The sequence below is a fragment of the Haliotis cracherodii genome, unplaced genomic scaffold (genome assembly GCF_022045235.1).
Source record: "Haliotis cracherodii isolate W230 unplaced genomic scaffold, xgHalCrac1.p SCAF_11, whole genome shotgun sequence".
NCBI classification, from domain to species: Eukaryota; Metazoa; Mollusca; class Gastropoda; order Lepetellida; family Haliotidae; genus Haliotis; species Haliotis cracherodii.
The window spans coordinates 38,101,652-38,245,830 of NW_027266266.1; the positions used below are offsets into that span (position 1 = coordinate 38,101,652).

Sequence of the window (144,179 nt, forward strand, 5' to 3'; positions counted from 1 at the left end):
GATGTTGGCTGCACCTGCATAAAAGCGATGCGAGGTCGATTTGAGGCTTTTTTACTTCACATGTCTTATCTATTTGCCAACTTGGAACATGTTTAAGCCAACCAAATCACCAGCGCTAGCCTACCCTGATAGATATATACGCTTATGGGACTCGAACATCTTTCCTTGAAGACCATTTGAAGATCATGATTTAAGATCTATAAATCTACGTAGTATGAAATCTATTAAAAATTACGTTTATGCATATGCGATAGGTCATCTTATCCAGATGTCGTCTAAGGCACCGTGATTCGCTGTGCAGAGTTGCATCCCTTGGGCACGCAAGAAACCAATGATTGTGTGTTCGAATCCCGGTTCGCCCCGATTATGTTTTACGGTTTGTCAACACCATACCCGTGCTCGTGGGTTTCACCTAAGTTTTAAACGAGACATGCATCACATCGGACTTCCTCCCACATTAAGCTGACTGGCCGCGATATAAGTGGAAAACTGTTAAAAGCGGCGTTAACCCCAGCTCACTCACTCACTCATATAGCTGAAATATTGCTGAGTGCGGCGTTAAACAACAAACAAACAAACAAACAAACACTAGACACTCCCCCCTCAAACATAATGTCGTCCAATGTACGACGTCTTGACTTTGAGAGCACAAGTTCGAATCTCCAGAAATGACGTCATGATAGGACAACGTTTTATCGTGAAATATCCCACGCTTCGTTCTTCATTGTTCCTTGCGATTTATCGCGTAGCTTTCTTATATTTGTCTTATTTTCTTATATATCTGTCAGGAGACATAGAGTTAAACCCTGGGCCATTAAATAAAGACCTAGAAGACCTGAAATTAGCAATCATTCAGCAAATAAAAGATTCGGAGGATAAACTAACAAACGAGATCAGTTCGATGAGGAACGACATTCAGTTGTTACGTGGTGACGTCACAGATCTGGAAAAACAACTCAATGAGATCAAAGAAGAAAACAACATCATGAGGTTGGATATTGATGCTGTCAATGATAATGTTGGTGAGATCCATAATGGTTTTGATGCAATTGATTCACGCATAGAGGATCTTGAGAGGCGTAGCAGAAGGAACAACATTATTATCTATGGTATCCCAGAGAGCGCAAACGAATCTTATTCTGTTTGCAAAAATAAAACTCTGGATGTTCTGAACTCTGCCAGAACTGATGACAATGAACTATTAACTCTGAGGGATATCGAAAGGGCACACAGGATAGGACGCACGACGTCCGATAAACCACGCCCAGTTATTGCAAAAATGGTTCATTGGGATGATAAAATAAAGACTCTGAACATGAGAGGTTCTCTTAAGTCCAGAGGCTACGGTATAGCAAACGATCTGACGAGGAACCAGAGACAAGAAATAAAACAATGCAAAGAACAAGATCCAAGCAAACATTATTTCTATAAAGGTGGTAAACTGTCGTCTGCTCCTGTACGTGATACGTACGCTTCACGTGCAAATACAGAGGTGACTCGACCCGAGTCACGTGACGGAAACAACCCACGTCGGGCCGACAGAGGTAACGCAGGCAGGGGAGGGAGACCGACACAGAAGAGATAGGGGTGTGGCCAGGGCCCGGATATACAGGGGGCATCGTCTGAACCTACTTGTAGTATCATTAATGCTGTGAAACTAGTGTTTTGGAATATCTCAGGGTTGCTCTCAACGTTATCAGACTGTGAGTGTCTATCATTTTTTAAAAACATTTGACATAATTGGTTTGACAGAGACATGGACCCAGAAACTAAATTTTGATGATACGTTCTGCGAATACACCGACTTTATTAAGACAGCAGACAAGATAGCAAATTTTGGAAGACCTTCAGGTGGAATTTGTGTCTTCGTAAAAAAGCATCTTTTAGCTTATGTTAAAAACTCATGGATCACAGCAAATGGTGTATATCTATTACTAGACAGGTCACTGTTTGGACTTGAAAAACACGTGTTATACTGCTGTGTGTAAATTCACCCAGAAGGATCTACATGGTACGACAGTAATGTTGGATCTAAAAACGGTATATTGCTATTTCAGGATGAACTGCTTGACATCCTAGGTGATGTTGGTGACGTTTCGTGCATTTTAGGGGGTGACTTTAATGCAAGAACTGGCAAAGAGCCAGATTATGTAGAGGATGATATACTTGAATATCTCCATGGCCAGGATACTTCATACTGGGACTTCCTCTAAGACAGGTTTAATCTGTGTAGATATTCAAACGATACTATTCTTAATAACTTTGGAAAATGTTTTATCAATTTATGTGCTGTTTTAAATGTACACATTATGAATGGCCGCTGTGGAAGTGATTCCGAGAAAGGTGATTTTACATTTGTTGGCAATGCTGGAGCAAGTGTTATCGATTACATTATAAGCACCATAGATATATTTGACTTGTGCCAAAATTTTGATATTGAGTCACGCCACGAATCACAGCACCTGCCTATCACAATGTCATTACGAGCGCTTCATCCAGGTGGAAAAACATCATTTGAAAACGCCTACCATAGTCATTCAATGTTTAAGTGGGATAACAGCAAAGCAGATATTTTCCAAGAACGACTGTTATCAGACACCTTTGCATGCCTCCTTAGAGAAGCTATTGATTCTGTTTTTACAAATATTGATGAAAGTGTATCGTTATTTACAGAAGCTATTGCATATGCAGGGAATGTAATGAAAAGGGAAGTAACCCCTAACAGAGAAAGTAAACAGTGGTTTGACTGGGAATGTGAGTTGTTAAAAAAGGAAAGATGCACACTTTTAAACCATTTCAGAAAATTAAAGGATAAAGACTCACTTGCTAAGTACACTGATTCGAAAAATAAGTATATAGCTACTTGCAGAAAAAAGAAACAAAATTTCAAGGATAGAAGCAGAGAAAAACTAGAAGAAAGTATCAGCTCATCAAAACAGTTTTGGACGACCTTGAAAAACATCAGCAAAAGGAAGGAAACTAAAAGTAACATCGAAATGCATGAGTGGTTTAATTAATTCAGAAATCTTTTCAGCGGTGATGATTCCACAAATAACTTCCAGTTGAACTCTTTTGATAATGATGAAACCAATTTTGCAACGGAAATATTAGATTCCCCAATCTCAAAAGAAGAAATTAAATCTGTTATTCAAAATCTGAAAAACTTGAAAATCCCGGGATTTGATAAACTTATAACAGAATTCTTTAAATACTCTCTTGATAATACCCTGTCGTATTTGGAAATATTATTCAATACAATAATGGATACCTCTTACTTTCTATCGTTCCAATTCACAAAAAAGGCTCAGTGACTGATGTTGAAAACTATAGGGGGATTACACTTACCAGTATATTCAGTAAGATATTTCTTAGCATTATTAATAAACGCTTGGTATTGTGGTCGGAAGCACTTGATAAGATTGAGGAAGAGCAAGCAGGTTTTCGACAAGGTTACTCAACCACTGATAATATGTTTATTCTCCAGGCTCTTATAGATAGGTATATTCAACGTAAACGAGGAAAATTGTATGCTATATTTGTAGATTTTTCGAAAGCATTCGATTCAGTCTGTAGAGATAAGTTATGGTATCTATTTAATTCACATGGTGTCAGTAATAAAATGGGTAAATTGTTATGTGGTATTTATAAGGAAGTTAAATCATGTGTTAAACAAAGCGGCATGTATTCAGATTCTTTTATATGTCATACTGGTGTACGCCAAGGATGTGTATTAAGCCCTTTTTTGTTCTGTTTTTTTATTAATGAGCTTGCAGCCCAAATCAAAAGAAATTATGATGATGGTATACAATTACATCCTGAACTTATAAAAATATTTATGTTACTATTTGCAGATGATATAATCATGTTCTCGAGGACTGTGAAAGGTTTACAAACTTTGATAAATCAGCTAGAATTGTACTGTCATACGTGGAAACTTAATGCTAATCTAGATAAGACAAAAATTGTTGTATTTAGCAAAGGAAATACGCTGTCAAAAAACGAAAAGTGGTACTTTCGGGGACAATTACTCCAAACTGAAACCTCATATAAATATCTTGGTGTAATATTTTCAAGTAAATTATCATGGAACCGACATATATGTAATGCAGCAATCCAAGCTAAAAAGATGCTATTGGGCATTTTACAAACGTTTGAACATTTTAGGGAGTGTGCTTATAAATCTTTTTTCAAAATCTTTGACACAAAAATAGCTCCTATTCTTTCCTATGGTTCAGAAATATGGGGTTTTGCAGAGGCTAAAGAAATTGAATCCGTACATTTATACGCATGCAAAAGATTTCTTGGTGTTAAACATAGTACGTCTAACGTAATGGTTTATGGTGAATGTGGTCGCATGCCCTTGTATATATATCACTACTTAAAAATCATAAGATACTGGTTAAAATTACTAAAAATGCCAGTTAGTAGATTGCCAAAAAAATGTTATAATATGATGCTATTGTATGAAAAGAATGGAGATCAAAATTGGGCATACAATGTTAAATGTCTACTGTATAAATGTGGGTATGGTTACATCTGGAAAAACCAATGTTTCTTAGAGAATCATGCCATGTTCATATCGAAAATAAGGCAGACGCTTTTTGACATGTACTTTCAAACATGGAGATCTACTGTAGATGTTTCTAGCAAATGTGAATATTATAGATATTTTAAAATGCAAATATGCGCAGAAAAATATTTAACTGATGTAAATATAAGAAAATGCAGAATATCATTAACACAATTTAGATGCAGCTCACACATGTTAATGGTTGAAGCTGGCAGGCACAACAAAATACCCAAATGTTTAAGATTATGTAAACAATGTTCTTTAAATGTTGTCGAAGATGAATTTCATTTTCTACTTGTATGTTGTAAATATGACAATTTAAGGAAAAAAAATATTGAACAGAAATACTATGTACATCCAAATAAATACAAGTTTATCTCTTTAATTTCACATGTGAGCAAAACGGCTATACAAAATCTCTCTCTCTTTATATATCATGCCATGTTATTAAGAAATGAATCCTTGTAACATTCCTAACCGCTTCCACATTGTCATGTATTCTGTACTATGGGCCTGTGGCCTTACAGTTATATATGAATAAACTGATTATTATATTTGTCAATAATGAGGTGAATATCTTCAATATTGCAAAGCAACCCACTTACACCAACTACTTTGTAACATTCAGGAATTATTACTAATATTCAATGAAGTATATATATGCTTTGTAGTATTTGTGTCAAGGATACATATTTAATTATCGTAAATAGCTATATCACATAACACTGGACAATGGATTTATACAGTAAACAAAATTCCGGCAGACAGGGGATGTATTATCCTCATCGAGCACAGGCTGTGCTTAAGAGAGCTGGTGATATTCTAATATATGTTGGAATAATGCACTTGTTAGGACTATCAACGACCTACATATAGCTCCTGTTTGGCAGATACGTTTCGACAAGACTTGTAATCTTATTGGTGCTTTTCCTTCGCGACTGTTTAATGGACAAATACCATCTATTTGAAGATGAGGAAGTGTATTGAAAAATATGATAATCCCCGACTTTAAGCCACCTAAAATTAACATCCCCATCCCCAGTTAGGAAATAAACCTACTGTGTTTTGAAGTTTTATGTATAGTGGAAACCTCTTATTTAATCACTTCCTTTCGCTCTTAGATATATCTTCCGTCGTAACAATCGTCAAACAATCGTCAAACTCAAGAATGGTCTTGAGAAATGTAATCACAGGGCAATGAAATCAAGAGCTAGTCAGAAGTCGATCTGATACCATTTAATTCTTTACTATTGTTCAATCTAATTCATTTAGGCATTGAATACTTGATTATATGAATATTGCATCACTTTGATTTGATAATTACAACAGCATGCACAGGTCGAGCAAGGATTGCATGAATGTACTCATTTGACAACATTTAGCCTTTGGTGTTGATGTGTCCAATTGTAACCATCGCACATCAAGATAGCAAATGGTTTCGGATTTTGTGATAAATCTATTTGTAACAATAAATATAAAAATATTATTGAATTCTAATCAGACGGAATATACAGTGAAAATAAGTATTAAATGCCAATACTTACAGATAGCTTCAGTTGTTGGCAACCTACGAGAGCATAAATAACTTTTCTTTCTAAGCCACAAGTAAGGCGTGATTAAACTATGCAGCATTTGTAGTTCATATTATATTCAGTCTGCCATTAGAATAGAAAACAACAACTTGTTTAATCTAAATCATGTAGCACTCATCCACCCTTATCTGCAGACCTTTGCGGTAAGCGCGCTTTATCACTGAAATAGATGTGATTTACATTATGCATGTTCACCCTGGAGAAATGGAAATATTTAGCTTTGAAAACCATGACGATAAATGTCTTGCATATCAGTTACGAGCGTGGTGATGAAATAAACTCGTGTGTCAGCCTGAAACACGTTGGCGGTTGCTGGGTCTCTGACGTACACCTTCCGCACGAGAACATCCCACAGATGATCTACTGGGAACATGTCAGGCGACTGGGCGGGCCAATCCGATGTCCGTGTGTCATCTCTCCGGAGAATATCGGGGACGACCTGGCCATGGTGTGGTCTGGTATTGTCATCTTGCAGTTCAAAATTTCTGCCGATAATTCAAGCCAACAGAACCAAAGAGGTCGTCAATATATCGCTGCCAGGTCAAATGTCCAATCACAATAACCAAATCAGTTCGCATGTCATGTGTGATACCGTCTCACACCATGCTACTACCGCCCCAGTACCGATCATGGTCAAGAATTGTTGCCCTGTCATAATGTTACCCGCTACGTTTCTGCCATCTGTGAATCGGAGACAGAACCTTGATTCGTCTGTCAGCATGGTGTAACGCCATTAACGCACAGTACGTCCGCGCCCGTCAATCTTTGCCGCTTATGGGTAAGATGCTAAGGTCACACCCTTCATGGGCGCAGTGCTTTCATGGAAAACCGCTTTTTTAGGGTAGATGTTGAAATTCGCCTTCCTGTTAATGTTCAAAATACTCTGCTGTTAACGGAAGCGCAGATTTGAATCTATTGCGTTGTGCAATGAGATTGTCTTGTTCTGATGTCGTTGTTGTAGGCCTATCAAGTGTCACTGCAACGACAACCGTTTGGCAGTTCTTGTCCCACAATGGAGAAATTACATTTTATGATTTGCCAAACATTCGGGTAACTTGGGATATTCACCTTCGGCTTCCCTATACCATAGCTTTCTCATTCCTCTCTACCATTGTTTCAACTACCACCGTTCTGAATGAGTGTACCCGGAATGACACCTCGGTGAAAAATTTTAAACGTGATATTATTAATTTTCTGTGGAAAGATGGATCCATTTGAGTTCACTGCAATGCAGTATATCCTTCTCAATCAAACATATCTAGACACTTTTTGAATTACGATTCGTACATTAAATCATGGGAATATTTTCCTTTGTTCAAAACTCATGTTTTTGTTTTTGGAAATATATAAAGGCGTTTCTACAAGTATCATGACACGATTAATCTCGTTTTGACTTAATCCAACTAATTTGTGGCTTTATTAAAATATTTCGCCTATGTGCGAAAAAGTGTTTCCCATGGGCGGGAATATTTTCCTTTGCTCAAAACTCATGTTTTTGTTTTGGAAATATATAAACTCAAACCATGTGTGCATCATGACAGCTCATTTTATCTTAATGCAACTTATTTGTAGCCTTGTTAAAACGATTCCCCCAGTGACCACACACACTTTTTGACTAATGATCCCATATCCTCTTCGAATATTCTGTACAACTTTTTGACACAACACACACACGGACAACACTTTCTGACTACTGGTCACGTTTCTGCTGATGACATAAAAAATTATCATGGAGTACAGTTTATTTACATGGCCATGTTACAAGTATATACTTATCCATACACAATGTGAAAACACTCTACACAGTGTGTAGTATTTTTTTCAAAAGGTATGCAGAGTAGGATGCGTGTAAAAGGTTTATCGAGAATTCGTTTTAGCGTTAAATAGTATAATTTTGTTGTAAGATATAACTGTCAAATTAGTTTTGGTCAGTCTTTTCAAAACATTAACTAATTGTTGAGAACGCGTGCCACACGCATGTGACTCGGGTGCTCCACGGGTTGTGCACCCGTTGAACACGCGTGTGCAACTGGTGTGCAGCGCGTTTGCAACCCGTTGAGCACGCGTGGGTCACTCGTTGCATACGTGTGTGCCATGCGTGTAACACGGGACCGGATTTCAGTTGATTTGGTTGGTTGGTTTGTTGTTTAACGCCGCACTCAGCAATATTTCAGCTATATGACGGCGGTCTGTAAATAATCGAGTCTGGACCAGACAATCCAGTGATTGACATAATGAGCATCGATCCACGAAATTGTGATCGATGATATGCATGAACCATGTCAGCGGGCCTGACCACCCGATCCCGTTAGTCGCCTTTTACGACAAGCATAGTCACCTTTTACGGCAAGCATGAGTTGCTGAAGACCTATACTTCCGCGAAATCTTCACGGGTCGATTTCAGTTGAAGTTGGCAAATATATCAAATGAATAGTGAGATAAATCACAACAGTGAGATGTGAATCTTGAGTTAATGAGCGGCCATTGACCTGTGTTGTCCAGACCATAAACATAAGGAAGAAGAAGAAGAAGAAGAAGAAGAATATTTTATTATAGTGTCACCAGCTGTACATATAAAATGACAAGGCAAGAATGTAAAAATTCAGTGGGCCGGCCAAAATGGCCCACGAGACACTAAAAGACTCATAAAAACACTATTTTATATATGTACACACCACATTTAATAGCAATTATGAAAATAACATTCAAACATACAAACATCCTATATACACACAACCACATCCAGGCCTTCACTCACAGCAGCTTACGCAAACCACGCAAACACACCTTCCCAACGACCCAAGATAGAGATCCAAAAATGGTAGATCAAAAGAACCAAACATTCTTACAACTCTGCTGTCCCAGGACTTTCGGTATGACAGAGACCAATTTCTGATACGAGCTATAATTCTCTGCGGGGGAGCTGAATTCAACTTCTTCCAGAAACGCACAACTTCGATTTTATGTTTAGTAATAATCGATGACCAACCCATCTCCCCTCTTACGGCCAAATTAGGAGTAGTTTTTCCTACACCCAAGAAAAAGCGACACGCTCTATTTTGGATGGCATTTATGCAACTAAATTCTCTGGTTCCCCAAATTGCTGCACCATACGTTAAGATAGGTTGTACAAGATTGTCATACAAAGTACTGAAAACATCATAGGTCATTCCTCCAACTAATTTAAATTTACTTATAATTACACTGAGGGCTCTTCCAGCAGATTTAGCAATTTGTTTAGCTGTGAAATTTAAATCTAGGTGTTCCTGGAGCCAAAGTCCCAAATATTTATATGCATTGCAAATTTCAATATTCTCTCCTCCACAGTGAAAACTGACACTGGAACGCGTAAAAGACTGCTGTCTATATTGGACAATTTTAGTTTTTTTTGGTATTAATTTGAAGACGCCATCGTCTGCACCAATTATGAACGCAATTTAACTTTCATTGTTATGAGTGCTCGTCGCCGGCTATAAGAGCAATATCATCGGCGTATAAGAGTAAACTAAGCGTAGAATCATCGCCGATGTCAACACCACAGTGCAGGTCATTAATTTCCTCAACCAAGTCGTTAATGAACACGGAAAAAAGTGTCTGTGATAACACACAGCCCTGCTTCACTCCACTGTACACAGGGAAATCCTCTGTCAAGTATCCGTTAAGGGACACACAGGGTCGAGTGCCATCATATAACGACTTCACTGCAGAAAAATATTTTCCGTTAACACCAACTTTAAATAATCTTTATTAGTGTTCGGTTGATGGACTGTTATGGCATGAACCATTCCACGAGGGTCCAGTCTAGCCATTGTGGCTACCCGACAGTAGAACAGTAGTGAATTGAGAAGCGAGTTTATTGCTAGGGGAACCCCCGAGTTGACACGATTGTCGCGGGTTGGTAAATGTTCACCATTAATGAAGTGATTGTTTGTGGATTGCGGACATATTCGTTTTAAGTTTTGCCCACGTGAGTCAATCCAGGTGACTGCAAATATAATGTTTTTCGTTTATTGTAATACATTACGTTACATTACATTACATTACATTACAGTACATTACATTACATTATTGAGTAAAGATTTACAGATATATATGAATGATATAAATGATGTATATGTGTAAATAGGGATATATAAAATATAATACTAGAACATATGGATCGTGTTACAGAGGGAGAAAGTTATAAATAAAGATAAGATTAAGGCCTAATATAATAGTAATGTATAGCTTTGTTAGATGTGAAGCATAGCAGTTAGGCAGTTTTTCAGTATGAGAGGCCTGTTAAATAAAGGAAAACTGAAGTGAAGCCTAGCTTTAACATTCATATATTTTGATGTTAACATGTTTTATAGCGCTTGTACAAGAAACATATTCTCCAGCAAAAGTAGTTAAGCATTAAGAAACCTGACAGACACTTTTGGCATTCAATCCGTAATCTGCAGGTTTGTTCACAGGGACAGGACGTCGATCTTTCTGAAGCATTGTTTCCACACAACAGCTTAATTCCTAAGCTTACTCGGCTCCACTCGCCTTATTTTCAAATAATTCCGCGAGAGTTGGCTTCTTTCCCGGGAATACCTCGGCCTTCTGGCTTCAAACGACCGAAGCATTTATTTTGTAATCTAGGCTTACATACATTTACACATATATTTACACACACGCAAGCACACACATAATTTACATACATACATGTAATCATACATACCATCCATACACACAGCCATGTTTTCATACGTACATACTGAATAGGAAGCGTGTGTATTGATCAGTTGTCTCTATCACTGACCCATCAAGAATGATAAAAATCTTTATAACCGGTGAGATTGTGATAACTGTCACACCTGACTTATTTGTCTGAATGACACGTCTGAAAACAAGGTGTGACCCGTTACTCAGTAATTCGGGGTAACGACTTTCTGTGCTATAGAATGAAAGTACCGTTGTGCTGCATGTATATGGAGTACATATATCTTGCGATGATGTGTCATTCCATAGTCAGTTTGATGTATGGCAGAAATATATACACTTAAAGGTAGACACATGTTAACGATAATACTGACAAAAAGATAAAGAAACGCGGGTCGGGTAAATATTATTACCTTGGTTAAATATAAGTTACCATTTTTAAAACATTTTTTTCATAAGATGAAAGAAATGATGGTGCCGAAAAAAGACAAGCAATAAACAGTCTAACCGCGATGCAATCGCATTACTTAATACAATCCACAAAGACCAATGTATAGGGCGCCTTTTTACTATTTATTCCTTATTTGATATTAAAAATTCATTAATGGATACCAAGGAATGAATTTATATCACAAATTTTATTTTATTTTATCATGAAATATTTATTAATATAGCAAACCGTTTTTTAGATATCAATAACTGAATTCAGTATCAAATAATGTACTTTATCATCTAAAAAATGGTATATTGTATCTATACCCTTTGTCTCCTTGAACTTTATGCCTATTTTTAATAATTCGAGAAGATAGGTACAGTATCGTATCATTTACATTAGATAGTCATATTCAGATGATGTCTCTTCATATAAGTAAGGGCAATTTAGCTTCTTCCCTTTGTTTAATCAGTTTTCCTCCTGGCTATGAATTTTGAACACAGGCTTTAGGTTTACATATGTATCTTGTTATCATTGTATTTTAATGCGATTTGAATATTATTTTTTACTTTCGTACTTAAGTCATGTTTTAATGAGACATGTCACAATTATTGCTTGTTAGCTCAACACAATTGACAAATACTCTAAAATATATGACTAGTAAACCATTAATGTACCTTGAAAAAATATATATTGTAAATGAGAAAATGATGTATCTAGGATTAAGTGGAAGATAAATATATTATATTGACATTAGCGCTGGGAATATATTCAACAAGCCCGTGAAAACAACACTGCTTTAGCTCAATGTTTACATCTCCTGGCGGCCATTATGCAACGGCCATCTTATACACAACCATCGGGTTTAACCTCACTGTGCCGGCTTGCCCTCATATCGCCAACATCTCATATCGCCTACACCCCATATGGCCTACAATAATTATAATGGTCAGTTGTACCACCCCTATCATATCAATGGGTATTACCCAACTGGCTTTACATGCGTTGATTGATGGCTTACTTATCTTCTTCTTTGACCAACCATACATGTTTTGGTTGTATAAACATGACTTACTCATCTTCTACTTTGATCACCTAAGCTGTTTTTTCTGTGTTAGCAAGACCTGCTCATCTCATCTTATTCTTTTTCGCAATGTTGTTTATAAACCTCTGCAAGTTTGACACTCAGAATCAAAATGGCAAATCTTCAGAGAGCTGAGTTTGTTACTACACAGAGAGGCGGCCAACAAGTGTTTCATGCTGGATACCGATACAGACTGAATGTCAAGCGTCAACTTGCAGTTCACTGTCAACAGTCAACAACGGCCTTTTGCACGTGATTGGAAGGCATGATACAGGATTCGTTGCTTAATCACAGGTACAAAATTAGAATACAGTTTTTCACCAGTATTTAATCATAACATTCATGTGCTTCATTACACTTGTTTTGTCAGTCTTTTTTCATTTCAGTTACAATTCAGTGAGCTGTGCATTGCCACTCTTAAGAAGACGCCATGTTGTTTTCTAGTTGATCAATGTTAGAGGTTCGTGTCAGTCACGTGATTTGACTAAACCTTTTCGGGTCACACACTTATGATACAAAAGAACTCGTGCCATGGACGGCTTTTTACATATATATATGTCTTATGATTATCCACATGATTTTGTTGCTTTTATTTAAATGAGTGTGATAGTACGATGGCTAATGCAGTGGCACGAAGATACGATGAGACGACACACTGTCTGTTAGCATCTTTCCTTGGTGTCTTTGTACCATCGCCCTCGAAAGTGATAGTTCGAAAACACGAAAGTCGTGCTATCGTATTGTGATAGAAAGCTTTTTGGTTTCATCTAACTATTTGTAGCACTTCATATCGTATAGGTTAGTCAGTGTCAGTAAACAGTATCGTTTATATTGCATAACATGTATCAATTAACACGTAAAATATACCTTATCTAGTATTTAGATTAACTTCATATAAGCGACAAAACCTTTTTCCATAATGCAGTCATGTGCACTGGCAACTTAGAAGATGCCATTTCACTGGTCACTCTGATTTCTTGTTGGATACGAAGATACGAAATGGCAGAAATCAACGGCTCGGAAATGTGGGGATTTGAAAACTTAAATATTATTGAAAGCGTCCCCTTGACGTGTATAAGAAAAAAGTATTATGTATTACGAAAAGTACCACCCTCACATATGTTATACAGTGGAAGGAAGAAAGCCTCTCTATATTGCTATTTACATTAAATGATCTCTTTTGGTTCAAAATTCGCAACAGAAATATATTCGATGCTATCTGATCGATAATGTCCTTCAGAGTACCTCAAAAAAAATCTCAACAACACACAGGTATTTCATTCATTTAAGATATTTTATTTACTACAAGCAATAATAATATTTGGATTGACCAATTTTATTTAAACACTAATTGGCTTCGTCGTGAAATATAGGATACACTCACAGACCTATATAATCAAAATTAGAATTCTGATATAGAAATATCGAGCAAAACCAGATTATGCAAGAAAATAAAAGAAAATACTGACATTGAAATAAAATGTATGTACAAAACTTATGCAATAAGTGTGAAATTATTTTCGTTCATTTCAGACTTTCTTGTCCCCGTCTACCTGTTGATGGCACAACACTCCTCCTATGGAAAGAAAATGTATATTTTGTCCATCAAATGATATTGCAGATGAATACCATTACTTGTTTAATCATATGTATTTCAATTTAACAAGAAGTTTCATATCTCAATATTACTTTAATCGACCATCAGTTTGGAAATTGGCCAAGTTATTTTAATATAAGAACAGGTAACTGTCTCATTTCTGTTGTCACATTCTATGTAAATTTAAACAGAACAACTATCGCATATTTTGTCTTAAAACAACAGACATCTGTAAACGTCTCATTATGCTATGTTTATAGCTTTAAGTGAATATATTCGTTCTGCTCCGAAATAAATAATAATTTTTGTCATAATGGAAATCTCCAAGTTAATATGTGCAAATAATACGTATATCTCTAAGTTTTTGCATATGGACCTCGGATAATACGTTCATTTCCCAGTATGTATAAATTTGGGGAATCCTCTTCCTTCGTGTGGTGCATAATATCACCTGCTATGGGCGTGAATAAAATTAATGAGCTTTAATGCGCACAATACTTCCTGTTTTGTGAATATTTTCCCAAAGTCTATAGAGTTTTTGTCTTTCAAAAGAAAGAATATCGTGTATGACATATACTGACGTTACATGTATGTACACGCAACTGGGTTTTGAGAATACACAATTTGATACTTGAAACAAAGGCGTTGACAGAAAATTAAAAAAAGAAAGAACTTCACAATCACAAGAAAGGATGTGTAAATACAGAATCATAAACTGAAACTAATTAGAGTATTGATTGCTATCCCCAGATGTGACGCAAACTGCAGAACTCACAAACATGATCAATACAGTCGTAGATAGGTGATGCGTTACAAGCAGCTGGTTTACAATACAAGACACTATTGGACATGTAAGCAGTAACTTTCTTATTTCTCTTACATTTCCTCAAGCAAGTTAAAACTGGTATACGTGTAAACACAATTTCAAGTAAGCCAGCGCAAATACGCATTAAAAACAAAATTCTGCCAAACAGTGATTAAAGAATCAGAACATAATGAAACAAAAGTCATACACAGAAAAAGCATGTTCACTACACCATATATTGAATTAGTCGTTCAGTTAAACAAACGTGATGATGATCACATTGCACACCCAACAAGGGTGCCTCTATATCTGAAGCTTTTTGTCAATATTATAATAAATAGCTGTAAACGCTAAATTAGAAATGAATACAAGAATATAACCAATAAACCACTAGTTACTTGTAATATATATGTGCATGAAAAACGTCATGCTGTACTTCATCTAAAAAAGTAAGAAAGTAAAAAAGTAATCAAATCCTCAATAAAACGTCCTGTGACTATCGTGAGCGTTTTAACAGAAATACAAAAAACACACCTCCATTATGGCCTGCACAATTTCATTCAGCACCACTTTGAAAAGGTGAACACTTTGTTTTACCACTGATATAAGCAGTTGCTGTAGGATATTGCCGACACATTTTTACAGGTATAATCGATGTACGAATATTAATTCATTCAAAAGCCGAATAGGGGTGAATCTTATACTTTTTGTGTTCTTAATTTGAATCAGTATCTTAACACGTCCACAATGTATGTTTGCTTCCTTCTCTGCCTCATTCTACACCATATAATGCCGATCAGAAGGCATAAGACAGCTGCAAGCGACACAGTCCCGACACAGATCCAGAGGGGCAATAGGATGTTGTCTGAGGCGGCCTTGATTGCGTGATCGGTGCATTTGCCATCTGTAAAAGATTGAAGTGTAGTTAAAAAAATGTTTTATTTGGGAGGTCATTTCTGCAAGCCTAATGGAAAACTAGTCAAAGCAATCACTGGTTATATACGTTTGTCCCGATGATATGCAATCCAAATGGCCTAGACTCACTTGACAATGTAATTGTGAATTGTTATGTTTTCATATCATACACGCATATCTTTAGAGCAACCGCTTTTCAGACATATACACAGGGATGTCAAACATGTAATTTATTACATGAAAGTAAATATCTAATTTATCGCTATTGTGCACAAGGAATTTGATTGTGACAGGACTTGAAGTAGAAACGTAAACTTAAAGTAAACATCATGATAATTATACATATGTTAGGTAAATGATCCTTTTTCGTTTTATTTTTAAAAGAGTAAGCAACAGTCCTGCAAAACCAGTGACTTAATGTTTGAGGAAGGATCCACGCCATGACTCTCGGTCAGCCAACTCACCGGGTCTGAACACCCGATTCAATTTCGTCGTCTTATGGCAAGCATTGGTTACTGCGGGCAAATTTCACCCTGCTATCACAAGAGGGGTTGATGCTTAATAACTCTCTTGTACACGTGTTGCGTATATCATTTTTAAACAAGGTATATTCAGTTTTGTATCCCACACCTCACCAATACCTTTTCTGACGGAGGCATTGGTGGCTCAGTCGGATAAGTCGCCGAAATTCGCTTCCATTGTCAGCACCATGCTCTTGTTTGTTGGTTTCACCCAAGTGAGAAACGTATAAGTGAGTGAGTGAGTTGGGTTTAACGCCGCTTTTAACAGTATTCCAGTTATATCACGGCGTGTCAGCTTAAAGTGGGAGGAAAGCTCGAAGTGATGCCGGTCTCAGACGTTTACCCCTTAAGTGAAGCACACGAGCACGAGTATGGTGCTCACAAACCTAGAAACATAATCGGGGCGAACCGGGATTCGAATCCACAATCATAGGTTTCTGGCTTGCCCAAGGAATGGAACTATGCACAGCGAATCACGGCGCTTTAGACGACTGGGCCACCTGTGCCCCCGGTTAACGGATAAGACCCGTATAATTTTGGGCGTTCGTCTAACATAAGATTGTCACGCTTTTATGTATCTGAAATTCTGTTCAAAGCGGCGTATCTTCTAAAAACGTACCTTTAATAGCCGCAACCTTGGGAATGCACCTGGACTGGTCAACACAGAATCCTTCCTGTAACGCAGAAACACAAATCCAATAATTACATTTGGTGATTTGGTGATTTATGTTTCAACAAGAGTCATCCGAAGATGACATATCCCCCCGATGTGGCATGTCGGTAAACTGTCTGTAACTTCCCATGTATTGAGATTGGCAAGGAAATCCTTTTCCTTGATGCCAAAACCAGAAATATAATGAAGGTTATTAAATACTGGCTCATGCAGCTCACTTTCTGATGATCTCATGAAATTGTAATTATAACAATAACTTCGCAGATTCGCATATGAAAAGCTCTGTAGTAGCCTCTTGACACAAAGGCATAAAGAGAAATAATGTACTAGGGATTGACCAAAAAAACAACCTTAACATCTTGTTTCATTATATGTCAGGGGCTCCAAATTAAAAAGATTAAAATCTATAAATAACAAACTGCACTACTTGTGAACATGGTTGATATTTGCATAAAGTTTGGTGAATCTCTGTCGCATGGTTTAGAAGATAAACTCCAGACGAGGACATTACCCTAAGTTCATAAATTTTCAATTTAAATTGAAAAAGTTTAAGTCATATTTCCATGGAAACGACAAAAATATAAAATTCTAAAAATCTCTAAAGAGCAAAAGGCACTTCTACTGAGCCTGATTGTTCAGTGTACCAAGTTTTGTGAAGCTAGGTTGTACGGTTTAGGAAATATGCTCCGGGCAAATGATTACAGGCGGGCAGACGGACATACCGATGGCTATATCCCCCCATCATTATATGTCAGGGGGATAAAAACATGTTCAGAAAGAAACACGTTTAACGAAAAAATCATATTTAGAAATGTTTGTCAAAAGAAAAAACATTTCATAAACAGGAGAAACGACAGAAATACCTTCGTACAAGAAAGCCGCATAATAAAATATTACGATCGTCTTTACTCATCCCCGGCTGTAAATTCCCGTCGCGAACAATTAACGCCACGTGTACTGCGAAACCACTCACACCATTTTCTAATATTCTTGCAAACACCAAGCTGAAAAATATATATGGAACTTTAAATCTTATCATTACCTTTATGGTCCACTGTTTCGTGTTTTCATCGATCTGTACACAGCTGCTGTCATACACCATCACCGCCACGTCGTTACTATAGATGTCGCCAGTGTTGGATACAGATATTTCGTAAGCCATCACCACATGGCCAGCGTCTGACGTAGGCAACACTTGACGTCTGACATGTGGTCTGATAAGACACACCATCTCACTCATTCCTTCATCTCTGGTTTCTGTTGAAATCATTGTCATGTCCTCCAAGACGCCGTTACCTGTGACCTTGGCGGATACAATAGAGCCGTGTTAAAGCAGCAGACTATATGTCATGCTTTAACATCATGACAAGCAAAGTGTATAGGTGTAATTAATTAATTATTCTTGATTAGAAATACCCTACAAAAAAAATCCAGCGTATTGGGAAACGTTGTTTTTCGGATTGATTTACGATGAAATGAAATCCATAGAACTTCCTTAATGGCATGTTACTAAAGCTGAACATGCAGATGGAGTAATGATACTTTAACAAGAAATACTACCTAAAGATGTATTACCCATGTGGTTAATTATTACTCACTTTATACTTCTTTATGCGACAAGTAGCGTTACGGGATCCAGTGAAAACCTCCCCATATACGGTTAGTTCCTCACAGTCACTAGTTGTTAGGTCACAGTGACCCCCATCTTCGGCGGAGTACAGGTCAGGAGGGCGGTTCAGGTCGACTGAGCAATCAGGTCCACCATGATCATGAACACAGACACATTTACCTGAATCATAAACAAAAGTATCTACACCAAAATCCCTGTTATCTCTTCACACAATGGCAAACTTTTAAATCAGGTGACGTTTACATAAACCACACTAACGACAGCTGCAAATAATTCGCACACATGTACAAGTGTGATCGCTGTAAGTACTTATGTCTTTTTACCGAAATGACAAGATCCTCGTCCAGTACAGTCTCCAGGGCAGGATCTCGACAATACCGTTTCCAAAACACTTGGCTTGGATGGTTTCTGTGGGTCTTTTTTTTGTAAAGTTGAGTTTACTGCAACCTCATGGATACAGGGGGACCGCACGCTGTCTATGGACATATTTGCAAATATTGTGTTGCCGCTGATCTGAAATTAAAACACAGATCAAATATGATATACAATCAGTAATCAGCGATGAAGATATTTAAAAAAGCATTGGTGATGTATTCTCTCTTTAAAAACCAAAGAGTAGTAATCCTTGTATCTCAGATATGGACCACAGCGGATGATTTCACGGTGTTTGCACATCCTGGTCAGTTCAAAGGATGAAGACGTGTTGAACAGTTATTGCCGGTCATTAGATAATCTTTTATTTCACCAACATTGTAAATTTAGAATGAAGTAAAGGGGTTGTTCATTACAGCACAATTAAAGCACAATCAGCGAATTAGTTTATTCAACATGTGAACGCCATGTAAATCGTCCGAATATCTGCCGAAATAGATTCCATAGGATGAAAAAGGTGAAACAGTGACGAAAAGAATATAAATGGATCACTGACGATCAGTGATGATTTCGATGAAAAGGGTATGCATGTGCTGTTCTTACCGAGAGCACTGTTCACTCAAACAATTTCAATGAAAAAGGTGCTAGTGAGGAAGGAGGTGGGACATTTCCATGTACAGGTCAACGCATGATATAGAATCGTGCATCATGTTGACAAGCGACCTGGCATATTCAGCATGTACACTACAGGGACTATGCGACTTAAGTTATGCACTGTATGTGATATGGAAGACGAAATGTCCACTCAGAATAATGCCTTCATCATCGGCAATCATGTATAGATGTACCGTGACATAAGAATAAATCGAAGAAACAAACCATGATATCTGAAATACATTCCTGCTTGCTCCTGTCCACATCTACACCAGGCACATCCCGACACACATCCACTGTTGCAGACCTCGAATACAGGTTGTCACAGTACGCCTTAGCTTCAGATTCAGTCCATCTTCTCACCACTTCCTAAAACATGTGGCGATCAAGCTAGTTCGTTCTAACAGTTTCAATTTGAGGTTCATTATGCACTGGACTACAGAAAGAACATTACAAATGTCAATTATTCTCAAGCTGTCACAACTAAAAAGTGGTTTTCAGTGACATATGTGTTTCATTTCATGGCATCGTGTGGATTAAATACACTTTTATAGATGAGATCCCTGATACAACCAAGGGAATTAACAGTAGCGTGGTAAAAAGTGACCATTATGATTATATTGTACATTGTTTTAATGAGGTGAAAATATCGTATTGTGGACATGTCATTGAAGGTTTCTTTAGAGTGATAAAACACTGGATATTTACTCGTTTTCGTCTTGATGGTGCACGCAACAGTGCCCTCCGCTTCTTTCTCCCAACAACTGAACATTTTGCTGGCTTTACGGTTGAAAACTCATATATGTTGGAGCAAATTGTACTTGCAGTCAGTGCAGAACATGTGATTTGTGCTGTACCGTTCTCAGGTTGATCGCATGTGCAGTATTTACGGTTAGGGGTGTACTTGGTTTTCAAATTGATCGCGTTATGCATGAACAGACTGGAGGAATGCGTCTCTATCCTTAAAGCAAAATACAATATTTTAGATATGCATCGAGACGAGAACATAATCTTGATACATTCGATAGGGTGAATGGATGTTGCCTTTTGTCACGGCTATTAACTATCAGGTATGTGAAGACCAACCAGTGTTTGATGGGTGACACCCAATCATATATCAGATTGTAACTCGATCCACATAATGGTAAGCTCAATGAGCGGACACCCATTCTGAGCCACAGTATTTATAAGGAAAAGAAAGGTGATAAGTAATGACAATATAACAATTATCAAATCCAACCTTAACTACACGACTAAGTAATAAGGATATGATGAACTTAAAAACATCAAGCTCCGTAGCTCACTCAGGAGATGAAGGAGAGTCAACAGGCAGTTGCTAGTTCATACAAACGTGACGTATGCTATTCTACGTATTACTAACTCGTAATGTCACAAAGGCCATGCTTACTAATATCAAATTTGGTAAAGACACATTGATTGAGTAATTGAAAATAGGACCTTTTATATCATATTTGCTATGGAGGCCATGTTTAAATAGGGATCGACATTCTGCAAGCATGTTTACAGATCACATCTGGGATCATCCATGCAAAGAACCAGCTGCACTCTTCACCAAATAGTTAATGTGCCAGAACAGTACATTTTTTTCTGCATATTGTGTTACCTCCATGAACTGAAGTGGACATCTATGTCATTTGTCGAGCTGCCATCCTTTTTAACAAAGTGTCCTTGGTGGTCAGAAGACAAATCACCGCACAGTCCCGCACTATTGCCAATGTCCCGGACAGACGGATTGAAATAAACATTTAGGAGGTCAATGGATATTGTTACATCTATCCAACCACCTGTAGGCAGGTGTATCTGAAACACATATTTTTTTTTACAAAAGTATTTGAGAAACAAATAGGAACTTATATTATTATACACACTTAAGTCACGCCCACTTGGTTATGACCGTTAGCCCAAATATGAGGCATTGTTTGCAAAGAGGCGAGTCGACAAATATACTACTCAAAATTTGATAAGGATCGTAGATATTTTTCTTAATAAAAAAACAAAATAACTGCATAACTGGCAATATTGTGTTCAAGTGAAATCAAAAACGTCTCCAACACACTTGCACGTGCATTTCATGCCATGGGAAATGCGTTTCACATTACAGTTCATGCTTTTGCTACCCTTGCACGATTTCCAATCAGGCAACGGTGTCTGATTCATTCTGAAACTTTAAACTCAATTGAGTGTTTACACTACGTTTATCTACGCAATGCCCCCTCAACGTGTAAGGCGTCGCCTGACGACAGAACAACTGGGCAGATGTATTGGAATGCTTGATGATGGCTATTCACAACGTGACGTTGCCAATGCACTAAACGTCAGCCAGAGCGTTGTAAGCATGGCCTGGTCCCGACAGCAAAATTTTGGTACAGCAGCACACCGACATGGGGGTGGTCGTCAGAGGTCGACAACCCAACGCCAAGATCATTTTGTGGCTCTTCAGGCACGACGTCATCCCTTCTGGACAGCAACCAGACTACGTAACGACCTCCTGAACGGCTCGGGGGTGAATGTGTCCACTCAGACGATACGGAATCGTCTTCACAATGCAGGTCTCTACTCGAGAAGGGCATGTGTCCGAATCCCCCTGACTGTTCGACATCGGCGGGAGCGATTGGAATGGGCTGAAGATCATGTCACTTGGACACGGAACGATTGGGTTCCAGTTCTGTTCACCGATGAGTACAGGTATTGTTTGGACTTTACAGACAGGAGGCAGCGGGTGTGGCGACGACAACGTGAACGTTTCCATGATGCCAACATCAGTGAACATGACCGTTATGGTGGTGGTTCCATCATGGTCTGGGGTGGAATCAACAGAGATGGAAGGACAGATCTTCATGTCCTGGAGAGAGGAACAATGACGGGGGTGAGGTACCGGGATGAGATCCTCGATGTGTACGTCAGACCCTACGCTGGTGCTGTTGGCACTGAGTTCATCCTGATGGATGATAACGCCCGTCCTCATCGCGCCAGGGTGGTTGAGCAGTACCTTGAGCAGGAGACAATTGTCCGCATGGATTGGCCAGCGCCCTCGCCGGACTTGAACCCGATTGAGCATGTCTGGAACATGCTGCAGGTTGCCCTTTCACGCCGTAGAGCACAACCCACGACTTTGGCAGAGCTCGGACATGCCCTCGTGGAAGAGTGGAACAACCTTCCCATTGGGAACATCCGGGTGCTTATTGACAGCATTTCTCGACGTTGTCAGGCCGTCATTGATGCAAGGGGAGGTCATACTCGATATTGACACTTCATCGACTAAGTGTAATGATGGACTATCCCTCATAACTGTGTAATTCTTTTTCTTGTTTGCTGTTAACATTTTTTAATGAAATGCCTTTTGGTGTTTGCAGATTTCAAACATTCCATATTGATACAAGTTCATGCCGTTCATGAATTTTCATTCATAACATGATTAAACACGTTTCTGAGTCAGAGTCATGTCTTTTGTTATGTTTGTGGTAACTTACACACATATCACCTAGTGATCCTTATCAAATTGTGAGTAGTATAGATCAATCATGTGGCAATGTTGAGCTGAGGACTCAAATGTACATGTAAAAGTTTTTGAAAGAAACACTAAACGTGTCACAGTATATGCCTTCTCATTTCATTACAACTGGGTTATGAAACATGAAACATGTATGAACAGAAATAAGAAAAATATGTTATTTAATATATTTCAAAACGTATGACCAGGAGGGGTAAGGGGTGGTCTAGGCGTCTAAGACGCCGCAGAGTTGCGTCCCTTGGGCACGCCAGACCCCTATGATCGTGGGATCGAAACATAATGCTTCCTCGAAAACCCTTCTTCATTGCCGAAGACTGCCACTAAATGTAGTAAAAAAACTTTGGTACAGTCGACTCCCCGTATTCCTTACGACAGGTGCGCCCTTTCTGCCCAGATAAGATAGAAAGTGAAATATATTTCACTCAATGTCCTACAAAATATTGATATTTCTGTCAAATGTCAAGTGCCTGCTGACCGCCGATCGTATGCCCATAAAGGAAGACTTGGTGTATTGTTGGCCATCGGTTACTACATGCAACCATCCGACCCACAAGCCACAGCTACTGCGCACCACTTCTTCGACGGAAATTATTTTTGCCTCCCTGTTCAAGCTAAATATGTACCTGAAAAGTACCTGATAACTATTTGTTCCGGTTCTCCTGACCTCAACTTCTTCTCCCTCGGTTCCGCACCTTGTGTACTCTCTGATCCATATTGGTGTCTTACACCTGCTGATTTCAAACAATGTCTTCCCAACACGTACGGCAAGTCCACACGTGCAGCTTCCAGGCCCTACTATTGAGCAGTTGCGAGTTTGTACTTGAACCTGAAGATGACAGTATGAAGCATAACCATCATGTCATAAATGTTTTTACTTTGCCAACTTTCAGAAATGCATGAAATATATAAGCCTTTTCGTAGCTCATGTAGCTAGATCTTTTTTTGTACGACAAGAAACATTATCTCTGGTATTTTTTTAGATTTAACAAAAACAAAGTGAAACCTTGAAATGGCTAATCCCATCTATCATGAACCTTTCTAATGACTAGTAATGAAACACACGAGCCAAAGAGGAAAATATTTTCAGAATGTACCAAATAAATACCGTTTGTTCAAAAGAACAGTTACCTCTATTGGATCTGTAGTGTGTTTGTAAAGCGTAAACACACCTTCCTTGCCATAGTAATTTTTCATACTACGAGACCATCGCCTAAAACACAATATTAAATTAATACATAGACTCGTAACGGATAGTATAGCAATGCCATCAAAACATGTGTGCACCAATGTACATACAAGCAAGTAAAACTATCTACTATCTACTCGTCAAAGACAACAATATTCATGTGTCATAATATTTAACAGTGTGTGTTTGCTTGCATATTTACATTTCACTCAATCTACGTTATGTAGGCAATATTTGTTAAATGCGTTATGATCTTACAAGTGTAAACACTCTGTTTCCTTACAGTAACCTGCGAACCGTGAAATGGTATTACCAGACGCCATATTGTTTTTCGAGGGAGACGACACAATATTCAGCACATGACGTGTCAATACTGATCATGTGACAAGTCAATTACAATATTCGGGGTCAGTGTCAGTCACATTTTGTGTTTACTTTAGTTTCTTTATTTGTTAATAAAGATGTTTCATAACGTCTTTAAAACCATGTTATATATGAAACAGTATAAACAAGGCAAAAAAGTGAGCAATGGTCATTTATACCCCCGACTTCGACTCCAACATATTTCTAAGTTCATTACATGAAAAAAACATGTTTCTTCCGAAAATACACTGCACCGCACCGCAACTATTAGCATAGAAATTGAACGTCCAATAGGTAAAGAATCCATGATGACGTTCTCATGTTACAGGTCGCAACAAATGTTGAAGTAAACACAATTTAAAGTTCAGAACGAAAACATGATACTGTTTCAGAAAATCCACATATCGAAATCAAACTTAGCAGTGCATGTCCCCTATTAGTATAGAAAGTGTTCCTTAAATTTGAAAAGAATCCATGAAGTAGTTCTCAAGTTATTGGTCGCATAAATGTTGAAGTAAAAAATAAAAATTGTAAGTAAAATAAGGAAAGATTGCTGTATTTATTTAAGTAAATCCAAATATTGAAATCAAACTTCGCACTGCATCTCTCCTAATGGTATAGAAAGTGTTCACCAAGCTTGAACATAATTTATGCGTTAGTTTGAAAGTTATAGGTCGCACACAAAAATGTCCTCGGAAGGACGAACGGGTGGAGTTACTTGGTATAGCAATATACCCTCTCCCTTTTAGGTCCGGGGATAATAAATTGTATGCCAACGCCATTTTGATTTAGAGAAGCCAAGCGCTCTTTTATGTATCTACTGGTGTGGATTTACTTTAAAGATATGCCTATCTACCGAAAACAATACAATAGTGGGGGAGACATGGAGTTCTATTGTCGTTTTGGAGAGGTTTGTAAAACAAAACAGCACATTTTGATTCAATAGTCGTTAGCGCTTGAACCTTAAGACACAGTAACTCAGGTGAAGACGCTCACATTTATTGGATTGAGTAAAAGGGTGCGACAAATAATATACCAACGGGAAAAAGAAACTGCGCCAAAGGGAAGCACAGCGAACTGCGGCACCTTAGACGATTGGGACACCCGCGCCCCCTCTGGTTTAATATTATATTGTTAATAGCTTTACAATGGTCTTGTAAACAACCGTATTTGATTATCCAGATTATTCGTAATGACAGTTGACGTGGGCATACCTCCCAAAAGAGTGCAGATATGGTTCGTTTTGCAAGGAACATCTCTGCCTTTCTGCTTTTGATGTCTTATTCCTCAGTCGTACCTAATATCACATACATCAAGAAATATTAATTTTATATACATATATGAATATAGTATAATTGAACAGAGAAAAGTTGAACAGAGTTTGAAGTGGCTGGCGATTTCAACTCGTACCAAGTACGAGTCCCATCAAGCCATTACCTCAAGAGCGAAATGCATCTTCCCGAGGCAAGAGAATTAATTGACACTATAAAAGTCCAGTTTGTTACCCTTGCCGAAATTGGCTGGAATTTCTGGCCTTGATCGTAGCGACACCAGTCGCTATTACGAGTCATGACCCTTCTATGTCCCTCCTACTGACCAATCAGATTCCATATCACTTGCATGTACTTCAAGCAAAGTGGATACCGCCACCATGGTCTTACTTTTGGGCAAAATGTAGCGATACCATCAATATCAGGTAATATGATACCTCCCGCCATATCACCAACACTGCACAGCTGGACCATGTAGAGCTCCAGTGCCTGTCAGCCTCCACTAGACCACGTGGTTTAAATTTTTGCAGATGGTCAGCACGGAGTAAGAGACTCAATGAGTTGGGTTTGCTCTTTTTATTCGAAGAGAGGAGGGTAAAGAATGATAGTCATTGGATATATTCACAATGTGAATGACACATATGAAAAGTTAAAATGTCTATTAACGGCACAATGATGATATTTATATACTCTGTTCTGCATTAAGTGTGGTAAACATATGTTTTCATATAATTGGCATAATTTTTCATAAGGCCACAAATGTAACCTTTACTGAATACAGGGGTATTAGACGCTTGCATTCCAATAGTCACATGTCTGTTGAAATTTCTACTTTGAGCCTAAATATTCAAACCGTCATAAACAATTTTATGTTAACCTTCAGCCCACAAGGTAGTTCTGAATGTGAAGCACTCGTTGGTGTATTCTCTGATATTTTACAATCCGTCAACAAATTATCAACAAAGCCTTGCAAAAATAAGTGACATGTAACAAAAAGGGTCAATGGTATGATGTTGAATGTTAAGAAGCAAAACGTAATAATAACATGAGTTCAATAGGAAAACAATGTATCAATTCATAATAGGGGTCTTTTTTTGCAAAACAAAAAGAATGCAAAAGTTACTCAGAAGAAAACAACGTATATATAAACAAACTCAGCTGGAACATTTGGAAATCTTATCAAAAAAAGCAAGGAACCCAAATTATCCTGGAAACTATTAATTGATATTAGAATTTATTTACCCTGATCCTGAGAAGCTAACAAACCACTTCAGGAATATTTATAACACACAAACAAAGCGATATGAAAATATGTGATAGTCTTTAAAAAAAACACACAAAAAACAGCTAATGAAATCCTCACTTATATAAAACAATTAAAAGTCCAGGCGAAGATAACATAAGGAATTAATTTTTAAAGTCAATATATTGTACATTGATATACCAGTTGGTTGAACTGTTTTATGTCTTAAATAGTGGTCACTTACCAAAGAGCTCTGTCCTTCACCATGACTGTGGAATATAATTATTTTATGAAAGGAAAATAATCTAGATATGTATAGAGAAGCAAGTCTAGCCAGCTCCATCTAGCTCTATTCCAATGCATTCTTACATGAGAAGGGTGATAAGCGTGACCAAAACAACTACAGGCGTTTTACACCGAACAGCTGCTTGCGTAAACTATTTTGCAACTTCATAAATGAAAGAGCAATGGGACACATGAAAAAAACTGTATTACAAGACCACTGTCTGTCTGGATTTAGAAGGGGATACCGAACTTCAGATAATGTATATGTTCTTAGAAAAGAATGTATAGTTGCTTTGTAGACTTTCAAAAGGCCTTTGATTCTGTTGACTGATCAGTACTCCCAACAAAGATATTACCAAATAAAGTCTGAGAAAATCTATATAAGGATATCTCTTATGAAGTGAAAACTGAAAAGGGCATTTCACAATCCTTTAACTCCAACATCGGGGTAAGACAAGGATGCGTTTTGTCTCCCACATTATATATTTTCCTCAAAGATCCTCCACGATGTATCAAATCTGAAAGATATTATATAATACCTAATTATTAAAAATGTGTCCTTCGTTGTTGTTTGCAGATGACCAAAAAATACTACAAGTGTTACTCGATTGTCGAAGTGTATTTTGAAAGATAAATGGTGACAAAACAAATGTTGGTGATACAAAAATACTAGTTACGGATAGATATAATTACATAGGAATTACATTTGAAGCAAATGGTAAACTTAAAAAATAATGTTTGTTTAGCTCTTTTTATACCTATAGCTCTCTTACTTGAAAATTATTCAAAACGTTTATCGAGCCAGTAATCCTATATAATAGTGAAATCTGGGGCATAAAATCAATCCTCCGGAACAAAGCTTAGCCATTCATTCATTCTCCTTAAACTTTTGTAAATCCATGACTGAATTTGCTGTTTATCGCCAACTGGGGCATTTTGCAAATTCTTCATTAAAGTGTTCAAGTGATTTGATGCACTTCGTAAGGTAAAGTCCATACACGTACAATAACAACAGTCGTGGTGAATAGGTAACGCTGTTCATAAACTGACATGCATGGTTTGCTCGCTGTTGCGTCGGTATGTCGCTGACAGTTCTGACACCTACAATATTTCGTCGTTTATCACGTATCTCGAATGTGATGCACGGAACTTCAGTAAATTATATATCTAAATCAAAATATGTAAAGATGTAAGCAGCAAAGGTGGGTTCCAAGTGACGCAAGCAAAAAAAGTACACAAAAATATTTGACCATATTTAAATCCTCAAATTGTTACCCAGTACCAACGCCGTCATTAGTAAGGCACTTCTTGCAGTATATCGCTGCTATGAAATTCGTGTATGCCGGAGTGCCCCAGGGTATTCTATATCCATTTCCGACCTCTTCCAAAATCGAATACTCAAATGGTTTGCTTGTACAATCGCCGTAAAAAATTAGGTAGTGCTTGCGCTTACATCGCCACTACGAAATTGGCGTGTGCCGGGGCATCCTTGTGTGTTCTTAACCCATTACAAACCTCGTCCATGTTCAGGAAACTTCAAAGTGCGAATACCTTATTCATAAAAAGTCTCCTTCTTGCAAAAAAAACCCCAATACAACACGTGGCTGTGAAGGCCTTGGATAACGTTAGCGCTTTGAGGACAAGATGGCACCCTATTGATTAAATGGCTCCCAGTCAGATCTAAGTATTATCGATCAGACCACTTTTATGTTTGAAACAATTGCAAGTAATATGAGAGGTGGAATCTGATTGGTCAGTAGAAGGGTCAAAACTCGTAAATGCCATTGGTGGCGCGACGATCGAGTCTGGAAATTCCAGCCTAAGTGGGCAAGGTTGGAAACTTTTATTGTCAGTTAACGCCTTTGCCTCGGGAAAATGTAACAAAAAAACCTTCGGTGAATAACGAATAGGATGGGTATACCATCACAATCTATTCGTAAAAAAAAAACAAATACAATATTACAATAAGTAATTCTGATTTCCTATCACCAACATTCAAAGAGACAATAACATCAAGACTTTCTCTTCAAGGAAACCTCAGATGCTAATGCAAGCAAAGGTACAGGAAGCATCCTTAGGACATACAGCGTAGTTAAAAATAAAATAAAATAAGAACCCTTTCTCAGTCACTGTAAAATAAGAAAATATCGAGTGCACTCTTCTAAACTAAGATGAAGTAACCATAAATTAACTACAGAACTTCGAAGACATAAAACACACACACACACTTAATCAGAGACTGTGCTCTACATGTTCAACCAACGGGTTGTTGGTCAAGCAAAGGAGAAAACCTTCTTTGTTAATAGTTACAGTAACCTGACACATTCTGTGGCTAGTTCCAAACTGAGAGGAATCTCTGGAGGGTGGGAGGTGTCTTACAAGTTACTGGATAACACTTTTACTGTTTCTGTGAGATCCTAAAAGATCTGCACTTTTCTTGCATTTGGCCTTGGACTAGTCTAGTGGTAGAGCGTTCGCCCGTTCGGTTCGGCTTCATATCAAAAGACGTTAAAAGACGGTACATGTTGCTACCCTGCCTGACGCTTGGCATTAAAGGTGAGGTGAGGTGAAAAGGGGTTTAACGTCGCGTCCAAGATTATTGCACTTATATAGCGACGTGCATGTACATGTGTGTGTTTGTGTGGCTGCTTGTACTAGTCCGGACTGATGCCGATTTATAGTGCTAGCGCACTGAGATACCATGCCGCAGTTTAACATGAATACCCCACTCAGACACAGTATACTGACTCCTAGCCGACCAGTCCTTGTTTCAGCCCCTTAATGTCGAGCGCCAGACGGGGTAACATCAAGTACCATCTTTTAACGTCTTTTGGTATGACGCGGTCGGGGATCGAACCCCGGACCTTCCGCTCTCCGGGCGGACGCTCTACCACTTGACCACGGAGGCGGTTCTGGTATTAAAGGGCTAAAACAAGGACTGTGTCTGAGAGGAGGTATTCATGTTAAACTGCGACATGATATCTCAGGGAACTAGCACTATAAAATCGGCATTAGTTCGGACTCTATTTCCGAACCCTATTTCACCTCACCAGACCTCAAACAAAATGGCGGTGCCCAGTCAAGACGATCTGATCGATAATCAAAATCTATATTGTGATAAAACAGGTCTAAGTTAGTGCACCATATCATGCGAGCACCTTGATTAAAAACATGAAAAGATTGGGGAAATATCTATTGACGATGAGTTGCAATTGGTGATACACATGGTTTGCAAATCCTGCAATCGACCGAAATCTGCACGACAGTTTAGGAACCAGATGTAGATTTCGTTTCACTATGCATAGACCTGTTAGTCCAGCCAAAACATAACTCCATAATCCCAGGCTAGTTCGGCAAGGGTAGAAACTGGACTGTTAACTCACTTGCCATGGGAAGATGCATTTGGACGGATGGTCGGTCGGTCTGGAGCACAAAACCGCTATACTTAATGTTTGGGCGCAATAGACGGAGAATGAAAATGAAATCGTTAAATTGGTCAATATGTTGTTGTGTGACACAGTATACCAAATGACATCTAGATCACAGTGGCTGTATGTAATCGAAACTGGGGCGGGAATAATTTCCACTTGATCAACGTCGGCCGGGTACGAAGACACACAGCCAGTCACGTCACAGAACCTAACCACCAGGTCCCTATTTTTGTCGACTTCCTAAGAGGGGACCCCCTCAAAAGTGCGAATGTCTGGAAAAGTCGAGTACAGAAGTGTTTGTTCTCTCGGTTCCTGAACCTAAATGAATATAAGTTCCTTTTACTGACTTATATCTTATAAACTTAATATGTAAGTATGGATAAGAGACATACTTACCGTTACCTGTCCAATCGTATAATTCTCAAAGAAAGGAAGGTTGTCCGAGTTCACGATCAATTCAAACCGTGATATGTCGTCATAGTTATCGTTGACATCAACCACCTGGCCCATAACAGTCATTGTTACGGATAAACGGGCTGCAGTTATGGGGGGTATACCACAAGATCCTGCCACAACAACTCCTGGTTTACAAGCTCCGGTAAGACTATTACTGGCTTGAAAATGTCTTGCAGAAATTGACAGCTTGCAGTCTGAATGAGCAACAGACGACCCACATCCGAAAGGAACCAAGCTTTGAATCCGTATATGTGCTTCTTCACCATGATGTAAATCGATGGGCGTATATGACTGATGTATCTATATGTAAATGGTCAACAAACCTTGTTATATGATACTAAAGTGAAACAAAATCAATCTGAAGATTTAAAATGTAAAACAGTGCTAAAATTATTTAGGTGCCAAACTTGTTCGCTGGCTACATTGGTAACACAATATATATTGTAATCAAACTATATATAATCAAACTATATATATATATACATATATATATATATACAAAAATTAGGTAAATGTTCACTCGGTGTACATTGTAATATATAATAAAATAATAAAGTCCACGTTAGTCCATCATCTTCTTTATATCAGTTTCATACATAGTACTTTCGCTGTCTCATGACAGCTCTTCAGTGTAACTGACATTGACATATAATGACGTCATACTTAATAATTATTTTTTCCGTTTTATAAATTGTATACAAGTAACAAGCAGCTTAGACTGGAAAAAGAACAAATGTTTATCCAATTGATGAAACCAAAATTGAACTCTAAAATGTATTAATAGATTTGTCATTTCAATCGTAAATGTTGCACTGTTACTTTACAAATACTGTATATTTAATTCAAATGTCTCCCTACAATTGTTAAATTACTTGGTGTCGTCGCTGGAGTGTGTAAATACATTATGACGTCACAGTTGTAATGAAGATGATGGACTAACGTGGACTTTATTATTTAATATATATATATATATATATATATATATATATATATATATATATATGTGTGTGTGTGTGTGTGTGTGTGTGTGTGTGTGTGTGTGTGTGTGTGTGTGTGTGTGTGTGTGTGTGTGTGTGTGTGTGCGTGCGTGACTGTGTAAGTAATTTTTGCGTGCGCATGTGCGTGATTTGATTTATCTTATCCTGAACTAATATGGCGTTAACAAAGCGACATCAAAGTTTGAACAGTCCATACCTTGATACCGCCAAAATATTCTACTGAAAGTTCATGACCACCAGGTGGAAGATCTGGACCATTCCTTGCTCTCACCGTAACTGAAATTAGAATTAATTGATATAACGCACACTGTTACTGAGCTGACGAACGACATGAAGCCATATCTCCATTGATGTGCTGCACATGTGCCATTTATGCAACATCAATGAAAATAAATATAACAATAATGTTGCTTCTTGTAGGCCATAATCTCACTTTGGCCCTGCCCGGGCACACTGCAGAACCTACGTGACAACCAGCCCGCTTGCCCCTTTCCAAAAGAAGTGTTTCTGTCAGAGCTGTGCTGTTGATGTATGTGCCATTCCAAATCATCGGGGCAAACTTGTGGAATGGCTTCCCGTCGATAAACCAGTTAGTCTCATAATAAAATGCTTCTGTAAGACTCCTGCTGAATTCACACCGGAACAGAAATTGGCTCTTTGTCGATGAGACATGTTCAACAGCCGGAGTTATTCTTGGTTTCGTGAGAAATGCAGGTGCAGCTGAAAAACAGATTTGCAACGTTCAGCATATAATAAGATACAGTTTATTCCAAATGCTCTTTCTAGCATTGCTTGTTTGTTATTTTAAAATCTTACATATTATGCATTCGGTTAAAAAGACAAACTTATTCAGAGTAAAACCATATGGAGCTACTGTTGAGTAAATCCTCTCTGATAGTCAGTACTGACAGCCATGTGCATACATGTAGCAATATAAATGACATGATACGTCAAGGATATAATATAATATAATGTAATGTTAATAACAATGTTTGATTAACGTGGAGGCTCTTCATGATATAATCATATTGTGCTTGTTATCACACATTTATTTGTCCGATGATCCTCTTGTGGAACATGTTAAAACTCATGATGACAACAAGGCATTCCAATGTTTTCTTAAACGAGAAAAGGATGTGGGACATAATCTTAATATCAGTGTTGTTTTGTTGATGGTTTTGTACTGAACTTGTCCTTTTTGATAAATCCAATGAAATCATTTATATCATTAATTTAATTTTTTGTCCCCTTTGACACTAATGTGATTGACAAGATTGAGGAAAAACATGGCAAATATGTGGACCTCGCTTTCGCAATATCACGCTTGCACCCCAAGTACCATGTTGTCCGACTCCCCACTGTCCTCGGTGCCTTAGGTTTGGTACCTCCCAATCGGTTAACTGACATTGGGAGAGTACCCGGGTTTGCTACCAGGAATACAGCCCTTCTGACAATCTGGGTAATGCAGAAGGCTGCAGTGTTGGGGAGTCTTCACATTCTCCAAAACGTTCTGGGTGGGTTTGACTAGGCAGCGCTTCCCGAGAGAAGTCCCATTCGCTGTCTGGGCTGCGTGAAGAGGGGGAAGGGGCCCTGAGCTGATGATGAGCCTAACCAGCCTGACTGTGCCAGGATCACCCAAACCCTTTTTGTTTTTATATATAACTAAAAAGAAAACAAACTGATCATGACATGACGTAAATAGGTGACATTTGGTTTCCTCTACTTTCCCTACTGCTATCCTTCAGGTTCTTTATCTTATTAGAACATAAAATTTATCCTTACCTTGTGACGACTTTGGCTCTGTAACACATTTGATAAAATACGTATCAAAGTTGCATAATGGTTTACAAACAGAATATGTTTAAAACGAATCAAATTACGTACACGTTCGTTGTGAGATGCGATAAAGAGTCTACGTTGATATATGTACCTATTTTGATTAATAAGCATTGCGTATTACGACTCCAAGATTATCTGAATCTAATGATAAGTGATATTGAACGCGTGGCAACGTCAGATTTCTCCCCGAAAATTATGACGTCATACTCATTGAACTTTGCAACATGTGTCACATATGATGACATTTTAAATAATAGTAAAATAGTTGTAAATCTAATATGTGTTCAACTGAGAAATGTACATTTTCTATTAGCTTTATTTCTATTGTCGGATAATAGGTTTTCGGACGTCATAGGTTTTTCGTAGAAAAAACTACGAATGTTTCTTAAGCGTCCGAAAACCCATAACACGGGGATACCTTTGTACGTCCAGAAATTCAGAACTAAACAATGTTATGTTTAGCTACTAATTAAACCGACTAGCAACGAATGTACGTAGAGTGTTGATTGTACGTGAGGTGATGATTGTCTTCATGATACAAGTGGACATTTAAGGGGAGAAAGATACGTCGTCTGAACGTTGGGCTTTGACAGGAAGAAACAGAGTGATACACACATAGAGGAAATAAAGATGACAAATAGCGTGAGGCATATGAGGGACACGTACTTACCAAAGCAGTATGAGGAGAGGCGAACTTTAGTCTGTTTCAGTTGGTACACTTCAAAGCCAGAACAGTTTTTCACACGTACATTTTTTTCGACAAAACAAGGATTATCTCCCGACATTATGCACATCAGGGCTTTTTTTTGGTCGCTGGCTGCGGCGTTTACTAAAAAAACATAAATATGAACGCATGGTCTTTGACAGGGTGTTTTGATAATCACATATTTCTTTAACTGTCAGTATAATTGAAAAATGCATGTCAAATAATGTAACACTATATAACTTATTGAATTATATAGCAACTTAGAATATCAGCTATGTTTATCTTGAAACAAGTAAACAAAAGGTGATAGTTTACTGACCTGCTAATACAGTAATGAGTTGTCCACTCAACATGTTTAGTTGATATGTTCAGCAGGTTAGGACAATATACGTTAGTAGGGGACACATGTAATACTGCAGCTTACTATTACTTACGATTTCTCCAAATTGGGTAGTGAGAACCACAACGGCCAAGCAGGGGTGGTTCAGTCGTTAACCTGTAGTGGACATTGCCATACCATGCTTCAGTGAAATTCGTTTGGTCGTTTAAGGACACCTCTCCCATCGACAAGCTGTAATTTGGATGTCGACGTGGCAAGTCAGGAATGTCCCTAAAGTTCCAACATGGATCTGAAAAGAAAAAAAGTAGATGTGATAGGTGATTAAGACTTAAACTACTGCCAGTTATAGGGTTATTACGGGAACTAGTAACAGTTATCCTACTTACCATTTTCCTCTTGGCAGTAAATGTATGCACCGCTCCACCACGCCGCCAGGACTAAAACGTTCGGTATCTTCCTGAAACAAATTAAATGAAATTGTGGGGTTTATCGTTTTTTCCACGAAGAGGACAAAATACGAAACTTACAAGAAACAAGGAGGCAGCGCCCTGGCTGGTTGACACATATCTATCGATATGTCTAAAAAACTGAAGCTAAATCTAGCGTCTGAATATTATTTTACGCGACAATCACATCGCATCTGCGCTAGAATTGCTTACAATTGTCATCTCAGTCAATATACACACCTACTTTTGTATATAGAGAACGTCAAAGCTAGAGAAAGTCCCATCTCGATTACCCACCACAACAGGATCCACGGTGCTAAAGCAAAATAGCGGTGACAAGTATATGAATGGATCACTAAAAATTAGTGATGACACCAGGTATTCGCGAAAAGGGCTATGGTGTCCTGCCAGTACCATCCGCCACTCACACACACATGTACTTTGCATGAAACGCCAACGTTCAATGAAACCATTAAACAATCTTTTCAAGGTCCATTTTCTGCACGTCACTCCTTTGACGTTCCACATGTCATTGTGGCACAAACAATAAGGAGCCATATTTGGAAATATGTTGTTCTTAAACAATACACTACCATTGTCGATTTATGTTGTGTTGTATGCCCGAAGTGTTATGCCACACCATTGTAGTAACAGAATACTGCAACCTACTGTTGTTGTTGTTGTTGCTGTTGTTGTGTTGTTGTGGTGCAACCGTTGTCAAATCAGCTGTTTCAATTAGAGATTGTTATTGTGGTTTGCTTCGACGAACGACAAAATTAAAAGAACATCCGTTTTCGGCCGTCAATTCTGCAATCACAACCCTTGATATTCCAGGTTCGTTTATGTTTTGTGCGGAATGTAACAATATTTTTGGCAGTGACAATGCCACACAAAGTCAGATAATGCTACAACCAGTATCAGAAAGAAATGTGTATTGGGAACGTGTTTCTAAATAGGCCGAGTTCTCGACATGTGGCTTACGTGTACATCTTGGTTAAGTACGTACACTTTTCTCTTTTTGCTATACTTGATAACTTACACCAAAGCCTGACAGTAAGGAAGTGTCAAATCTGCAATTAAATATGGTCATCACTCCAGGATGGGGGTCATTCTTATTCTGTGTTGTAAGTTTAGTATCCAGCACAAGAAGTAACAATATATTTTTGTCTTTGAAGTAATAAGAACCATGTTTGAATGCAATTCGCATACTAGAACTCTTCAGACCTGAGGCTGTGTGTTGCACTAATGCCCTCGATCACCCTAATCGGTGGTGGTTTGTTAACAATACGCTGAGGGCGTGGTCCATTATAATGCTCTCAATATTTAACGACAGGACGCCAACGTACGTTGTGTGAATCTCCTTGATGCCTTATTTTCTTCAGGCCAGGCAAATTGTTTTTTAACTATCACGGTCTTTGTTTGAAGCCTTGATCTTCTATCATGTAAAGTTGTTAACAACTGTTTCATTCACACAGCTGGATTCATAACGCAAAAGATGCAATCTATGGCGCATTTCTATTAATCAAATTGAATTCTCGTGAACATATGAACAACATAAGGTACCTGGTATCATCACTAGTGGAGATTGATTCATGATCATAAACACATGCTTCTTATTGTTGGAACCGTACAATAATTGCTTATGGAGATTTCTTATGATTATGGAAGCGGTTTTTGTCGCTTCTATTATCGTCGGAAAATCCTGGTATATCTAAGGAACACTGTGGACATTTTACTCAGTGCACTAATCCTTCTTATCATGCGTACCCCCAGAGTTTGACCACATGACAATTCATTTTTGAAGTATTTATTCACATGGGTTGTCACATTGTCTAAAAGTAATATATTTTCGAATCTGAATTTCGTACTATTGATTGTTCCGAATTACCGTAATACTTTCATGTTTTACTTTCATGTTAAAGCGAATGCAAAAAACATATTTGAGGTCTCCTTCATGGTGTTTATATACTCTTCAAAAAAGAAACGCAAAACGGATATTTTTTGCCCTAAAAGCAAAATTAGAGGTCCAAGAGGTGCAGATGAAGAGGTTAAATATGTTATAGTGCCAGTGACAAATTTTCCGGATAAAAATGATCACAACAAGGACATGCAAACCATTAGTCTGGAAACACGTACGATTCGGAAAAAACGCCCCCAGTGCTATAACAAAAGGGCCATGGAGCTGCACGTACTGCACGTGCAGCATCACAATGAACGGTGTTAAATTGCAGGGGTTTTGATTGCATGACAATCGCACAGTGACAGTTCAACAACATGCCAAGATTGACACAAGTGCAAAGAAAAAACGTCATAGGTCGCTTGCAGGCCTGATTAGTTGTAGCCAGGGTTTTCAATGTAGTGCTCAGCTCCACCACAGAGCTTTGTGATCGGTTTCAATAGCATGGGTCAACACGTGATCGGTCAAGGTCGGGACGACCAAGAGTAACCGACCCCGCCCAAGATCGCTACATCCGACTCAGCCACCTACGTTAAAGGACGACCACAGCCACCTCAAACATATCCCAAATACTCGGACTGCGCAGAATCTCCGACCAGGCGAAACCGTTTAAGAGCAACAGGTCTACGAGCAAGACATCCTGTTCGACGCGTCATATCGAGTCGACAACATCGTCAACAACGACTGCATTCGTCAAAAAAGGGTATGGCCTCAACTGCGATGGACAGATGTCTGGTTCAGCGACGAATCAAGATTTCTCCTCCGTCGAGGGGATTGAAGAGCACGGGTCTACAGACGCCGAGGAGGACGTTACGCCGGAAACTGCGTACAGGAAGTGGGCAGGTTTGGTGGGGGTAGCGTTACGATGTGGGCGACTATCTCTCATCATGGCAGGACAGGTTTGGTCCATATACAGGAGAATCGTACGGCTCAACAATACATCAACGAAATTCTCCTGCCACACGTCCTCCAAATTGCAGCTAACGGCAACGGTGTATTCCAGCAGGACAACGCTCGACCGCATACAGCACGGATCACAAGAGCCTGTCTACACAACAACAACGGCGATGTTCTCCCCCGAGCCTCCAGATCCCCGGATGTGAACCCGATCGAGCACCTGTGGGATGAATTGGATAGAAGGCTACGCCGACGTCAACCACAACCCCGGACGTCGCAGCAGTTGGCTTTTGCGTTGCAGACCGAGTGGAGCTACCATTCCCAAGGATGTGGTTCGCATACCCGTCTCTTCCATGGGCAGGAGATGTCAGGCCGCTATTGATTACCAAGGGGGACATACTCATCATTGATGGTAGCTGACCTTCACCTTGGACTTTTCCTATGTACCGATAACTGAGATGACTACAATCACCAAGTGTTCTCTCCACAACATTTTGGCTCAATACCTTGTACGGTTCCTCGTTTAAATGTATTTACCTACCTCACACAAATCTGGCATTGCGTTTCTTTTTTTGAAAGACATATGTACGTACACCACGTGTGAATAATCTCATGAAGTACACATAATAGAGGACTTTTTATATCATTTTTACTGTGACATATACAACATGTTGCAGCCAATGTTGAGGCAACATTTGACTGAAACCGTAAGTTGTATTGTCTCGAACTGTTCAATGCTGGGAAGTCATGAGATGATTAAAGCAATTCACTTATTACATCAAAGAAGCTACGAGTCGATGTTTCAGAAATAAAACAGACCTATGTGAATCCGATTCTTGGTATTTCATGCCGTCATATTGATGGAATATTTATAAAAACACACTCAGTCCAAAACGTCGACAGTAAACGGGGGCGTCTGATGACAAATTACCTTACAACGGGTCATATGGTAACAAGACTCACATCACAACCTTATACTTGATTCCGGGGTAGAATAGGTCTTCAGCAACCCATGCTTGCCGAAAAAGACGACTATGCTTGTCGTAAGAGACGACTAACGGGATCGGGTGGTCAGGCTCGCTGACTTGGTTGATGCATGTCATCGATCTCAATTGCGTGGATCTATGATCATGGTATCAATCACTGGATTGTCTGGCCCAGACTCGATGATTTACAGACCGCCGTCATATAGCTGGAATATTGTTGAGTGCGGCGTTAAACAACAAACAAACCATACAAACAAAACTTATACTTGGTTTCGAATCGCTGTATTCACAACTTACATTATACAGGGACATCTGATGACAAATCATGTTCCTACCTTACAGAGGGGCATATGGTAGCACGACCCACACCACTGCCTTATACTAGGTTTCGAATGACTGGATTCACAAGACATTATACTGGGACGTCGTATGACAAATCGTGTTCTTACCTTCGGTTTGAATATTATACATACAATACACATTTGATATAGGAGTGGTGCCCCTGCCTTTAACTTTCATAACATACTTAGGTGAAACAGTTTCCAAATTGATATCTCTTCATCAAGACGTATTTGGGATAAAAATGGACAGTAGGGTAAATTTTCATCTGCATATTTTCTTTATTTGTTGTTGTATCTAGTCTTGCGCTCGGCATTAATGGGATAAAACAAGAACTTGTCGGCTTGGTACACATGTTAAATTGTGGCAAGGTATCTCAATGGACCGGCACTGTGAAAGTTGTAAATGTCCGGAATGGAACAAGCAAGTCATATTGACACACGTTCAAATTCATCGCTATGAGTGAAATTATCCTGAACGGGACGCTCAAGCACATTTGTTCTCACCCATCTTCTATTTCAGACATCTACCTGTACATATAACTACTGATGCATAGATAGTCATATCAATCATTACTCCCCCGTCAACATATCACCTTCTATGACGTTCGGTTTCTATTCATTTGATAGGTATTACTACAATTTAATGAGTCGTCTGTCTTATCAAAACGTCTTGATTCAGACTGTTACTTTGCACGCCGCAACAGCTTACAGGAATATTGTCATTTATTTTAACACCCGTAGAAGGCGTAGGCTTTAGCAAGAGTGGGTGAGTTAGCTTAGTTCTAGCAATATCAAGGCGGGTGCCCCGCCAATGGGCTTCACAATGTATGCATGCGTGACGAGGCAACGCTTTAATCACGACGCTACACCGCACCGACCCCTTTAGCAAAAGATCAAGCGCACCCCCCTTTTTATTTTGAAAAACAATCTTTATTTCTGTATAAATTACCACCAAAGACAATAAATAGATCTTAATTGTGCACCCCCCACCCCCCTTTTCAAAAAAGCTGTACCCGCCCATTAAGGGTTAATTCACATTAAGAACAGAACAGATGCATGACAACACGCGAGTGTTCAACATAACAAACTAAGAGTCTCCACAACAAATTCCCATGGTCTTACGTAACATGCAGTAATAACCATGTGAGTCATGAATAAATTGTTTGACTCTTTGTCTACGGTCTATTCAGATACTGCTGGTGTCTGTCTAAACATGATTCACTTGATTCACATGAGGATACTTCCTCGTTCGCGCACTGCTTTGACATGAGTAAACAACATGGTTCGTCTCGGATGGGCACATGCTTAACCAATGAATACATGACAAACATCCAACAAAGGGCACACAAGGAAGTGGATTATATTCAATAGAATAACCTGATCGACACACAAATTATCGGTACCCTGGAAAGAAGAATGTTTATAGGATTTGAGTCGAGCCTCGTATCTGCTAATGCACATGAACAGTGGCTTCAAGACCGTTTAGAACAAAGACAAAATATCCTCAAAAGTCTAATCAGTTGACATGATAATAGAAATGAATGTTGTTGGCATGGGTGGTGTGGGTCAGGCCTGTAGAAAGGAATGTCATAGTCGGGTTGGGGTGAGATGATAACTCGCCAAAACCGTGGAGGCATATGCACCTCCAAGCAGCCCCCGTTCCTTAGGGCCTGTGAGTATCAATGCTGAAACTACTACTTGATCTATTTAGAACGTTATCATAATTTTAGAAACAGCATTTAATTGACAAAGAGCACAATATGTGTCAAAACCAAAATAGACCTATTGTTATAGGATCAGACACAATCGATGTTTACTAAAAGTATCCAAATGATTATTATGTTTCCACAAGGAGAATATAAATAATTATATTAAAGAATAATTAACTTTTAGTGTTATATGTTTAGAAATCTAACATATTTTAGTGTGTAGGCCAGCGGCCAATATCACGTAGTGTTACAAACTAAAACTCTAATGAACCATCATCCCTTTCTCTTGCTCTCGCCTGAGTAATTTCTGTTAGACACTTAACAATTGACAGGATAGCAGACCGTCTCCGTGGTCTAGCGGTAGAGCGTCCGCCCGGAGAGTGGAAGGTCCGGGGTTCGATCCCCGGCCGCGTCAAAAGACGTTAAAAGATGGTACTTGGTGCTAAGGGGCTGAAACAAGGACTGGTCGGCTCGGAGCCAGTATACTATGCCTGTGCATTTCTATTTACCCGTGTATTCATCCCCTCTAACAGCTCGAAGTAATGTCGCGTCACATATCACCGCGTTTAAATAAATAACATATCCCGTCTCAAAGTCAGGGGCTGAAAAATAAAATTAGGTCCTGTACTAATGTTCCGCATTTTTCTTGGTATTTCTATAACATAGAAGTATGTTTACTTAGTTTACGGTACATACTGAATCACTCGTGTCTTCAACATTGACAAAGCCGCGAGCAGCTTTAAGTTGAATAGGCCATATTCAAGGGAAAATTCAACAGGTCATCCAAAACGGGTTTGCTCTAGTACGATGTAGAGCGATAATTTTCTACACATAATCAATCTATTTACTTAATTGTGAAAGCCAAAAACTAAAAAAGCAAAGTAAACTGTTTATCTTAGACAAGTAGAATGTATCCCCATGGGTACTAAGCGGTGCCCTCCTCCTAGCTAACCTCTTCCTCTTTGCATCCGAATCAAATTTTAAGACAATTTACCTTGGAAAAAATGTAAGGACACATTGCCTAAACATACATCCTTAGTTTCAGATATATAGATGATTTCATTAAAGCCCCTGTACCAAGCTGTTGGTCAAGTGGGATGATATCGATTTTAAAATCGTGAATCTCCCCAACATATTGAGCGATATACACTCGGAGCCAGCCTTAAGGCATAAGGCTTAAGGCATCGAATCTGTTGATTTTCACGATTTCTCCTTTGTGGATCTGGGTGTAAGAGGTGAAACGTGAATACGGAGCAGTGGGAGTCACTCAAGCTACGAAGACACTATATCAAACTAATACTCGTCATAATGACTAAGCAATGAAGGAACAATTTGCCGTTTTGTTTAATACATTCATTTGTGTTGTTGATTTTAACTCTTATAGTTTGACAATTTGAAATGATCTCAGTATGTGAAAATACGGAAAAGGCCAAATGAAAATAAACGACCAACTTGCATTTAAAAAAAACAGTAGTTAGGTAATCACCTTTATTTGAAATATAATTGTTTGTAAAAACCACTGTATGAGTAACGGTACGCCTGATTGTAATATAATATACGTTCATGAAAGCATCTTCTAAGTAGATGTGAGAAGTGTCATCTATGAAGAAGAGAGTATCATCTCCGTACATATATGTATATGCAAGTGTCTTCTTCGTCGATGAAAGTGCCATCTACATGTACGTAGACGAAAGTACATGCAGATGTTATGTTTTTAGAGTGTGTCACGAATATGCATATATAGTCTTACACTATATTATATTGTTGTTGCATTTAATCACATCATTTAATCTGACATTTGTTGTAATTATATTTTAAACTGCATTACCCCTTTAATTATTGAAAGGATCTCCCTGAACATGCAGTCTGCAGTATTACTTTAACAATCAACCGGGTTGCCTTTAAAGTGTCGTGTTTTATTTATCTTTCATCAACATGTTATTGAGTTTCAAGTCTTATCCTTGTCTGAATCATACAGCCCGACATCGGTATAGGTATGTTTGACAATAATCACATTGTTGATGAAAAATAGATTTTCAAAGGTTGACATCATATGTGTGACAACTCATAAAGCATCCGGGTTTTATGAGATGTTGCACAATTTAGACAAGTGAATACAGTGCTCAAAAGAAGACATGCATTTGGGGAACCAGGAAGTGTTTTCAAGCACCCTATTCACTATTATCATGCAGGCCGAATTAGTAAACTATAATAAAGGCGTTCTTTGGTTTATACGTACAGTGAAAACAACCATGCATGGGGTGTGGAACACTTTAAATAAATAGAGGATCGCTAAATACAATGTTTATTCCTAATGCAGGATATTCACCATCCCCAAACACACAAGCGTGATAACCTCTTTATCATATAATGTCATTCTTTAATTCTGTGCTTCAAAATCGCTTTCCCTCTCTCATAAACATTACCGAAACATTGCGAGTTTTCCTGGAATGCGCGCATTACTATTTATTACGTCACAAGGTATGTGATGTGTCAGTCTGAGAGTGACAGTAGCCAATATAGTTCCAAATGAAATCAGTTTCTTATACAGTGGCGAAGCAACATATACGCAAAACAACAATATTATTGTTTTTAATTGCCTTTAGCGGCAATCCATCGGTCTGCCCGCTAGAGTAACTGGCCTTTGTCAAAGGGAAGCTACTCTAATCCTAGTCTATGAGATGTCACGGCCACGTTCAGACGTTGTTGACAGTTGTTCTGTCCTGTCATAACGTTCAGAAGTGTAGTTAGATGTACACACAGCGACAAAACGAAACAAGGTAACAATTCAAACATATTTCGGCCAAATCCAACTATTTTAATTTGTGCAGAAGGTTTCAAGCCGCAGAGGACTACAAGCAGTTATTGCTACTGATCCCGCTTGGCTAGGCAAAATTGTTTCGAAATTTATATTATCTCCAAAGTTGCCCAAACTTATAAAATGCCTTAGCGACGTCACAGTTAGACACTGATTTTCAGTCTGTTAGACTGTTCTTTTGATAATGATAGCAATTGTCCCTGTAGTTTATCCATATGTTTGTTTATAAACAGTGAAAGTAGTCCCAACTTGACCTTTGATATTTGCATTTCTTACACACCTGTGGGTGAGAAACCCATTTGAGATAACTGACCCGTGACGATCCGGGATAGAATAGGCCTTCAGCAACCCATACTTGCCGTAAAAGGCGACTATGCTTGTCGTAAAAGGCGACTAACGGGATCGGGTGGTCAGGCTCTCTGACTTGGTTGATGCATGTCATCGGTCCCATTGCATGGATCGATGCTCATGATGTCAATCACTGGATTGTCTGGTCCAGACTCGATTATTTACAGACCGCCGTCATATAGCTGCAATATTGCTGAGTGCGGCGTAAAACAACAAACAAACATTTGAGATAACTGGTATCAAACGTGTGAGATCGAATTCCAAGCCCGTGATTGGCTACTCCATGGTGATGACATATGAGGTCAGATGATGACGGATTACTTTCCCTTGTGAAAGTCATTCATAAGTTGCACGTGCTTCGGTCGAATGTTCACCAACGTCTGGATTGAACAACAGGACCGTGTAGATCTAATTAATAATGAAAATAAACAAACCCGTCCTCGTCTGCGAGTTTGTTTGTTACTATTATCAGTTACATTATCTGTTGTTATGTCAACGTTATCGTTTTTCAGATTGTAAACCCACTGGATGCCACAGCGACGCATATGTCCCTCCTCTTCAACCCTCACCTCGAAGTCGAATAGAATTAAAAAAACATCACGCAAACTAATACACTTCACAGTTTTAAATCAACCCTTCTCTTTATCATTTCTACTGTCATTTTAGGCAAAGCAAAATTACTGAAAGTTACTCGTTGTAAGATCAATGGTATCTGACAGACACTCGTGTAGTAATCTCTATCTCTATCCGCATATGACCCCAACGGATATCGTTTTTCTCCGTTGGATTTAGAAACCTACCGATTATATGATAAATGTAATGACCTGATTGCATATCTGCATTGCTATCAGCTATAAATACATCCATATAAAAAATGATGATCAGAATCACAATGACACCTACAATTGCTATTTGTTTCAGAGTAGTTTGTGGCATATTACATATTCATCTGTGCTTACATGTACACATACACATTTATCAACGAATATGGCCTGATTTATGAACTTGCCGTGTCTACAAACATTTATTTAAACAATATTTGTGTGTTGAAGGCGATACAAGAGAGTAAATGACTTCATATAATGTTTTACGGGGCGGTGGGGTAGCCTCGTGGTTAAAGCGTTAGGTCGTCACGTTGAAGACCGACTTCGATTCCCAACATGGGTACAAGGGGTACAACGTCTGAAGCCCATTTCTGGTGTCCCCGACGTGATATTGCCGGAATATTGCTAAAAGCGGTATAAAACTCATGGATACAATGTGTGAAGCCCATTTCTTGTGTCCTCCGCCGTGATATTGTCGGAATATTGCTAAAAGTGGTATAAAACTCATGTTTTCCAACTGTGAGGTCACAGCAAACCAGACAAAAATCATTCAGGCGTCACCCAGGCCTTGGAGGAGTCAAATCAACGAACGTACCTCCGACTCAAATACGGCTTCACTAAACTTTGAACTAAATCATTTAAACAGCAGAAGTTGCCAAGCAGTCACGCCAGGCACACATCAAGTATGGCATACAACGTGCACGTACGTCATCGGTCAGTACTGAACTGTTTCTGAGCATGGTCGAAATTACACCTAACAGAAGACGAGTCTGTAGTTCAATGGAAATATTACTTCTTCTCCAGGTGCGTTTTATGGTTATTAATTCATCTGCCTTGTAGTTTAGAGGGAGTGAGTTGGGTTTAACGCCGCGTTTAATAGCATTGATGTGTGAGGAAAACCTGAAGTGATGCAGGTCTCAGACGTTTACCACTTCGGTGAAACCCACGAGCACGGGTATGGTGCTGACAAACCTTGAAACATAATCGGGGCGAACCTGGATTCGAACCCACAATCATAAATTTTTGTCGTGCCCAAGGGACGCAACTCTGCACAGCGAATCGCGGCGCCTAAGATTGGGCCACCCGTGCGCCCATGTGTGTGTATATTTTACGCCGCACTCAGCAATATTCCAGCTATATGACGGCGGCCTGTAAATAATCGAGTCTGGAACAGACAAGCCAGTGACTGACATCATGAGCATCAATCTACGCATTTAGGATCGATAACATCAATCAAGTCAGCGAAAACCACCCGATCCCATTAGTCGCCTCTAACGACAAGCATGGGTTGCTGAAGAGCTATTCTTCCCCGGATCTTCACGGGTCGTGATTTCTAAACAATGAGATATTGACAAGGACAGTTGATTGTAATAGGTATGGATGACCGTTGCTCTACAAAATATATAGGACTATTCCGAAATGAAAATTACCTGAATATAAAAAAAATGAAAATATTATGAATAGCATTGAGACAATGTGGAGATCATTTCATATTAGTAGGTGGTGTTTGTTTGAAAATGTTAGTTGTTCATTTTTATAACGAAAATATTAATATATCAATTGTTCGCTGAAACATGCTGGATGATCTTGACAAAAAAACAAAACACCACCACTTTTAACAGGTAAAACGGATTCGTCGCAAATGTTGGCCACCAAATCTATTTCTCCATTCCACATGTCCCTGAGAGTGAGTACGTTACGAGAACTAATACTTACATGTTATGCTGCGTTGGCTGTCATATCAGCCGCACGGCAAGTGTCTGTGGCACAAAGACACGCTCGGCTTTATACCTGCCCAAAGGTAGTTATTATGCAGCTATTCCCTGAGCCACAAATCACGCGTGTTAAGGCGTCGACTATGTAACCGTGTTTTTTATCATTTGCTGAGTGAATTGGAAATCCCCTCGACACGGTAAGGCTGCAGTGCATGTAAGGTGCACATACATGTAGGATGGCATTTGTATTTACTATATGCTCATTGTATACACACTATGGGCGGATACCGCTTTTTTTAAAAGGGGTGTGTGTGTGCACAATTAAGAAATATTTATTGTCTTTGGTGGTAATTTATTCCGAAATAAAGATTTTTTTCGAAAGAAAACGGGGGGGGGGGGGGGGGGGGGGGGAACATTGTGAAATGCCGATGGAAGGGCATCAGCGGTCTTATTGTTTGACTGCAATATGTTCCAAAATATTCTACGACAAGCAGTTGCACATGTGGTTATTTGAATGAATGATTTGAATTATGCGTACGGATATCATGCTTCACGTGCACTGCAAGTTTTCGCCCACAACGTCATTTTACACTTGCAGCATCGTCCAAACGCAGCAACCTGCGACGATTGTCATTTGTTACGTTCTGTCGAACAATACTTTAACATATGTGACCTTCCATGAAGGTTGACTCTAATTAAAAAGACTTCGGTATATTTTCTTATGATCGTCATTTTCTGTATGTGTGAATGGGTGGATACAGAGGGGGTTGCGGGGTTGGTTTGTCAGTACAATGGTAAGGGGTCTGAGCCCTGCAACCCTTATGGGCTCTTCTCCCACATTTAGCTGCAGCGCAGTCTCCCCGCAGGTCACCTGCTATCAAGTAGTTTCCTTAGTTCTATTAGATGGGTCAGTTATTTGGTAAAGTATGTTGTTTATTGGATTGGCGAGGCCACGAAAGGATCACCGACTGATTGCGTAATGTGCCATCGAATAGTGAATCGGTGATACCTCCGTATACTATTTTATATAAAGCATAATTCTATGACCGTAGAATTACTTATAGTGGTGTCAGAGCTTATGTAAGCACCGAATCAACCGTTCACCTATTCCATACATACGTTACATATGTAAAAAACAATTGCCTTCACGTATTGTGCCCGTGTGGGAATCGAGCCCAGGTTTTGGCGTGACACGTAAATGCTTCAACAACTGTCCCACCATCGAGGACTCTTTATACTACCAGGAGAATGATTGCATCCCATGTGCTTTCGAATGGTTTATGGGTGCTACTTCCATCTCCGACTGTGTACGAATCCAACATGCTAAGGCGGTAGTATTGCTTACAGTGGTGTCAGGGCCAATGTACCAACTGACTCGCTAGGACACTTCAGCTACTCCGTAACATACGTAACATATCGAGAATGATTGCATTGGGTTTAAACGCCGCTTTAGCAGTATCACAGAAAAAGCCTTTAAGTATTGTACCCATATACTTTGTAATGCGTCAAAATAATTATGCTTCAGGCTGTTGCATTTTTCCAAGATTTCATATGAAGAAATAAACTATACATTTATAATTGACAACATGTTTCGCAGATGGTGTGTGTGTGTGTGCGTGTGTGTGTGCGTGTGTGTGTGTGTGTGTGTGTGTGTGTGTGACATTTTGCCCACTGAGACTGCAGTGTATACTGACTCAAAGCTGACAATTCCTTACTTATCCTCTGTATGCCGAGCACCAGGGTGGGTAGCAGGATGTCTTCCAAGAATCAACCAGCCATCAACCGTCCAACCAACCGACACCACCACTATTTGATGTGTAAATACACAAAGGTTATGGAAATACATGGGGGGTGACAAACAGACATTTTGCCCATGTCTAATTTCAAGTAATTATTTGAATTATACTAAGATATCGAAGTCATTTCTAAAGAGCAGAATTGCAAAACAGAAATGTGATTTTACACCGCTTCAACTGACACAATCAACGTGGGCAGGGTTAACGAACAGCGTTTCAGTGTCACGGTAACACAGCGACAGTCTCTGTGTGGAAAATATCAGGCTCCAAGACTCTGTCTCGAACCAATGAACCAATGATAGGCCTTTACATTGTTGAGTGATGTTATGAATGGAGCCCGGATTCTCGGCATTACAAGGCAACACTTTCGTCACAAGGTACCTAGCAGAGAGAGTGAGTATGGTTTTACGCCGCTTTTAGCAATATTCCAGCAAAATCACGGCGGAGGACACCAGAAATGGGCTTCACACATTGTACCCATGTCGGGAATCGAACCCGGGTCTTCGGCGTGGCGAGCGAACGCTTTAACCACTAGGCTACCCAACCGCCCCTGGATTATCAGAGCATCTCTGATTTGAGGTTACTTTTGATGAAGATGGTGGTTGTTACGATTGGACGCCTCTAGTGGTCCTGTGGGGCGGCATGGACACGTAATATATATACTATTGTACATATGTAACAGATACGCATTCGATTCCACTTGTTTTATTCCCTTACCTACCATAATACTGAATAGCAATGGGGCGGAGCAGTAATGTAACATTATTTTAATGTAAACCGCATGCCGACCGATCCTCCGCACAAATAGATCTTATGAGATGAATGCCAAATTTAATGAGAAGATTTGTTTGGTTAATACAAGTTAAAACTACAATTTGAGATCGAGCAACATTTGTTATATACGGGTCACGACTTTCGCCAGATTGAGTCGTATAATGTGAAAGTCACGTGAACAAGTGAAACTAGTGAATATGAATTCTCCGGATGCTGCCTGACACGAGATTCAGATGAGCAGGCTGAAGGAACATGTTCAGTCACAAAGGTTCTCATCATGCACATACTACTTCCACCATGTACTGAACACATAAATGTCGGGGTTATGCCGCAGGGTAACCAGGCCTAGAACCTATCCACAGCAACCAGTTCTTGTCATGACTAATCGGATCAAAAGGTCAGGCTAACATTTCTGATGGCGTGTCACTGCGTCTGCTTGCTTTCACCAATCGGTGGACCCGGCCCAGACTGACCGCATTTTTTGTTTGTTTGCCGCACTCAGCAATATTCCAGTTATTATTCAGCTTGGATACTAGTATTGATTAATAACACCCACTCACAGTATCTACATCACAGATATCTAGGAGCTAGGTGCCACATTTTTCTCTCTTGACTGGCCAGCGATTCATATGTTTCCCAAATTCGTGAGTCACTTCATATGTATACACCTGGTCAGTAACTGAAACATAAATCATCTGAAACTGAAACATTTGCATAAATTGGTAAGCAGCAACTAGGGTGCCGTGACCTTTTAAGGAAAGACATTATTGCCAGTTTGCAAAAAAGATTATAACATTGTGGGGTTTGTTTTCCATGTCTTAAGCTTACATAAGGAACTTTTATGGATTTTAAGGATTACAAGAAGTTAAGCAAAAGACGTTGAGAAACAGTGATACTGCAAATTTACACTCACACCTGAAGTTTCGAACAGAAGAACACAATATTATTATAAGGCACGTTTCCTCGCACTCACACAGGAAGTTGAAAAGAACAGAAAACAGTAATAATGCAAGTTTCCACACATTCATACATAAACTAGCTCATAACAAACGTGGTTACAGAAGAGACCGAACATCTGACATCAGCAACCGATCTATTATTAAAGTTTACGCCAACGATCTCGGGGCCCTGGTCCCACATCAAGCCGACACACTATGGCATATCTGAAATACTGTTCAAAGCGACGTTTCACCCCGACACTCACTCCAGGTGGAGGCAATTTGCTGTGTGTTGATATTGGACGTGACAGTCATGTTTTAGAAATATGCTAAGAGTAATTGTGCCAACACTTTCTGCAGTTTTCAAATTGCACTGTTGATCATCTCCCTGAACTATTTCATTCATCTTACGTTGTTACTATTTCTGCTCATTCTTGTTCAGTGAAGTACATTTTCACTTTACAATCTCGATGTAATAATGTATGCTAGACACATACACTACAATTAATAATGTACAATGAGGTGGAATAATGATGCATGTTTGTGCCAGGAACCAGGGACCGTTTCCACAATGCAAGTATATCACTAAGTTGAGACACTCGAATGTCTTGATGCTGACAGTTTGTTACGCTCAAAAAGATGAACTTTGGCTAAAGAGCTTAAGTCACTAATATTGACCGTTGTGTGTGTTGCATGATGTTATAGTTGAGAGGGTGCCAAGAACGCACACTCAGAGATAAAACACAACAATGGGTGCCTTTTTCTACAAGGAGCGACATTTCCGATATATTGTCTCATCAAAGTAAAGCATGACTCTTCTGGAACCATCATGACTTTAAAGTGCTAATTGGGCTTCGCTGTACGAACCTCTCTACAATACATATGTGCTAGTGTGTCAACAGAAGTATTTCTACAGCACTTACCTGGATCGTAATATCTTCCTTTAAACGTTCTGTTCTTGTTCAGGTCTCGAGAGGTTGATGTGTGTGAGAGACTTTGCGTTGTGTCTTTGGGTCCTGAGGTAAGAGCAGCGTCGATTGGTGAGTATCTTTTCGACGATTTGACAGGTGAATCTAGTCTATCCGTGCTCCTGAGTTTCTCTGGTATACCTTTGGATGATGTTGGAGGCGTGAAGCCAATCTGGGGTAATGCAACATCTTGTATATCTTCCATAGACACTCGTGCGTCTGGTGTTATTGGAAATTTCAAATTAATTCGATGAGATAAAGTTTCTGGCGTTTTAGACGTTATTCCCTTAATCATCCCTTTAGATGTAGATGGTTTGGAGGCAATGCTTCCTAAATTATTTTGTTCTTCTGATCTTTGCGTCCCATTGTGACATGACTGGTCTTTGATCGAGCCATGGAGCTCATCATTGCCATCACTTCTATCACTAGCTATATCTTTGACAGCGAATGAGCAAATTGATGATCGTCGAGATTCCGACACTTGGTCAAGCTCGGGACGTGGGTAGCCTCGGACATACGATTTGTCTTCCAGCGTATACCCTCTTGATTCGGACTGATGCTGATACTTATCATTCCACCCAGCATCAAAGTTGTAGACACCTTCATGCGGACAGCCAACGTTACCATGATGGACACAATGCACTTGATCGTACAACATAGAGGGTACTGCTCTGGAGCTTGTCTTGGGGTAGCAGCTACATGGCGCAGGAGCAGAAAACAAAACGACCCGTGGGTCAATAACTGGTTCACCATATCCGTATGGTCTAAACTCCTTGTAATCAAAGATACTATCTTCCTTGAAGCTGCCATCTTCTATTTTTCCGCTGGAACGAGTTCTCTGTGAATCTCTGTCTTCATGTAAGGCTTCATGGTCAGGAGCTGATGAAATCTTTGAACGTTCCTGTTTTGACTTCCTCCTTTCTCTTTCTTCCTTGGATTTGCCACTTGTAAGTTGGTTACTGTCCCTTGGATTCTCAGGCACAGTTTTGCTAGAGCCTCTGCTCGCTGGTTTATCCTGTTCGTGATTCTTCTTCCCTTCTTGCTCGCTGCTTTCCTCTTTATGAGAACGACTTTCAGCTTGTGGGGTACCTGATTGTTGCCTCGGGGTTTGATTTATGGATGAACCTCTTTTTTGAGCCTCTGGTGATTTTTTTCGGGATTGCTTGCCACCCTTCAGTGAACTGCTGTCCTCTCCTTGAGGCTTGTGTTCTGTTGCTGTTTGCTTGGTGTCGGCAGCTTGACTTTTATTCGTTGGACTGGACGGCATGGCGATATCACGTCTGTAACAAATAATGTTTATTAATGTAGAGCCAATATGAATATAAAACCATTTGTCCGGTTTTGATAATATTCCCCCGTGTTTTTATAACAATTACCTGAGGTTGCCATGTTGACAGTGAGACAACACTTCACAAAACTGTTGTACATTTATTTATGGTGCTGGAAATTAGTAGATATTGGTAAAACTTATTCAGGGTATCCTACAGCCAACGAAAGAATCGGACATGAGTATTTGTTACCAAATATTGAAAGTAAAATTAAGTCCAAAATGCCTCTCACAATCGGCAGGTGACCCGTGAAGATCAGGGGTAGAATAGGTCTTCAACAACCCATTGTTACCGTATACGGTGACTATGCTTGTCGTAAGGCGACTCGCGGATCGGGTGGTCAGGCTCGCTGACTTGGTTGATGCATGTCATCGTATCCTATTTGCTTGGATCGATGCTCATGATGTCAGTCACTGGATTGTCTGATCCAGACTCGATTTACAGACCACCGTCATGTAGCATGAATATCGCTGAGTGTGGCGTTAAACAACAAACAAACAAACAAATACAATCGGCAGGTCCTATCGGTGAGGCCCCACACCGTGACAGTTACACGTTTAATGGATCATAAACCAATTATAATACTTTCATTGTGTTCAGGGCAGGGCGTGTTACTCTCATGGTGAGCTCGGCATGACGACAGTCTGGAAATATTTTACTCAAAGTACTTGGTGGGTTGGTTTTAACGCTGCTTTGGGGAGCATTTCGAAACACAGGGGTTTCATAGTCGCATCAACGATGACGGACGCAACGTATTTTTAAAATACCTAAATCACAATGTTCAGCAATGACAAGGTAACCAAGACAACGTGTTATGATAGTGGTCGTAATCCAGTGTATACGTGTGCAGTGTTAGGATATCAGTTGTACTTATTTGTGTTATTATTGCTGCATTGATAACAATCGCATCTGGCTGGTGAATTGTTAACAGTCGGGCTATGTATGTAAACGCTGTACAGTATTTCAGTTGTATCACTGCGGGTCAGCTTGATGTGGATTACGCAAAAGTGTTAAATGGAAAAAAATGTAATCATACACTAATAGTGAGTGAGTGAGTGAGTATTTCAGATACATCACGCATATCAGAATGATGTGGGAGGAAAGCCCGAAGTGATGCAGATCTAAGACATTTACCACTTCTGTGCTGGCGAACCTACTAGTAGGAACATAATCAGGTCGAACCGGGATAGGAACCCAAGATGATGGGTTTCTGGCATGCCCAAAGACGCAGCTCTGCACAGTGGGATGGGGTATTCTTAAACTGAATCTCCACCAGGGAGTTAGGGTTGCTTAAAAATGCGTCTTTTTCGAATTGCAAATCTCGATCAATTTAAGTTCCTGATAAATACAATAAATTGAAGAGAATGGTTAAAATACATGTACAACAAAACGTTAATACGCTCGATCCATTTAACAAACATCAATAATCAACCCATAAATCATAGTAACCAACGGTCATATTAAGACGCTGACAAAACATATTCAAGATGGTATGCGTCCGCCCACGGCAATCAAAGTGTTTGGTATTAAACATTAGCATCAATATTGACAACGGGTGTGGTTTCCTACCCAGGACGAAAGTGTATTTAACGTCAATAATCACACAATACCATTACAGTTGTGGTAGGTTTGTCAGCACTTTGTTTGTCAGCACTAAGGCAAGGCTGACATGCTAAATGTTGGCTTTGTTCGAAGTCATTCTTTCACAGCCATACAGAGGCAAAGATATTTTAGATGGATCGGCTTCGGCCTGCTCAAGCAATTCTGTGGTGTCCTGCTTTTTTCACATCATTTTTCTCCCATGGGGATTCCGAGTAAGAATAGCCCCCAGCATTCTATACATGCAGAACGGGCCACCAAGTAGACCGGGTGGTCAGGCTCGGTGACTTTGTTGACTGTGTGTCATCGTATCCGGACGCTGTGGGATGTTGCTCATACCATGAATCACTGGTTTATCCGAGAAGACTCCATTATATACGGACACGCTGTGATATTGCTGGGATAATGCAGTGTTAAACAACAGCTAAAACATAACCCTAAAGTTACATCATTTCTCGGTGTCATTTTTGCATATAAGCGAGAAGACAACGAGTCGAGGAACACTAGGAATCGGCGTCTACACATTTCGTGGTGGCTTTTTACGGCTGTTGGTCCTTTAAGCCATTGGTTTCTGAACCTAGATTACCTACACTGCGAAAGTTAGGGCTACAACTGGACGGGTGTTGCCATCGTGCCATGTGTTTACTTTATCAATCAAGGTTTCGCCAGTTCAAGGCCTGCTCAACATGTGCAGGTCTTTTACTTTTGCGGGTGACAGCGAGCAGAATGTTTCTCGTAAGTCTCTTCTCATACAAGGATTCCAACCACTAAACTTCCTAACAGCACTACAGATGTCCTCCAACATGAGATAGACTGATGATCAATATAAAGGGAACAGATATCCTGACCAATTGTATGTCAAGGGGTGAAGATCCGGTGTCGAATAGGTCTGCAGCAACCCATGCTTGTCATAAAAGGCTACTATGCTTGTCGTAAGAGACTACTAACGGGATAGGGTGGTCAGGCTCGCTTTCTAGGTTGATGCATATCATCAATCTCAATTGCGTGGATCGATGTTCATGATATCAATCACTGGATTGTCTGGTCCAGACTCGATTCTTTACAGACCGCCGTCATATAGCTGCCATAGTGCTGAGTGCGGCATTAAACAACAAACAAACAAACTACTAGTATTCTATATACTATTATCGGCTTTGCTGCTTATATCAAAATACATATCTTAAGACCCTCAATTTAATTTAATTAGTGATTGATATTAACAACGATAATCGAGTCTGGATATGGCAAACCACTAGTCGGGATACAATGGCCCACACACACTGTCAGCAAATTCACGAAGTCTGACAACATCCTTTTTTAAGAGCGCTCTTCCGACAAGCACAGGCTTCAAGGTCAGGATAAACAAAGATGCTTCCAACAAGCACAAGTTTAGGCATGGTTAAAAATCGTCATGTCAGGTCTTACCTTTACAGAAGTGCAGTAGCGTCGCTACTCAGTACTCTTCAAGTATATTACCCTACTGCCTCACTCCACCCGTGTTTAATCATGACGATATTGCTTGCGCTGGTTCCATGTCGGTTAGGGAGCAAGTGTCGGTCATTAATTAAGTAAGACGGCAGTCAAACCCTTAGAGACTTGTATGATAAAGACGTTCTGCGCTGTTACCGACTCTCCTCACGAACGCTGTTCCGCCACAACTGATCGAAGTGTTCACAGATGATCAATGGGACAGTTGCCCGTGGCATGCATACCAAAAGGATTGTTAACTGCCGAACGGGCGATAGCGGGCAGAGTTAATTAACACTAACACACGATAGAACTATAACTCAGATTTACGGGTATAACTGGTCACATTCTCGCTTTACATCGTCAGAAATGTCGAACTTTCCTTCCAAATGACTTCCTTTTTTTATATCGATGTTGATAGATTATATAAAATGCTTAAGATGGGAATGTTTTCTTCTGTTCGACAACCTTAAAAGTATCGTTACTAATGCTATGCTATGTAAATATCACTACTAAAAGACATATACCACTATGAAAAGGTAATGACCACCAAATTCTTTCAAATTACTTCAGTGAATCTGTCATGTGATCATTAACTCATTTTGAATAGTATGTCTTTCAATATTGATAGTTACATTACATTACATTATTGAAAGACTAGATTGCATGTTCAGAGTATGGACTAATATATAACGCGAAACAGTTCATATATTACCAACAATAAATAGTTCTATTGATGAAAACAGCTGCAAATAGATTCGATACATGTTAAAAGTAAGCATTTTAATCTTATTGTTAATAGCTAAATTATTTACAATTTCTACATACTCACCAGGCGTTCTTGAAGCGAGCCTGTGAAGTGAGCATGTCAATCGGTTTTACTCCTGGTGAAAGCATACAGGTCACCACACACGAATGTGGGTAGATTACGAGTGGTGATTACAGGCAAGGCTGATTACACTGTTGATTATCCGAGTCGTTCGCCCTCCAAGTCACGTCACAGCTATGTTTGTTTTGTGAAAACGTGAGACAGACATACGTTTACAAGGTGCAACTTGATAAGAAACGATTGTCCCGTAACCCTTCGTGTGTGCGAAACGTGATAGAAATTATGAAACTTTAAGGTTCTTTCCTTGTAAGAACAAATACAAAGGGAAACGTTTTAGAGTTGTTTGACAAATAGACATCTAACGTTTGTTTATTGTGTAGAAAGTTAAGTTACCTGTGTGATAACGTCCTTGGGGGTATGTTAAATTACCCGCATACTGAGATGCCTGTAAATCAGACTGTTATAATAAATCACATAAATCCCCAGTTGATGTCAAGTCTTTCTCATTGGAACCTATAAAGTTCATATTACGTCCCAGGTAAGGGCAGGGGGGGGGGGGGGGGGGGGGGGGGCGGCTCGGGTGGCCCAGTTGTCTAAGGCGCCTTGGGGGCACGCCAGAAACCTATGATTGTGGGTTCGAATCCCGGTTCGCCCCGATTATGTTTCTAGGTTGTCAGCACCATACACGTGCTGGTGGGTTTCACCGAAGTGGTAAACGTCCGAGACCTGCATCGCTTCGGGCTTTCCTCACACATTAAGCTGACATGCTGTGATACAATTGGCATAATGTTAAAAAAAACGGCGTTAAATCCAACTCACTCAGGTACTGATAGTTTTCAACAGCGAGCCGCCATCGGTGTGTGTCATAGCCAACTGTGATAATATATCCTTCGCTTCTGTGCATAGCCAAACCCAAACTGTACAATCAAGAAAGGAGACACGACTTCACAACAGTAATCGTGCGAGGGAGGAGACCGCCTCCATGGTTTAATGGTAGAGCGTCTGCCCGGAGAGCGTAAGGTCGGGGGTTCGTTCCCCGGCCGCATCATACCAAAAGACGTTAAAAGATGGTACTTCTTGTTACCCTGTCTGACACTAGGCTTTAATGGGCTTAAACAAGGACTAGTCGGCATTAATCCGGACTAGCACATGCAGCCACACATACACACACGTCGCTATATTTGTGCAATAATGATAAAAGCGACGTTAAACCTCAACGGGACAGAAGGTTTCTGATTAACGGGATCCGGAGTACGGGGGTTTCGCTATAGTACTGTTTGTTTGTTTGTTGTTTTACGCCGCACTAAGCAATATCCAACTGAATGGCGGCCTGTAAATAATCGAAGCTGGGCCAGATAATACAGTTATTAAGTCTTTGAATGGCATTCAGAAGTGACACACATATGGATGCCAACTTCTTTAATATGAGGAAATACAACGTTTCCTAATTTTATTATCTTATTACTTTTGTTGTCCTCAATTGAACATACATATATGACCTGATGGAGGAGTAAGCATATACACCGAAACGTTATCTTTCCTCATAAATCCATAAATACATTTACCTGAATACAGTTATTGACATCATGGTATACGATGACATGCATTAACGAAGACAGCTTCCTGGCTGATTATTGCAATAATTTATCTGTGAAAAAATATGTGGCGGAGGGTCGTAATCCCATGATAGACCCGACTGTGGTCGCTGCTTCTCCGGATGACAGACAAACTGACTTTTAGGTGTGCCGAACTCCCGACATACACCAAACAGCTGGCAGTGCCCAACCGCAGACTCGAGAACTATTTACTACTATTTTTACGCTGCCCTGTGATAACTATGGTCATGTACTTCAGGGTAAACAAAAGAGTGTGGAGATTAAATAAATCGTAAGTGTACCAAATAGTTTACAGTTTTTCTTCCCATGTTCATATATATAACGATAGAAGATTTTCGAAGCAGGTGTCACTTTAAAGGGACGTAACTCTGAATCACTTCTTGCTAACATACTTCACTTTTCCATCAGTTGGGTTGGATTATTCAGTTGTGAGAGTGAAAACAAACCTGTCGTTAGTGAAAGAAAATCGGTCGTCAGTAAAACAATTCGACGGGATGATAAGGAACGCGGAATTAAATGTCAAAGGGTACTGCGTCAGAACATTCAGTTCCCTGACGTGAGAGGGGCTTCCGAAGCGCACGTAATATCTCACTACGAAGCAGAACTTAAAGGGGCACTGATCTAACGCCAATCCCCCGGACTGGTTGTTGCCTTTGTTATTGTTTTTTCCCCCGTGAGTACCCGGATGATACGCAACGCAACTGAGCGTGACCAGAGACTGGGCTACCGTCTGCAAGGACAGCTAAATAAACTTGGAGGCTGGAGGCAATATTTGTTTTACGCATTTTTGCATAAACACTGATTGGTTAACTGTGATCTATAAAGATTTCGACAAAGGGCGCATGTTAAATAATTTCTTCAGCCTAAACAAACAGACAAAAAGAACGGCGGAGCTCAACGGAAGTCGTCATTTGGAAATACCCCAGATGGTTATAGTTTAATACTAAAAAAAGTATCCATGCAGTGAAAGCATTTTCGGATTTCGGATTGTGTAATACGATTACTACTCCCTTGTTGTCATACACGTTTTCTCGTATAACCCTACACTTGTGTATTTGTCGTCATTCACTTGATGCTCAGTTAATGAATTTATTACAGGTACAATTAGTGGTAGCACCACTTAGATTACCTGACAAAGGTTCTCATTTGGCATTTATTGTGTCTGGGGTAATTATTCAATCTAAATCCAGGTTCGAAGTGAGGTTATGTAATATGCACGTGGCAGCCCAGCAAGAGATGAATGATCAGTTGATTTACTTTTTTTTGTAAATCAACGGATCGTTCCTAGTCATCAAAGGATTAACAGAAAATACGTTGATTGATTAATCACTGTAATCTTGCACAGTGGATATGTCAAAAGTGAGTGTTTACATGTCTAGGTTTACTAAAACAAAGGGAATACACTCATATCATGGCGTGAAGTGCCGATGTAAAAACAACATACAATTTGTTCAAAGGGTTAACTGATAATACGTTGATTTGTTGCTCATTGTTATCAAACTCAATGGATTTTTTAGGAACCGTCGACGTAATGAAAATAGTTCTCACGTGGCCTTTCTCAGCCGACCCTTGAGACTTGACACCCGAAACGATATATATCTTTTAGAATATTTGATAGTTACAAAGACACGTGACATCGAATAAGTTATTTTGTATAGCTGCAGACGAGTGGGATATTATTCCTTTGTGTTGATATTCAAGGATACATTCCTCGAATAAGGAAGCTGCCTATTTATACACATAAATTTGGTAAGTTGTAATTATGGTATTTGCATTTTGTTTTCCTTCATTTGAACCGATTCGTTCTTGTTTTTCTACTTCTTGGTTGGGAAATTCTTCAATGCGCGATAGACGTTGTTTTCACAGGTCATTTCCTTTGTAAGCATGTATAGATTACCGTCAATTTGTAAAATGTGATTCTCTCAGGCAATTTTTAAAATGTGTAAATATTTCAGTCATTTTGACTAAAAAAATCTGTCCAGATTGATTAAGACGATCAAAAGGGCCTACAAACATCACAACAGATTATTATGTAGGATTAGAAGCCAAACAACATAGAAATGTACTTTTCAACGTAACATTTTCAGTCTCTTGGTGATGACATTAAACATCAAAATGTTTGGAATTCGTTATTATAATAATACAGATGGAAATGTTTTTCAGTCACTTTGTAAAATAACTCAATATTTAGACGTTTAATAAATATGTTACACATTTTGACAGTAAAAAAATATACACACTATAAAAAAAGCAATGCTCAGGTGAAATATTTACTTTGTGTTGCAAGTCAAGATAGTGTAAACGAAAATCGCAAAATTACCAAGCAAGTGACTTATCAAAACTTCGTCACCATTACCGATGCTACCCACAAAGATGCCTACATTTCCTTATTATCTCGAAAACTGTATTTCATTTTGTTGATCAATGTGACCATACGCTCTTATTACTACCGGTATCCATAAAAGTGACTAATGCGCTTACCAATGGCACAACAGAGGTCGCGAGCTAGTCTAGATTTCTGCTCTACATCCGGGTACTCACTGGGAAAAAAACAATAACAAAGGCAACAACCAGTCCCGGGGAATTGCGTTAGATCAGTGCCCCTTTAATAACAAAACGGAACTCGCATGTTTCGAACATGTTATTTATAAGTTTGTTAATGGCTTGCTCATTGTACATTTGACAGGCAATTAATAATACTATTACTGTTATAATCGTAGTATGTTTCACTGTAATACTACAAATTGTCAAAAGATGTACAAACATGATAAATATGTCAACACAATATACTCATTTTACTTCCAACCATGTCATAAGAATCATGGGGAAACATGTCTTCACAATGATCTCCATTGGACAAAACACTGCCATAAAGTACATACCTATTGATTAATAACAAAAGTATATTGCAGGTACAAGATAAGCAATACATTTCATAATCTACATGCACCTTACCTTTTGCAAAACAAAATAAACAAGACAAAACTTTTTATTGACTTTTTTTAAAGGGGAAGTGTACACGCAAAAATCACTTTCTTTCTTTTTCTAAACAAAACGCAATTTTAGAATTAGTTAGTATCTGTGTTTGAAAATATACACTCATTTTTTTCACAGTGAAAGTAGGAAGCTCACAATAGTGTGAAAGTGATATGCCGTTATGAGGCCTTCGTTTTACGAGCGAATTAGGCCTGAGTTATCCCCCTTAGATTATGACGTAATTGGTGCCAATTCAACTGGGTCCCTGTCTATTCTCAATGCAAAAGATATCAAGGACCAGTTTGCGGTAAAACAACATGGTCTACGACACACTCGGGCGCAGGGTGACTCAGTATAACACAATTCTGGCTGGCATCTGAGATGCTAGAATCACAAAACTGTACCTACACCACGTGAAGCGGCTCTAACAAAGCATGATGACGTCATAATGTTTATCAATTGGCACCAATGACGTCATATTGCAAGGGGCATAAGCCATGGTGTTTTTGTTATGGAAATAGAACACTTGGTAAATGTGAAAAATATAAATCGTTTTAGTGCAAAAAATATGTTAATTAAATATGATGTTTTTATATTTTTGTCTATGACACTTCTATGTTAACACTTTTAATGTGGAAAAAGTACAAGAAAAAATGGTTCATTTTCGTGTGAACTTGCCCTTTAAGGGGTTTCGTGGTCAATATGCAATTGGTAAGGGCAAAACATTTGCTCCTAAAATCTTCACAATGGTAAGGGTTAATTTACTATAAAAAAACTTGAACAAGTTATTGAAGAAAACATATTCTATGGGAGTAGAAATGAAAAAAATAATATTGTGTAACACAAACTTTCTATTTTTATGGTATAAATTCGTGATATTATGAGTAGACCTGTCCACACAAAAACAATTTACATTTGTCCGTAATGTAAACGGTTTGTCTACAAACATTTTTTTGTACATAAATGTGAGGCCAGAACAATTCAATGTTCCACCTCTAATATTTTTGCCATTTTCTAACAAAAAATCTGTAACATTATAGAATCATAATGTCTTTGATCTCAAAATGTACAGTTACCTGAAGTGGAAGAATGTTATGGTTCACCCCAAACTAAATTACAAACGGGTGGGTGTGTATTATATACAAGAAAACGCGAGAATAATTACAAATTTACACATTGGTCTGGTCACTGTGGCAGTGAATTATCAATTTAATATCAATGTGCATCAATTTGTATCAACACATCAAATATCATTATTCATTCATTTGTATCAATATATCAATATTAAAAGTTTAGATATACGATGACATCCCAAGCACAACCTTCAGTGGTATTACATGTATTGACCCCAATACCAACACTAGATTGATCGATAGAAGGGAAATAATGAGTGAGTGAGTGAGTTGGGTTTAACGCTGCTTTTAACAGTATTCCATTTATATCACACTTGTCAGCTTAATGTGGGAGGAAACCCCGAAGTGATGCAGGTCTCAGATGTTTACCACTTCGGTGAAATCCACCAACATAGGTATGGTGCTGACAAACCTAGAAACATAAACGGGGGGAACCAGGATTCAAACCAACAATCATAGGTTTCTGGCGTGCCAAAGGTACGCAACTCTGCACAGAGAATTGCGGCGCCTTAGACGACTGGGCCAACAGCGCCCTCAGGGAAATTAATGAAACATGAATCTACTATATTACTTGAGAAAACAGATTGAAATGAAGATGGGTGAGCCATATACACTAATCTAGAAGTTAGTAGACTCCCATATCCACAGCTCTAAAACTGTACAACATTAAACATGATAAATACTTAACCAAACATAGACAGAAGGTACTGCCGATCACCTCGATGCAACACTCTAAATTTTAATTTAAATCATAATTTTAAGTTTACTCTTAAACAGAAATAGGCGCACTAGAAGACTTGTAGTGTAGGTTAATGAGTGTTAAGGCCACTCAGGCGGATCCAGAGGGGAGATTCTGGGCATGGACTTCCCCCTCTTTCACATCTGATGGCACTTTGTATGGCCATTTCCTACCATGACTACATGTTGATTTGGTTGTTACAGTAACATAATGGTTTACATTTAGTGTTTTGGGGGGTGGGCTTTAGGAGGGCACATCCCTCACCCCATCTCCCACCCCAAAGCATACACACACACACACAGAAGTTACAAATGGCCCAAGTGGTACTCCCCCTTTTATAAAATCCTGGATCCGCTCCTGGACACAAGAATTACAGCACTTTAACAACCATCTTGATGTCAACCAGACCAAACATCAATAGCCCAAGAATTGCTCCATTTTCATTGTAGGAGCAATATGATTTCAGATACATCAAACATGCACTTTTTATTAACAGTGTGATATGCCTGAAAAGGAGCAATCTCATTAAAATCAGATCTAAGTTCTTGCTGCACCTAAACTTTGTTCATTAAAATCAGAATAGTAGTAAGTGAGTTGGGTTTTAACGCCACTTTGAACAGTATTCCAGTTGTGTGTAACAGCATGTCAGGTTGATGTGGGAGGAAAGACCGAAGTGATGCTGGACTTGGATGTTTACCACTTTGCTGAAACTCACAGACATGGGTATGGTGCTGACAGACACAGAAACATAATCGGGCAAACCGATATTCAAACCCACGATCATAGGCTTTGGTGTGACCAAGGGACCAACTCTGCACAGTGAGTGAGTGAGTATGGTTTTACGCCGCTTTTAGCAATATTCCAGCAATATCACGGCGGGGGAAACCAGAAATGGGCTTCACACATTGTACCCATGTCAGGAATCGAACTCAGGTCTTCAGCGTGACAAGCGAACGCTTTAACCACTAGGCTACCCGACCGCCCCCTGCACAGTGAATTGTGACACCTTAGATGACTGGGCCACCCACAACCCACAACTGAAAAATATGTTGTGGAAAAGGATGCATTTACTGTCAGTATACTGCATATCACTGATATGACAACTGGATGTTTAACATTGATTAATGGGTAAACAGGAAACTTGAAAAATGTATTACCCTGCAAACATTACACCTTGCCATGACATCATTTATTTCACAAATTTCACTGACAGTCATTTAAGAAGAAAAAAAGTGAAAACGTGAAAGTTAACAGCAACAGATTGATGGGCAGACGGAAGATGGAAACCATCACTAAAGGTCACCTTTTTTGGGTGGGTGGGGGCTGGGGGGGGGGGGGTTGTTTACAGTATCTTAGCCCAAAAATATATATAAATAAAAAAGTCAAATTTTTGCTTTGATTTAGTAGTATTCTAAAGTTTTTATAATAGTATTTCAAATAATTTGTTCACATTGACAGTGACAGTAAATGAGGTATTTTCAAAACATTTACTTACAAGCAACGGTAAATGTAAATACCTCCAATTAGTGTATGTTGTCACTGACACACAATCTATCATTTCAACACAGATTATACTAAAGTATATCAAGTACCATGACATCTCATTCAAGTCAATTAACATAACAATTTAATGCAAAATGATTAATTATGCAAAAGCATATCTCCAAACAAAACAACTCACAAGATCACAAGTAGCCATGGTAAATAACGTTAACAACTTATGAATAATCACACGTCACAGTTAGCCCAATTACTAGCTTACATATTAACCACTGCCTTGGCTAAAATAATATTAACTTAATCATTAAAAAAAGAAATAAAATATACATACACAGACACAATAGTTGACAAAACAAGCAGTAATCGTGACATGTATTCTGTAAAAAGGAATTTTTTGACTGGCCATAATAATGTGAACATAAATAAAGAACAAAACATGGTTACAAAGTCATCATGTGCATGTGTCAGTGTTAGACTTTTCAAAAAGATAAATACATATATAGCATAATGTATAGTAACAAAATCACAATGAAATCACAATTTCATGAATTAATAGATCTTTAAGCACCTAACACATGTTCACCAGTTGGTACTCACAGAGGACTACATGCAAAAGGTCACAATGCTATTAGCCAGATCCAAGTGTTGGTTTGTTACTTGTTTAATGCCACACTCAGCAATATTCTAGCTATATGACGGTGGTCTGTAAATTATCGGGTCTGGACCAGACAATTCAGTGATTGACATCATGACATCAACAATTGGGTTTGATGATATGCATCAACCAAGTCAGCGAGCCTGACCACCCGATCCAGTTAGTCGCCTCTTATGACAAGTATAGTCGCCTTTTACAGCAAGGATGGGTTGCTGAAGATCTATTCTACCCCAGATCTTCCCCATATGTGAAAGGCATCAACCATAGACACCTGGTACTGTCATGGTTATCTGGAGGATGTGAGCAAATAACACAGCTGTCACATTAATCTGTGGTCACAGACATGTGTGCAGTTTGTTTATTCACTGTTGGGACCTCTGGGGAGATCCAGGGTAGAATAGGCCTTCAGCAACCCATGCTTGTCGAAAGAGGCGACTAATGGGATCGGGTGGTCAGGTTCACTGACATGGTTGATACATGTCATCGCATACCAATTCTAAACTGACGCTCATGATGTCAATCATTGGATTTTTACAGACCGACATCATATAGCTGGAATATTTCCGAGTGCGGTGTTAAACAAACAAACAAACAGATGAGAAAGCTGGTTTTATAGATCAACAACACGGATTATACCACATATATTTCACTGCCAACATCAAACATTTGGAAGGTAACCAGACCAGAATTGAATATTATTTGCTGACGAGTGATAAGAATTAGAGCTAATTGTCATCCGTAACCATGGTAACCTAAACAGATCTATGATATGTCTCGGACGACTTGGCCATGTTGCTTTCTAAGCACCTGTGTTAAAATCTAACATACTGTGACATTAACAACACACACTTCCTAACATTATGAACATAGTTAATTTTGTCATGAAACTCACCATAATACAAAACATTAACACCAGAGAATAACTTCTGATTATCCAATGAAGCAGATTCCGTTGGGCACAAAGGGCATAAATAGCGGTGAAAATGATATGAATGGATCACTGAAAACAGTGATGACACCAGGTGTTTGTGAAAAGGGTATGAATGCTATAACCATGATAACCTAAACAATGCTAAACAAAACATGCAAAACATTTTTGCAAATATGTGCAAAAACAGAAGTGTCCCCTTAACCACCATTTTCCTCCAACCTTCAGAGCTACAGATAAGTTGCCTATTTGCGTACAATCAGGGTTGGAAATTGGCACTAGTCCTATGGTCCTTGCTAAACTGCCAAATAGTTAGGGTATCATAAGGACTAGTAGAGTATGCCATCTTTAAGGGTTTTGTTATATATTATCATTATAAGGACTAGTGGACCAAAAATGTTAGTTTCTACCGCTGGTAAAATATCCCCCAAAATGTTCAAAACCCAATTACATTTAATCAACTTGCATACAGAAACGCATGCATTAAACAGAGCTACAGATAAGCTGCCTATTTGCGTAAAATACCCCCCCCCCCCCCCCCCCCTCCCCGACCCCCCAAAAAATGTTCAAAGCCCAATTACATTTTATTAACTTGCGTACAGAAATGCATGCATTAAATTAAAAAAAGCACGTGATAATACCCAATGCAGCTTTTTCAGCATGTGTACAACTGAGCTAATTCCCGAAACACAATTATGTGCTTTTCTGAGTCCAGCCTATACTTAGAACCGTTATATAGATCTAAAACATTATTTTATTTTATTTCTCAATGTTTACTTATTTTTGGAGATACCAAATAGAGTGATGAATAGATGAGTGAACAAATATTGGTTACCCAATGAAAAATGAAATACCCAATCAAAACAGAAACGTTTGAGTAAAAACTCAATTGCTCAAACAGTTATCTGGAGCTCTGAATCTTCTTAAAAAGTCTTAATATGCCACCATGTACATGATGTACCTGCAATTATAATAATATCACTTCCAGACCTTTAAGAAGCCAACTTCCTAAGATCCAACATTCTCATGATTCTAAATGTAACACTGGCAATGAATGATACCACAACAAGATGACTTTGTTCTTTGACAGATAGGCCATTATATTTCACGTTGTTGGATTTGTAAAAACAACCATGCCTCAGAAACTGATAATGACCACCATGTTTTACAAAAACTTGACCTTGATCGGTCATTCTCATTTTCAGGGCCCCATTTTAAAGCAGGTATCTCCTTATAAAAGAAACAGGTGAACAAAAAGTCTCATGCCAGAAGTCTGGGTAGAGGTAAGCATGTCTCAGAGCCTAATAATGATATAACAATGGTATACAAAATTAAAAACTGAATGCTGACCTTTATAAAAAATGTTGGCAAAAATGTAAACCCAAACTTACTTTGGAAGTTTTTTTCTATCTTGTGACCTATGACCTGTTCATGACTTGTGACAAAAAAGAAAAAATATCTTTGAAGGTATTATCTCTAAGGGAGCGATCATTTGATATGTGGGGGTGGGGTCTGGTCTTTTATCCCCCAAATGATGTCCCTTGAAGACGCCTGAAAACGTTAATTGTGCTTCTGACTGTTTAAAAAGAAGCCATTGCTGCAAGCTGTTTTGGTAAAGATAATATTTACGCTTAATAGTTTTAATTAAAACAGTATGTGGTTGTGCAGGTGTAGTTGAAAAAGAACAAGTCTCCATATAAAATCCCAGATATTCGAAAAATAACAGGCAGCTGCAGCAGTGGCCAAATTCAAACAAAAACCTGACGGAAGTCTCTTTCTTCTAGGTAACTACTGCTAAATAATGGATCCTAAGAGTAAATGATGTCAGTCACCGTGATCTACTAATATGACCAGTTGCACATATCTAAAAGCAGGTCTATAGCCACGGTTACTATGTTGCTTCTTAATGAAGAATGAAATTACTTTCTCTGGATAACTTACAGTCCTGCTGGTTGGAGACTTATTCTGTTATGCTCTACCTCATGGATCTTGAGAGTAATGAGATCCAAGAATCTCTTTCCACACACATGACAAGCCCTTGAACCCCTGTCCCCATGGCACAGGTCAGCTTGCTCCTGGTCAGTCTTCCCATCACAACTGGTTGTCTGGTCAGTATTCAGTCTCCAATGTCCGTCATTGGTTTCCTGACTATTTGTAACCAAACTGTGAGTCATTGTGATTTTCTGAGCAACCAACTGACCTTGAGCATGCAGGTATCTAAGTAAGTCATTGCCCATGGTGTCTGATGCAGCTGTATGTATCTTCTCATGTTCTGTCAAGGACAGCGAATCACCAAAGTCCTTATTACAGGTGTAACAGTAAAGTTTGACCACCTTACCACTGCTTTTACCTTCCACAATCATCTTGTTTCTTGGCTGCCGCAAATCAGTGATGGTTGGTTCAGGTGCATCGTCAGCACCTCTAGCTTCAGTCTTCACATGGGTAGCTTCATGAGAGGTCAGTGAAGCAGCCTCACTAAACCTCTCACCACACTTAAAGCAGGGAAATAGCTTCATTGATGACAGATCAGGCGCATGTGCAATAGCTTCATGTGATCTCAGTGCGTTAGTTGTGTTAAATATTTCAGGGCACTTTTGACATGGCAATGGTTTCAGGTCAACAGGGTCAATGACCTGCCCCTCTGTTTGTTTCTCCAGAGTGTTTCTGTCACAAAATTGGGGTTCGGCTAAAATAACAGGTTCGTGAGTTGTCATGTGGTTATTTAAAGTCTTTACATCCCCAAAGGGTTCACCACAATGTTGACAGATACAAGGCTTAATATCCACCGGTTCTTGTACTGACTGACTAGTGGTAGATGTATGATTTTCATTGTGCACTTTAAATGTAACCTTGTCTTCAAAACGTTCCCCACAAATTTTGCAAGAAAAGGTTTCAACACCTGAGTGATCAAGCATGTGTTTGTTTAGTGACTTTAGATAGACAAAACTTCGGTCACACACTGTACATTTGACTGGCTCTCCTCTTGGTTTGCCTCTGGCTTTCGCCAAAGGCGATTCTGCTGTACTTTTTTTGAGTGGTTCGGGAGTCCTTTCTGGCAGTTGGTCTGCTGTCCTTGGCAGTGGTTCCTTAGTCTCCTCTGTCAGTGTCTCTGTGTTTTTTTCTGGTGCTGTATAATTTGGTGCACACTCTTTAGGACTCAAAAGCATCTCCTTCAACTTGTTCTGTGGTGGATTCAAATGCTTTCTCGTATGCTTACGTAATGATTTTAGTAAGACAAATGTCTTCTTACAGACAGTACACTTGAATGGTTTCAGTCTTTTCTGATGGGTTGTTTCTGTATTGGAATGCAATTTCATGTGAGTCTTTAGAAACTGCTTATTATCACTGACAAGTCCACAGGCTGGACATTTGAACATTTGCTCATGACAATTTGAGACAATTTGTGTTTTTTGTTTCCTGAAGAGTTTAGAGCGAAGTTTATTAACTACACCAATACTTATATTGCTACGTCTGCTGTTATGAACATCAGGGACAGGGAGATCGGAAACAAGATTAGGACCATCACTAGAAGACATCTCGGAGGCTTCATGCTCTGTCTTCACTTGAACACATTCACCTGGCACCTGAATGTTCTCATGAGAGGATTCTCCAGCTATTACAGGTGTCAAGGTAACACAGTTCAAATCACACTCCTCACTACTGCTGACTGAGCTGAGAGATGCAGCCTCGGGATGTAGAGACATGTGAGAACGAAAATGCTTATAGTAGGAAAATTCTTTGAGACAAAATGGACACTTTAAACATCTCTTTGTCTTCCCATTCTGGACCTTCTCAGGGATGCCATCACCGGTATCAAGGTTGACCTGTCCCGATGTAAGCAGCAGGCTGTCATAGTGTATCTCCATATGCCTGTTCAATGTCTGCTGATGCTGGAAGGCTTTTCTGCACAAAGGACAGGAGTACGGCTTCTCCCCCGAGTGGGTTCGCATGTGGATCCTGAGACTACCCTGCAAAGGGAAAGCCTTGGAACAGATGGAACACACATGATCCCTCTTTCCAGAGTGTATGATCATGTGCTTCTTCAGAGAGGTTGGACGTGGAAAACACTTCCCACAATCTGGACAAGAGTGGAGTCTCTCTTTTGTATGCTGTTGGCGTTTATGTGCACCCATGTTACTTGCGGATGTGAACCTTTTCTCACAAAAGGGGCATTTATATGGTTTTTCTCCTGTGTGGGACAACATATGTTTCGTCAAACTGACTGACACAGGGAACGATTTCTCACAGATTGAACACTTGTATGGCCGTTCTGTGCTATGTTGTGTAGCCATATGTCTTTTCAGTTCAGCCTTAAAAACATATTCCTTTTCACACTGATCGCACTTAAAGGTCTTAGCGTCATGATTTCTCATATGTCTCTTCAATGTAACCACTGATGCAAACTTCTTGTGACAAACACCACATTCATATGGTTTAACTTCTGCATGCTTTTCCATATGCATCTTCCAGCTATCAATCTGAGTGAAAGCCTTGCCACACACTTGACAGTTGTAGGGCTTCACTCCTGTGTGACCACTCATGTGACGCTTCAGTTGATCATGCCGCAAGAAGCTCTCATCACAGACCGTACATCGATATGGGCGCTCCCCGGTATGAATACGCTTATGCATCTTCAGGGTGTTGGAGTGAGTGAATGATCGCTGACAGACATCGCATTTGAATGGCTTTTCACCAGTGTGAAGTCGCATATGAGTTGTCAGATTTACATAATATCCAAACATTTTGTGACATACTGAACACCTGAATGGCTTCTCCCCAGTGTGGGTGCGCATGTGTGTTGTCAGGTTGATCAACTGATTGAACCTCTTCTTACACACATCACACTCAAACTTCTTCCCCTCTTGCCCTTTCTGTCCTACATACTTATACGACATTGTTCCACTACTGTTCATCCATGTACTCATCCCAAATATGTTGGTTTTGGACTCTGATTTCTTCCCATCAGAGTCATCAATGAAGTCAGGATCAGAACCGGTGTTATCCACGTCCTCACTGTCTTGAGTGTAGTCCTTGTCAGAGTTGTCTCCCATGGCATCAGATTCCCCTCCAGACTCCCTGTCTTCTTCTGGACTCTCCATCCTTAACACTCGGTCACGCCTGTCTACACATTCACTTAGGAAGAATTGTCCACAAACATTTATATTCCTTCATCCAGTCAAGAGGTGTGGGCTGATCATACAACATTCAGTGGCAGGATATTTTACATGTTTATTTCAATCTTTAAAATTGGTCAATTGTAAAATCTCCTCAACTAGCCATCATGGCTGTAAACATCTCTTCTTCTTGTGATTGGTAATTGTCCTCTTTGATTGTTGAAGAGAATGCATTAATTCCATGGCCTGAAACAAAAAAACATTGAATATTTACTTGTGCATAAATAATTTACTGGACACAAAACTGTGTATGTGATGTACTGGGTAAAACCAGTCACTTTGGACCTTCCTCCCACATACAGCTAACACACAATGTCAAAAATAAAACAATGTTCAAAGGCCAACTTAATCATCATGAATACATGAGTTGGCTAATTTGATAAATCTTTCCAAGTTGTGAGAAAGGCAAAGTTTGAGCATGTTGAGGGCTAAGCTGCTTTGTTACTGCATTGCAAGATTCTAGATATAATTTTTTACTCTTTAATTGCTTTTTTCAGGCCGGCTAAAAGTGTATATATCTAGCTTTATAAAGTAAACTTGTATAGACCACAAACTTTCGACTCCATGTCACTCATTAGCAACATCACGTCTCCAACACCAGCAAAGCCACCCCCTTGTTATAAGTACACAAACAAATTGGTTTTCATCTGAATCATGTAATCAGGACAATACTATTTTTTGAAGCTCTTAAAAATATTAAAACCATATGCTACACTGACCTACTTCTCCCCAAAGTCACAGACCAGCATTTCAACTCCAGGAATGACATAACCAGCCTCCAGTCGACTAGTATTATCCATCTGACCTTTGAACAAGTCAGGTTGACTGCTAGGTTTGATAAAAGACAATTTCAAATGCTTTTGGCTTCCTACAATATTGGCTTGACTTCTTGATTTTACCACTGGCTACCTGGAAGAAACTACTTGTAGCCATATGGCTACTTGGTAAAAATATAAACTTTGAGGCACATGTCCATCACTGCTTGCGGAAGCCAGTGGATGCTGAATTCAGGAGATAAGAACAACACTGTAGTCACATCTAAACCTAGGGCAGTGACAAGCCCAAATCTATCTTTCTAGCATCGATGTTAAATTAGGCCAGACTTTTGTTTTTGAATTTGGTTTATGAACCAGCAACTCCAAACAAATTGAAATGTAAAAACTATAAAATCAATAGCAGTGGGTTTTTTTATTTCATCTAGGAAAAATATGTAAAATAAAAAATAAAACAATTTTTTTCTGTTACAGTTATGTTACTATATCATGAACAGAATACAACAGTGAGTTGGGTTTTACACCACTTTTAGCAATATTCCAGCAATATCACATTGGGGATTCAAACCCCTGTCTTCGGCCTGATATGCAAACACCCCACCACCCTAAAAAATAAAACACTACAATCAAAACCTCATGACAAGTCACCTTAAAAACTTTTTAAAAAGTCACAAAAATATGACAATTTGCAAGAGATGAAAAAACCCAGTGTGATTGAAATTGGATATTTTTTCATTGACTTTTTCAACCTAACAAACTGAATTCTGGGGCAAAAGATCCTCAAACAATCATTATGAAATATCTGGCCTTACCTGATATCTGCTTTTTATGCTATCATAATTTCTGAGGTGTTTATAATGAAGGACTTATCAGCTAATGTTGGAAATCACTTCCAAAACCATTAGAAATAAATGGTGGAATCATGGATTAATTGTCCAAGTGAAATGAATTTGTCAGTTATTTCACAAAGGACAGTTAATCCATAATAATGATGAGTCATGGGTAGATTATCCGGTTGGTACCAGACAGGGCACTTAAAGATACTTAATGCATCACATGTACTATAAATATAATACTGTTAACTGGAAAACTACTCCGGTTATCTCCCTTACATGGATCACATTACGTTTGATTGTGACTGTAACAACTGTCACAAATCCACTTCAATTCAGTTTTCTCTCACGCCAAAAATAGGACTAGAGACCTATTCTAATCAGGGTTCTACTTCGTGCACATCACTTTAGAGCAAATTACTGCCTTAATTATTTCTGTTACATTAATTTGTACAAGGAAACTGGTTAAAGATCATTTATTACAATCAGTTCGTTACAACCCATCAACCATCGGTCATATTCGGTTTCAAATGTTTTGTGCCCATAATTTTTGTATACATTATTTCATGATGATCTCAAAATATAAAAAGGATATTTCTTGATGCATGTTATTCATAATTACTTGAATATATGGTATGATAATGATCAGTTTTAATGAATAGTAAAAAAATTACATACATGTTATATAAAAGAGTAAACCTACCTTTAAAAAGATTGACATTATCCCTGAATGGGTGGAATAGTTCCAAACAGTAGTAGCTGTCATGAATTTGGAATTGTGAATATGTGTGTGTAAAGTCTACAGGACATAGCAGCATGTATGGATATAGGGGGCTCAGTTTCATTACTCTACAGAAAATACAGTTTTAAGCTATAATTTCCCAAAACCTTGCATAAATCACATTAATCATGAACTAAACATTATCATTGCATATCATATGAGCGAGTGATTGAGTATGGTTTAATGCTTTGAACAGTTAGTGCAGTTATCACAGCTTGATATGGGAGGAAAGCCAGGAGTGATGCAGGACTTAAATGTTCACCCCTTTGGTGTGCATCCCTCCCCCCCCCAAAAAAATGAGAATAATGTGCATAAAAATATTGATATTTACATTGAAATATTAGTAAAAGTAAATGGTATATGTGTATATGTATATAAATATATTCATGATTACATACACAATGTAAACAGACAATTTGTAAATGACTGTCAATTTATGAGAAAATGATGAGTGCAAAACAAGTAAAATGGAGAACTGATGTTTACAAGCACGAATGCCTGGTTGTATGTAACTATATATTTATGATAACAGGAAAACAGGACAATAAGTATATAAAATGAGTACGATGAAAGTGTCTTTGTTTTCAATCTAATATCTGACCCAAAATTCATTGGGTATTTTTACAAACTCGGCCGGTCAGTTAAAATTGTGACTAGTGACAGTCGTGTCCGGAAAGAAAGCTGTTCCACCATGGATTGATTGATTTGATTGTCACTGTCAGTACCACACAGGGTTCGTATAGCTGATAAAGTTATCGCCTTTACACAATGCCACAGAAACTCTTCGTAATGGTAGCAGATTTTTCATCTGTCAAAATGGAATCTTAATTTTACTTTTATTAGGCCCACAGTCGACTGACCTGTACTATACTATATCGAGCCATGAATGCTGCACTGCACGGCTTGATAGTGAAGAACAACGTTTACGTGAACAGTGGAGCAGATAAACAACACCACATACCTGTAAACTACGCCAAACATAAACTGGCAAGTAAAATTTAGACAGACGATCACAAAGCCAGCACGGCACCACTTCTTCTATGTTTGGGTAAGGGAGGTCACTCTATTTAAACAACGTCAATACATTCGGAACTTCTCGTGGTGTTCCGATGGTAACGAGCACCGCCACTCTCAAAGCGCGCACCCTTTCTCTGTCAGTCTTGAGGGAAATCAACTTTTAACTGCTTCATCGTTTTGGGGTATCAAAAGCTATTGGTATTTTTCACACATGTTATCCATGCTGAACGTATATGCGCACTTTATGGGCCAACATTTATTGCCTGAGACAGTAAATTCATGTCCATTCATAAGATCATAGTTGTAAGTCATTTTTTTCTTCGTTTTCTTTTTTCAAAGAAAAAACACCACTGGCTAGAACCGTTCTCTCTTAGAATGTTTATTTTGTACGTTATTTATTTTACCTCATTATTATCTGAAAACAAAATACAGTAACAATACGGTATTCCACGGTATTCCGGTAAGCTGTGACCAAAGACAGGAATGAAATGTGTCAGGATTTCCTTAGTTAATTGATTTGAGTCAAGTCTCTCTTTAATTGAAAAGTAAAAACACGACAGTGATATTCGATACTTTCCGCTGTTTCACAAATTACGATACGAACAACACAGTTTGACGTCCATACGTTTATTACGAAAATATTCTCAAAATGACGTCAACATATCTTGGTAAGGTTCGAGTGTTACTCAGCTGGCTGACCCACATATCTCTGTGTTTTTGTTCATATCTCATTTCAGCAACAGCTGTGTTGTGTTGTGGCTTTTTGTGGCAGTATGTCCTTTATCTAACCAAGGGTTAAGTGAGTGAGTGAGTGAGTGAGTGAGTAGTAAATCCAAAGACTCTCAAAAACATCAAAATTATTTAATTAAATAATTAAATTACAAAATAATCAAACATATATATCATAACGAAGCATGGGAACAGTGTCCCGTATATATACAGGCTATAAACTGTGAGAAATATTAAGAATATGTTTACCACAAGTTGTTCAGGATATCTTTATTTTTGTTAATACTATGATAGTAAAATGCCACGTCATGTCATCAATGTCATTATTATCTGCACCAAGAAAGAATGCTATCATGTCAGGGTCTTCTCTCCTTTATATTTTACTATACTTTTCAGCATCACGATTATCAATTAGCGTGAAAAAGAATTTCTCTCTCTGTGAAAGAACACATTCACAGTTTATTAGATGACATGGGGATAATAATCTTTGGAAAAAGTATTACAGTTTGTACATTCCTTAGATATTTTACTTCTAGATCCAATCATTACTCCACAATGTATTTCTTCTCTCACTCCTGGTCATAACATTACAATGCTGTATACCACATGAGTAGACTAACATTTAGTCTCTGAAATCTTATATTACACAATATCCTTCTTGACGGTCATGGTGTGGAATAGAGCTAGATAGAGCTGGCTAGACTTGCTTTTGTATGCGTCTCTAGATTATTATTTTATTCATAAAATTAATATATTTCACGATCATGGTGTGGAATAGAGCTAGCTAGAGCTGGCTAGACTTGCTTTTGTATGAGTTTCTAGATATATGTTTTTTCATAAAATAAATATATTCCACGGTCAGGATGCAGGACTAACCACATGATGAGTAAGCGTTGTATGCCTTTTAGAACAGATCAGACCCATATGATAATTTATATTTCCTTCCTCGTGGGTAGATATTTCATCTAATACAATCTTTCTCCACTTATTCTCCTGTGCAACAGAGAGGAGAAAATTAATTAACATACACACCTGAAAAATTGAAACAGTGAATTTTTTTCAAATATTGTTTTTGTTGTAAAATTTAAAATGAAATCCCAAGACCAATGTCACCGACCCTCTAAAATATAATGACCAGTCCCTAAGTGATGTTTAATTTGAATAAAAATGATCTGTGTCCTTTTTTCATGTGTCCCCCCTTTCACCCCAAAACCAGAACCATACTAATATTCCCAGAAATAAAGTTTTCTTATTAATAAATATATAAAATCCAAATGGAGCCTTGAGTAATGCATGATTATTCTAGACTTGCCAAATCATTCTCAACAGATTACTTTACAAGTCCCGTTTATAAACATTCGTACCTTATGCATGCATTTGCATTCATTTTGCAGTTATTCAACAGAAATAGAGGAAAACAGTCCATAAGACTTACAAAGATGATGTTTGTTTTTTTGTCTAACGCCACCCGAAGTAATATTCCAGTCATATGACCGCGACCTGTAAATACCGACTAGACAATCCACGCAGCCCTCCACACCCTATACCATGAACATGCATCAATCAAGTCAGCGAGTCTGGCTCATGCTTCACCTAGTTCCCCCGTACTTGTGAATTCATCATTTTACAAATAATTACCCTTGACGAGGTCAAATGATATGCGAGGACCCGACCGCTGAGGTGGCGACACCGGACCAAGGCCCAGTGGTCTGTAGTTGTTTGGGCTTGTAACGCAAAACATAGCAGCCACAAGATATATGGTCTCACGCAGTGTCAGGACTATATCGTTTTATTCAAGGCCGTAGTTACCTTTTTTTACCGGGGGGGGGGGGGGGGGGGGGGGGGGGTAGGGGCTGGCTACGGCACAGTGATTGATGATGTTATCATATCAATGAAAGGAGGCATTTTGCATGTGCGATAGGGCCAAAGTAGAGACGATCATATCACAGGGGATATACTAACCACACCCGTTTTACACACCCTGGCGACTGATATGGCTTGTTAATGCATTTTGAATTGGCGATCGATATCACCCCGGGTGGTAAGAAATTAGAGTTACGTCCCTTAGTGCGTCGTCTGCTCAGCAAGCTGTTTCGTGACAATGTCTTCCAAACAATGTGACAACGTGTAGCATTCATTTGCACATAGGTACATGTTCTAATTTGATGTTATGGTAAAGAAAAGAAGGTTATTATGTGTCAGTTTTCATTTCATACCCTACATCAACCCTCAAACCATAAATATCAGCCCTCTGGCATCTTGGCTGATATGAGGGTCTCCGGGTGATATGGGGTATGACATAAAAAAAGCTGCTGTATAATAATCTCTTAGTAATGTGTAAAAAATACCGAAAAAAGTTGATGATTTACTTCAACCTATCCAAATAATTCAGTCTATTTCTAGAAGATTTAACGATGTACTACAATCTCTTTAAATAATTTCTTTTTATTTCTAGATATATCTGCTTTTGAACTGCTCAGTCAAATTTCACAATCCTGAATGATCCTTAAGTATGATTTGTATAAGAAAACTTGTCACTTCCGTTTTTTTCTACTTTGCATTACTCTGAAGCTTTGCCTTCTTTGCTGTCAAATTTAATTGATATTGATGCATAGTGTACATGCGAGATTTTACGACCGCTTCACCTGTATGCAACATGCTCGTGTTTCCGTACAAGATGTTACGAACGTCTTGAATAGTTTTGCGTTTAATTATCGGACATTGCCCAACATTTCTTTGATTAATTTCAGGGGTCACTTCTTATCCCCAATCCCCTCGGAACCGTTTCCAACTATACTAATGCTTATTTTTAAACACATAGCTACTCTTATTTGGGTAATGAAGTCTTAACCATTGTTCACAATCTACCTTGTTTACAAGTGACAGCCATGCTTTCCGTAAAAGGCGACGATGTTTGTCGTAAGAGGCGACTAACGGGATTGTGTAGTCAGGCTCGCTGAATGGGTTGTTGCATGTCATCGTATTCCAAATGCGTTGATCGTTTCTTATGATGTCAATCATTGGATTGTCTGGTCCAGACTCGATTAGATACAGACCGCCGTCATATAGCTGGAATATTGCTAAGTGCGGCGTTAAACAACAAACAAGCAAATACATGTGTCAGCATTTGGTAACATGAGTTTGAACTCTCAATCCTACAAAAAATGACAATCACCTGGCGTCATACCATCACTATAACGACTAATCATTGATACCAGAGGGACTGTAAATATTTTTTTATTTATATTGCATCAATAAAGTGCTCTCAACAGTACCAAATACATTTCACTATTGTGAATAAAGAATGATCGGGGTATGATCACCCGAGTCCTCGAAGGTGCCGCACTTCGGAGTGCAGAGTTGCGTTCCTTCATTAGGCGTACCAGAAACTTATGAGCGCTGGTTCGAATCCCGTAATAATCATGTAAAAATTAGCTCACGCTGTGAAATTGTTCATTAAATACTAATGTTGACGTCACTGTTGGCGTAATAGGTAATGGTGTCACAGTAGATGATGACACATCATTGTTGACGCGATGTTGACTGTAAACGTTTCTTTCGTTACAGGATGTACATTGGGTGTTCCATACATTTTTCCAACAGTCACATCAGAATTCATGTTCATGTGATTCGAAAGCCCCGACACTGAGACACAAGAATGTAATAAGTTCTTTTAACCAACGACGGCATCATGACTGATGCATAATTACTGGCCAATGAAGAGACTCGGGTTGAGCTGTCGACATTATTTGACTTGCCTCAAAAAATAAATTTAATAATTTATTCTGATCTCTTCATACACACACGGAAATTTGCTTCAGGATTTTCCAAAAAATATTTTGTTCGGTGGACACGATGGATGTCCTGAATATTACAATCCCTTATACATACATCAGATAAACATTGTATGGTTACTGGCGACCAACACGCGGCAAGTTAACACGACCCAGTCCTAGACGGACGAGTTAGGGTGTCTAAGTGTACAATCATCAAGATTCCTCAGTGTCGGGGAGAACTGTAAATAACGAACCCCTCCGTGACACACCCTGATAAGGATTCATACAGTCCACGTTAAGCCTCAGAGTCTCTGGGCTGAACCTCCATCACATGTAGCAAGATGACCACCAACGGCCTGTTGACGGTGCTCCTGCTGACCATTGCTCCGTGCGCTGTGTACAGTAATTGCACAGTAGGTATAAATGAGTGTGACTGGTACCCCTGGGCATCCTGGGGAGGTTGCACCGAGACCTGTGGCGGGAATGGACGCCAGACTAGGAACAGGGGCATCTGTTGCGAGGCTGATCTGGAGTATGCCGCCTGCGTCACGAAATGTAACGTGCCCTATGCGGATGGCCAAATGAGTCAAGAATGTGGGGCAACATGCTTCAATAGTGGATCTTTCCATGATGGGATATGCCTGTGCGTCGATGGTTTTGAGGGAAAGTGTTGCGAAAATAGTAAGTGTTTAGCATGTCATGGTATACCCATACCGGTTATATACATTATGCACTTATGACCACATTTGATCCACTATCAAATAAACTTTCCCATTTCCCAACTTTCGCCCCGATTATGTTTCTAGGTTTGCTAGCACCATTCCCGTGGTGGGTTTTGCCAAAGGGATGATCGTCTAGGACCTGCATCACTTTGGGCTTTCCTCCCGCATTAAGCTGTCACGCCGTGATGCCACTGAAATAATATCCCTAGCAGCGTTTACTCTCAAGCTGCAAAGTTGGAAGTAAATTAAATTAAATGCCTTATTGTTGTACGTGTAAATACACCAAATAGTGCCTTGGAAATTTTATCATAGCATACTTGCGACGTCAAGTTGGCGGCTGGAAACATTAATGTTTTATTTTGACAATTATTATCGGACGATGCAGGGCACTGATACTACCGAACTAATGTCGCTTGTGGGTGCCAGTGACTAAGCTTCTCCTGGCTTCGAATGAAATTCTCATCGATTATCATGCTTGATCTGATCTGACAGCACCCCACCCTTGGTCTCATATTTCTCAAATGTGGTAAACGAATGAACGCAATGCCAAAATATCGATGTCCAAAATCACTTCCAGAGTTTTCTTAAAATGGAAGTTTCATGATATCTGCTTTCGGCGTTGTCTAAGTAACATGTACACTCTTTCCTTATTTTTCTATCCACAACAGCAGCAACAACAACAACTCCAGTTCCGGAAAGAGGTAATATGAACTGTTATATAAGATATGTTAGTTAGTGAAAGGAATGTTTTCTTTTTAAGGACTATTTAACATACAGTAAATAAAAATTTGGAAGAGCATATATAATAAAATAATAAAGTCCACGTTAGTCAAGTTTCAGACATAGTACTTTCGTCTCATGACAGCTCTTCAGTGTAACTGACAATGACAATATATATATATATATATATATATATATATATATATATATATTGATTGATTGATTTATTGATTGATTATTGCTCAACGCCGCACTCAGCAAATATTCCAGCTACATGACGCTTGTCTGTCATAATCCAGTGATTGACATCATGAGCACCGATCTATGCAGTCGAGAAACATTGACATGTGTCGAGCAAGCCTGACCACCCGATCCAGTTAGCCGCCTTTAACGACAAGCATGGGTTACTGAAGTTCAATTCTAAACATGATCTTCACAGGTCGCTGTCACTTGTAAATATAGTAGACTGTGAAGAATATCGTTAAGACTTCATGACCCAAATAGGAGTAGCTACGTGGACGTTGAGGTATTTCCAAGAATGACACTAAATTGCTATTCAGTATATAATCGCGACAATTTTAATATCAGACTCTTTTCTTTCGTAGTGTGCCAGGATCCCCTGTGGCGTAATGGCATCATCAAAGACGACCATGTTGTTTCCTCATCGGATGCAAAAGGAAAAACATCAGCCATGGCCCAATCCAACTGCAAACGTAAGTATGACAGAATAGACTGAATTTGAACACAAACGCATATGTAATTAAGTAAGACAATATATACATGTTACAACTAGATGTTCAGATACTAGTCGTGCGATTGGAGTTTGATTTTGTACGTGTTTACATTGAAATTACTGAACTGCTTTTGACTGAAATATTGTTGATAAAATAGCACATGCTTTGCGAACACATGGTATCATCATTATTCTATTGAATTTGTGAATCATAAACACATGCTAATGATGTAGTCGGAATCTTACAAAGGACACAAGTTTTAACAGAGAATTCCGATTTTGTCGCTTTCATTCACATGATCCTTCAATGACATTCTGATGGAATCTCTAGTATTGCTATTTAGGAGGCTTGCCATTGGGTATGTTGGGGTAGAGTTGTTTGGCTGGGGCATGTTCTGGAAAATACCTTTTCGGGGTTCCCCAAAAAGTTGTATTGGTCCTAGTCTCAGAGGACAAAAAGGTATGACTTGACGCAATGACGGAAGAAAAAACACATGTACAATAAAACAACAGCCTCCCCAGACCCCTTCACCACAACCAGAATAGCACTGATATGATTCGTTCTTAGATGTTATTCTTGATCCATGTTTGCATGGTTACACAAACCATCGCCATAGTTGTGGATACCATGTTGCATTTTCTAGAGAGGCCATGTGGGTGGTGTCCCGACCCAAAACTTCCCATCCACGATCAGTACATCGAGGTGACGTTTGACAAACCGTGGGTGATCCAGGCCATTGAGATACAGCCACCAGAGGGCACCGATCCAAACTCCGTTGTCCGCAACTACATGACCAACTACACCTTCCAATACCAGCCCATAGGAGGGACAAAGCTCGTCACATATGGAAGAGAGCACTCTGGACCAATAGTAAGTATAAGTATATTAAGTATCAACCAAGGGGTCGGGGCAGAGCTCATCACATATGGTAGAACACACTTTGGACCTTTCGTAGGTGTATTTTAGTACATAAGGCTGACAAACGTCATCAAATAATTATGGGAGAGAGTACTCGTATGATAGAGAACAATCTAGACCCAGGGGACAGAATATTGTATAGTATATTTTGGTACCAGTCTGGACCTTCATTTGTATTTCAGTACCAACTTAAAGGGGACAAATATCATCACATATGACAGAGAACAATCTGAACACACCTGAGATAGAGCACTCCATAGTAAGTGTATCTTAGTACGAATCTAGGGGGGAACAAAGTTTTCACATTATTATAAGAGAGAGTACTCATACGACAGAGAGCAATCTGGCCGCATGGGACAGAATGCTACATAAGTGTATCTGTGTACCAATCTGTACTTTCAGTAAGTGTATTTCAGTATCACCTTAAGTGAGTGAGTGAGTATTGTTTAACGCCGCTTTTAGCAATATTCCAGCAATATCACGGCGGGTATCACCTTATGGGGAACAAATATCATCACATATGGCAGAGAACAATCTGAAATGTGATAGAACACTCCATAATAAGTGTATTTAGTTAAAAACAGACCTATAGTAACTGATTTTAGTACCAACCAAAAGGATTCGCACATGGGCAAGGGCCCGGCAGACTTTTTCAGTCTCAGTTGCCGTTGATTGTGAGTTCGATTTACTCATGATCCTTGGTTTCACAAAAGTGGTATTTGTCAAAGAACATGAGCTAGGCGGTTAAATATTAATTTCTTAGTTATAAATAAGGCCCATTATATGTTTCTAAAGATTGCATTTTACCACATTTAATTGATAAAATATGTGATGCATCGAAAATCTGAAGGAAAACTTTGGATTTTTCATGAACACTTATTTGAAACATCCATCCTCTTGAAACAGAAGTTTCTCACCCCCCGGACATTTACTACCACTAGGATCCTGCAAAACATTTTACAATCTGTTGACACGTTAACTTATATAAGAAGATGGAAACTGATTTATTTGCATTCGTTGTAGAAACCAGCTTCAATAACATTTAGAAGACTGTACGGGACGGATATGTCAACTGCCAACATGTCGCGAACGTTTACCACATTTGTAAAACCAACAATCATTGGTATGCTGGCGACAAACCAAGTGTCATGAACAGAGATAATCTTGGATTCAATCCCATGATTAGCGGAACGCGTCACGACCAAGGAGGCAGTCATGTACAGAGAAGCACTGCGCCTTCCATGACCTCGCCATCCGTGCATCCCTCCCTGTTATGTGATGAACACACGGAACATTTATTGTGTGGACCCTCACTTCTTAGGAGAAAGACGACCGCTTCCGTGGTCTAGTGGGTAGAGAGTCCGCCAAAAAGACGTTACAAGATTGTACTTGTTGTTACCCTGCCTGGCGTTCGGCATTAAGGGGCTAAAACAAGGACTGGTCGGCTCGGAGTCCGGAACCTGTGTATGAGTGGGATATGCATGTTAAAATGCGGCATGGTATCTCAGTGGGCTAGCACTATAAAATCGATATATAAGTCCGGCCTCGAACAAGCATGCAGCCCCCAAAACAAACACGTGTATGCACGTCGCTATATACATGTAAGTGCAATAAACTTGTACGCGACGTGAAACCCAATTTCACCCAACCTAGGAGAAATAGTTATTTAATGACGTTTGAAATTCTTTAGCCTTGAGATAAACATGCCTCACTATATTTGTAAGTTTCATTATAATGATGGTGACAATGAAATGCTTGTTATTACTTGTGCTTTGTCCTTTGTCCTGCAGTACATGCTTGGTGTTCGTGGTAACAGCGTTACCGTTGTGTCAACACTGACTGAAATACAGCGACCGGTGTCAGAACGCATCCGGATATCAGTTGTCGACGCGGAACATCATGCCTGCTTCAGATTTGAAATATTCGGCTGTGAAAGTAAATATGAACTACTACGGGAACAAATAATAATAATAATAATAATAATAATAATAATAATAATGAGGAGTTATCTCGTTATCTCATGGAAGGTCAGGCCTACACGTATTTAGGGATGCAAATTAGGGACAAACTCCAGAATGCCCATATCAAAAAAAAACTTCGGACGGATGTAGTTGCCTCCCGTATTGTCACGTGTGATCACGAATGTTGAAAACTGTGACTGTGACGTTAAATCTTTTATGGTGTATGGAAGTGAGATTAATTGCGTTTTAGCTTACGTGAACTTGTTTAAGGTGTTTTTCTTTATTTTAATTGATCTAATTATTCCATCTACCGATCTTTATGTTCATTTTGTAATTCTGAATCATTGATATAAAATGTGCATCTGGAGTTGAACCCGTCGAACATGCAACTATACTTTACATGCATTCTTTCATATGTCAAGCATTTTTGAAAATATATTTACACGAATCTAATTCTATTCACCCACTTCAGATCTCTGTGATTGCCAGAATGGCGGGTCCTGCATATCGAAAAACACGTGCTTGTGCCCTCCTCCATACTACGGTCCGAACTGCACATATATACGTATGTACTTTATTTGTCTGTTTAATAAATACAGTGTATTAACATGTGCAATAATTGAACATGGGCATATACATTTGCGTCAAAATCCGCCGTATCCTCCTTATTTCTTATATCATTTCAAACTCCCTTTTTGACATCTAATGATCCCAAGAAGGAAGCTAAACATAAGTGTATTTTTGCAATTTCAGATTTGCCGGAGGTTGGAGGTAAGAGAAAAAAAGTCTAATTGCCGTTTTTTGATTGAGAAGCCGCAAATCGCTTTGCAGAGTAGTTGAACATAATACAATGATCATATCCGAGTTAGTGAGTGAGTGAGTACGATTTTACGCCGCTTTTAGCACTATTCCAGCAATATCACGACGGGGGACACAATTGGCTTCACACATTGTACCCATGTCGGGAATCGAACCTGGGTCTTCGGCGTGACGAGCGAACGCTTTAACCACTAGGCTACCCGACCGCCCCATATCCGAGTTAGAATTACAGATATGGCCTGATTGTGATCGTTGGATTTCAGGACCATACTCGAGCTCGCGGTAAGTGTTAAATACATTACATTGTGTTTATCGTGAGTATTAAGGTGACATGCAGTGATCATGATCATAATCTTTGTCACTGTAGGTTGCCTAAAGCCTCTTGGTATGTGGAACAACAAGATTAAAGACAACCAACTGGTAGTGTCCTCCTCGGCGCCTGAACAAGGGAAAGAAAAAGCCAGGTACATCTGCTGCGCGGGTAGGTACCAGCATCCTGGGAATTGCAAGATAGAATAAGTTCTCAGTAACATGTGATTGTCGAATAGTTAGGCTAGGTAACTGGTGGATTGCTTGCCGTCGGAGCCCGCAAGCGTTAAAAGTTGCTTTTTACAACCACTGGCTTGTCTGGTCACGAATCGGATATTTCGAGGCCGACGCTATATAGCTAGAGTATTGCTGAGTTCGGTGATAAACAGGTGACACATAAACAACGTACCGGAACGATTCAAGTTGGTCTCAAGAGAAAAATACCATGTATTTAAATCGTGGTGTTTTGCTCGCAAATGATTCAATGACAAAACAGCAGTTCAAGTTATGGTAGTTTTCAGTGATAGTTTCTTCATGTGATTAAGCTGGAGCAGTGAGAGGCCATGCGGTAAACTTCATAAATCATGCATGCATATACTTGAAATATACACGTACTTGTGTCTATAAGTAAACTGAGTAAGATTCAGAAATATTGTGGAATAAACCACTGGGTTTTGTGGAAAACAATCGTATTCAATGTGAACATTATCTATTTAAACAAAAACGTCAAAGCCAGATAATACCAGTCTTGAGTATCTGCTGAAACAGACAAGGCAGCAGTGAAAGTACTATCAATGGGTCATGATAGTGTTTTTGTGTTCGCGGAAAAGCTAAGTATGCCATCAGTACGTGTATATGTGTTCCAGTAAAGATATCAGGGGGTGTATTAATCGCACATTTTAGCGAAAAAGAAGCGTTGTTTTCTGTTTACTACTTCAGGTGAAATAAATGGCGCCTGGTGTCCCGCGGCTAACGATACCAAGCCTTATTACGAGGTGCGGCTTACCAAGCCTCACCTGGTGGCTATGCTCATGTTTGAGCAGCCCAATGTACAGCACTACTGGGAGCTACCTGACACCTACATGAAGACCTTCACCTTGCAGTATCACAACATCTACAATGGCGCCATGGAAACATATGTGGCGGTAGGATGTTTTTTTAATAGACAATTTAAGCCAAGTATTGATAACCAATAAGTATTAATAGGTAAAGTATCATTTCCAATCAGCCTACATAATGTTCTCAGTTTGAGGTCAGTCCTATTAAGTGTGAGGCGTGATCCTCCTGTTTTTTTCATGGATCAAGATCAAGTTGCGAAACCTATCTGAACATATGGTTATGGTTCCACGGATAATGAGGGATTAGTTCGTCTAATGTTTGGTTTGTGCACCATGTCCGCGCCCGTTCATTACACGGACGTCATCAATGCCTCAAGCATGCCTAACCTTCATATTTCCTGCCCATTAAGCTTTCAGTCGTGATGCATCTGAAACCGTTCCCTCACCTATCAAATACTAAGCCGGAGGCACGGGTTGCCCAGACGTGTGAGGCGCCGCGATTCGCTATGCAGAGTTGCGTCCCTTGGGCACGCCAGAAACCTATTATTGTGGCTTCGAATCCTGGTTCGCCCCAATTATGTTTCTGGGTTTGTCAGCACCATACTCGTGCTCTCGGGTTTCACCGAAGTGATAAACGTCTGAGACTGGCATCACTTCGGGCTTTCCTCCCACATTAAGCTGATACGCCGTGATATAACTGGAATACTGTTAAAAGCGGCGTTAAACCCAACTCACTCACTCACTCAAATACTTATCCATTCGATATTTATGTTTTCCAAATACTAAACGGCCACAAGGGGAGGTTTACTTTCATAATAACAATTTTAACATGTGACATACACAACGTTAGAAGATTTTAAGGAAACATCTGTTTCAATCTTCGTATCTTTACAGTTATTCGCGTTTTGTCGATTCCATGTACCTCGCCCTCTAATAGAAACACTAATTCAAGGATATGTAAGATGTGTAATATACTGATGAGTTGTGCACTGATTTCCCAGGGCGCTGATGCCATCTACAACGCTACCGTCAGCTACTCTCCTATTCTGGACCCGTATTTACTCACCGACGTTATACGTATTACCCCTGAAACATGGGAGAAGGCTCCATGCTTCAGACTGGAGATAATCGGCTGTGACCCAGATGGTAAATATTATTTTCTATATCAATGGAAGCAGCAAAACCCTTTCCATAATCATAAGAAGTCTCTGCTGAAAGTAAAGTGTGTTGTAGCATCATCCTGTATTTTTTTAATCACTATCACTTAGTGATGATAAAAGTGTGGCACCCGTCACAAACAAAGGCAAGTTCACCTGAACAAACACTGCAACATACAATGTATGTTGAAAGTCAAAGTAGAGAATTGCATAGCTATATAGGACATCATTTTTGTCACTGATGTGTCAAATTTGAAAAAACCCATAAATGCTGTAACCCTGATCAAACATCTTTTGAGCAAGAATTGCACCAAAGGCTGTCCAGCTGCTGGAATAGGGCATGACAAAAAGGGGAAGTTGACTGTTGAAAAGTTGAATTTATCCCGCTTGTGATACAGTCTTGTGGAGAGTTTGGTGTCACTCTTTATGCATACATCTAAATATGAAACAAATGAGGTGGGTTCTCTGGTCTCTTTTGTTTCTGGTTCAAGCGGGTCAATCAATGGAAGGAATTGGCTAATTGTCCATACTTTAACGATATCAGATCATTGATATACATAAAGCGAAATTCCGATTCGTATGCAGAAAGAGACAGATTAGCAAGAAGGGGACACAATTGGTGCCTACTTCTCGCCTACACGCCCGACCTATGCATATCGCTTCTATTGTCAAAACAATTGTCAAAATAATCGTTTTCATTTGAAACCTACCGACCTCCCTACCTGTCTCTCCGAATAGTGGCAATATTTGACAGAATTAGTGGTATTGCCTAATAACTACCTTCAATGCCGATATGTGGAGAAGGGGGCGGTGGGGAAGCATTCACCCGTCACGCCGAAGGCCAGTGTTCAATTCTTCACATGGATATAATATGATAATATAATGGCTGGTGATATTGCTTGATTATTGCTCACAGTGGCGTTAAAACATACTCATTCCCTACCAGTAGCGCTGGAAAGCATTTTCGAAGTGAGGGTAAGTGCCTATGTATGTGTTGTTTCAGTAGTTTACACTTATTTGGTTCAATTTGGACCGTTTCGCTACCTTAATTCCTTAACAACAGTGTATTGATTAGATAGCATTTTAGAAAGACTGTTCAAAACGAACAAAGGCGTCCAATGTCAATGCGGTTTTGTGTTTCGTGTTTTAGAGGGTCCAGCTGGAGCTGTTCTTCCCGATTCAAGTATACTTGGCAGGAGAAGGAGAGAAATTAAGTACAGCCTGAGAAGACATCCTACTAACTGAGACATTTCACAATATGGAAGCACCTGGCAATAGCAAGATAATCAGTCAACAGCCATTATTTCGTTTTGATCAATTGCATCTATTTAAATTCACGTAAAACTGTGTCAGTTGTCAGGCAATGTGTTACATCTATACCACTTTGGTTAAACACCTGTGTGGCATGCAGTATAACATTGCAATCAGATGGTGTTATTGATGACATGAGTGTAGCATTGTATCGACATTCTAAAAGGCAACAAAACAAAATAAAATTATGGTGAATTATGAATGTCTCATTCCTTATAGAAAGTGACGAACGATGACACAAACCTTTACACCTTAGGGTGTTTTTTATTTACTTGAAAGCAACAGAGCCTCTGCACTTGTACAAAGAAAGCAGAGAGAGTTCAAAATTAAGATACATATCGCCCCTTAATGTAAAGTATTCTTATAAACAAAGTTTGATTGGAAATATAGGATAGTTTTTGCTATTTTCACGTTTTTATTGTTTTGCTCGGTTTCTTGCAATTATTCGTGATAAGCGACAACGTGAGAAACTGACTTTGCTCAGACCATGAGAACAAGAGGGGCTATGATAAGAATGGCAGGCTCGTTATTGAGGGCACGCCAGCTTCTTTATGGAGGGTGATGAGCATCAGTTGTCGGCTCCGGTCGCAGATCGCTACTCAAGTGGAACATCGTCAACTGTGGATCAGGAGCGGGTGCTGCCGTTAAGGTCGAAGGTTATGCAAAAGCATATCTTACATTGCAAGGAATATAGAAGATTTAACCATCAAACTGTCCGACAAAGGCTTTGTTTCTTTTGTACCTGAACATGACATTGTTGATTTATATGAAACGTGGTCAATAGAAAATTATCAACCACATAAAGGTTCAAGTTCGGGAGGTACTCGGGAGGTATACTTTGGATGAAATATTCACTGGTAAGATATGTTATTGACGTTCGATACAGAGAACTTGCTATTACTATTCTGTTGGATAAAAGTATGTTTGGTTTCAGAAGAGCTACATTATGTGTGTTTACATATATGCAGCCGGAGAAATCGAACTAGTGTGACAACAAAGATAGACAAAATGGGATAGAGATTTGCTGTATTTTTTATTGAGTACACTGGAAGAGTACCCAGCTGTTTCTATCATTGTACTTGGATTTGTTTGTCTATTTGTTTGTTGTTTAACACCGCACTCAACAATATTCCAGCTATATGAATAAATCCAGCTGTAAATAATCGAGCCTGGACCAGACAATCCAGTGGTCGACATCATGAGCATCGATCAAGGTATTCGGGAAGAGTTGGAAATGACTATCAAATCGGTGACTGTACATTTATTGGGCATTTAGTGAGTGAGTGAGTGAATGATTTTGGTTTAACTCAGCTTAATGTGGGAGGAAAGCCTGAACTGATGCAGGCCTCAGACGTTTACCACTTCGATGAAACCCACGAGCACGGGTATGGTGCTGTCAAACCTAGCAACATAATCGGGCCCAAGGGACACAACTCTGCACAGCGAATCGCGGCGCCCTAGCCGACTGGGCCATCCGTGCCCCCTATTGGACATTTTGGGTGTAGTGTGATAGATTACTGTTTAGCATCGAGTGACATGTTCCCCGATGATGATGAATGTCTCTGTAAAAAAACATGAACGGCGCCATTATTTAAATGCGTTCAGAAGAATCTAAAGATAACTCCGACCTTTTAAACTATAACAAAGTTTGCAGGAATACAGATAACTGAGTGTAATCAAGAAGGACCAGTTTGCACAATGTATAAGGAGTGACTTAGAAAATGCAGCGGCGGTAGACTAAACGTTTCTGTGACATCATAAAGCGTGTGTCTGGACGACAGCAACGACCAAACCCTATTCATATACAAGACTGGGTAAAATGTTACAATCGATGTACAGTAATGTAAAGACTTACAACATAATATCTGGTATATTTGTTGCTTCATGGGTGTGGGGCAAGGGTGTACGCTTTGTCACTTTTTGTTTCAGTTTTTTTAAATAAACGAATTGGTTACTGAAATGGAACACAATTGTCGTTTTGTTGTTAAGTTACACTCGGAATGTATAATGTTTACTTCTATTTGCGGAATACCTTATTGTAGTTGGCAATACTCTCAACAACAATTGTAGCAATAGATTACTGAGGTCGAATGCTTAAATAATATTGCAATTCAGGCAAGAAAGGTGTTCATGGTCCTGTTAATTAGTATAAATTCCTTGAAACCATACTCACCTCACTTTTACTTCAAATGTTTAGATACAATGATCACTACAATACTTATAAACGGGGCTGAAATTTGGGGTTCAGTACATAGAACCGAGTGTGGCAGATGTTCTATTCAGTCGCTCGCTGTTTTGAAATGTGTCAAATATTGACTGTCTCTTTATGATATGCAGGAATTTCGTTTACCCCCCCAAAAATGTTATAATATGTTGTCAAAACTTGCCAAAGCGCGACATTGCGACAATGCGACAACGCGACATTTCGGCCATTTGTCGCATTGTAAGATGTCCGAAAGGCTTATATGACGTATTGCCATCCGTCTTTGTACGGCGTGCGTCATCCGTCATGCGAAATCTATTCACACTATGATTTCCGTGGTCCGAAGTTCCGTGGTGAGCTTATGTCAGCTCCCACAGAAGATCGAATGGTCAGTTCCTAATTATAACTGACATGAAATACTCTACAGGCCGTATGCCTAATGTTCTTTTTCGATATTTTCAATCAACAATGGTCTTACTACAGGATATACTAAACTGCTATAGAAAAGGTATAGACATCATATCCGAAAGATATAAACTTTAAGTGGCTAAATTTGACTCGGCACGGTACTTGGGAAACCTACGGTTTTTTTTAACCAAACATCATTGAATTGGAATTCATTTCGTTTGCAATAGCATTTGATACTGGTGTATGCTTAACTGTCATATCCGCAATACTGCAACAAAATGCCCATTATTTTATGCCTAAAACTCTGTTAATGGACCATTCTAACAACCCAACATCATCTACAATTTGGTCTGATCTGCTTGGGCTGAGTTCTCCTTTCCGTCTTTACGGTATTAGGATAGTAACGAGGTTACCTTGCAGAGTTACATAACCTTTGTAAAACAGTAAGTTTGATAAAAATCGGTTAAAGGGGTTAGGGGTCATAAACCCTTTTATTAAGCCTGAATATAACAACCAGGTGGTCGTTGTAGAGAGGAATCTAAAAATAATTAGTCATTTGCACATCTAGACAAAGTGACGATCTGTTAAATCTGCGAAGTTTCATGAAAGTTCGATAAGTATTATTTCATAGTGATAATACTTAATGTAAAAAAATATAATCTATCACTTCAACCCTTAATGTAACAAAAATACATTAAGAGTATTTTTTACATTAAGAGTTGTAACAAGGGTGAACCCGCAACCCTTAATGTAAAATACTTTTACATTAAGAGTAATTTTTACATTAATGGTTGTAACACAGCCTTTCTAGGATGAACCTGCTGAGAATACGTTGACTGTCTATTTGTAAGAGTATTTTTAAGAAGGAATGTTAGCTTTTCAAAGGTGGTAAGTGACGATACATATTATCATAGATCAAAAGTCACGAAAAGCAGAAGGCAACGATTGTTTGTATTAAAATGTAAAGGGGTTTTAATGTTATGAAATGTGTGGACTCAAAACCAGATGTACTTTACATTTACTTAAAGGTCATGTTTGCAGTCAACAAATGTTGCAAACGAATACGAATTATGTACCCTGGTCCTTATAACATACTATGATTTGAATCATTAATAAACCCACAAGGCAAATTTTCTTTCAAATGAAAATTGACCATATACACCTAAGTCACTAGCAATCATATACAATTTGATTGAAAGAGCAATTTTTTATTTTGTAAAATGAAACAGTTTTGCCTTTTCTGAGGTTGACCTCTGGAGCTGAATAGGAGAATAATAAAATAGAAGAGTCCAAACGTCGATCATGCATTGAGACTGTCAGTACAGCTGCATGTTCAATTAAGTGAGGCTGAATGTTAAAAGTATTGAAGCAGTGTCGGACGCACCTACTCCATATGTCGGCCCACCTGTACACATGTTCATGTGTGTGTATTTGCATGTTGTAGTTTGATGAATACCACTGTTACAATGGTTTTATGATAGCTGATGTACTAACACACGATGAGGCATCCTAAGTAGTGTGGCCACATAGTTAACGTGGATAACAATATGAAGTGCATTACTCCTACAAACGTGATAACTATACTATATTACACATTTGTATTAGACACATGTACTTTAATTCCCATATTATTTAAATTAAAAAAAGCTATCTTTGTGCGTAAAATATGCTGAGTGGTATTATCATAAAACGGCAGAACTCGTAGATCCAAACTTGTTTACAGTACTGTGCAGGGTATTACAATCAGACATAAAGCCAAAATGACAACTTAATGATTTTTTATTGGTTTGTAACTTATGTGTTATGTGCATCACTGCATCCAAGTAGTTTCCTACGCCTTGACAAACTCTTTTCACTGTATGTTTAGACAAGTGTGCCAGCAAACAATTTTGTAACTGATGCCTTATGCATATATATTGTTTTTTTACAATTTTTTACAAACCATACGTCCATTGTTTTGTTACGATAACGAATTCCAAACATTGATATGTGACTGAAAATGATAGGGTTAAAAAAATACGAAAGACAAAGTGCATCTCGTTTTTGTCAATCTGTTAAATAAACGGGCAGATTTTTCAGTCAAAATGCAAAATAACTGAAATATTTAGAAATGGTCAATTTACATCCGATAGTCGACAGAATACAATAACCACTTATGACTTCAAATAAATCGAATGTTTATTTTTTAACATTATAGGTGCCATGATTTAATATCAAGTTAAGAAACACTGAAATGGTATCTAAATCAATCTCAGTCACGATATTATCCAAGAAATCAGAAATACGGCAAAGCTTTCACTGCAGGGATACCCGTTTTAGTAAACTATAACCATCAGTGGTATTTAAAGAAAAAAATAACAACATCCGATTACCTTACACCGTTCGTTTTATCTGCAGTTTAGGTTGAACAAACTAATTAACATGCGCCCTTCGTCATATCGAAATCTTCATTGATCACGGTAACGAATCAGAGATGCGTATAAATATTGTCTCAAAGTGTATTTACGCTGTCGAAAGAGACAATACTCCAGTCTCTTTTGACGCTTAATTGCGTTAGCCGGCAAATCGACTCACGGCAGCGAGGGAACTCCAGCGGGCAGTGTTAGACAGCCGGATAGAAGCCATAGAGTAGTGCCCATTTAAGGGCTAAAACCAGGATTGGTCTGCTCGGAGTCAGTATAGTGCGTCTGAGTTGGTATTCATGTTAAACTACTTGCATGATATCTCAGTGAGCTAGCACTGTAAAATCGGCATTAGTCCGGACTAGTACAAGCAGCCACAAAACACACACGTGAATGCACGTCGCAATTTAAACGCAATAATCTTGAACGCGACGTTAAACCCCCATTTCACATGGGAATTTTTTGTCATGTATTAGATGAATAAAAAGTAAGGTTATACAAAATGGAACACTATTTTGAGGAAATACATCTGAATTTTTTTTATAGAAAAAGTTGGTTGGTTGCTTTGTTGTTTAACGCCGCAATCAGCAATAAATCCAGCTATATGGCGGCGGTCTGTAAGTAATCGAGTCTGGACCAGACAATTCAGTGATTAATATAATGAGCATCGATCCACCAAATTGGAACTGATGCTCATGCATCAACCAAATCAGCGAGCCTGACCACCCGATCCCGTTAGTCGCCTTTTACGACAAGCATAGTCACTTATTACGGCAAGCATGGGTTGCCGAAGACCTATTCTACCCCGGATTCTTCACGGGTCTCAGAAAAAGTAGTCAAAAGATACCACAGTCAAGAGATACCACAAAAGTTACTGTCAGCAATGACATACATTTATTTCTACATAAATACTACAGACAAATCATAAATCAATAAACATGCCAAAGTTCAGCTTCCTTAGTTTAGTAATGTCTCTGGAGAATCTGTTTACAGAATCAAAAATACATCTTATCAGAATTACAGAGCAAGATTTAGACATAACTAGAACCTACTATTGTAACAAACATCCACATACTCGATTATTTAGAGACCGCCGTCATACAGCTGGAATATTGCTGAGTGCGGCGTAAAACAACAGACCAAAACACTATTTCAGATGAATCTTGATGGGACAGGTGAGCTAATAAGCCGACTCAATAAAGACCCATCCTCTCTGAGTATACTAGTTAGCTTGTATTGTCGTATGTAACCTGATGATGTTAATTTCTGAGGCAAGGCTGTACAAACGCCGTGAAAATTGATCATTTAGAGACCAGCTGTGCTCGTATCTGTTAAGGTGTTAAGCCGATCGCTATGTCCTTCGAATAATGATCCAACCATTGCTGGATTATATTAAAAAACACATTGTCCCCGAAAATTCTTGAAAAAGATAATTATGCTTTGGACTGTTAAAAAAAATAGAAATTGGCTGCCATAACAAAATACATTGTTGCAAGATGTTATTCTTCAAAACGAAATTCAAGCTCGTAGTTTTAAACAAATAAATATCAGGTTGTGTAGCTGAAAGAATATTTAATCCCGATACAAAAATTCCAGCCCCAAAATGACATACCCCTCCCAACACACACACACGCACACAGGCACGCTCTCACGCACGCGCTCGCATACCCAGTATATCAATTATATGTCGGTCCTACAGATAGAACGGAACTGCCGTTTTCTTTCCCCACTGAATATATACATTGACATGTAAATCTATAATGAATTGGGTTTTTCTTTAAGTCAATTTCATCATTAAACACAGTGTCGGTCGTATGACAATATTACCGGGATTTTGAGACCAGATATTGTTGCAAAGCCAGATATTTTTTATTAAAACTATGGCAGACAGTTTCTTTTTTTCAACAATATTAAGCACACTTATTTGTTCGGGGACAATTTTATTTTTTCGATACATGGCCGACCCCTTAGATTAACTGACTTTAAACTAAGTGGCAAAGCACATGCAGAAGTTCAGTTACCATTTGAAGTCACAAATGTGTAGTAAGCTGGAAAGTATTGGTACAACACACAAACTGAAAGATAGGTCAACCAGCTGTCCTCCAAAGCCTGCCTGCCCTATAGGAAAGTTTGTGATTGTTTCTACTGACAAGGCCTCCAAATACATAGCCATTCCGAGTAAGCATCACCATATGAGTTGTTTTGAACTTAGTATACGTGCCATATCAAATAAGGTGAAGTGAAATATGGTTTAGCGTCGCGTTAAAGATTTTGACACTTATATTGCGACGTGCTAGCACATATGTTTGCGTGGCTGCTTGTAGTAGTCCGGGCTAACGCCGATTTTATAATGCCAGCCCACTGAGATAACATGAATACCAAGTCAGAGTCAGCATATTGACCCCGAGCCGACCAGTCCTTGCTGAGCGTCAGGCAGGGTAACCACCATCTTCCGTACAAAGATACACACATATATATATATTGCCGCGTCAAGCAAATGTACCACAAAACGACAATCGCAAAGATTACAACTAAGGAAGGATATTCTTTATACTTGCAGAAGATATTTGAGACAAGTGGAATTAATGCATGTGGATTTTACAAAACTACTGAGAGCATGTGTAAGTTATTAGCAAAGTACCTAACTACTTCGTGGATGAAACATTGCACACGTTGGCATCTCCTAGACAGGGCAGTCATTCGATCACACAGTTCCACCAAGCTATCGCCAATATGATACAGAGCAGTCGAACATCATAAAAATGTATATATGTAAGGTGATTTGTGTCTTTGTTTCCTAAATGTAATACATCAGTGTCAAACTGTAACCCATCACGTTTGTATCAATTGCGTTGTTACCTTGTAGCCAAATGATCCACCAATACCTTGTGTCAACCTGTTGCGATACAACAATGTGTATATATATATATATATATATATATATATATATATATGAGACCAACCTGACGAAACACACAGAAACATCAGAACATCAGAAGGAAAGACCAGTCACAACAGAGTACAGGTAGTATGGAACGTTTTACCTCTCCATTCAACGTTATATAATGTAACATGTTTATGTAAATTCGTGCATTTGTCCGCCAAGAATTTGTACATGATAATTCCAATTAATGTTTACTTCAGTAAGATGTACTATGTTTTACACTCCTTTTATGAAAATATTTGATTGGCGGTGCTGTCGGTAGTGCAGGACTTGCCTACTCTTTTAACGAACATCTGGTGTCATCACTGATTTTCGGTGCTCCATTCATATAATTTTCACGGCCTTTTACGCCGAATGGAATCTGTTCCGGCAGATAATCGAGACTCAATATTCTCTTGTGTTGATATGTTATAATCGAGACTCAATATTCTCTTGCGTTGATATGTTACAATTACATATGGTTACCTTTAATTCACAGAAGATGACAGCCAAAATTTGTCTCCTACTCTTTGGAATACTGTCATACGCAAATGCATGTGAGTTGTTTACCTTATTATTTCTCCGGCAAACACCAAAAGCAAATTCATGTGAGTTGTTTACCTTATTATTTCTCCGGCAAACACCAAAAGCAAATGCATGTGAGTTGTTTACCTCATTATTTCTCCGAAAAACATCAAAAGCAAATGCATGTGAGTTGTTTACCTCATTATTTCTCCGACAAACATCAAAAGCAAATGCCTATGCAAGGACATATCAGTTTTATTTGTTCACTGTAAGACAGCACAGTTAATAAGAGTGCCTTAATGTACAAACAATATATATTATGTACAAACATATTTCCAATACCATTATGGGTCATTAATTGGAGTTAATGCATAATTTGAGTCGTTATTAGATATATCAGGTCAAACCTAAATTAATGCGCATGATATATTTTAGCTTACATTTTCACAATAGTTTAAGTTCAATGCGCTTACAATGCATACCAGAATGGGGGAACCTGCCTTTCCTTAGAAAATAAAGCTGAGTGGCATTTTTTGCTGTAAGTATCATTTCAAAGACACTTACCAGCACAACAGAAAAACAAATTTCAAACAGGTATATATTTTTAGTTACAGCTGCAGATCATAGATAGAGGATGCATTGTAATTGACATTTTAGTCACAGCGAAGAGCATCAACCAGCTCCAGGATATATATTATATTTTTTTTATGTAACGCCGCAATCAGCAATATTCCAGCTATATGATGATGCTCTGTAGATGCATAATGACCCAACACACAGTAAATAATTAATACACATACTTCCAAACCAGCAATTCATTGATTTAGCAAGACTTTACCGTATCATGCAAGATTATCACATTGTCCTACAGGTTAAACGTCAAATAATGTATATCATATTTGTCCATCATTACATTTTTACATCATTATCAAATATCGGTCATATACCTGAAACCGAAACAAAGCGTGCTGTGAGTTTCCCAGTTTGCCAGCTAAATATTACGTGACTTCATGATTATTAAGCAAACAGATCTGATATTTTGAGACTCACTGCTTTGTTTGTATTCAAATCCAGTTCCACTATGCTTCGGGCGAAATTGTCTAAACGGAGCAACTTGTGACGGGTATTGGGGTTGTGTGTGTACAGCAGGGTATACTGGAAAAGTTTGTGAAAGTAAGTATGAAACATGTGTTGTACATCTGTTTCAGGCATTCCTACCCCTGTCCTCGAAAATAAAATGTTCCGCTGAACATTACACTGTGTACGGGTTGGTTTTGTTAATGACGATATCTGTCGTTAGAGACAATGTCACTGAAAACACGAACTGCAAATATCAAAATATAGGAAACTCAGTAACCTGAATGCCAACGAGACCAATGTGATATCTTGGTAACCCAAGCCAAACCAAATCATGGAAAATTGAAGATGAACCATTTTCTTCATCATCTTTACCAGATGTTGCAAACTTAGAAAGTGGGCGTCACTGTTATGGCATTGTACAATTACTGCTACTATTGATTTCAACTACCATTATATTAGCTCGTGTGCTGTCATAACCTTACATGTTACATCTGCTGTAATCTTCAGATTCTATCGTCTATCTTGATTAGCCAAGTGACCAAACTAAATCCAGATCTCTGGCCAACTTACATAGTCCTCTTCCACAGAACGAGTTTGTCTATTTAAGTAAAACTTCGATTGTGGTACCTATGTAACTAAAGACACATACATTGAAATGGCAAATTATCATGATCAGGTTTACCAAGGTGTTTTTCTTTTTAAGCTTCTCTCAGGGATTGCCGGAGTGCACCCCAAGACTGCCACCTCAAAGCTTCCTGTGTCAAAACTAACGGGTCCTATGAATGCCAGTGTTTACCTGGCTATAACGGAGATGGAAGATCTACTTGCAAGGCTGCTGGTACGTAGCACTGATGCATTACTTGTGGCTACATCTGATGTTGCCAAAGGTTACGTTTTATACATAAACTATATCATGCAAACGTTTTTAAACAAGACTTTTCATTTGACACGTCCAAACACCTTGCAATCTGACAAGCCGAACGATCATTTACTTTTGGCGTCTTTCTCTGCTCTTACAACATACAGTCAATTTTGACAGAATGAACGACATCTAGCAATCGTCCCAACTGACATCCAACCCTCAATATGAACTGGAATATATCAGTCTTCATGTAACATAACAGGTAAGGAACAGTGTCTGATGATTGTTTTATAGTGTTCTTGATTGCAGAAAGTTTAAAAAACCCTTCTGCCGGTGTCTCTAACAGCGCCTAATTGTGATTTCCTTTACAGACAGATGCCTTGAAACGCCTTGTCAAAATGCTGGGATATGCACAAGTAATGCGACCAACTTCAGTTGTAGATGTCTGCTCGGATATTCTGGTCCTTTGTGTGAAAAAAGTATGTAATAGTGCGCCAGTGAAGTAGATGTCCCTAATATAAACCTTTGGTCTACACTTGTATATACAATGTGTACAAATATGTACATACATGTAACGAAGAAATCTTTTCATATTTTGTCATGTCAGTCGCAAATTAATTGGGCACAAACTGTCAATCATCAGCCCCTCCACCTTACTACGTTCTTATACTACTGCTGTACGTGTCATATCTATAAGTTGACTTAAGGTGAGAATCTTTTTTTCCGTCGGGTGTACGCAAATGATTAAGTTTCTATCCTAACCGAAAAAGTGATCAACCTCTTTTTTCTTAAATTGTTAACCCTAATATGTTTACTATAGATTTAAAAAAAGCTCCATTTGGTTTGTTTTCTCACACATTACTGTTTTATCGACTTGCTACAGAACTACTGCGAAATTGAGTGTTTGAAACTAAATAATCTGATATTGGTCAAACAAAAAAGTGGTTGATGTTATGAGAAACGTCCGTTGCTGTTATGGTACAGACATATAAATGAGTAGTTTGGTGGCAACAGATGGAATTTAGTCGCCCCATTTGATTGCTGGGGACCTATTTTAACTTGGGGCTTCACGAGAAGACGAAGCAATTGTCTTATTAATACTCCTGATTCCCAAACATATCATTGCTGGAAATATTTACATACCAACACATGTTATCTTTATAGAATGCGAGCAACAAAAAATGGACATTCTTCTCATAGAGGACGTCTCGTCATCAATCTCTAAAGAGGAATACAGGAAGATTAAGGACTTTGAAATAGAAATGGTCAGTTATTCCCACATAAACTCCAGCATTGTGAACGTGGCTCTGATGGTGTACGCAGGAAAGGCGAGACTGGTATTTCCCTTGAATGCATACAGTGACAACAAGACAGCAGCTGTTAACGCTGTTAACGCCCCACACCTAGTCGGCGGTTCTACATTCCTCGGCGATGCTATCAACCTGGCTGTATCTGATGTGTTTGTGCAGAGCAATGGCGACCGTCCAGATGCTGCAAATGTTGTTATTTTATTTACGGATGGCAAAAGCAGTAAGAAGTCAGCCATCCTTAAGAACTTTGGACGTCTGCTCACAGAAGCAACTGTTTACGTCGTTCCAATTTCAACAGATACTGACATGGTTGATATAGCCGAGGTAGCTGCAGCCCCTGATGAGGAACATGTCTTTTCTATGAGCAACCCTCTGGCTCTTGATGAAATCAAAGAAAGAACCATCTATGAGCACTGCGGACGAGACGTGGCCCTAAAGGAATAGTCTTGAATCGGATGCTCTTTGTCATCATTAAAGAGAATGAAACGATCTGTAATGCTGTTTAAAAACAGTTGCGATGATAAATAATGTGCATATTACACTCTCATGATGTTGGTTTTCTTTGCTTAATAAACAATCCCCAAAGGAGACATAGATATCACAACACTATCAGAACATGTTTTCTCTGTTATTAACCCTTGGCGTTTGGTGAAATCAAGGGAAAAACATTTATGAACTGTGTGGAAATGATGTTGGTCTTGCAGGACTGTCTCCAAGATGTATTATTTAAAACAAAAATGTCCCATGTGTCAGCTACTTTAATACCGATGCCATATGCACTACCGGATGAATTATATCACTTACTGCTGGAAATATAACATATGCAATGCGCCTATAAAACAGAAGTCCCATGTTACATCTCTAGCTACATTAACAAGAAGACTTACTTTTCTTACACACCTGTGGGTGAGAAACCCATTTGAGATAACTGGTATCAAACATATGTGTGAGATCGAATTCCAGGCCAGTGATTGGCTACTCCATGGTGATGACCTGGGGGTCAGATGATGACGGACTACTTTCCTGAGTGTAAGTCATTCATTAGTTGCTCGTGCTTCGATCAGTCGAATGTTCACCTACGCCTGTATTGAACAACAGTACCGTGTAATTAATAATAATAAAAAAAAACAACTTGTCCTCGTCTGCGAGTTTGTTTGTTATTATTATCAGTTACATTATCTGTTGTTATGTCAACATTATCGCTTTCGCTCGTTAGATACGTTTTGAAACAACTCGTTGTAAGATCAATGGTATCTGACAGACTCGCGTGTAGTAATCTCTATATATCCACTTCTGGTTAAATAACAAATGCCTTTAATCCAGCTACTTTCATGAAAGAGGTATATGACCTTAATATAGAACTTCAACTAATCCCATGCCTAATTATTTTTATGAGTACTATCTCTTTCAAACACGTCATACAAAGGTGTTTCAGTACACATAACCTTAACGTAAAAGCCATACAAATTGAATGCCCCACCACAGTGATGATATATAACGATTGTCATCCTACCACAGTGAACACCTCTTGAGTTAACCCAAACATTACACATTTTCCGGTGCCAATATGACCTTCAAAATCAATGACAAGAACTAACCATCATAAAACCTTGAACTTATATATCATGGTACCACCCTAATGATGACGTATACCCTGTTTCGTTGACATAGAGTAAATGCTTCTTGAGTGTCGACGATGATCTTAACCGGTCCATGTGTCAAAGAAAATTCTCAGGGCTATAACTTGGATAGACGTGATATGCCATCCCTGTGATGACCATGCGCCGCGTGGTTTCGGAAAACATATCCCTTACGTGGTTATTTACATGGGCCTGCTACTATTACTACAATTGGGAAAAGATGTGCTGTCTGACGAAAACGTTTTTTAACGTTCGCATTCGGATTAACGTGGCGTTCGGGATTATTGCGCTTATATAACGATCTGCGCGCACCTGTGTGTGCGTGGCGACAAGCCGGTTTTATAGTACTGGCCCACAGAGATACAAAGCCTCATCGTTATTTTATTCCAGTATTGCCGAACGCCAGGCAGGGTAACAAGTGTCATCTTTTAACGTATTTTGGTGTGACGCGACCAGGGTATCGAACCGACGACCATCTTCTCTCCGGGCAGACTTCTACGGACCACTGAAGCGATCAAGCCCTGGAAGGGATAATTGGAGGTGGGGTTGTAGAAAAATAGCAGAAAAAAACACGGACCTGTTTTTTTCTTGAGCAAAAATAACTTTCTTTGCTTCTCGAAAAGTTGAACAAGGAACTCCTTTGAAAAATTCACTTGGATTCTAAAATTCCAGATTCAGCTAAATATTTAATTTAAGGAAAGTTTATTCTTTGATTTTAGTCTTTGCTGAAATAATTGGCCTAATAATCATGAATGTCTATGATTTTATGTTATTCGTACCGCGTTTAAATTTATTATTTCAATTTGTTATTAATTCCTAAACTTGTAAACACCTGATGTGTGTGTTGGCTTGTATTTATCTTTATGTCGATACAACATAAAATTAATTTAAATAACTGATAGTGATTACTCAGAGACCATACAATATGAATAATACCATATTATAGCTAATGGATTGAATTAATTTTGTTAAGAAAAGATTCAATTTATAATTTTGTAATACATTTTCTATTTTAAAAGCTTAAGTTGTCTTTTTGTACTTCTCGGTCGAAAGTCATATTACTTCTTTTGTCGACAGAGAATCATCAATAAATTCTAACTATAACGATTGTTTCGGGTAGATAGTATGTTTTAACTCATTGTATTTCCGCCCGTGCGGCACGAGCACTTGATCACATGCTTTCCAACAGAAAGAGTCAAGCGAGCGAGCGAGAGAGAATGTCAAAAATATGGGAGGTTTACTCTTCAGGTAATTAATTGTACTTTATATTGTTTATTAATGCTTAGAGTAGTTTTCAAGTATTATTTCATGTAATTTAATATTTATGCATATTTGAAGGAAAAGTGTAGGATTTTGACAACTGTTGACTCATGGAACAGTCCATTATATTCTAGCGTAGGGATGTTTTCTTAAATGTACATTTATTAGAGCCAAAGTCACTCTATTTTCAATTTCTTTCCAATATTTGTAATGTTTAGCGTATTCGCTTTATTTAGGCGTTTGTTAGGCTTTCCTTTTTGAGTACATTTACTTGAGCGCACAACCAATTTCCCCTCGAGTAAAATAGACTAGTCCAAATCTGGGCATTAGGCCGACTGGCAGTGTCACACTAGTTTCAGTGTTTGTTTACATTTTGGAGTCAGGTAAATGTTGTTATATATTCAAAAGCGTTAATTCTTTCGCTAGTTTGGTATTTTATAGAATATCTAAAGATATTTCCGAGTATTTTGCAATTATTTTCGTAAGAAAAGTGAATTTTCAATTGAGTTTTTTTTGTAAGCAACATGTGTATGAAAGCTTCCAGAGATTTTTGCGTGCACTTTATTTTTGAGTAAGTGCAAAAGAGATTATATATTATGGGTTTCCTGATATTTTGTTACACTATTATATATATTTATTTGATAATTATTTCATAAATAATATAAGGCATTCCAGAGAAAATTAGTAACACCGAGTCATTGTACAATTGAGAGTAATTAATTTAATGCCAAGAGGCTTTCACTAAGAGGTGTATTTTATATATTTAGTGATTGTATGAATATTTGGCGTTAAAACAAAGAGATTCATTATTTGTCAATTGTTTTCAGAACTCCGTCATCAGATTGAATAAATAGGTGTTCGGAAGCCCTCCCGTTTTCCCATTCTTCTTTGTCCAAACCAGCTAAAATGGATAGAAATATCATTAAACCGACAATATGTTATCAGAAATCGGCGGGCCACTGTAACTTGTTAATGCCCTCATATTGCTTGACGACGGGCCATTATCACGACCGTTATTAGGTGGCGTCATAGGGTAGGGATAGTGACGTCCAGTTTAATAGTGACGTCTTCTGATTTGTTCTATGACATTTCCATATTTTTTAAAGGGTGTCAGACACATTAGTGTTGATTGCAGTAAATGTTTCAAAACTGATATTGTTATTTCTTCTTATTTGAAAACAAATTCCATCCATTTTAGCTATAATAACGGCAACGCTACTTTTCGGGGCATTATCATTTGCAGAAGCCCTCTGTCTTTTCAACTGCCCTCCTTCGTCGGACAGTTAATGGAAGACCTCGGGCTTCTGCAAATGATAATGCCGCGAAAAAATAGTGTTACCCTTATATCAAAGTAACACTTTTACAAAACCCATCTGTTTATGTCAACACTTGTGATCATTGAATTTTGTTGTTTTAGAGTGTATGCAAAACAAATTGTTTATGAATACAGAATATATCCAAATGCTATATTTTAAGTGTGTGACGAATAAAGACGAAGATAAATACGCGAAACAGATATACACAGAAGTATGAACCACTGAGCAAGTAAATGTAACGATATGTGACAATGGTATGTCAAATGAGTTTTGTTTGTATTCATATTTCCCTCTCAAATTGTTTAATAGTCATTCACTCTCCCCAGTTCAAGCCTCTGTCTGTGGATGTCCCGGTGCACAAGTGCGATGTACTTCGGGTGTGGCATCTCACTCTCCTCTTATGCACACTGACTTGATCGTGACATCCTTTCATGTTCTCCTAGACCACACCAAACACTAATAATCATCTAAAACAAACACAATTTACACTGGAACGGCTGTGAAGAACACGGCAGTTTCTTTACGAAGCACAACACGCAAGACACAACACACAGTGACATCACGTCACTCCATATACCATTATTACATATGTAATAACATATAGAAAATAACATATCGAAACATACAGATGGTAACGGTGGCTGAAGCCCGACACGCAAAACCAGAGATACAAATTTTGTGAATACAAAAAGCTCTGGAACCGTTTTCTCCCTACGAATGCAACAGCACCAGTAGGTTCGGGAGTATACAGTATTTGAATTACCCTTTACACACGTCAAACATAGTTTTACAAATACAAATTATACACAAAAACTTTTACTTATTTTACTCATCTAACATGGGTCACACATACCCAATACAGCAGTATCATAATGGTTCTGCCAACCGAACATTTCCAAGACCAAGTATTCTAATGGTTCTGCAGCCTACCGTACATTGTGTAGCCAATGAATTGCAAACATATATACAAAGTATTCTACAGGTTCTGCAGCGTCAATACACATGTGATAGTAAACACAATTATACCAATGAGTATTATAACAGCTCTCCAGCATCATCAACATACATGGCCTGTCAACAGAGACAGATGACCAAAACAGAATGTGGCCTCACTGCCACACGTGCACATCTCAAACGAAATGCCTGAAACACATGAAAAATATATTAGAAACGGAATAATTAAAAAGAAAAAGAAATCAAACATCAATAAATTTACATGTTGTTAATTGAATTGCCATGAGAGCAGGCGAGAGAGGCGATATAATAAAATCCTACTCTTATATACCCTCAAATATCAGCCTTTTACGACAAGCATAGTCACCTTTTACGGCAAGCAGGGGTTGCTGAAGACCTATTCTACCCCGGAATCTTCACGGGTCCATCTCTCGTAGACCACACCAAACTCTAATAATCATCTAAAACACAACGCAACACAATATACACTGGAACGGCTGTGCGGTACACGGCAGAGATTCAAAGAAAGTCTAGAGTCCAAGAGAAAGTGAAACTATCAGCCTGAATTGAAGATCATCTTTCACGTAGCCATCTTTTGCTTTTTCACTTCTCCAACGACCATGTCTCTTAAACATGCGATCGGGGATACCATTATTAGCTGCTGCAGATGCACCACCACTTCGAAGAATGTGCAGTCCATAATGCTTAATATTGTCAACAAATGGCGTAAATGCTTCAATGAACAATTCCCTCAAACGAGAATAAGTCATAGGTACATTAATATTTCTAAGTTTATGACCAGCAATACATTTGGACAAATCTCTGCATATGTATTCAGATGAATCGAGACTTATCTCCGCACTATTGAGATATTTCTCTAAACATACCACTGGACAAAGCTTAGTGTTTGTCCGCCCAATAGCCAGCCACGCCCCGTCTCTGTAGACATCAGTCTTAGAATGCTCAATGAATACCATCACATGAGCATCATAAAATACAATGTCCGGTCTCGTGATCTGCAACAATTCTGCTGACCTTAAAAACCCAGCAAAGGCTAATAAGCACATTGACATAATTCTCAAATCATACAGTGATGGATCTGCCATTCTACCATCATATAACTATTCTAGCAATCTAATCGTAATTGGCTCCTTCTTACATACATCTTTAGCCAATTTACGCCTTGCTGCCTCCAAAACATTACGCACCAGTGAATTATCAGTTGGACTTGCTAAACCAATACAAGTATGAGCATGACGGATGCTATAGAACGCTGTCTGAGCAGGAGATATAGAATCACTCTGCTGAATTACAGATAACAGGTATAACGCACAGTGCAATGGCGACAATGGTAATGTTACAGACATAGAATTGACGATCGCCCACCTTTTCCAAGCTCCAAAGCCATAGGTATACTTTCTTGTTGTAGAATCAGCTCAACACACTGCTAAGAGGCCTGGCAGACTCCTTGCTAATTCATGGACACCTCTCGGAAGTGTAGCAATCTCATCACTGCAGGTTGCCCAGAATATATCGGAAACACAAAAAACAGTCTTAATCAATCTTAAGAGCTAACATGTTAAATGAAAGATCTCTCTCCCCAAACATGCTACCCCTTATTCTATTGTGTAGTGCCACTCTGGTATCACAAGCGTACCCTTAGCCTTACATTCTGACATGTGTTTTATTGCCCTCGAAATCCAACATACAGGAGGAACCACCCAGTTCATAACGCCACGCCAGTTGACAGTGAAACAGTCCACAACGTCACTGAAGTCTAGTGTTATGATATGACGCAAATCCGTCTGTTAGATGTGGACCCCATTTCCGTTCAATTTGCTGAAATATGGTCTTTGAAATACCCCAGCCATCATAATCAATCATTCTGCTAAGATAGTCAGCTCTCACATCGTGGAATCCACTGCATATACAACTGTATTGACTGTTTTGTACATATTTCAAATATATGTAAAGCCAAAGTTTGCAAATGTATTTTCACCCTGCCTTTCTCAATGATTGATACAAAGTTTGTATTGTCTGTACGCCACATAACACGGTTCTTCAGGTTGGGAATAAAGCTCAGAAATGTCAAGTGAACATCCTTTAACTCCTTCCATGTAAAACTCAGACCACTGACCATGGGACTTGTCAGAATCAATCTCAACACAGTACCAACCAACACCTCTATCACTGGCATCAGAATAAACAAGTCTTGTAGTAAGAGATTTATTAACAAGTGCTCTTGAAGAATGTTTGTCAATATTACCCAGCCAAAAATTGATGAATACTGTCACAAGAACTTTAATGAACTATGCCAAGAAGAAACAATAAGTGTGTCTATGTTTAATGATCTTGTCATAAGCTGTGATAACGGCCCCAGAACCAGTTTCATGGACACTAGCTGACCGACAACAGAAGCTACATCACACACTTTGACATTCTTTGAATTGGATTTTAATAGGTCAGTAATTGAACACTTCACCTTGAACATTTTCCTCTGAGGCACAGATATAGTCATATTTGTAGCCTGAATATGAAAACCGAGTCATTCCAAGGACTACGATGGTGCCCATAAAGATTTCTCAACTTTAGGTACAAACTCGGACTTAATCAAGTCATTTTTAATGACAGAACCTGCATTCAGTGCTCTTGATTCTGTCTCTGCTGATAATATACGATCATCCAAGTATGTGACTATCTTATGTCCTTCAAAACGCCACTTCCTGACAAGCTTTCGAGTGACTTTTGTAAAAAACGTATGGAGCTGTTGTCATTCCAAAGGGAAGTACTACAAACTTATAAAAATGTGTTTTTCCATCAGAGGCATTCCAAGCAAAGCCCCAAAAGTCAGTATGCCCTTCGTAGGATATCTATATGATGATATGCTGAATGGATGTCAAACTTGATTAGCCAATCATTTGCACTGATATATTCTAAAGCAGTTTTCCAATCTTCAAATTTCAAAGTCTGTTTGAGCACAAACCTGTTTACGATACTCAGGTCTAAAATCAAGCGTTTCTTACCCGATGACTGTATAGCGACAGATAGAGGATTAACAACATACGGCGGAATATCACACTCAGCAACTAGTTGTTACTTGACAAGCTCTGATACAGCTTCACACACAAAATCAGCGTTATTTAAGGAACACTTGTTATTATGCAAGTACATTTTGGGCGGCATACACAAAAATGGAATTTTGTATCCATTTTGGATTATATCTAAAACAAAGTCACTTGCTTCTATCTGTTGCCAAACGTTTACATTCTGTTTCAAACGACTTTTAACGACAATTTCTGCAGCACCCTACTCATATTCAAAGTAATTATCAGTCAAATTAAGATTACATGCATCGAAACATTGCGTAGATGAACACTTAACTGATAGACCTTGGTCTGTGCCCTCTCTACTGCTTGACCTTGTCGAATACAGCGCATTCCGATTTCGTTTTTGCTTGCTTTTTCTCACTGATTTTAAGTCAGTCCTTGTAATTTTCTTATTATCGTCAGAATCATCTGCTAAATCGTTTGTCACGTAGTTTCGGATTGTTTCCCAACAACCTTCTGATGAATCTGTAATCTTGAATAGCTTGTTCCCCTGCTGTAATCTCTGGATCTCTGAACTAATAGCACTAATAGCTTCTAATAAAGTTCCAGAGTACATTAACTGTTTTATTTTATTCAACCCGTCAACACACTCTGTGTTGAAGCCAAACTGAATTTTGTTTCCCTCCCATGACCAGCTGTATTCTTTTTTGGCTTTTATTTTTCTTACGTCTTCAGATGTCTGCAGAAACTCTTTCCGTATTGCTGATAATTTAGAATTGATTGCCAATTCACTTTTTGTTATGTTTGAATTTAGCTGATACAAGATGGAGTCTAGTTTTGGCGTCGCGGTTGATTCATCAGTCATGTTGTTATTTGAACTGCTGTGAGAGCAAGCGAGAGAGGCGACTTCATAAAATCCTACCCTTATATACCCCCAAATATCAGCGCCATCTACTGGCATAATTACCTCCCTTGATTATGGAACGTACCTCTTTGAGAAAGTAGATTCCCTCTAATTCAATACGTCAAACGAGGGAAACATTATTCTCTCTCCCACGGGAATTTAAATATTTCTGACACTCGTTTCCTCAAATCAGTATGTGCAAGCGTGGATTACTGTTAAATAGTGAATAATAGTGACTGGTGGAATGAACTCTGTTCTACCCCATCTATGTTTACTTTGCAATTGTATCTACGTAATGATGAAACATTGTCTGAAAAACACTTGGAGACTATTTAACACCCTTCAGGTGACAGTGTAAACACAAACAGCACAACGTTAAGATGAACGTTGGCGTTCAAAGTTTGTAATATCGTATACAAATTTTATGTTTAATTTTGTTTTAATGTCAACAATGTTAATACAATATATGAACATGATGATATAATAAATACCCCCAGTTGGATCTAATACTAGGTCTATACACTCTTCAAAAAAAAGAAACGCACAGGTAGTATGTAGTTCATTGAACCTGACTGCACAAAAAAATCCGGAATATCAATTGGATATATGTTATTGGAAAATGTTGGTTGGCCTGATATTCGACAAACGGTGCGTCAAAACGCAACGCAGCCATCGTCGATTTGCAATGTCTTAAACGGCATTTCACACTTGTTCAAACATGTGATGGAGGAAAACAGTAAAGCAAAAGGCACGTGCAAGTTATGGCATTCGTAACTCGTGGTAGTGGCTATAAAAAGGCAGCATAAGCCAATAATTTGTCATTCAATTGTCAACATTTTTCAATGCCAAGACTTAGCGCTGCCGATCGGAGCATCGCCATAGGACGTATCCAAAGAGGGGAATCACAGTCTTCTGTTGCACGCCACTTCAACGTCCATCACAGCACTATTTGCCGCCTTTGGGACCGATACACAGTTCAATTCCACTGCAGACCGTCCGAGAACCGTCCGACCAAGAGTTACCACCCCTGCACAGTATCGCTACATGCGAATGTTCCACCTACGTCATCGCAATACCACAGCTACGGAGACAGCAGGACGCTTCACTGGTGTGAGAAGGATATCGGACCAGACTGTCAGGAACCATCTTCGCGAGGCTGGAATACAACCCAGAAGACCAGTTATGGTCCCTGTTTTGCAACAGATCCACCGACAGCGACGCTTGCGTTGGTGCCATACATGACAGTGTTGGAACTTGTGAAACCAGAGACGAGTGTGGTTCAGCGATGAATCACGATTTCTTCGGGTGACGTCGGCTGACTTGAAAAGTGGAACAGAAGGCTTACTGTTTGCTGCTGAAGACCAGTCACTTCCCAATTATGCATCAAAATGTAAATATGAAATGTAGATTATGCAATGAATCTAATGAGACTGCCCAAAACATCGTCAGTGGATGCCAAGCTTTGGCACAAACACAGTATCTTAATCGACACGATGTCGTGGCTCGATCATTTTATTACCGTCTTTGCCCAGCTTGTGTTTTTGACACAGAGGTCCATCCATGGTACGACCTGATTTTGTCCTTTTTGTTAATTCCAATGAAATCATTTGATAAAATTTAATCTTTTGTCCCTCTTGACACTAATATGATTGACAAGATTCAGGAAAAACATGGCAAATGTGTTGAAATATGACATGATCATGACCGCTGTCTAAGAAAAGGACAACTGCTGGATGACATAAACAATCTTCAACTATGACGTCGTTCTGGTGTTACCGAACGTTATTACACCACAATAAGAATCGAATGACGTAAACAATACATTTGAGTGCGTGATATTTGCATAAGTGCACAAATGACTTTTGTGAACTTAGTTATTTCTAACCCAATAGAGGTTATTAAGCGTGCTTGGAGATAAACATATAGTGTTCATTTCTAATAAAACTATTTACCATCCCCAAACACAAGTGATAATCTCTTTATCATATGATGTCATTCAACATTTCTGTGCTTGAAAAATATCTTCTTGGAAAGTAAGTTTTCGTGGAATGTGCGCAATAATATATATATTACGTCAGAGGGGAAGTAATGTGTCAGTCGGACAGTGACAACAGTCAATAAAGTGGAACATGTTTCTTATGCATTGGCGTAACTACATATAGGCAAAACAACAATTGCCTGCACAAATTGTTTATACTTGCATTTCGCGGCAATCGATCGGTCTGCCCTCTAGAGTAACGGCCCTTTATCAAAGGGAAGCTACTCTTACCTTTGTCTGTGAGACGTGACGTTTCTTGACAGAGTTTGCCTGTCCTGTCATAACTTTACGAAGTGCAGTCAGATGAACACACAGCGACAATACAAAACAAATAACAAGTAAGAAAGGTACCCAGCAGGCACGCAACGTTGGATCAACGTTTAAAATTGGTTGCGTTTAGGTTGTGACGTTGATCAACCAAAACGCAACGTTGTATCAACGTTAAATCTTAAACGTTGAGCCATGGTTGTGATACTGACGTCACAACAACGTTGAATTTAAGACGTACGTACATCATTTCAATTTGACGTACGCCTATTCGAAAATCGACAAATCACCATACTTTTCCACTCCGTTTCACCTGTTTAAACACTGCGTTGAAACCCAAGCATGATCAGTTAGGCTGCCTATTCAAATTTGAACAAGCCAGGTATATTAAATTATATATGTGTATTTTTATATATATACGTGCACATATGTAAAGAAATTCACAAAATAATTACACAACACGGATGATTCCCCGACGTGTTTCAGTGTTATCTTCAGGGAGAAGTTGAAAAAAAAAAGTTGAATAGGGTTTAACCTGAAAAATAAATATCTTGACGCGTGAACTTGAACTCGGTACTTGCAGCTGATGATAGTTGGATATTTAGCATCAGCGAGGACAGGAAGTGGATTTGCGACTGCGCAGAAAATTCAAAACTTGGCGGATACTCGATCGAGAAGGTAAGTTCAAGTAACATTTGACATTCTTTGCATGTTTGTTTCCATTCTTATGTTGAAAATGAGTTGTAGTTCAATGGTCATTTAGTTATGACACGTAGATCCGTAAAGTTGCATTTTCGCACACACCTTTGACGAACAGATTATAAATAGCCCATCCAATCGGTCCATTGATAGGCTGGGCAGGCTGTGTAAGTGGGCTACAACATGGCTCAGTCGGCACGCGCGAATATATGAATTGACTTTTACTGACGTGTAGTTAATTGTTTTTATATCCGTATATGTTTGAGTGAAGTTACTGAAAAATACCAGATCTACATGGGCCTAGTTGTTGAAATGTGGACCCGATGCACGGAGCGGGTGTAGCCATGTTGATCGAGGTTGCCGTGCGCCATTATCGAATTTCTGTGTTACGGTATTTCAGTGTAAATCTTCAATCAGTATGTTGCATGAAGTAGATTTTCAATGTTTAATGCCTTGCTTTGAATGCAATATACCGGACACCTACCATTTTTCGGTAAGGTATGTGCACGAGCTCATTCCTTACTAATGGTTTCCAATTTTTTCAGACGCCATTTTTTGTGGCCTCGCTAAAATGACATGGGTTTCGCGCCATTTGTGCACGAGCTCATTCCTCAGTGACGGTTTCTAAGTTCGTTAGACGACATTTATTTCGCATTGGTAAATTAACAGGGGGCCCAACACACAACGGCTTGAATTAACTTCTTTCGTAAGTAAATGTTTAAATAGTATTACCAATGTACATACAAAATACAACGTGTCTGTTGAAATGTCACTCCGACGGATGTCACTAATGAGGTCGGTGCACGCCATCATTTACCTTCTATTTTGGGGTACTTTTTCTGTGTTGATGTCCAAATTTCGACTTCATGAATCGCTTTGATGTTCAATTTCAAAGTTAAATCATATTAAACCATAGAAATGCAAGCGGGGTAATATTTCTGCTTATTTTGACCTTTATCGCCCTATTTTTTCAAGTATTGATGCTGTCACGTGCCGCTTCGTTAGTAGCATCGAACAAACATGGCGGATAGGTGTCCGGGGTGTAATGCACGTGTAACGTCAAATTAATAACTTGCCATCTCTACAAGAAGAACTTATGAAACTGTTCCATTAGACATTATGAATTATTACAGTGCCAATACTTAGGTCTTAATAAATTGGGTGGGTTGTCAGATTTGGTTGATTGGCTGTCAATGTGGAAACTATTTGATATTCGGTATTTGACTCAAATTATGTTGCAATTAATGTTATTGGATTATACAGATATATCCTCCGATAGTTTTAAACATTATTATTCCGATGAATATTTTAAAATATTAGCAATAGTGTCCAAAATTAATGCATTAGTAGATTTATATTCATATATATGTTCATTGTTAACTTTAGGACTTTAGATCGTTTAGGATGCATGTCTACCACCATCAGCTGTTCATTTCATTGGCATGCAGGTCTTAAGACATGAAATAACGACTGTTGTAAATGGTGTTTCAGTTACTTGGCAAAAAAGATAAATTATTTACATTCCAACAGAAGTAAAGATATAATTTACCAATAGGTATTATCATTTCCAGTTTGTTCTGTTAGCACCTTAAATGTGATTTGTTTTTGTTTTAATTAAGTTGCTTGATTGTTTAATTATACCTTTTCAGAAATGTTGTCAAGGCAACTTTGATGTTAAAACCATGCGCCTACAGACATACTCGCTCAGATTAACTTATCATAATTAGGGTATCTATGGCTTTGCAATTTGCTTTAAATATTGTGCTACTTTCTGAGTTACACTAAAGGAATCTATACCTGTTACATTCTATGTCTACAACAAACTATCTTTTATTGTTATGTATTTATTTCTTTTTCACAGGATTCCAGAGAAGGGTTCTCTATCTTTTGACGGAAATTAGGAACCTAATGAAACAGAATCAAGACTCAGTGGCAGACACAGTATCAGTAAGCTCTATTGAGCAACTCAATACACTGGATGAGTTGGATACTCTCGAGGGGAGACTGAGAGAGGATGAATATCAGGCCAGCTTGGTAAGTCAAGTTGAAGTTATGGTACTGTTATTACATCGTAAGATTAGAATGTTGTTTGTTATGAATTGCTTGGAAACAAAAGTAAACAGTAACATGCCATAAGTTTTGGTTGAATTAATATACTTATATAATGATTTTCATACCACATATAAAGTTCAAATGTTCTTTTTACAGAAAATTACTTAAGAAGGATTGGTGGGGCGAATGCTGATGACCACGTGAAAAAGGCTATGCTAAGGTAAAATAGAATGAAATTGGTGAAAGATTACAGTAGCTCAGTAGGTAGAACTCAGGTCCATGGATCCATATAGACTGGTACAAGTAGTGGTAGGGATCAAGTTTTTTGAGTTTTGAAAATGTGGTAAGGTATATATATACTTTTATTGCCTCATTGTAAGATAAGTGGAATGTTTATAATAAGGAAGTGGTGTTAATCCACACACAAATCATTAATCAGTTGGTCAATGATTATATATGTACATCAAGAACATCGATCCATACTTTGAATTTGCATCCTCAGATATGTTACTGGATATTTTTCAGAATGATGACAAACTCGTCCATGTCCAAAATGAACATGAAGGGGAAGAAAACCAAGACTGCGTTTCATGTACTACTTTGTGTGTGTTGATTAAAGGTAAAAAGTAATTATAATAATATTTTTTTATATAGAGATATGAGAGAAATTAAACCATCACTCATATAAAGCGATCTGTATACATAACACCTTTTGTTCAAACTAAAATCATATCTTTGTGTTTGCTACCACTACACACACACACATATATATATATATATATATATATATATATATAGATCTGAGGATACTGTGTACACATGAAATGAAATCTAAAAGGAAATGTATCTGTGATACTATTTCATTCAGTGAGTAAGCTTAGGGGATATTCATAATTAAGATTCTTTTATATGTAATAACACAATATCTGTCGTTTTAGTTTTAATGTTATACACACAAGTTTTGAATAACTTAATAATTGTATTAAATTGCATGTTAATATTATTTCAGATTCAGTCCTCCTGACCTTTCCAAAGACAATGGAAACGGAACTTCAGGATATGATCAGTCGATTTCTTAAATATGCCCCTGGCAGAACGTGGGGGAGATGGAAGGCCTAAGCACTAGGACCTCTTTGCCACACAGAAAAAAGAAGAGCTTATGTTGTATATATTTGAAATTAAGTTGGTTTTTTAATTATCTTTGAATACAATTTTTGAAAACAATGTATCTTTGTTGTTCATTCATCATCAGCATCAGATATAAGTATCTAACAATGTCATTCAAAGAATAGGCACGTGAAGATCGGGGGTAGAATAGGCCTTCAGCAACCCATGCTTGTCATAAAAGGCGACTGCGCTTGTAAAAGGCGACTAACGGGATCGGGTGGTCAGGCTCGCTGACTAAGTTGATGCATGTCATCGGTCCGAACTGCATGGATCGATGCTTATGTTGTCAATCACTGGATTGTCTGTTCCAGATTCGATTATTTACAAACCGCCATCATATAGCTGGAAACCCAAACCATTCAAAGGAAGGGAATTACACAATGGGCAGCTGGTGAGTTATCACTGCTGAGGCCATCTCATACCAATCAGTGACCTTGGCATTGATATTGAGTGGCATTTCTGGTTAGGGGTCAGCAGTCGTATTAATTTCCAGATTTACAGTATTAGTTTTTTTCCATATTTCTTTGAGGTTAGTGAAATTGGTTAACACCCTAATTAAGCTAGCTATAGCTCAGCTTATTTATTGTTTAACTAAAACATAATGGTTCGTTTTTTGTTGTGTATTATGACCGTCTAGAATATTTCACTGATCTCAAATATCAGGGAGGCCACCACTTCTTGAGCTGATGCTGTACTGAAAAAAAACAACTTTTTCAAGGTTTACAAGGGGTCCTCTGATACATCAACGTTGATACAACGTTGAAGCTACGTTGAAATAACGTTGACATCTGACGTTGAAACAACGTTGACATCTGAAGTTGAAACAACGTTGAAGTGTCAACGTCAGTTCAATTTTCATATGAAACCAATTTGCAACGTTGTTTCAACGTTGTAATGCCTGCTGGGTAACAATTCGGGCATATTTCGGCCAAATCCAGCTGTTTTAATTTAAGGAAAAGGTTCCAAGCCGCGGAGGTCTACAAGTACAGAAATGGAAACTGATCCCGATAGGCTAGTGGCCTCGCTAAGTTTTTTCGCGATTTATATGTCCAAAGTTGCCAATACTTGTAAAATGCCTCAGCTACGTCATAGTTAGACACTGATTTTTAGCATATTTAAATAGTCTTTTGATAGCTATTATCCAAGAAGTTTCTCCAGATTCTCGATGGTTAATTCTGACTCGATCGCCTAGGAGACGCCATGTTTGTTTGTTAACACTGAAAATAGTCCCCACTTGACCTTTGTAGTTGCATATCGTTTTAACCGTTGGCTTTATCCTACCAAGAACCCTACCCATAATATGATAAACGGAGTCTTGCAAAATAGTGATACTTAATCTATATAACTCAATATTTTCAAGGCCCATAAAAGGTAAATACAAGACATTCTTACTGCGCCCCCTCCACTACACGAGGAACAATGTTTGGTGTGCTGATCTACTGCATCCATGCTCTGCAAGAAAGGTGATTTTTCAAGGTTTCTTCAGTAATGATTCGTTGCGAGCGACGGTAGACTTACATTTGGTACAGTTAAGTGTAACTACATCTTAATCTACTCAACTGTATTCACACTGCCTCATAACGGCGTATATGCTTGTGTTCCGTGTCGATTCCCAAAATGAAACTATGTGCTAATCCAGAAATCTGTACGTAAAAATACTTAGCGCGAAACCAACAAACAAACAACAAGTTGTATACAACCAACAAATGTATTACAAAATCCAAGTTTACAAATCAATACAAATTACAATGGATTGGTTGTGCAATATTCAAAGGCAACATGTAATACGATGTCAGTGATCAGTATGAAGTTAAAATATACACTGGTGATATCAAAAGTCCGTGGCAAAGGTATGTGTTCACTCATCGGTGACAGTGGTCAAAGCTTCCGAGACGGGCTAGGCAGTTAATCAGGGATGATGAATGATCCTCACATGAAGGCGGGTACCAAAGCGATAAAAAAGCGTGAGAAATACGTAAACACGCTCGTGTGTCCTTATATACAATCTACCTAGAGCTACAGTTAATTTCATGAACCTTAAAGACAATACACACTCCATTAGTATCTAAATATAGTAACTTCCTGAAAACTGCTTAGATTAATGGCACTCCATTCCTGACGACTAATCACTGCCCAAATACAATGCAATGAGCGTCTACCGAATCTCTACAGAAATCAATGTTAAAGAACAAAATACATTGACATATAACAATACATCTACATGTACCTTATCCTCAAAGAATTTAAATCATTTAGACTTGAGTAAGGTTCATTTCTTAATTTATTTATGACTCGATGGAAGGCGGTGACCAGGCGTGTGGATGAATAGTTGCTAGCAGAACGGGTGTTTGAACTAAAATGTGTCAGCTAAATGTTGGAGGAAAGCCCGAAGTGATGCAGGTCTCAGACGTTTACTACTTCGGTGAAACCCACCAGCACGGGTATGGCGCTGACAAACCAAGAAACATAATCACAGGAAGTTTTATATTCTACATTTCTGCATAATTTTCAGAGGTAGGCCCAGTGCCGCGAGTTTTTCAGAACTTGAAAACGGCTTCATATACATGATATATACGAACTAGCTTATTGCTGAGCAAAACTAACGAGCGGGAAATATTTACATCTGTAAGTAAACCGTTTTAACACTGTGTGGAATATATTTTTGAGTTTTTTGCAAACTGTGCCGACAATATCTATAGGCAAAAATACCATCTAACATTCCAGCCCCATTTAATTTAATGAGTGAGTGAGTTGGGTTTAACGCTGCTTTTAACGGTATTACAGTTATATCGCGGCGTGTCAGCTTAATGTGGGAGGAAAGCCCGAAGTTATGCAGGTCTCAGACGTTAACCACTTCGGTGAAACCCACGAGCATGGGTATGGTGCTGATAAACCTTGAAACCTAATCGGACCGAACCGGGATTCGAACCCACAATCATAGGTTTCTGGCGTGCTTAAAGGACGCAACTCTGCACAGCGGATTGCGGCGCCTTAGACGACTGGGCCACCCGTGCCCCCCTAACAGGATAGCAGTGAATATTATAGGAATGGATCAATAGTATTTCAATAACGATGTCGGAGAGTTGGTGTCGCTAGTGTACATATGCTAATTACTAAATTTGATAAAAATGAAGTATTATTATTAGTTGAGACAAATGCACCTGGTACCCTACTCCCAAGCGTTATTAAGAGGTGTGTCCGATGAAGCCCCACCTGGTGGCTATGTTCATGTTTGAGCAGGGCAAAGTACAGCACTACTCGGAGCTACCAGACAGCTACATGAAGATCTTCACCTTGCAGTAACATATACAATAGTGCCATGGAAACATATGTGGCGGTAGGATGTCTTTATTCGACAATGTACACCAGGTATTGATAACCAATAAGTATCAACATGTGTAGTATCATTTCAGATAAAGAAACATTGCATTGTCAACTCAAGGTTTGTTATATTAGGTGTTGGTCTTGATCCTCCTGTTCTTTTATGGGCACGATCAGACTGCTAAACTACGCTAAACCTATCTGAACATAAAGTTATAGTTACCGGTCCTTCCAGATAATGGGGACAGGTCGTTATTGAGTTTTGTTTTTCGGAATCGAATCCTATATTAGCCCTGATAGTGATTATGGGTAACCGTATATGGTTCAGTATTGACCGTTTCCCTTCGTAATAAGAATATATCCTGATATAAGTAAGACATGGAAACTAAGAGTGTATTGATTAATGACTATTTTAGAAAATTTGTTGAAAACAAAGACGTCACGTGTTTAAGATATTCACTCACTCATTTGTGAATCTACGTGGTCCTGTGTACAGCACACAGATAACAAAATCAGGTGAATTTAAGCAACTATAGTCGCGGACAGAAGTTGGGCGCATGAGCCCTGAGACTTTCCAGAGCTCCTGTTCTGCCAGACACCTAACATGAGATGAATCCTTAGCCAAGTGAATTTGTTCGAAAGAAGTCTTTGTTCATCCAGCAGTGAATGGGTATCAATAGGATGGTAGCGCATACATACACAGATAACAACACAATATGCAGCAAGAGAGATTGGGAGATCCTGGCACAGTCAGGCTTGTAAGGCTCATTATAAACTCAGGGTCCTTGCCCCCTCTACAGTCCAGACAGCGAATGGGACTTCTCCCAGGAAGCGCTGCTTAGTTGAACCCACCCAGAACTTTTCGGAGAATGTGGAGATTCCCCAACACTGCAGCCCTCTGCATTACCTACATTGTCAGAAGCGCTGTATTCCTGGAAGCAAACCCTGGTACTCTTCCAATGTCAGTCAGCAGATTGGGAGGTACCAAACCTAAGGCACCGATAACAATGGGGAGTCGGACAACTTGGTACTGTGGATGCAAGCGTGACATTTAGAGGTCTGCATATTTGCCATGTGTTTCCTAAATCTTGTCAATCACATTAGTGTCAATAGGGACAGAAAATTCAAATATATAAATGATTTCATTGGATTCATGTAAAAGGACAAGATCAGGTTTGCTGCGGTATATGGGCCTATTCAAAAGAGTTTTGTATTCATAACTTTCCTTGACGCCCTCCACATATTCTGGGTCGTACCATGGACGGACCTCTGTGTCAAAACCACAAGCATTGCGAAGACGGAAATAGAATGATCGAGCCACTCCATAATGTCGTTAAAGAAATTTGTTTTTTTGCCAAAGCTGGGCATCCACTGACAATGTGTTGGACAGTCTCATTAAATTTATTGTATTATCTACATTTCATATTTACAGTTTAAAGGAAAATTGGGGGGTGACAATTTAAAGCAAAATCACACATTGATGGTTTCGAATAGGACGTGACTGGTCCTGAGCAGCAAACACAAAGCCTTCTGTTTCACTTTTCATCCAAACAAAGGGCTCTGCAGGGTTGCTGATCTTCAACACACCGTACATAAACAAGGGGCACGGGTGGCCCAGTCGTCTAAGGCGCCGCGATTCGCTGTTCAGAGTTGCATCCCTTGGGCACGCCAGAAACCTATGATTGTGGGTTCGAATCCCGGTTCGCCCCAATTATGTTTCTAGGTTTGTCAGCACCATACCCGTGCTCGTGGGTTTCACCAAAGTGTTAAACGTCTGAGACCTGCATCACTTGGGGCTTTCCTCCCAACTCACTCACTCACTCACTGTACATAAACACGATGTAGTGGTCCTTCAGATAGCCCCTGAAAAACTGACCCTGAGCGATTTGATGTTGCACTTTGCTTGCTTGACACTCATTACTGTACCGTCAAGCAGTACAGCACAATCAACAAAATCAACATTGACATTGAGATTATGTCCCACATCCCTGGCTCGTTTATCATGAGTCTTGACATGATTCAAAAGAGGATCATAAGATAAATGAATGTGTACAAACGTGAAGAGCCTCCACGTTAATGAAACAACTCCCTCCCATTATAATTCATAATTGTAAGCGATTGAGACAGGAGCGAGGATTATTCTTGTGAGTTTGTCAACAGCCTTAATTTCTATTTTCGTCAAATCAACATCACCAAATTTTAAGAATACGAACGGGCACAGCAAACGTTTTTGTGGCTTTATCTTTACTACGAGGGTTCAGCTCTGAGGGTTCAGATTTTTTGTATCTCTCCGAAGTCTTTCCGTGATAGGGGCATTGTGAAGTCTGTCCCTAACCTATATCCCTAAGTACGTATTGGCCCGACCTTCCAGAAGATGTTCAATAACTCCTCCGTAAAGTCTCCCCTCTTCTACCTTGGCACGTTTCAGATGAAGCATGTTGTACTTGTCGAATCAAAAGGATATGCCGATATCATTGGAAAAGGACTCGACAATGAGAATATGTTTTTAGTGTGGATCCTCCATTTGGCAAGAAGTTCAAAGTGATACATGTACAGTAGGTGATTAAGGGGTGTTGGGGATATGTGCTGAGGAGGTCCAGAATGATAACCTTCCTCTTTGCTAAGCAAAAAGCTTGGAGGATTTTGTGACAAGCAAAAAAGTAAACCACTAAAAGAATCGCTCTGAAATATTCCCCTTCTAATAGAAATGGGTTCCGAAGTCACCACCTGCCCCTGCGAAGATATCTCAAGTTGAGTTGACCAGCAATTCAGTAAAGACTTCAAAAGTAGTCGCTCAGGGAGGTCAATCCATTCCAGTGGCTTCAAAATCCATTTGTGAGGTACAGAATCATAACCTTTTCTCTTTCGTCTATCCAACACATTGAGAGGATACGGTGGTAAGTTTTAACCTTTTCGATGATCATTTTGTGAACTAGCAATTTATCCTTACAACCTCAATCCCTTTATTGTTATTATTATTGATAAAGAGTACGCCAATAGTCTTCTATAGGGGAGTAAACCAACTAATTGATCTGTAAAGGTGATTTGCTTCTTCGTTTTCATAAATTTATCACATCACGGTCAAACTGTAATTAATCCTGGTTGTATTGGTAGCGGTGGTACCTTGTAGTTATATGATCCAACAACACCTCTTTTATTCTTTGCACCTGTTGCGGTTCAACAAAGTATAAATATATGACCAAACTCAACCCAATCACAGAAAGTTGTAACAACAGGACAGACCAGTTGCAACAGAGGAGAGGTAATATAGAACCTTGAACTTCTCCATTATTGTAACACTCATCAACGTTATAGAATGTAAAATGTCAATATGAATTAGTGCATTTGTCCACCAAGAAAAATAATATGATAATTCTCAAGCATTTTTCAATTACAAGTGTTATACCAAATATAACTTTTGTTACATTTGACCACTTTCTAAATGGCATTGCGAATTCATAGCTCTCGGCCATGGGAGACGTGCCAATTTACACTTGTCAGAGGATTTCACAAAGTATGTGATCTAGAATACCAGTTGTCGGACTTTCATTTTGTGGAAGCCTCGACTGAGTGGGTTAGATCGCTGACTTTATGTGCTGGCGATTAGGTGCCTCACTCTTGCAGTTAGGGTTCGAATCCCGGACGGGACTCAACCCCCAAATGTACGAGAATCTGTACTTTACTAAGTGTTATCCCAAATATAACGTTTGTTACATTCAATTACATGCCCAATGTTTCACGTGAGGTTACCACAAATTCACAGAAGATGACAGCGAAGATTTGTTTGCTCCTGCTTGCAACACTGTCATATGCAAACGCAGGTGAGATGTTAGCCTCATTATTTCTCTCACAAACGTCAAAACCAAAAGCTCACATGAAACTTAAACAGTTTAAGAAACCGCTTAATTAAATATTCACAATACCAATTATGGGTTATTTGTTGCAGCTGATGCATAATTTGAATCTGTATTTGCTCGAATAAATGCACCTCCATTTGCTGTCAATATACACTGATGCGCATAACAATATATGTTCACAATCGTTTAAGGTCGATGCCTTTACAATATTTGCCGGAATGGAGGAACCTGTTCCATTTTAATAAAGACTAATGCACTGCAGTGTAAATGTCCCCCTGGTTTTCACGGATTTGTTTGCGAGAGTAAGTATCATTTCATAGACTCTTATCTGCTTAACAAGAAATGTTAAGACACATATACGTCATAATATAATATACACAGCAGCGAACGCACACACATTGTATTTGACATGCTAGTCATTCATGACGAAGGACGCCAACGGATTGAGAAATGAGAAATTAAGCAATATACCAGGTATATGAGGGCGGTTTGTACATAATCGAGTTTAGACCAGACACTCCAGTAATTGTAATGAGTCCTTGTCAGTGCAAGACATTTTCAAATTATGCAAGAAGATTTAAATAATGTACCTCATAAGCTGGCTTGATAACGGTGTTAGAAAAGAAGTTATCTCATATTTGTCTATATTTAAATTTTTCATGACATTTCAGTTCGATATTTAAGGTAAGAGGCGGGGAAAAAGAAACACAATAATTCAACATTTTAATAGTCTTAGATTATGTAGATGTGAGAAAAGCTATCCATTCAACCCCTGTGCCTCGGAAAAGAAAACTTGAATATTCAAAGACAAGACAAGACAAAGACAGAGTTTATTGTCACTAACACTGAAGCCTATCTGATATTTTAGGAAGCTCATGCAAGAATATGGAGTATGAATATAAATACATCTGTATTTAAAGTACGTTGTAACATTTATCTTCATGGTCAACTTTGCAGCCCCCGATTCGCCATGCACACGACAACCTTGCTACAATGGAGCAACGTGTGTAGATGGATCCGGAACAGACTACAGGTGTATATGTACAGATGGGTTTCGGGGACATCATTGTAATGGTGAGTACAATACAATACAATTCCAAAAATAAAGTACCAAACAAGTCTCCGTTAAATACACGTGCCACATTTATCAAAACAAGCAAAAAACCCATCACATCTAACGTGGGACAGCATGCCCACTTTATGAGTATGACCTTGAAGAATGTCATGATGTTTAAAACTGCATGTTTATGGAACATTGGTATCTTCAAAGGGCACATATAAAATTAGGACATATAGGCCATCGTGCAAGCTATGCTATTGAAGGGTCACGTGGCGTTGTTGAAATGTATACATTATCTAAGTATCTCGATCATAAGTTGGGTCGATGTTCCTTCATCGGGAACTGGTCAGGGATAACGTCACGTCCATCTTAACGTTAATGTATGCCGTCAACGCCAGAGAATAACACATCTTGAATATCTGTAAAACAGATTCTATCGGGCGTAATAGGTGAAATGATAAGGGAAATTATTTGAATGAATGAGTAATGACACTAGATGTTCGCAAAAGGGATACGTACAACAATTGTTGTGTACATACTCATGTCAGCTATTCAATATTTTCAAAACTGGGCGATGTGTTCTATAAAGTAATAGGTTTGGTACCCGAGGTGATTCTAAGTTGCTACGAGGCGACTAGATGGATCGGTTTGTTAACTCGCTGACGTGGATTACGTTTCATCGTACCTATTTCTCGTGTGAGGTTGCTTACAAAACTATAAAAGCACATTAGAAGGGTGATCTCCACTGAAACGTTCTATGTATGTTTAAGATCTCTTTTAATTTGTTTATGAACCATTTAAAGTGTTCCCGCAATAATGCGGCAATTTGTACATGTCCCAAACCATGTCTACCACAAAACATATTCATTTTACAAAGGCCCTGATTTGTGTGATGCAATTTGAAATTGTCGACTGAGCATGCAACATTGTACTTCAAACGTTGTGAAGGCTAGAGGTGCGGGGCTATTGCTCAAAGTAAAGGGAAAGGTACGATTTAAGAGTTGTGCCTACAGTCCCTCTGATTCTTTATGCATAAATTTTATAAATGGAACAGATGTATTTCACTGGATACAACGGCTATTTCATCATTATTGAATGTCACATAGAAATCTACCTGAATGTGAAGTAAAAATTCTTCGCCACTTTCCTGTACTCATTTTGTCAGTCTGAACATAAATTTCGAGTTATATGCATACAGAAAAAATACACATCTGAGATTTACTGACTGGTTGCTTTTATTGTTTTCAAATCCAGAGACAGATTGTTACACACGATCATGTCGAAACGGAGCAACTTGTAACAACATGCTTGGATGTATATGTGCAGCAGGGTATACTGGAATTGATTGTGAGAGTAAGTATGAAAGCAATGTACATATGTTTAAGACAGTTCTACCCATATCCTCGAAAATAGAACTGAACATAAGGTATGCATTACACCGTGTATGCGTGGGTATTGCAGGAGACGATACCCGTCGTTAGATACAATGTCTTGGAAAAGACCACTGGCAAATATCTCAATATCTTAATGTTGGAACTGCGTTTTGGGGGTTACTGAGCCCTACTACAGTTACTGATTTTATTGTCGTTCCGTGTCGTCATAGGCAAGGTAAGCCATGACTTAGCAACTCGCTTGGTCAGAAACAGGTCATCTTGGTCGAGGAGTGATTGGTCTATTGACTCTTACTCTTAACTGCCTCTATCAACATTCATATACCGGCCCTTGCACACAAGGACTGGACACAACACACGGGTTATACTCGCATACTTTTAATAACGCTCCAGTCCATCTTCAAATATAACTTCTACATAAGACAGGCTAGACTCGTCATATCCTGGAAAAACTGAGTGATCTCGATCTACCTCAGTCGCTGCCAAAACCGCGCACTACTACTAGTGATTAACGTATCTTTTTCAGGGGGTCGAGTCTAACGTTCCTTTGTCACATGTAACAACGCCTCATTTGTGATTGGTTAAAAGTTAGATCTGACCCTAAACTCATGTGTGTCGCAATCGGACAAATACTGAAGCCTACGCGCCAGATTGGGCATCTCTCTATTGGTTTTGTAACTCTCTTCCTGATTCTACAAATGAAACGTGTCTTACCTCATTCACAATTCATTAGCTAAATGACAATAATGTGGAAACAATCCACTGATAACTATGAAATGTCTCATTCTGATGATAAATGTGAAATATAATTTCTCTATTAATTGATTTCTAACTAATATCTCTGTCTCCAAACTTAATGTATAATGCAACTACATCACTGCAGCTATCAACGGTTTAATTTGTTACAATTTTGTTACCATTTGGTAATGTTTTTGAGACGTATTTTAATTTTATAACAGTATAGAAATCTATGCAACATCATTGCTAACAAGACCTATATAGTGTCTTGGTCAACGGTCACTGATTTCTAGTTTCCAATCAACCCAAGAGTCCTTTTCTGCTCATCGATACTCATTAAACAACTAACAATTTGGATTTGAGTGAGTTTGTTGCTAGGATGAAATTCATATACGTATTTTTCATACACGTAGGTCACATTGAATGTCCATCTATCAGGTGCTCATAAAGCATTTTTGTTTAACTGTACAAAATGTTTACGCAATGCCACGGCTGGCTGAACATCAACATCTATGGGACGTTGGTATTTTTTAAATAGAGGGAAGTAACGATTAATGCGCGTGTTTTCACATGTTGTTATATACCTTTTGTGGCAGCCTACAATAGCTGTACTGCCATAGCCGGCAGTTTGTGCAGACCTTTGCCCCATAGAAACTGTTTGGGATGAGGTGGAACGACACCAGCCGGTAACGCTTGCTCAATTGGGCCATTAATTTGTTTCACGTTTGGAACAATATCTACCAAACTGCTTTAAATCATCTAATGTCTCCAATCGCGGTAACGCTAAATATTGACATTGTTTATTGAGTTGTTACGCCTCTCCTCCTTTAGGGGTCGCTCTGTCTCCTGTTAACAGGTATGAGATCTGTCAACGAATAGTTAATGATAAAACATTGATCAAACGAATGACCAAATATTATATTTATTTTTTCAAAAAGATAACATTTACACCATTTACATTTATGTGAAGTACACTTACTTTTTACCTTCAGCATATATCGATTTATACATGATGCAGAATTAAGTTTATGGCAAGAAATAGTATGTGTCCTTTTTGCAGACTCGTGAAATTGCCTTGTTAATATCGAATGCATGCAAATATTACTGATAACTGTTGACGTTCATGAACTTGGAGTCCATGAATCAGGAAACATTAGATTACCCGTTTCCTATGGATATCTGCAATGGTTTCCATCTTTTGCATTACTTGGAATCAGATATTTTCTTTTTTTAATGTTGTTTAGTGACAGCAATGTACATGTCACTCAATTTAGTTGATTGAAGATTTATTGTCTCAGGCTACGTTATATTTGGTTAACATTTGGATAACTTATCAAAATATCAGGATATATAAATGTTGGGATGTTTAAGTTTGGTTTTCATACAGTTGTTTTTCATCAGAAACAATAAAGCCTCACGTTGTATATTTGGTTGACACTATGTCCCCTGTTTGCTGCGATTCCAACTTGAATATCTGTTATTTTTCTATATCCCATTGCGACGCCATTCCTTTTTTTGGCAAGACAATGAACAGCTTTGTAACACGAGTGACAAATCAAGGAAATTGAAGATGACCCATTTGTTTATATCTTTATTGCATGTTGATATACCTGCTCAATGTATGGAAGCAGACAACCTTCACCGGATGATGCACACTTAGAAAGTGAGCGTCACTAGTACTGTTATAACAATGTATTATTCTATTGATTTCAGTTACCATCAAAGAAGCTCGTGTGTCGTAACCTAACATGATACATCTGCTGCAATCGTCATATTATGGAGGAAATAAAGAACATCTATCTTGGTTATCCAAGTGACCAAACTAAATCAATTGACCAGACTAACTTACGTAGTCCTCTTACATAGAACGAGGTTGTCTATTTAAGTAAAACTTTGAATCCTTGATTAGACAGATGAAGATTTTGGTATCTATGTTTTTAAACAAACATAAATTCAAATTGCAAATTATCATGATCAGATTTACCAAGGTGAATGTGTGAAATACATGTTTTTGCTTGTTTTAGCACCTCTCAACGGTTGCAGGAATGCAACCCAAGACTGTCACCCTAAAGCTTCCTGTGTCAAGACTAACGGGTCCCATGAATGCCAGTGTTTACCTGGCTATAACGGAGATGGAAAATCTACTTGCAACGTTACTGGTATGTGATGCTGGGGCATTACTTGTTGCTACATCTGATATTGCCCATGATTTCACATAACTGCATTTACAACTTTGAAGTTGTTTGTCAAAAATTCCTTTGAGGCAAGATAAGGTCCATAATACAAATATATCATGCACACGTTTTTAAACTGGAATAGTCATTTGAAAATGAGACAAAGATGACTGCAACGGCTCAACATCTTGAAATTAAATTGGCTCTAGCGTCAAATCGTCCGTACAGATAGAAAGAACGAAATGTTACAATCATCCCATCAATTATCTAACTCATGTGCTCAATATGAACTGTGGATATATCAGTATTCATCAGTGTGAAAAGTGTGCAACAGTCATGATTCTTTTTTAGTTTTTTGATCGAAAAATGTTTAAAAAACATCTTCTTTCAGTATCTCCAAAAAGCGACGCTTGTAATTTCCTTTACAGACAGATGCCTCGAAAAGCCTTGTCAGAATGAAGGGATCTGCACAAGTAATTCGACTAACTTCAATTGTAGATGTCTGCTCGGATATACTGGTCCTATGTGTGAAAAAAGTAAGTAATACTGCACTAGTGAAGGCCAACTGGTGTGGCTTAATCAGTTTAGGTCCACAACACCAATCTATGTTTCTCACTAGTAAGAATACCATTTGTACAAATATTTACATATACGTTATGAAAAAGACTTGTTTATTAATATCAATCGCAGGCTCTCCTCATTCTGTCAAGTTCCCATTCTACTTATGTATCCATCATATCTATCAGTTGACTAAAAGAGAGATTGTTTTCCGCCAGGTTTATTCAACCTATAAATTGTGTATAGCTATCTTAAACAGAAAAGTGACCAATCCCTTTTTCTTGAATTGGTATCTATAATATGCTTACAATAGATTTACAAATCAGCTCCATGCTGGCTAGTGTTTTATCGACTTGAATCCGAACGACTGCGGAATTGAGATTTAGAAAATAAATAATCTGGAATTGGTCAGACAAACATGTGGTTGATGTTATGAGAACCGTTCGTTGCTTTGTGGTACAAAATGTCAGCCTGACCACAGATTGAATTTAGTGGCCTCTTGTGATTGCTGGGGGCCTTACAACAAGACACCACAATTGACTTAGATATAATTCTGTTTCCAGAATATATCATTGGCGGAAATATTTACATGCTAACACTTGTTGTTATCTTTAAAGAATGTGAGCAACAGAAAATGGACATTCTTCTCATAGAGGACATTTCGACATCAATCTCTGAAGAGGAATACAGGACGATTAAGGACTTTGAAATAGAAATGGTCAGTTATGCCCACATAAATTCAAGCATTGTGAACGTGGCTCTGATGGTGTACGCAGGAAAGGCGAGACTGATATTTCCCTTGAATGCATACAGTGACAACAAGACAGCAGCTGTTAACGCTGTTAACGCCCCACAACTGGTCGGAGGTTCTACATTCCTCGGCGATGCTATCAACCTGGCTGTATCTGATGTGTTTGTGCAGAGTAATGGCGACCGTCCAGATGCTGAAAATGTTGTTATCTTATTTACGGATGGCAAAAGTAGTAAGAAGTCTGCCATTCATAAGAACATTGGAAAACTTATGACAGAAGCAACCGTTTTCGTAGTTCCAATTTCATCAGATATCGACATGGCTGACATAAGCGAGGTGGCTTCGTCTCCTGATGAGGAACATATTTTTGCTGTGAAGAATCCTTTGGCCCTTGATGAAATCAAAGAAAGAACCATCTATAAGCACTGCGGACGAGACGTGGCCCTGAAGGAATAGTCTTGATTCAGGTGCTCCTTATCAAAGGAATTATTATTATTCAAAGAGAATGAAACGATTTCTAATACTGTTTAACAGTTGGAATAATAAATAATATGCATATTACACTATGATGATGTTGTTTTGTTTTGCTCAATAAACAATCACCCGAAAGAGAAACATATATTACTACACTTTTAGAACATATTTTTCTGCAAGCATCCCTTGGCGCATGGTGAAATCAAGGGAAAAATATCTTGAACTGCGAGACATCTTTACAATGAAACATCAATGCCTCTAATCCAGCTACCTTCACAAGAAAGGTATATGCAGTAACTATTTCATGACCTTGATCCTGAACGTAACTCGTCACATGCTTCATTTTTGTAGCTGAAAACAAACACATTATATAAACACAGGTGGGGGGGAGGTTCATTGCACAAAGATGTAGAACTAACTGACGACTATGACCATACCCTGCAATTAAATCACTCAAAGCCATACAAATCCAATGCTCCACTGCAGTGATGATATGTACCGTATTTGATCCTTCCACAGTGAACACTAACACATGTCCAGTGTCAATATGAGCTTCAATATCAATGTAGGATCATTCAAAGGGTTATGTAGAATAAAACATTGAAGCTACATACATACATACATACATACATACATACATACATACATACATACATACCCATAATTTACATACATACCCATAATTTACATACATGCATCCATGTTATTGTACATGCAGCCATACATACCATGCACACATACAGCCAGGTAATAATCAAAGGTACATACTGAATACAATGTAGGTGGGAAGCGGGTGTATTGATCTCCTGTCTTAATCATTGACCCATCAAGAGTGTCAGTCAGCTTATATAAAATCTTTATAACCGGTGATATTGAGATAACTGCCACACCTGACTTATTTGTCTGAATGGCGCGTCTGAAAGCAAGGGGCGAACCGTTACACAGTAATTCGGGGTAACAATTTTCTGTGCTATAGAATCAAAGTACCCGCGTGCTACATGTATATACAGTACATATATGTTACGATGATGTGTCATTTCTTAATAAGTACGATTTATAGTATAAGTATTTACACTTAAAGTAGACACATGTTAACGATATTATTGACAGAGAGATAAATAAACGCAGGTCTGGTTAGAATTATTTCCTTGGTTCATTATAAGTTGCCATTTAAACACTTTTCCATGATGAAAGAAATGATGGTGCAGAAAACAGACGAGTAATTTACACAATAACCGCGATGCAATCGCGTTACTCAATACAATACACAAGGAACAATATATGGTGCGCTTTTTTATTATTTATTCCTTACTTGATATCAATAATTCGTTTATGGATACCAAAGAAGGAATTTATATCAGAAATTTGATTTATTATATCATGAAATGTTTACTGATATCGCAAATCGATTTGTCGATATCAATAACTGAATTTATCATATCAAATAATGTACTTTATCATCTAACAAATCGAATATGGTATACTCTCTGTAGCCTTAATGGTTCGTTTAGATAGCTACAGTATCGTAACATTTTTATATAACCCCGCACTCACGTCTGCAGGTCTCCCTTCTTAGTAGAGCCCCCACTCTCAAGTGTATGCTCCATGATATAACCTACTCTCATTAATTAAATGCTGCCCTTTCCCAACGTCACGGCTATGGAGCTGAGACAAAGAGACCCAGACATCAGCAAGTACATATAATGTAATCTGCATTGACATTTTTCGTCACGATATCAAAAACTTCTCTCCTAGTTACCACCTCCAAGTTCAGCTGAACAAGGGGTCCTCCTTTTGCCGAAATTTTGTCGCATGCACTGGCCTCAAGGGTCCATATAAGCAAAGAAAATTCTCAGGGCAATAATGTTGTTGTTGTTTGTCGTTTAACGCCACACTCAGCAATATTCCAGCTGTATGACGACGGTCTTTAAATAATCGAGTCTGGACCAGACAATTCAGTGATTGAATTCATGTGCATCGATCCACGGAATTGGGATGCATCAACCATGTCAGCGAGCCTGACCACCCGATCTCGTTAGTCACCTCTTACATGTAAACAAGTATAGTTGTCTTTCAAGGCAAGTAAGGGTTGCTGAAGACGTATTCTGAACAGCAACAACCTTCTTTGCCTCTACAAAAGTGGAACAAGCAGCTCTGTTTGGATTGAGCAAATCCAGATTCAGCTAAATATTTATTTCATGGAAATGTGATGTAAGTTTTGGCTTAAATAAATGTCCGAGTGTATATGATTTTTAAATTGATTATTGCAATTTGTTTTGGGCAGAATACAAATGTAGACATAAGAAAATCTTCAGTTCAGTGCTGAATAAAGTCGCAAAAAAGTCAAAGCCACAAATACTTATGTTGTTCCCGTACTTCCATAGTCTTTTGGTGTTGTTCATTGGACGAAACACCCTCACACGAAGAATCATATCGGACAACCGATCCCACCACCCTCGCCCTTACCTCAATCGCTTATATTTACCAGTTATAATGGGAGGCCTTGGTTTCATTAACGTGGAGGCTCTTCACGATAGAATTTTGTTCACTTTTGCGCACATTTATTTGTCTTACATTTTTCGTGTGAAGCACCTCTTGTGACTGATGATGAAAACAAGGCATTCTTTAGTTTCCTTAATCGATCCAAGGATGAGGGAAATAATTTCAATGTCAGTGTTGATTTTGTTGGTGGTTCTGTTCTGCTAGCCGGTACAGAAATGAGTGTCAAACAAGCGAAGTGTCACATTAAATCGCCCCAGAGTTTTTAAGGGAGAGGTTACTTAAACGAGAACAGCATCGAGTTTATGAGCAGTGTGTTGAGAAGATCAGCAACCCAGGAAGGAAGTCGGCTGGCCTGAAAAGTGAAACAGAAGGCTCCCTGTTTGCTGTTCAGGACCATTCACTTCCCACTCGAAACCGTCAATGTGTGATGTTTCATCAAAAAGTAAATATGAAAAGTAGATTATGCAATGTAATGCAATGCAACGTCAATGAGACTGTCCAACACATTGTCAGTGGATGTCCAACTTTAGCTTTGGCTGCCCAAAACAGTATTTTAAGCAACATGGTGACGTGGCTCGATCATGGAAAATGATAATACATTATTTAGGAATAGGCCTTCACACAGCGTCAGACCTATACAGGCCAACAAACCTGATCTTTTCCTTTTTGATAAATCCAATGAAATAATTTATATCATTGAATTTTCTGTCCCTTTTCAAAACTAATGTGATTGACAAGATTCATGAAAAACATGGCAAATAGGCGGACCTCGCTTGCCTCCCAAGTACCAAGTTATCCGACTGCCCGTTGTTCTTGGTATCTTAGGTATTCTTAAACTGTATTCAGGCAATATATTTATATATTATTGTTATATGGCAAATATTTGTATTTTGCGACTTTCTGTGACATCACATTCCAGGAGAGACGTCCTCCGGGAGTAAGATTCACGGCCTCAGCATCTACACACCGACTTGAATCCACGCAGTTGGGATCGATTACATGCATCCACCAAGTCAGCGATACTGACCAAGCGATCCCGTAAGTCGCCTTATACGAGAAGCATAGTCGCCTTTTACGGCAAGCACAGATCCTGAAGACCTATTCTACCCCAGATTTTCAAGGGTCTGTTCCTTATGATATTCTGAGATATTACAGGCGATGTACAGTTTGTTTGTGTGTCGTTTAACGCCGCATGCACTCAACAATGTTTCAGATACATGACGGCGGTCTGTCAATAATCGAGTTTGGACCAGACATTCCAGTGATTGACATCATGAGCATTCATCTTGCTTTTATTTCGTTTGTTTGTTGTTTAACGCCACACTCAGCAATGTTTCAGCTGATCCATGCAATTGGGATAAGATAACATTTATCAAATAAGTTAGCGAGCCTGACCACCCGATCCCGTTAGTCGCCTCTTACGACAATCATACTCGCCTTATCGAAAGAGCAAGGGTTGCTGAACACTTTTTCTAAGCCTGATTTTCACGGATGCTATGGCAATGTAAGTATCAAACCTCTATCATGACCTTGCACATTTATAAATAATCATACTGAGGGCGTGTAAATTTTAATTTGGTGTTTCTGAGTGGTCAGTAATTCTGACACTGAAAAGAAACGACTAGCTGTGCAATGAAAAGTGTACGTGAGGTGAAACAGAGTTAACGTCGTCGCGTTATTGCACTTACATAGTGACGTGCATGCACATGTATGTGTGCTTGCGCGCGCGCGCGCGTGTGTGTGTGTGTGTGTGTCTTCCAGTTTTTTACTTTCCCATCTCTGATTGTCAAAAAATACTTTTGAGGAGGTGAAGAGTTTAATTAGTTGTATAAATTATCTCAAAATTAGGTATTTGTGTTAAGTGGTATCTTAAGGGAGGGGAGAAATTATAGTATAAATTCTTAAAACGTAATTTCTGTTTGTTGTTACTTTAGAGAGTGAAATCATACGGGCCTGTCAGTGAAATTGTAGAATGACTGAGTAAACGATCTCAAATTTACATGAAGGTCACTTAGGCACTTTTTCAATATTTTTGTGTTGGGTAGTTATACATTAATAGTAAATACATTTAGACCGTATTCAAAAACTGTCGATGGACAGTACAATAACTAGATTATCACAGATTTTATTTATAATGAACTTCAAATCTTTACTGACAACCCAAATATATTATTTTACCGAATCGGGTGTCCAAATTCTTTTACATTAGGTCTTTGATGTAACATCTAATCACAGATTATAATCAATGTATTGGATCAGAAGTGGTGTCACTGATTCATCAACCTGTGTGAGTCACCAACCTTATCAGCATCAATCTTTGTGGTGCCAGTGATTCCAACATGGCTGGGTGGGTAACCAGCAAAAGACGATGTCGTATTGGCCTGTAACAAGCACATTAAAACATGTAGAATGAGGGTGGAAAACAAGGAAAGAGCAAATAAAAATAATTTAATTATTCTTGGATTTTTGGGGGGGGTTTCATAGATAAAAGCAAACTTATCGACATGTGCGACATATTGATTATATATCAAATAACTTTGTTATTGGCAATGAGATAAGTGTGGAAAGAATATTCGTATAGATAGAGTTGTAACCTCGGTCACGACCTTCAGCATATCAACATAAATAATGATACGAAGGGTGTTTATAATTTACTGAAACTGATGTCAGTAAAGAGGAACCACTTCTGACTGGAGGATAATAGAGTACTGTTTTCTGGGTTCGCGATTCATACGAATACCCGGACAGTTCCTGAACCTAACCACACGTGTATACGTCAATATAATATACAGCTGGCCATTACTCCCTGCACACGAATTGTTAATCTGAGATTCCAAAATAGTTTTCTTGCTTTGAAACCTGAAATGGTCAATAAATATACTCATACACATGTTTATATGTTGTGTTTATTTTAAAAATAAGGAATATTACAGCTTTATTACGGTGGCCTGTAAATATTTTTGTCTGGACCTGATAAAGTTAAACGTCAGAGAAAAAACACTCTCGAGTATCCGCCTAGATAGATTCCATTGGGTGCAAAAAATAAAAGAGCAGTGAAATTTATCTCAATAGATCACTAAAAATCAGTGATGACACCAGGATGAACATGTCCTGTCCTGCCGTAAGCACCCGCCACTCACACGATTTACATTGAAAAGTAACTGTCTGTAATCTGGCACCGCACAGCAGTACCCCTGAACCAATTATTGACTAAATGGTAAACCTCCAACTCCGTCCTCGCAATCAGTCAATTCATCGAGCCTGTATCTGTCTGAAATGTAATATTATACTGGGGCAAACTGAAGCCATAGTTTTGTAAAAAAACGGTATCCTTTAAATGCTCTGTGATATTGAATAAATAATGAATGAACTCTTGACTATCATGCATGTTATTCAGAAACAAATAGTGCAATAACTAAATGTTTTCAGAAGGTATTTACACATCAGATAGTACTACATCTGTGAATGTTTTTTTTAAGAATAGTCATACGATCCGATATCTTTTGCTGATCTCGCATATTTCTCATTTTTAAAGATGTGAAAACATAACACCGTTTTAGTATATTGTGATCTGTTTTACCGTGAATGCATATCATATAAGTTTTTGACGTGCACATGGTGCCACAGAGGAAAGAATAAATGTAAGATCACATCGATCACAACTTTACACTCGGATTCAGACATTAGAAGACGATGACTAACGGAACAAAAGGGGTCATCTTCTTGACACTGTTATGTTACTGCGGTAAAGGGCAATCCTATGGCAGTTTCACATGTAAATATTCAATTCAATTGGTTTATTCCGTAGAAAGACAATAGGCCATGTACACCGATATTTGAAAACATTACACAGTGAGATGGTAATATTACAGCATGATTTTTTAATAGCAAGAGCTTCTTGCACATACTTAGCTCAGTTTGTCAAACAGCGAACAAATATTTGTTTTTTATTTAATTTTTTATATAGTGTCGTGGTAAGTATGTATTTCTCATGAAACTGACATACGGACAAGCTGGTAAGAAATGATATAGTAACATAAGGGGAGATAACTTGTGTTATCATACATGAACGGGCAGTGTAACGGGTTCAACTGTAAAAGGATACAGAACTAATATGGCGGACGAAGTGGCTACGTTGCAAGGAAAGCGTGTCCACAATGAGATTTGATTGAAGGAGAGGGCAGTGAGACCGTTAGGACAGTTTGATCTGTAAAGACGTGTGTTGATCGTAGCAGCGTCTTGCGTGTGTTCTCTGGTAAAGTTTGATGATTACAATATTCTTCTTCGGCTGCCAGATGGGTATAATCTGTTACACCAATCGATATCATCTCTCCTACCAATATTTATCATCAATGGTAATTCGACAATTCTTAAAAAGCATAAAATACGAAATACGGATTTTATTACTTACAGAATAAACCAACAGTTAACACAGATTTATATTTCTTATACATTGATTTGCAACTTTGATCTTGCATGTAAATGTATATGTTTACCAAGAAAGCAATATATTGGCATTTTCATCGTTTATCCATAGTACTTAGTTTAGATATACCCTGATTATTCCCGTTTCAAAAACATAAATTAGTGTCAAAATGGACTTGGTTCAAGTTGCCACAGCTGTGTTAACTTTCCTCAAATAACATAGTATTGTCATCCTTTACTGTGTTTTTTTGTACACACAACTGTTTTTGATTTGTCACACCACTTTCGTAATGTTTCCATTGCTGACATCACCGAAGTTGTGTTAAAGATATTCAGAAAACACATTCTTCCTGCATTACAAAAGAAAGTCCAATGGTTCCTGAGTTTGAAGCGAAGCAATAGGTAATTCCGGTTTGGTCTTTGTCACTTTCGGTTTGAAAAATATGACTTCCTGCATTACGAACTCTATAAATTGATCTAGATCATTGTTTGTTGTCTTGCACACCGAAAAAAAAATTCTTTTTTCGAAACTCCCGGGAACAACATTGGAAGAATTATCTAATTCAAACAATCTTAAATACAAAAAGGCATGCGATGATTGGTAGATTCATATGTAAAAAAGCATGTACCCGCTACAGAAGGCTGAATCTGAACACGAATCTCGTGTTGGTGTCAGGGCAGTGAATGGTGGTTATTCTGATATTATACTAACGTTTCTTTCAATATTTTTACGCGGTATCTCACATGCGACTGTAAAACATAAAAATCACTTATGGCTAAAGTCAAGCATCTAAAGCATCAGAAACCAATAAGGTTTGTCAGTATTTGGAACGGTTCCGTGAAATAGGCAAAAATATGTATTTAAATGAATTTGATATTGATCATCTGCGCTTGGTCATTGGATCTATGGCCTTGGGAGCTTTGTGATATCTCATACTCAACAGTCTCAATAACTTACGAAGTAGTTTGCATTTATGTTCTTACCTGTACTGTTTTGTCTTTCGAAAGATTAAGCGTTAAAGGAGCGTTAGGCTCGAAACATGAAATTAGAGTTGGTTCGTCTCATAAGTAAATTATGGGAAATATAATAAATTACGACACTCTTTAAGAGGGAAGATCCACATCTGATATTGTCTGATTTCCTATGATTCAACGCTTGCGATCCCCACATCCCATTGCTGGTCAAATTGGTCAACATATTGGCATTTAGCAGCGTCCCCGTGTCAGTGGAGGACGGGAGTCCAAACACCACGTCGACCCTTACTTTACCAGGACGGGTGTAGAATTGGCATTATCACTTCACTGATCATGTCGAACCCTGTGCATTTATTCTATTTGAACAAATTGATTTTTTTCTGCACTATCTTTTGCTTTAGGTCATGGCCCTATTTGGGTAGTAATATAACACCGCTGGACTTTTGAACATGTGCCCAGAAGGTGGTTTGAGTGTTATTTACTCTGCTTGAGTATACCATCCATGTATCCTTGTTGCTTCCCGTTGTAGATCCACTGGCATATAGTATTGTCTTTTCTATACGCCTGATACAGTACCTTAGACACACCTTCTGATATTTGGAGCAGCTTTTGAAAAGATCAGACCTGTTTTTGTCAATAATCACACAAAATGTTGCTAACAGACGAGTATGGGAAAATGCAGTATTTTGGCCAAATTTGGCCTCGCAACTTTTGCATATTTATATACATGTGAACGTCAAGATGTTAAGAATGTAAGAATGCCCCTTAGAGCACCCCATACTAAATATTAGTGAGGGCATCATTTAGCAGTCACTATGTACATTGGGATGATTGAAAAAAAAAATCACAAAAGTCCATAGGTGATCTCTATAATTTACTCGGTATCACTTATAGCTAATGCCCCCTTCAAATACACGGATTTACACGCAGTCCTTACGTATCGCACAGATTCATGGATCCTTACGATTTGGCCACATTTACGGGCGATTTAAGAGTTGTTACGAGTTATTACGAGCTACTTACGGTTTATTACGGATTATTACGAGTTATAACGATGTATTTACGGCAAAATTCCACCACTTGTTGCGAGTTGTCACGGATAACTACGAGCAACTAACGGGCATTTTTATGAGCTTTTTTACGGATTGTTACGAGTATATTACGGAATGGTACTATTCATCGGAGCTTTTACGTGTTAGTTACGACCTGTTTACGTGTTGTTACGAATAGCTACGAGTTTGTTATGAGTACGGGACTTAGATCCTGCAAATCTCAATGTATCATCATTCGACAACTGACATCCAGAAAGACAACATGGCATATGAGAGAAACAGATTGCAGATATATCAATAATTTCTACACTTGCTCCTTCAACTAGCCCAGAATGAAGAGGACGAGGCCCAGCAGCTACCAGATATTCCTCGACCGATATTGTAGAGTAGATATGCAGAGATGTGACTTATATGACTTCTTAGTACAACTGAAAATGAAGTGTTCGATTTTGCAGCTTTTATACCTTTCCCCAAATTGTAAACAATACGTAAGAATACGAAAAGTATACGTATCTATTCGTAAAGTACTCGTAGCTACACGTAAAGTGCTCGTAATAATTCGTAACAATCCGTAAAGCCATCGTAACACGACCCGAATAATATCATACACAACACGTAAGCACTCGTAATAATCCGTAAACAAATCGTAAACTAACCGTAACAAACCGTACAAATAATTGTTACGAGTCATTTTACGGATTTCGTTACGAGTTATTTACGAAAACATCAATCCGTGGACAATAGTAGGATGATTTTTGACATTTTAAAAAATGTGTCTGCGAGTTGTTGCGAGTAGTGACGAGTTATTTACGGATACCAGCGAGTTAATTACGGATGCTTGCGATTGACTACAAGTTGGCGATCCGTAAGGACTCGTAAGAAAAATCCGTGTATGTGAATGGGTTATTACACACAAAAATAGATGATCTGCGCGGATCGATGCTCATGATATTAATCACTGGATTACCTGGTCCAGATGATTATTTACAGACCGCCGCCATATAGATGGAATATTGCTGTATGCGGCGTTAAACAAGACACACACCAAACCACAGATGATCTCTATAATTTACTCTTCCAGTTTCACCAATGTGATTTCAAGAGATATATATCACTATATTTTGCAGATGATACAACAAATATATTAGAAGGATCACTACTTATAACTTTAAGAAGTGGCCAGCTCTGTGAATAGGTAGGTAGTTACAGGAAAATTGAGTACCGAATTGCTTCTATGAATCACCCGGGCGTCTATTTCTTCCACGCAAGTCGTTGAACCGGCGTCTGTTCTGTTTAATGCTGAATTCTTAATTACTATCTTACTGAATCCTGTATTCTACACTCATACAACGGCTACATTTTGCAGGAAACGGTCATTAAAGTTTCAGTATATGTGACGACATTACTGTAGTTCATTATACAGCCTTTGAATAACGAACCGGCTGCTGTCTTTCGTTATTCGAAAAAGAAACTGCTGCTATCTTCTGTCTCACTTCCAGTTTGCCAGCCTAGTGTACTGCAATCATTATATATAATACCGTATATACACATGTGGTCCTCTTGATATACTGTCGATATCGTATTATCGTACAATAGGGCGAGCAAAGAATCCCACAAACACTTGTACGGTGTTGACTAATAAGGGCGGTAATGTAATCGAATCTGGATTTCGAACCCATGAGTAGTGGTTCCATGACTGGGATAGGCACCTTACCCAATACTTGTCAGATGTTGTATGAAGCTCGTGAGTTTGTTTAGTATTGGGGTCATAAAGAAATGAGAGTGTCTTCATGAAATGTTATAGTGTCATTAAATGTTTTAATTTTTCATTTCCACCACCATGGACAGCACAAATACAAGGAAACCAACAGAAGACGGCATGGGATTTTAATCAGATCAAAAATGGCACCTGTGAAAGTATTGGCCTGAGTGAGTGAGTGAGTATGGTTTTACGCCGCTTTTAGCAATATTCCAGCAATATCACGGCGGGGGACACCAGAAATAGGCTTCACACATTGTACCCATGTCGGGAATCGAATCCAGGTCTTCGGCGTGACGAGCGAACGCTTTAACCACTAGCTATAGGCTACCTGACCACCCCAGTATTAGCCTGAAAGAATACAAGTGCAACTATACAGATGGAAGCTATGGAGCGCATGTCAGTGTGAGTACCGAGTTATGTAAATTAATATATAATAACGATAACTGGGCCCATTTAGATACTATTTGGATTACAACAACATTCAATCAAATACTGTCAAATGGCATCATGATGTTATAGGCCATACGCTGAGTCTACTGTGGTGATATTCTCCGTCATGTTAAATGCTTTCATAATTCGTTTTCAGTACAACTTGAACAGCAGAGAAAAGTAGGCGACGTTCTCTTCTGAAATGCTTGATATGAGTCCAGCGCCTGATCTCACCATACCGTGATACCGTCATAACAAACCATAAGGGGCAGAAATTCCGCAAATATTGTGGCAGTCATGCATGTCATATAGTAAGCAAAAACGTGCATTATCAACTGCCTACCTATTGTTGAAAATAATCTCTTTTGTAATCTACAAGAAATTAGTTCCATCGTATTCCGTTGGGATATATATATTTATAATACGATGCCTCACGATGGTTCACAGTCTCATACCGTGGCTTCATGCAGTTAAATTACAAAACTGTCGTTCTTGGCATGAACCAATCACACGTCTTTGTTTTTGACAGGCTTTTGAAACCCGTTCTGTCAATAAATATTGTGATGTTTACCACATCTTTTAATTCTGTAACAATAGGACAAAACCCGGAAGTTTCTTGCATCAAACTTGGTCATAACGACAGATCGACGATCTCCGAAGAAAGAGCTGATAAAAATTTAAACTGAAAATAATGAAATTATGTCATGGCCTACTTTTCCAAGGTTGACTCTTAAAGCACAGGACCATTAATGTGTAAATAACACATGCTTGATCCTACCAATGACGACGTCCGAATATGTTAAAGACGGTCGAATACAATCTACAATAAGGCCAACATGCATTAAATTGATTCAGCAGCTCAAGGCAGTTGAGACATTAAACCTTATTTTCAGTTATCAGTTACTCGGTATTAATCTTGTTCGTCTGTATTTTCTCATGACATGTTTGTTTTAATTAGATGATTTCAATTAGTTTAAGAAACAATCAACCTGTGATCCCAAGGCTGTGTGTACCAACAATCCTGGATCATGCTTGTGCGTCTGTCCTGGATTTGAAGGAAATGGATCTGTCTGTACAGGTAGAGTATAGCAACATGCTGTAACACCTTAGCTTATGTAGCAATTGCGAATGTGTGATTTGTTGTTTAACGCAATACTATCAATGTTTTAAAGACGTCAAGCTAAAAGTTTTACATAAACAGTATTAGCGTGTATGATTGCATGCGGATTTTATATACCCTCAGAGATCAATGTTACATAAATTCAAAGCACACTATCAAAGAAAGCCACGTTTCAAATATATTTTTATATATAACTGTTATTTTATGTGGTCTCCTGCACGCAACATCATATTAAAGTGAAGGCGATTTCTCGTAACTAATTATGGTATCGACTTTCAACCATTATATAAGCTGGAAATAATGTTAGATCAGTAACATTTTCTGACAATCATTGGTTTGTTTGGTGAAATTCGATTTATTTACAGGCCACCGTTGTATGGCAGTAATAGTGCTGTGCGCCGCAAGTCAACCAACAAACGCTTACGTTTTTATGCAAAGACCAGGTGTCGTCAATGATTTTCAGTGATCCATTCATATAATCTTCACCAATAATTTGCCTTTCATAGCTAATGAATAATCACCAACGTCGAGATTCAGATTTGGAATGATTACCTGTATCAAATCACAACGAGGCGCGCTTTAAGCCACGTGATTGCTTAGCCTTGACGCATTATTTCACGGCCCTTATTTCACAGACCTCACAGCTGGAAGGTTGCGCTTAAATAGATATAAAGAACCCATTCAGTCAGCTCTGACTATTGAAAAGCTGTAAGATGAAAAATTCATAAAATTGCCAAAAGATCTGTAGCTCAACTGGATATTATTTTTTTAAACACTTATTAAAATGTCAACAAAGACCAGACACTTAACTGAAGTTCCTGTCAACGTTAAAATTTTATCTTATTACTTAGGTTGATACTGGGATTCAAGTACTTAGTAAACAAAATAGTTTTAATCGTTTAATGGTTTAAAATAAGTATTTTTGTTTCAATCTTATTACCTGCACAAAGTTTGATGCACAAAGTTTGAAATGAGTTTCACTAAATTTGGTTCTATAGCTTCAGCAAAATAGAAAGACTGTTGTTCCTTTAATGAAGGATTGAATCCTTTAATATCCATTATCGTGTACACACAGTTTCAGCTTATCTTAAAACTTGCGACCAAATAATATTTTCCAGCATTCCCATGAACAGACTGTTATTGTAAATAAACATTCCTCCTGCGTACATAGAAATGTTATATCTCTCACATATATGAAACATGCGTATGACACTGGTATTAAAGGCTAAATCCATCAAAGACGGTATCATCATAAAAATCCCCATGAAATCA

The 144,179-nt window shown here is 38.7% G+C and overlaps 7 protein-coding genes and 1 long non-coding RNA gene across 8 annotated transcripts; 4 read left to right on the forward strand and 4 right to left on the reverse strand.

Moving 5' to 3' along the window:
• Positions 1 to 13,676: 13,676 nt before the first annotated feature.
• On the reverse strand, positions 13,677 to 47,297 carry LOC139455066 (von Willebrand factor D and EGF domain-containing protein-like). The gene is made up of 19 exons (XM_071236644.1): positions 47,225 to 47,297; positions 35,569 to 35,639; positions 35,277 to 35,471; positions 34,807 to 34,965; positions 34,080 to 34,097; positions 32,742 to 33,017; positions 32,494 to 32,573; positions 31,240 to 31,599; positions 25,828 to 25,910; positions 24,193 to 24,274; positions 23,699 to 23,890; positions 21,157 to 21,353; positions 20,241 to 20,493; positions 19,758 to 19,901; positions 18,830 to 19,019; positions 18,475 to 18,665; positions 17,919 to 18,179; positions 16,823 to 16,877; positions 13,677 to 15,671 (listed from the first exon to the last, which is right to left on the reverse strand). Coding segments are annotated over exons 1-19 (2,988 nt in total). The 5' UTR covers positions 47,227 to 47,297; the 3' UTR covers positions 13,677 to 15,492.
• A 2,966-nt stretch (positions 47,298 to 50,263) lies between these two features.
• LOC139455747 (micronuclear linker histone polyprotein-like) lies at positions 50,264 to 56,959 on the reverse strand. Its single transcript, XM_071237292.1, has 3 exons — positions 56,926 to 56,959; positions 51,655 to 52,979; positions 50,264 to 50,472 (listed from the first exon to the last, which is right to left on the reverse strand). The coding sequence occupies exons 2-3, from the start codon at positions 52,964 to 52,966 to the stop codon at positions 50,381 to 50,383; spliced, it is 1,404 nt and encodes a 467-aa protein (XP_071093393.1). The 5' UTR covers positions 52,967 to 52,979; positions 56,926 to 56,959; the 3' UTR covers positions 50,264 to 50,380.
• Positions 56,960 to 67,832: 10,873 nt separating this feature from the next.
• LOC139455748 (zinc finger protein 271-like) lies at positions 67,833 to 71,714 on the reverse strand. Its single transcript, XM_071237293.1, has one exon. The coding sequence runs from the start codon at positions 71,566 to 71,568 to the stop codon at positions 68,407 to 68,409; it is 3,162 nt and encodes a 1,053-aa protein (XP_071093394.1). The 5' UTR covers positions 71,569 to 71,714; the 3' UTR covers positions 67,833 to 68,406.
• An 8,179-nt stretch (positions 71,715 to 79,893) lies between these two features.
• On the forward strand, positions 79,894 to 89,282 carry LOC139455749 (lactadherin-like). Its single transcript, XM_071237294.1, has 11 exons — positions 79,894 to 80,248; positions 80,943 to 80,975; positions 81,600 to 81,707; positions 82,372 to 82,598; positions 84,437 to 84,581; positions 85,080 to 85,172; positions 85,361 to 85,378; positions 85,794 to 85,907; positions 86,675 to 86,880; positions 87,795 to 87,939; positions 89,101 to 89,282. Exons 1-11 carry the CDS (start codon positions 79,894 to 79,896, stop codon positions 89,193 to 89,195), a joined length of 1,539 nt encoding a protein of 512 aa, XP_071093395.1. The 3' UTR covers positions 89,196 to 89,282.
• Positions 89,283 to 89,812: 530 nt separating this feature from the next.
• LOC139455067 (cartilage matrix protein-like) lies at positions 89,813 to 101,418 on the forward strand. The gene is made up of 4 exons (XM_071236645.1): positions 89,813 to 89,917; positions 99,506 to 99,689; positions 100,036 to 100,143; positions 100,829 to 101,418. Exons 1-4 carry the CDS (start codon positions 89,813 to 89,815, stop codon positions 101,416 to 101,418), a joined length of 987 nt encoding a protein of 328 aa, XP_071092746.1.
• A 5,256-nt stretch (positions 101,419 to 106,674) lies between these two features.
• Positions 106,675 to 107,250, reverse strand: LOC139455068 (integrase/recombinase xerD homolog). The gene has a single exon (XM_071236646.1). It carries the CDS (start codon positions 107,248 to 107,250, stop codon positions 106,675 to 106,677), a length of 576 nt encoding a protein of 191 aa, XP_071092747.1.
• Positions 107,251 to 112,973: 5,723 nt separating this feature from the next.
• Positions 112,974 to 115,351, forward strand: LOC139455750 (uncharacterized). Its single transcript, XR_011652499.1, has 3 exons — positions 112,974 to 113,078; positions 114,961 to 115,133; positions 115,308 to 115,351. It is a non-coding gene; the product is annotated as an uncharacterized lncRNA (long non-coding RNA).
• Positions 115,352 to 119,519: 4,168 nt separating this feature from the next.
• On the forward strand, positions 119,520 to 130,624 carry LOC139455070 (matrilin-3-like). Its single transcript, XM_071236647.1, has 3 exons — positions 119,520 to 119,617; positions 129,358 to 129,395; positions 130,035 to 130,624. Exons 1-3 carry the CDS (start codon positions 119,520 to 119,522, stop codon positions 130,622 to 130,624), a joined length of 726 nt encoding a protein of 241 aa, XP_071092748.1.
• The last annotated feature ends 13,555 nt before the right edge of the window (positions 130,625 to 144,179 follow it).

Coding starts and splice junctions, on each gene's coding strand:
- LOC139455067 (XM_071236645.1), top strand. CDS start 89,813: ATGGAGGGTGATGAGCATCAGTTGTCGGCTCCGGTCGCAGATCGCTAC. Junction 99,690..100,035: donor TACATCTGATGTTGCCAAAG/GTTACGTTTTAT, acceptor TTTCCTTTACAG/ACAGATGCCTTGAAACGCCT. Junction 100,144..100,828: donor TGGTCCTTTGTGTGAAAAAA/GTATGTAATAGT, acceptor TTATCTTTATAG/AATGCGAGCAACAAAAAATG.
- LOC139455066 (XM_071236644.1), bottom strand. Junction 34,966..35,276: donor CTACCCAATTTGGAGAAATC/GTAAGTAATAGT, acceptor ATGTTTTTTTAG/TAAACGCCGCAGCCAGCGAC. Junction 18,666..18,829: donor ACGAGGATCTTGTCATTTCG/GTAAAAAGACAT, acceptor TTTATGATTCAG/GTAAATGTGTCTGTGTTCAT.
- LOC139455748 (XM_071237293.1), bottom strand. CDS start 71,568: ATGGAGAGTCCAGAAGAAGACAGGGAGTCTGGAGGGGAATCTGATGCC.
- LOC139455749 (XM_071237294.1), top strand. CDS start 79,894: ATGACCACCAACGGCCTGTTGACGGTGCTCCTGCTGACCATTGCTCCG. Junction 82,599..84,436: donor GAGAGCACTCTGGACCAATA/GTAAGTATAAGT, acceptor TTTGTCCTGCAG/TACATGCTTGGTGTTCGTGG. Junction 84,582..85,079: donor TGAAATATTCGGCTGTGAAA/GTAAATATGAAC, acceptor CACCCACTTCAG/ATCTCTGTGATTGCCAGAAT.
- LOC139455070 (XM_071236647.1), top strand. CDS start 119,520: ATGAAGCCCCACCTGGTGGCTATGTTCATGTTTGAGCAGGGCAAAGTA. Junction 119,618..129,357: donor ATGAAGATCTTCACCTTGCA/GTAACATATACA, acceptor CTTCAATTGTAG/ATGTCTGCTCGGATATACTG. Junction 129,396..130,034: donor TGGTCCTATGTGTGAAAAAA/GTAAGTAATACT, acceptor TTATCTTTAAAG/AATGTGAGCAACAGAAAATG.
- LOC139455068 (XM_071236646.1), bottom strand. CDS start 107,250: ATGGCAGATCCATCACTGTATGATTTGAGAATTATGTCAATGTGCTTA.
- LOC139455747 (XM_071237292.1), bottom strand. CDS start 52,966: ATGCCGTCCAGTCCAACGAATAAAAGTCAAGCTGCCGACACCAAGCAA. Junction 50,473..51,654: donor AGGAAGATATTACGATCCAG/GTAAGTGCTGTA, acceptor TTTATGTTTCAG/TTACTGACCAGGTGTATACA.